Source organism: Chanodichthys erythropterus, chromosome 22 (genome assembly GCF_024489055.1).
Source record: "Chanodichthys erythropterus isolate Z2021 chromosome 22, ASM2448905v1, whole genome shotgun sequence".
In the NCBI taxonomy this organism is placed as follows: Eukaryota; Metazoa; Chordata; class Actinopteri; order Cypriniformes; family Xenocyprididae; genus Chanodichthys; species Chanodichthys erythropterus.
The window spans coordinates 24835307-24975010 of record NC_090242.1 but is presented as its reverse complement, the minus strand read 5'-3'; the positions used below and the strand labels follow the sequence as shown (position 1 = coordinate 24975010).

The window sequence follows — 139704 nt, the reverse complement described above, 5'->3', positions numbered from 1 at the left end:
GACATCGTCCAACCCAGGGCCTGCGCCGTAACTTTCATAGCCCTAAGGGCATAGTTGGTTGCTGAATGCAGTTCCTGCATTACCTCTGGGTCAGGACCACCCTCATACAGATCATTCAATGCTTTGGCCTGGTAGACTTGCAGGATGGCTACTGCATGCAGGGCAAAGGCATCCTGGCCAGCAGCCTTGTAAGCCCTCAACGTCAGAGATGAGGTAAACTTACAAACCCGATTCCAAAAAAGTTGGGACACTGTACAAATTGTGAATAAAAACAGAATGCAATGATGTGGATGTTTCAAATATCAATATTTTATTCAGAATACAATATAGATGACATATCAAATGTTTAAACTGAGAAAATGTATCATTTTAAGGGAAAAAAAAGTTGACTTTAGATTTCATGGCATCAACACATCTCAAAAAAGTTGGGACAAGGTCATGTTTACCACTGTGTGGCATCCCCTCTTCTTTTTATAACAGTCTGCAAATGTCTGGGGACTGAGGAGAGAAGTTGCTCAAGTTTAGGAATAGGAATGTTGTCCCATTCCTGTCTAATACAGGCTTCTAGTTGCTCAACTGTCTTAGGTCTTCTTTGTTGCATCTTCCTCTTTATGATGTGCCAAATGTTTTCTATGGGTGAAAGATCTGGACTGCAGGCTGGCCATTTCAGTACCCAGATCCTTCTTCTACACAGCCATGATGCTGTAATTGATGCCGTATGTGGTCTGGCATTGTCATGTTGGAAAATGCAAGGTCTTCCCTGAAAGAGACAACATCTGGATGGGAGCATATGTTGTTCTAGAACTTGGATATACCTTTCAGCATTGATGGTGCCTTTCCAGATGTGTAATCTGCCCATGCCATACGCAATCATGCAACCACATACCATCAGAGATGCAGGCTTCTGAACTGAGCGCTGATAACAACTTGGGTTGTCCTTGTCCTCTTTAGTCTGTATGACATGGCGTCCCAGTTTTCCAAAAAGAACTTCAAATTTTGATTCGTCTGACCACAGAACAGTTTTCCACTTTGCCACAGTCCATTTTAAATGAGCCTTGGCCCAGAGAAAACACCTGCGCTTCCGAATCATGTTTAGATATGGCTTCTTTTTTGACCTATAGAGTTTTAGCCGGCAACGGCGAATGGCAAGGTGGATTGTGTTCACCAACAATGTTTTCTGGAAGTATTCCTGAGCCCATGTTGTGATTTCCATGACATTTCAAAATGTCTCACTTTCAACATTTGATATGTTATATTCTATTGTGAATAAAATATATGTTTATAAGATTTGTAAATTTTTGCATTCCTTTTTTATTCACAATTTGCAGTGTCCCAACTTTTTTGGAATCAGGTTTGTACAAGCTTTGGATGGGAGCCTTGGACGATTCTTCTAAGTGGTGCCGCTTTGACTGCATAAATGCCCTGCAATAGCACGCTCCACCTGGGGAACCTCCAACTACACCCACACTGCCCCACCATCGAGTATAGGGAGGACGGAACAGCCAACGAAGCGTGTTCTGGCAGAAAAGGTGTCTTCCAAGATTTCAAGATCTCTTTGGCTTGTACACTTCCAGAAAGAACAGAATTGCGGCTTGAGTGGACTCCTCCGCCCTGTACCAAACACTCATGGCTGGATGATTGGTTGGAACAGGGTGGAGGAGTCCACTCAAGCCTGATGCTCGTGGTGGCTGGGGAAAGCACAGCTGCCAACTCAGCATCAGCCTCAGACTGAACTTTCACACCCAAAGGTGGAAGTCCAGGCGAGTCATCCGCCTCAGAAGGCATAAGCCCACCCTCCTATGCTTCGATTGACAGCTCATCTTTAAGCTTGCCTAACTCATCCAGAAACTCGACCAGGGGACACAAGCATGCTGAGGAATGGGATGCCTGCGGGGATTCACCCAGAAGGAATTATCCCATTGTAACCCCCAGATCGCCCTCAGTGCTCACCGCCAAGGCCTCGTGCACAGAAGTAGAAGGACCAGAATGCGAAGTGGCTGTGGAGACTCTCAGCCTCTTGAAGTATAAGAGTCACGACCGCTAAGTTCCCATGGGCATGCTTTCGTAGTGAGAGCATTACCCATCCACAAACACTGTTTCAGCATGAGCATGACTGAAGACAATGCTTGTGACCATCCAAGGGAGAGAGAAATTGTCTGCACCCAGAAAGACAAGGACAGAATGGCATCTTTAAAAAGATACAATCCACCATGAAGCTCTGTTAGAGGATGCTGTATTATCAAGGAAATTGGCTCTTTCAGAACCGTTGATGCACCCAGGGTAACTCCCTGCACTTATCTGTGCAAACTCTGAGAGGGTCCGCTGAAGTGTGTTTTCTGGTCCCAGCAGCAAACTCAAGGTGAATGGAATGCTTCTCTTAACATGAAAAGACGCTGTGCTTCGGCTCCGAAGAACAAAGCTAAAGTGTGTAATTTAGCCATAGGCTGCCTTATAAACCCATATGTCCTGGGGAGTGGCCAGCCATACAAATTCCATTTTCTGAATACGTCAGAGGTATTTGGGGCTCCCAAGAGTGACTCCTAGTTTCTGTATTTCGACACAACATCGAAAGTGACAGACAGAAAGGGAACTTGAATTATACATACAGCCTTTTGGTATAAGTCATTTGATCCCTTAGGGATTCATAACTGCAAGAAATCTGACAAACCTTCAAGCTAATTGGTCATCTGAGACCTGAGGTCAACAGTCCACCAGTGACAGGGCCATGACCTGGAGATTAAGATCAATATTTAATTCAATAAACTGGCTCTTCATCACAGTTGTGACATGAAACAAGCTTTGAGAAGGAAACTGAAAGGGCACACAATATTCATCACTACAAGTATCTAAATGTCTCATGTCTTTTAGTGAAATGTTTTACATTTCTCAAGGTAGAAACAACAAATATAAACATGTTTGAGGCACTGGAATATCTAATGAGTAAATTAGATTGAGAAAAAACATTCATGTACAACATGGATATGGACAGTATTAAGGTTTCATGAATAATAAGAGGACAAACATCCTAATGCTTTGAATTTGGGTATTTAAATTCTACATTTAGACACTTGTCGGCTCACTTGGTGTCACCTTGAACACTAATTTTGTTGAATGCTTTGCAGTTTTGAGGGAATGTTATACATTTGTTTAAAAAAAAACTTAATTATTATTGAGTCATTGGATCTAACCTTTACCTTGAACTAATGTCATTTACATCATAAATCATTCATAAATCCAACCTGACTGCAAATTATGCATGCCTTTCATAGGTCTCTTATTTATGCCAAATATGTGATCTAGGTTCCTCCAGGTGAGTAATCTGCTATGCATTTTACATAAGAGAGAAAGTTTTATCTGAGGGCTGAATCATATTTTGCATAATATATTCTTAATGTTTAGCATAATCACAATAGCAGTGACCAAATATACTTTTATTGTTTCAAATTAAATTGTTTCTGGTTGGTTAATTACTCTATTAAAAGTAACGTTAATTTGTGCTCTGCATTTCACCCATCCAAGTGCACACACACATACACAGAGCAGTGGGCAGCCATTTTTTTTTTGGCTGCGGCACCCGATTGGGGGTTAGGTGCCTTGCTCAAGGCCACCTCAGCTGTGGGTAATGAGAGTGGAAGAGAGCACTGTTCATTCACTCCCCCCACCTACACTTCCTGCCAGTGGCCGAACCTGCAAGCCTGACTCTCTAATCATTAAGCCACAACTGCCACAACATGCACTAAACTAAACTCAAAAATAATCAAAAATAAGACTTCAGCAGGACTCTCCCAGGTAGAGATGTTAATGAGAAGCCATTATGAGCATCTCTGAATCCCCAGACAGGAGATCAGCTAGGCTAGTGTTCATTAAGTGATCACTATGCTGATGATCCTCCACCAGCAGATGGAAAAAAAAACATTTGGGAAGTTGTTTCCATTCAGAACAATCCAGAGCTGTAGGAGAGACTAATGTGTATGTCATAGAAATCCCATCTGAAGTAAATTAGGAACAAACAGTAAATGAAAAATAAGTTTATTATTTTGGTTTCAGAATATCAAAGGGGTGGTTCAATGTTTTTTTTCTAGGCTTGATTGTGTTTTTGGGGCACAGTTTAACATGTCTGTGGCGACCAGGGCGGGCGAGAGCCGTGAGGGAACGGGGCGAGGCCGGTGACGCAAGTGATAACAAGCATCACCTGGGAGGCGCACCGGCCTTGAGTCTCTCACGGAGGAGCTCCGGGAGCATAAAAGGAGGAGCGACGACCGTGGAGGACGAGAGAGGACCAGGCCTGGACTTTATTTTATGTTTTATTATGTTTGTATTATTCGTTTTGTTCTATGTTTATTTTGAATTAAAAGTTACGTTGAATGTTCGCCGGTTCCTGCCTCCTTCTTCCCACATTTACGAACTGTGTTACATTAGAATAAAGTCCAGGCCTGGTCCTCTCTCGTCCTCCACGGTCGTCGCTCCTCCTTTTATGCTCCCGGAGCTCCTCCATGAGAGACTCAAGGCCGGTGCGCCTCCCAGGTGATGCTTGTTATCACTTGCGTCACCGGCCTTGCGGCGTTCCCTCACGGCTCTCGCCCGCCCTGCTCGCCACAATGTCTTAATGCTTCATTTTTTTGAAAACGCTGTATTTTTCATATATTTTACCTTTGTTCTACACCTCTGTTTCCACTGTCATTCGAACAGCTTGTTTCACTTCCTGCTTCTATGAAGACACTCCCTCCGAAATACGCAATGTGCTCAGATTGGTTAGTGGGCCCAGTGTAATCCAGAGCCATCGTGATTCGCTGAAGCATCCGGAAACGCCACGCCCCTTACCATTTGTTACCGGTTACGTGGGCTTCGGTTATATTGTATGCTCAATTTAATTATATTGCTGTATCAAATTGAGCCCGAATCAAACAGACCCAGATGAACAGCAATCTCGGCTTTTAAATGACGTTTAAGAATGGTATTTCCTTTAGTATTTGTGTCAAAGTGTTTAGATGCTGTCACTGCTGTTTGTTAGCTTTCAATATACAGTTTTATTCTGATTAAAGCTTTACTGCCGAATAACTACATGACTGAGTAGTCGCATTTTTGTAAAGGTAGCATTTAATTTACGGCATTAACAACTGTTTGTCTATGAACATAGAAGTTTGTTGGTGTTTGTTGGAGAAGTATGCACTAGAATTTAGCTAACTGGCTAGCGAAGCAAAAACAAGTTGCTCTTTGTTTATGTCCTTGATGCAACCAAAAATATATGTTTAAAAGACATGTACAAACAATAAAACGTACTTACAGTTTGAAGCCAATAAACAGCAGCTTCTGCTTTTAAAGTGAGAACTGCTCCATCTTTCAGTAAAAGCCTTTGTGCAAATCCAGCATTGAACTCGTGTAGATTCTGTAAGCTGTCTTCAGCAGCGCATCAGGTGTAGAAAATATCAAAGATTATAATGGGTTCTATTATCTTTTGACGCCCACACACAACTGTTCCGCTTCCATTATGCTGCACGACATGACCTCGCCCACTTTGTTGCGTGTTCCCGGGGGGGGTGTTTTGCCGGGTTTATGATGTCACCAACCCGGGAAGAAGATCGTTGTAGTCCAAACCGGCCGTTTTTGTAGGCAATTAAACTGCCATAACTTTAAAAGACAATATCTCTGTTTGCATTGAACTTTCAGTGCTGTAACTTTGCAGATACTGTTTATGCTCAAGCAGCAACATTATACACTAACTAAAGTTGAAAAAGTGAAATCGCATTGAAACACCCCTTTAAAAACAGCCAGTTGTGTGATTATTGCTTTCAATTAAATAATGCTAATACTGAGCAACTTACATTTTAGACTATACTATCCTCTGACAAGACTACACTATCCACTATAGTCTTCTGATTTTGACTGGATCTGAATTGAACAAGACAGTACAGCTCAGCTACCAAATCAGATCTCAGAAGACTACAGCAGATAGTCCAGACTGCTGAGTGAATCACTGGTACACCCCTCCCCACTCTCAAAGAACTGTACTCATCCAAAGTGAGTGGAAGGGCTGGCAAAATAATTCTGGACCCCTCAAATCCAGGCCACTTCCTCTTTGAACTGTTGCCGTCTGGCGCTATACAGAGCACTGAACACCAGAACGGCCAGGTACTGGAACAGTTTCTTCCCTCAGGCAATCCATTTCATGAACAGTTAATGCCCTCACAACAAGCATATGCAATACACAACACTTTTTATGTATTTATTTATTTAACACCATACTTCCTATTTACATATACTTGCATTTCTACATAACATACCTGTACATACATACTGTCTATTGTCTATTTTTGCTGGTGCTGTCTAGCTCTGAGGGTCTTGCATGGAGAGGGCGAAGAGAGAGATTCAGTTGAGTCCTCTCCTCTCTGAGCCCCGCATATGGGAAATTATTGGATGTAATGGCCAATGAGTGATTCAATAAGTGATTCCTGGCAGGTCATGATTGTGCCTCTCCCATGAGCCTTCCGTTTCTTCCAGATCTTCACACTGAGGTCTCCACACTGACATCCCACATTCGAATTATGCAAATGTGGAGGGTTTGTGTGAGCAAGGATATGTGGAGATGCCCCCTGTAGAAGAGACGCTGACTAGCTATCTCTCGCAGAGTGAGGCGTCCTCTTGGAAGGCTCCAGTCTTGCTGTCTAAGACAATACAGACCACCTCGCGGATGACTGGCAAGGCAAATGTGGTGCCTTGCACACAATGGCTGTTTTGCAGGCATATCAGGCTGACCTGCTGAGAGATTTGGATTGTGTCCTGAAGGAGTCACTAAATTGTGGCCCTCCGTGCCATGAAACAGACAGACGGCACTATCGGACGTTCGATGGCAGCAATGGTGGTTACGGAGAGGCGGTTGTGGGCTCAGAGAGGCAAATCCACAGTTGGAGAGACTTTCCACCCCAATCCAATTCGATGCACGACTTCAAGGACGTGATCGATAAAAAAGCGGTCAGAGAAACAACAGGACACTCATCAGTGTCCCAATGTGTAAAGAGACTGGGTCCTTACCAATACCCGGATTTACGGCCTAGGGAATTGATTGAGACGCATTATGTATATCAACACTATTGGAATGCTGTTCAACAAATCAGATTTGACGACTCACAGTTGTGCAAAGACACATGTAGTTTAGTTTTGAAATGTATTTTGAGCTGAGAACCCATTGGGATATGCTTAGAAGCCAGGGCAAACACAGACATTTCTCATTTGACCTACCAATTGCAATCTTCGCCATGGTACCACAATGGCATTCACACACTTAATTCAATCCTGTTTTCTCTGAGGCAGACACTAAGGTCAAATAAAAGTGTGCTTCCAAACCCATATCATTTTATTACTTCAGTGGAGCACAAAGGAGAAATGTTAAAGAATACATTGCCAACTTCTTCAAGTATAACTTGTGCACTATATTCTGAATTCACCATACAGGCATTCAGTACATTTGCTTGATGTACAAATCCACATTAAAGTTTAAATTTAAGACTTGTAATATAGAGTCATTAGGGGTAATTTTATAATACTTTTACGTTTTTAGTGCAGTTCTTCTGAATAAGTGTGAATGCTGCAATCCGAACCTTGGTGCACAGTTCCATACAAACTGGTGTGGTTTGATGGTACAGGTGTCTAAACCACCATCTCCTTGCAGCAGATCTTCATCTGTGTGTGCAACGTAGGAATTTCTGGCACTGTTTTGACTTATTTTATAAGTTTTCTTCCACACTTTATAAGATCTGTGTGTGAACACACCCTTAGTCATACAGGTTTAGAACAAAATGAGGGTGAGGGGGACAATTTTCATTCACTTTAACAACCACATATCTGGTGTTTTAGCAGTTTTTTTATGAACACCATCTCCTTGCAGCAGGGCTTTATTTCTGTGGTGGAGAATCACCACCCCCTGACAATTCAAAGACCCTCAAAACCCTTGCATCCCCTTACTCTTGCGGGCTACATTCATCACTGTCAGACCTCTGCTCCTATACCAAGATACCAATGACTCTGGTATCTCTCCCATCATAAGTACAATAAGGAAGCCATAGCACTGCCCAGTCTGATGGACACTAGAGGTTCATGGGTGAATCTCTAGTGACAGAAGGCCTGTGCATGATGGATGTCCTCTTGATGACAGAGTATATCTATCAGGAGCAGATAGGAACCTCCTGGCCCCAGTGTGTAATTTGTACGCTAAGTCAGACTTTCCAAGGTGTGTACATGTACCTAAGTGAAACTTAACCAGGCTCAATAATGGAAATTAATATTCTGTGCAATTACTTGAACATTTTACAAATGTTCTTTTGGCCCTCTCGAACTAGAAAATGTGCCAGATAGTTGTCTGTTTTGATATAATGTACATCTAACAAATGAGAAACACAGTTAGTAAAAACAGAGTCCTTTGTTTTATTAGTATTATAAGGTCATTATCTGTCCACAGTCACACAGGCATGGACTGCAAATATGACAAAGCTGACAGTATCACACAATGCATTTACCTGGAAGTTAATGATAAGAGGATCTGAGGTTTGGGATCTGAATTAAAATCTGACAGGACAAACTTGAAGGCCATTAGTCAATGTGGATGCGTATTTGAAACATTTGTACACGTCAAATCTTACATAACCAATCATGAAATGTAGCCTACCGTAAAACATAAAAGAAATGGTGGAATTCTGCAAGGAAACAGACACAAGAATTATTGAGTTAGCAGTGGCATGTGCCAGAAAACATTTTGACTTCTTTTCAAGGACATGCCATTGTAATTTTGCATTGTTGTGTGACGGTACAACGAAGTTTGAAGGGAGGTCATGCTGAACAAGTGTGCTTCTAAAGCAGTATTCGTGACTCATTTTAGACTGTAGATAGTCTTGCAGCTGTCTGATGAAATAAAAGATAAAACGCATGAATAATTCAATAATAAAATCTTAAAGGCAAAGGGATATTGTTTTCTAAGGAGACCAGAGTGACCTAGACTTCCCTGGCCTTTTTCAATCTCAGCAGCCTTCCAATAAAATTATTAGTGCTTGTAATATCAAGTTCAAATTGGCAAGAATCACTGTTAAAATTACATTAGAACTTGTTATAAAAAAAGTGCAATATTAGGAGATGTTAGGCTAAATAGCGCCAACAAATAAATGTCATAACTCTTTTTTTTTTTTTTGACAATTGCATTCAATTAAATGCCATTCAAATGCTCCTCATATCCCCAAAGAAAACTCGGCAAAAGTATGAACTTAATATAATAACTCTTAATAATAACTCTAATATATTAAGGATAAATGAATCATTTATATGTACCTATCAGGCTAAAATAAAAAGCATACATTATTCATGGCTGAATTGTTAGGACCCAGACTGAGCTTGTTGGGTCAAGTGCCAGCCAGTCTAAATCAGCCTGAAATAGTACTTATATTATTTATAATAATGCACTGGGTTGTAATTGCTTGATTCCATAATTGGAATTGTCTTTTTTATTATAGCCTACAATTATAACTCTACTAATGCATTATTTAATGCACATGAATTAATCCATGATTGCAAAAATGCACACAAAAAAAAAAAAAAGCCACAAACTGATGAATCTGCTTTAAGGTTGATTTTTGGATGAATTCTGCGATTTTGAGGCTCGTACAGTGATTTTCCAAGTCGGCCTTTTTGAGAGAGATCTTGATTTGCATTACAATGACAGATATGTTGCTGCCAAAGTGCTTCTTGTTTATAGTGGCTTACGGGAACATCTCAGCATTCAAGTATTTATTATCCAAAGCAAATGCTTTCTCAGTATTGAGAGATAATTTTCTGTTCTTGCCCAAGTGACATGTTACCAAAATACATATGACACCAAATAAAATGGGTGTTGTTAAAAACTTAAGCAAGTCACAATGTGTAATGCCTATATAAAAGCCATGACAGTAGAGAGACGGTATTGTCTAATTTCATTGGCTGGAGACAAACTTACTGCACAATGCTGATAGAGCTTCCAGCAAGCAGCCAGAGGGGAATCTGGAAGTTCAGCAGGACTTATCAGCTCACAACAGTAGGGTAATACTATCCTTTCAGCTCAGCAAAAGCACATCCACTGGTTCTGTTCTCACAACATTGAGATGACATTGGGAGATTTCATCATGCTCTGGATGGGGTGATGTTCACAACTGCATGATGCTTAGTGTGTGCTTACGTTATTCCCCTGATGCCCACATCACATCTGTCCATATAATTGTCACAGTTATGTTCTGTTATGATCATGTATGTCATGTCTGACCCTATGCCTGTCATTTGAATCAGTTTGCCTAATTAGTCATCACATTCACCTGTTCTGTTAATCATCTTGTTAGTCTCTGGGTGTGTGTGTGTGTATATATATATATATATATATATATATATATATATACCTAGATATTCCTTGTTCGTTCTTGTCTATGTAATGTTGTGTTTTGTTTGGTATCCTGCATTATCTTCTGAGATTTGCAATTAAAGACTGTTCTATAAAATCTTCTTCATCTTCGTGAGTTGTGACAATAATAGAGATTCTTCCATCCTGACGCAAAATGATGAACATATACTCACCCTCATGTCATTCCAAGTCAGAGTATTCTTTAAAAAATTGAGTTTATATGTCCTAATGTGTCAATTATGTCATTTTTATCATAATTATGATTTATAATATTTTCAACATTTTTTTAACTGTTTATATCATAATTATAACATTTTATGACAATTTTGATATACGTAAAAAAACCAAACTGGCACCGCGTTCGTTCCGTAAGTAGAATAGGGAAGGCGTAGAACATTCAGCGTAAGCGTTTTGAAGAATGCGGAAATGGAAAGCACATTCAAGGCGATATTTTGTTTATAAAGCATAAACGGTTGTATTTTTTTCGAAAATGACCGATCGTTTCGCTAGATAAGACCCTTATTTCTCGTCTGGTATCGTTTAAAGCTCTTTGAAGCTGCACTGAAACTGCAATTTGGACCTTCAACCTGTTGGTAGCCATTGAAATCCACTATAAGGAGAAAAATCCTGGAATGTTTTCCTCAAAAACCTCAAAAACTTTCTTTTCGACTGACGAAAGAAAGACATGAACATCTTGGATGACATGGGGGTGAGTAAATTTATCAGGAAAAGTGTATTTAAAAGTGGACTAATTCTTTAAATGCTACTGGGAGAGCTTGTTTTGTGAATGAGTCAGTTCATCTGTGTGGGTGTTTGTTCGAGTGATTCAGCAGCCATGCTTACAATCACAGTTGCATCAAAGAGCATCCGCTCTTCCAATCTCTTGATGGATCTCTCCTCCTCTTTTGCCTCTTACAGCATTCTCTGACGGGTCCACCAGCACTAACAATTCAGGCAAGATAAAACAAAATCTACCCATTCATCCCAGAAAAATCCTATGAAATGTAAATGTGAGATTTTCTTTTTGTTTAAATATATATATATATATATATATATATATATATATATATATAATATGAAAATTATTATCATCTTATTTATCATCCAGACTTATAATATTGGTAAATCCCACTTACAATTGCTCGTAGTGTTTTGGTTCAATTTAAGGACTTTTAGTTGGTTATCATCCTGTTTTCCTTGGTTGTCATGGTAATTCACACCTATTTTGTTTTGTGTTCAATTATCTAAGGCCCTCAGTTCTCAGTTCATTGTCTCGTAGTTTGTTACTTGTACACTGCTTGGTTTGTACTGTTTTGGATTCCGTTATTTTGTTTGATTTAATCAAGTTTTCTGCTGCAGTTAGACCTACTACACTGTAAAAAAGAATTGTTGGTTTAACTTAAAAAGTAAGTTTCCTGGTTGCCTTTAAATTTTGAGTTCATTGAAATTAAAAATTTGAGTTAATACAATGAAGTCGATTAATTTAATCAACAGAAACTCAAAATATTTTGTTATCTGAACCACATTATTTATCTAAGTTGATTTGATAAATGAAAAAATGTCAAATCATGAAAATATTTTTTTACAGTGTACACCTCTCTGTCTCCTCATCTTCATCATAATGTGGAAACAGTCACAACATCAACAATTATTTACTCATAGAATAGTGCATTTCAAAAAAGAAAGATATAACACATAAATAACATTTCTATTAGTTAATATGAACATAAGTGAAACATTCTTACAACATATTTTTGTTAGCTGGAAACTTTCAACCTGCAAACAATTCATGTCACAATATAGTGCACAATGACAGTAATAGCAATCATGTGCTGGAAAGGTATAATATAGCCTGAGCATGAGGGTCATTCAGTGTTATTTCTGCTTCATGGTGTGTTCCACCTGGGAGCTGTAAACGCTTCTGAATTGGATTTTTTGATGCCACAGTTCCTTTGACCAGATCCTAAAATTGAGATTGGTTTGAAGTAGGCTAGGTGTGAATCCTGTAAACTGACACAGGCTTTATGAGATCCTTGAATTTGCCATGATGAATCATCTAAATGTTGAAACCCTCAGCTGTGTCCTAGAAAGCCTTCCACTGAGGAATATTGTCTATTAAATTGGTCTTTTTTCTTCTGAACTGATACAATACCAAGCAATGTCAATGACACCTTGCCGGAAACAACTATTTGCCATTATGTAACTCAATAAAATCTTCCCTATTTTCTTCCACGTTATATGATACTTTTTGCATGACCAAAGCAATGGCTTTGCCCTCATAACATTTATTGTTTAAGAAAAGACCAGTGTTGTCTTGAAAATGTGTAACTTATATGTTTTCACTGTTTAAGCAATAATTCTTCTAAATAACTGTCCATCAGCTTCAGGCCTCATCATGGAAACACTGAACAAATTCCCAATTCTCTTCTGATCAAAGTTGCATTATGTTACTTCTGTATCTTTAGGATCCATCATCATTACCTTTGATGCTTTGCAAAGCATTTTATCTGTTAGACCGCAATTATGTTCTTGTTCGGAAGCTTCTGAGAGCATTACTTTGGGGTTTAACAACAAGTTGCTCTAAAACCTGTCATGTTCTTCTAATTCGAATGCAAAAGCAAAGCCCTTTGTTTAATCATGAGCCTGAAATACAGACAAAAGTCGGTCAGCCGAAAGCTCTGGAGTTGTGCAAGACAGGACCTGAGCAACCTAAAGTCACGTTCACTTCCCTCTGTCTCGGGGCACATTAACGAAGCAGACACAATAAATGAGCAGTAATTAGCAGATTGAGATCATTTGGATAAGACAGATGTTATGCAAATTACTATGAATAACTGCTGCTGCTGTTAATTATATCTTGAGACTTAATTACCAAATTTCTTGTTGCACTTAAGAACAGTTTCATGTACAGCATTCTATTATAAGTTTAAATTGAATTTCTGTGACCTAACATTAATTAATTATACACTATGTCCTACACACACAATTTCATTAATGAAAAGTGCATCATTATTAAAAAGTACATCAACATTTTTTATGGTGATTTATATTATAGAACTGCTGGGAAGTGTTTTTGGTAAATTACATACTTCGTCATCATTCATTTATACATGTGTACGTCATATCTGTAAAAAAAAAAAAAAAAGTGTTCTGGCTACTATAATGCACTGTGCGGTGAAAAGTGTGGTAGCAACTGAAGAACACTGACGACTAAGATCATAATAATAATTTATACTAATTATTTCCATTGACTAGAGTACACTGTAAAAAAAAAAAAAAAAAAAAATGGAGAAGGTACAGGTTATTTTCTGCCAGGAAAATGTACAGTGTACATTCTAAAGGGACAAGTCTGTTAAAAATGCAGCCCATTGTATGTTAATATGAAAAAAAATTCCATATTGATTTTTCAAGGGTGTTTTACCCGTATTTTGAATTACAAATTGCATTACAGTTACTTATAATGTCCTGGCTGAAAATTACCTGTACATTTTCTATAGATTTTTTTTTCTTTTTGTGTAAAACATAACATGTGTAATTCAAAATATGGGTACAACACGTGAAAAATCAATATGGAAAATTCCTGCATATTAACTAGGGGTTTGACAATGAAACTGAAACACCTGCTTTTAGACCGCATTAATTTATTAGTATAGGGCCTCCTTTTGCAGCCAATACAGCATCAGTTCATCTTAGGAATGACAGAAACAAGTCCTTCACAGTAGCCAGAGGGATTTTGAGCCATTCCTCTTCCAGAACGGTCACTATGTGATACAAAAAATTCTGACTTGCTCCTCCAAAATACCTCAAAGTGGCTCAAAATAATTCTTGTGACTGCAGGCCATGGGAGATGTTCATCTTCACTGTCATGTCCATCAAACCACTCTATCACCAGTCTTTCTGGGTGCATTATTGTTCTGATACACGACACCTCCTTCAGGGTACAATGTTTGAACCATTAGGTGCACATGGTCCTCCAGATTGGTTCGGTTGTCCTTGACAGTGCCGTGCCCATTAAACACAGTAGGCAATGCCATAATATTGCAGCCCAAACCATCACTAGTCCACCCCCGTGCTTCACTCTGGGCACACAACCGTCGGGGTGTCAAGCCTCTTTGGGGCTTCTCAACACCATAACTCCCACGGATGTGGAAAAGACAGCGAAGGTGGACTCATCAGAGAACAATACAAGTTTCACTTTGTCCTCAGCCCAACATTTGCACTCTTGGCACCAATGAACCCCTATACATTGGACCCTATTTAAACTTTGTCGGAAGGACCAGGTTTGGTTTGAAGATGAAAATGTACCAAGCACAATGTTCTCTCACCATTCTTGATTTCTAACACACACTCACCACATTTGCCATGGTATAGTAGCTATCACAGCAGAAACGAAAGCTGCTGCTTTCAATGTTTTTCATAACCATATGTAAATTGTGCAAGCTTATTTTATCGATTAGATCGAAAGTACATTTACCTACCTACGCATAGACCCTTCCCTTGAGTTGAAAGTGGACAAGAGACTCATTCATACAAAAAAAAGTAACCAAGAATGTCCACCACTAAACCTAATCTTCAGTGGGGAGTAAGCAGATTGTACGAAAACATTCATATAAATTCATAGGAATTGGTACAAATTAACCAGCAGTTCATCAAAACATAAAATAGTTATGCAAATGCCATGAGAGCATGTTGGCATTAAAATCCAATAATTACTTCCATGTTAAAGGAACACTCCACTTTTTTTTGAAAATATGCTCATTTTCCAACTCCCCTAGAGTTAAACAGTTGAGTTTTACCGTTTTTGAATCCATTCAGCCGATCTCCGGGTCTGGCGGTGCCACTTTTAGCATAGCTTAGCATAGTTCATTGAATCTGATTAGACCGTTAGCATCGTGCTTAAAAATGACCAAAGAGTTTTGATATTTTTCCTATTTAAAACTTGACTCTTCTGTAGTTACATCGTGTAGTAAGACCGACGGAAAATAAAAAGTTGTGATTTTCTAGGCTGATATGGCTAGGAACTATACTCTCATTCCGGCGTAATAATCAAGGAACTTTGCTGCCGTTCCATGGCTGCAGCAGTGCAATGATATTACGCAGCGCCCGTGAGCCCCTGCTTGCACAGGGAACGTGCCCTGCAACCATGGAGACGTTTGTGAAAAGCAAAGTTCCTTGATTATTACGCCGGAATGAGAGTATAGTCCCTAGCCATATCAGCCTAGAAAATCACAACTTTTTATTTTCCGTCGGTCTTAGTACACGATTTAACTACAGAAGAGTCAAGTTTTAAATAGGAAAAATGTCAAAACTCTTTGGTCATTTTTAAGCGCGATGCTAACGGTCTAATCAGATTCAATGAACTATGCTAAGCTATGCTAAAAGTGGTACCGCCAGAACCGGAGATCGGCTGAATGGATTTGAAAATGGTAAAACTCAACTGTTTAACTCTAGGGGAGTTGGAAAATTAGCCTATTTTCAAAAAAAGTGGAGTGTTCCTTTAAAATATATATATATAGTATTACATAATCTGCAAGGATGATGATTACCACCTTTTCTGGAGACTTTTAGAAGAAAATAAGAAGAAAAGAGTGAGAATATGACCTTCAGCTGGGTTAGCTTGCAGGAAAACTCCAGAGACACATCAAATCTAAATGATGGGCAGTACAAACAGGCAGTCTCAAGCATGTCATTGTACTAATGTCTTTCACACTGCATTTCTAACACATTTCCGTACCTTGGAGTGATCGCCTACCTTAATTTTCGAACACAGAGACTTCTCACAGAGTAGATGAAACTATTAGCCAATAATGATCATGTGTCACTCTAGAGGAAAAATAGTGACAGTGCACAGATGAAGACTTGTTGTCTTGTTTACTTGCATAAGTGGGCTAAATCAGCAATTTTGCTTCTAAATACCCCATTAAGAGAAATGTGAGTATACTGAGCTACCATATTACCAATTGCTAGGAGGCACACTGCTGGGTTTGAGCAGTGCCGGCAAAAAATAGCAGGACATAATGGAAAAAAGTTCCTTTTAAAATTCAAACATTCGCTTAATTGATGTGCTTGTTTTTTGGAGTAATACATTTGGGATGGAGGCAAAGAATCTCTCTGGTTTGAAAATGTGTGCATTTTCCAGCCTCATTAATTTAATGATTTTTGGTCTGATTTGACTGTGATTGTCTTAATTAGTTACAAACACAGAGTAAATGTTGTCATGTGGGACGTGCCTGAAGATGTGAGGTCTCACTTTACACACAGGGCCCATTTAGGTCTTGTTCTAGGCACCAAAAAAGAGGGGAATCACTGATTAGCAAATAACACTTAGTTTAAATGAGCTGTGGGAAAAGCCATCCAGTCATTCGGCTCTGTCGAGTACAGGCTTGATGTGAAGAAAATTCACATATTTCAAATAAAAACCATCAGCTTTGAAATGGTAATGCTAATCAATCAAATAAAAGTGTTCTCAAAAACATCAATGTGTTCAATCTGAAAGATATGTGCTATGACAGTATATATGAGTGTTGTGAATATAAAATATGTCCAGATCTGCCTCGAGCGAAAGCGATGTGCCGCTGCTTTCCCAGAGTGCTTCTTGAAGACAATAATGTCTATCACTGTAAACAAACAAACAAACATTCAAAAATACCTGGAATGGCAAATCTATTTAAAACATATTTTCTAACTTTTTGAGCAGAACACTGCCAGAGGCAACACTTCAGTGGTGGAGATGGAACCGTAAAAATCTGCATACATTTTTAAGCTGGCACGCAATGAAGGCACCGGATGGGAAACAATGTCCCTGTGCCTGCAGTACGAGGTACAAAACACTCTGGTGACTCATCGCTTATAGTATAGTACACTGGAATAAAAGACCAGACGAGAAAGAGACCCAACCCCCATCGTAAACACACAAAAATGTGACCTTCAACAGTTTGATGCTTGGCTTGTGTCTAAAGAAGCACTCAGTCCCTGTCCAGTTAACAATAATTCAACATTTGATTGTGAATCAGGATTGTTTTGTAAAATTTTACCAGTGATTTAGGAAATAATCAATACAAAGTGACAAAAATTATGTTAAAATACATAATAAATAAAAGTTGCCACTTCATTGAAATTAATTACATTGTTAAAAACATATATTAAGCACATTTATACTCTGCATATGTTTATATTACTTTGTATATTAACTTAGAAATAAAATGATGTGACGCGAAGCGCCTGCAACCCCTTCACCCGTGACTTATTCATGATACAGCACTAGCTTCGAGTACCTTATTGCTTTTATAAAAAGGTTACCACACAATACAAATATTAAAGCCAAAAATATGTATCAATGCAACTTTCATGAAGTAAACTTTCACTAAAAGGCTTTCCTTCCGCCTGAAAAAATAGTCCCTGACCGTGACCAGCAACAGAAGTTACATTATTACGCCATTATATGGCGGCAAAGACTGTCTTTATGAGTATGTCAGTCAGTAGTGAAGACTTTTACATTGAAAAGACTGAAATGTTGTGAACACGGAACAAGCAACTGACAAATGCTTTGACTAGCGCTGTCAGTCACGGGAAAACCCCTTAACTGTTAAAGGGACAAGATAAAACATGAGACATTTAAATCAGACATAGGACTGACCTGAAGGAAAATGCTAAAATTTAGATTGAATCTGAATGCAGGTAATAAACTCGCTCACTCAATCTCTTTCTCACAATACGCTTCTACATATTATAGTAAGCTTCAATGAACAATATCAATTAAGAACATAATAGTTTACGTTGCTAAGAGTGGGTGTTGTGTAGTGATAAACAGAACCGTATGGAATTACGTTTGTTCCAAAAATAATGAACGTAACTTTTCAAAAAAACTAATAAAAATAGAAATTGAAACTGAATAAAATGTCTTTGAAACTTAAAAAAAATAAATCGCAGGCAAAATGTTTGACTTTGTTTTTAATACACTGCATGTTTTGCTAACAGTTTCTTTTCTTTCTTTCACTGATCTTTACTTACAAAAACATTTCCAGAGTTTTCATTTATGCTTCTGAAGTTTTCGTTTACGATCCCAGAGTTTTCTTTCGTCTTTCTGACACAAATCTCTCGCGGGGGCGGGGCCAGCAGTGGTGTGTTCTCATTGGCTTACTGAGTTTTTGATTGACAGCTTCTTCTTGACCTGGAAGTGAAGACGTCAGCGTTGTGTTTACAATTACATGTGTGGAGGTGAGCGTCTGTAAGCGACTTCTTATTTCATTTAAAGCTTTTTTTTAATTTTATCTGTATTTATCTGCGGCTTCTACTTTGTCACATAAACTTTTAGGAGCGTGAGAGATCAAACGCGAGAGAAAATGAATGTCTTTAGGTGTAATTGTACATTAAAGGTTATAATACTGAAAATATTGCATAATGTCCAATGTTTTCGGAGAATATTTGATTATTTCTGATGATTCTTCTCTGTTGTTGGGTCTGATTAGGTTGTGCTGTTACAGTTTAAAGAGAATAGTACTAGTATCATATACATGTATATATTCAGCCGTCAAGAAAGTCTCACTCCAACCAGGTAATCAAGGTTGGCAACCATGGCCATCACTCTACCCATTGTTAGCATATGCACATACACCATCACAATTAATGATCACTTAATTCTGAATGATTCAAATATGAAAATAACAGTCGTGGCTTGCTGTAAGACGGTATAGACCTCAAAGGGCATTTCAGTACTCCACATAAAGAATGATCTTGTTGCCATTTTTTTATCATTATAATAATTTTATTTAGTTAACATTATCATCTAACATATAAAAGTAGATTTTTTTTTAACAATCATCAACAGTTTCAATTGTGACTTATATATATATATATATATATATATATATATATATATATATATATATATATATAACAGTTGAATAAATGAAAATATGAATCAATTCAAATAAATTTAAATTCTTTATTGTCACTACAGCATACACACAAGTATAAAAGTGAAAGTGTTGGATGCAATTATGTTGTGAAAAGAACGACCAGAATCCACAAAACACTAACTGCATATTCATGTAATGCAGTATTCTCATGATATACAGTACATTACTATAAAAATGCACAAGCACCTATTATAGAATACATGTGTAAAATTCATAAAATTCATTTTATTACCATTTTTTTAAACTATAGTGAATAAACTTAATGAATGGAATGAAATGTTCATGTTGTCTGAATACATTTTTGGTTTGACTGTATGACTTTCTCCACATAAGCACAAATATCTTTAAGAAAATAGTCCATCTCTGTGTCCATCTCATAAGTGGACTGTAACCCATACACGTATGATGGTTGGTGGGAAACGATTGTTAATAATTAAAACAGTTTAAATTATTAGTATTTTTCTCATCTATTGTTTCACTTCAGAAGACATTGATTCATCCACTGGGGTCGCATGGATTAATGTGTCTTTAGGACTCAGACATATATTATTTTCCTAAAAATCCTAATTCATGTTTATCTGTAGAAAGAAAGTAATACGCATCTTGGACGGCATGAGGGTGAGTAAAATATATGAGAATTTTTGGGGGGTGAACTATCACTTTAACATTCATATTTTGTTGGTATGCTAATCCAAGATCAGTATGGACTAGTAAGAATAAAGTACAACCTCTTGTGTGTTTGTGAACTGTGTCTTGTTTTAATCTAGAGCTCCAAAAAAATTAAAATATTTGCATAATATCAGGTGTCTGAAGATCAAGATCCCAGTCAGTCAAAGGTGATGTGTCTGAACAAAATAAGATTCTTGTCTGATGGGGACAGTGGATCTCTGGGGCTACCACTCCCTCCTCTGGGTCAGCATCAGAATTTTGTTAATGGAAAATTTGCTCCACTCCCTGGAAAATAAGAAATCAGATGTATTATAATCTAACAATACAAACTGCTTTGAATTCCCACATAACAAATTATGCAGACTTAAAATATTTATTTCAAACAAATTATATATAATTTCAGCCATAATTACTTTCATGTATTAGGTTTTGCATTTAGCCATACAGTAGGCCTACTGTGCAAAAGTCTTAGCTTTGTTGTTTTATCAATGTTTTAATGACCACCCATGTTTATTTTTTTGGTCTTTATTACAATGCAAACATAAAAAACAGGAAATATGCACACAAAAAAATCAGAACAAAATGGATTCTATAAGCAAAAATCAGTATTTAATGTGACCTCCTAGACTTCCAGTTTTTTCAAAGGAGAAACTTGTGATCAGATTTTGAAAGTTTTCTTGGCCTTCCAGATATTTTCCATTCCATTTAGGTTTGAGAGAGCCAGGTTCTCACTATTACTCAATTGTAAGGAGAGGTCACTAAATACTTGCCACTTTAGCCTGTAGAAGTCTTTTTTTCCCTGTTTTTTTTGATAATGCTTACAAATTTAAAGTATTTCCTGGTCATATTCTAATAAGAAGACTGAAAAAAAAAATTACATGGTCACTATACCATTGCTAAAACAACATCTAATGGTGTCCTAAGACTTTTGCACAGTACTTTATATGAATTATTATTAAAGACTACCTTTTCCCCTTTAAATATGATCTAATCCAAGGCTGTATGTACAGTACATAACCAGATCCTGTAATGACTGGGTTAAATCAAGACAACACTGCTGTATAAAGTGGGCTCCAAATGAGCTCTAAAATACCTCTCCATCTGAAAAAGCAAAAGCAAGTAATGTTACTTATATTGATTTTGTAAACGTAAAAAATACTAACTTACCGCGAGTATCCAGATAACGACGATGGCTGATGATAATGATGATTATATCATTCGTCTGTGCTAGGCCTAAGAAATCATCTCACTATAGTAGCAGCAGATACAGATAAAATAATAAAAACACCTATCTTTACATCACTAAAATGAAATAAGAAGCCGCTTACAGACGCTCACCTCCACACATGTAATTGTAAACACAACGCTGACGTCTTCACTTCCAGGTCAAGAAGAAGCTGTCAATCAAAAACTCAGTAAGCCAATGAGAACACACCACTGCTGGCCCGCCCCCGCGAGAGATTTGTGTCAGAAAGACGAAAGAAAACTCTGGGATCGTAAACGAAAACTTCAGAAGCATAAATGAAAACTCTGGAAATGCTTTTGTAAGTAAAGATCAGTGAAAGAAAGAAAAGAAACTGTTAGCAAAACATGCAGTGTATTAAAAACAAAGTCAAACATTTTGCCTGCGATTTATTTTTTTTAAGTGTCAAAGACATTTTATTCAGTTTCAATTTCTATTTTTATTAGTTTTTTTGAAAAGTTACGTTCATTATTTTTGGATCAAAAGTAATTCCATAGAACCGTTGGGTGAAGCGGTCATAGCCGTGTTTATCATGAATAGAACACAGTTACTGACCAATCAGAATCAAGGACAGGAACTAACCGTTTTATAAATATATAAAAGTGCATACATTGCTGTAATGTAATGAATATATAAATATATATTTAAAGTAATTGATTTAAATGTATTATACAATTTTATAATAATATATATTTAATAATAACTCATATTTAACAACTATATTATATTCCAAACAATATATATAATATATAAAAACTAAAAACTATTATTATTTCATAAATCTTCCAATCATGTCTGTCTTTGCCATGATGATGACATTGACATACCATAATACTGATAACAATGACATTGATTTTTTATCCCAAACCAAACTCTAAAGATAACGAGTGGTTAAATAATAGTGGTTAAAAAATTAGCACATTTACAACCACTGGATATTTCGCTACATAAATTTATTGGACTGATTTGGTGTGTTTTATAAAAATATCTAGATCACTTTATACATGTTAGGCCTACTCCTATGATGTTGTTTTCAGAAACTGTCCTTCAAAGCAATTTGCATCTATAACTCAAATATAATGGAATTTTAGAAAGTAATATAATTAGTTCTAATCCGCAACACCAAGTTGAATTTTCCACAGGATTTCCACCTTCTTCCAACTACTTGCCAGATGGCCTTGAATGCGTAATGTATGATAATGCATGATAAAATATACAGCCTTGGACACATTCATATTTCACTGTACATTAAATATTTGTGGGTGGATCTGATTGTTGTCGTAGCCACCGGAAAATATATAACAGGCCTCAGATGCATCATTACAAATATCTTATAACTAGCTATAACTTCTGTATCTGAGGAGGCATTGTCCTTTATCACAAAACACTATGTGTCTGAGGAAATAAACAATGTTAAACAATAAAATACAAATGTAATAATTAAAAAAAATGTACTAGTTACAGTATTATCATTTATATAGTGCTTTTTCTAGGTACTCAAAGCACTTTACATATGGAAGGGGCAATGTATTACATGCCTTACATTTTCATTTAGGTTGTATGTTCTTTAGAACATGTGTAAAGGTCATTGCACACTGAGTCCGAAATTCGCATGCGAAACTTTCGCACGTTAAAAAATAAATTCGACCTCACGTTATGTCAATCGCATTTGCACACTGCCTCCGAAACTTTCGTCCGTCAAAAAAATATTCGGATCAGGTTCGATTTTCTGCGTTTTTCGCATCCGTGGCACGCATTTTGAGAGACGTTTTGACAATTCAGAGCCACCGTACGCGAACGCAAAAATCCAGAATGCCATCTGACAAGTTGATCCACGTCGTCTACAGCACAAAACAGCAGCACTGAATGACTAACAACGTGAGGAATACAAAGAGACCGAATATAAAGACAGATTGTGCCAGTAGTAAAGCATCAAACAGAGCCACTGACATTCTGAAGTAAACTTTGAAACGCTCGTATAATCCCGCAGCTCCTTGATGAGGTGAATTCTCCTTTCTCTCTATGCAATCTCGGGATTGAATAGACCCAATATTTTCTCTTTCTTTTTCTCTAGGAGACAACTAATCGTGCTCACTGCTTGAAGACTTCATTTTGTATTGTTTTGCGATTTGTTTTGCGATTTTTTCGCAACGCATTCATTATTACGCATCGGACTCAGTGTGCAAGGTCTCGGTGCGTGACGAATTTTTAGGATTGCGAATACGAAAAAACGCATGCGAAAATTTCGGACTCAGTGTGCAAAGGCCTTAAGAATGATTAATTAAACGTTTTTGACCTTCACATCCACTCTACTGTTCAACAACTAACCTTTGTCTTGCTGATGTTTAGCTACACAACATTCTATACCAGAAAAAATTAACAAAGGATGGTGTGAATCCATCAATGTTTGGATTATGGGCCCAATATGCTTCCACCAGTCCAGCAGAGATAGGACTAACTGCAGAACCACAGAACCATACGTCATGACAGTCTGAGGACGACAGTGCCAGACTAACAGCCTGAGGGCGGAAGTGGGCGGAGCCAATTTATCTCCGTAGGCATCGCTCCATTTGGAGCATTTTAAAGTTTAAAACCATGTTAATGTGAAATATTGTATTAAAACGATCTAACTGAAATTATAGATATAGATTCACATTGTGTTAATAGCTTAATCATATACACAATCACGTTAAGATATATATATATAGCCTATGTGTGTATTAAAATCCCCTTGTAACCTTTTAATATTTTAAAAGTTCATAAATTTGTTTTATGTCTTAAATGATTAACTGAATATAAATTGAACACAACAAAGCTTAAACACTAAAATCGATAAACATTTATTAATTTGTCATAAAATATTTTACTTAAGCATTTCAGAATGAATCATTGTTTTTCATAATATATAATACGCATTACACGGTTGTACACTAGAATGCATGAATTAAACACATTCAGATCCATCAAACCCAAAAACAAAAGATATTTATTTAATTTTAATAAAATGTACTAAAATGTAAGAGCAAAAGCATTATATAGCCACTAGCTGTGCTTTGCTCTAAAAAAATACAAAATCAAACCAAATTGAGTGTAGATTGAACAGCAGGTACATGATGACAAATTAAATCTAAAAAAATAAACTTTTTTTGTAAAATGTCCATATCATCCTTAATTTGAAAGCAAAACACTAAAGGCTCTTTGGCCAGTTGTCTGTCATCATCTGTTTCAGCCTGTGAAAGTTCTTGTTCCTGGTCTTTTTCTTTCAATATCAGAAAGCACAGCTCTTCCACTAAACCCGTAAAGACCTTTGATTGTTGTGCAGCGCAGAAGTCTTCTGTGATCCGTGGTTCCTTCATGAGAGAAGGGTATAAACAAATGGGATGAGATGTTAAAAGTGTATTTAACAACACTTTGTGTTGTAGTCAGGATGCAGCACAGCATGTATAATAAAGTTTTGACATTCTGTTTTTCTCATGTTTATATATTGAAGACTTAAATCATACTCTGTCACCAATGAAATTAATCAGTTATGTTCAGTATAATTTTTTTTTTTTTTTTTTTTTAAAAGGCAAGCAATTCACATGGCTTTTCACGCTACATTTAACCCCGGGTTATCGTCGTCCTAAACACCACTTTTAACCGTGGGTAAAGTAACGCTCCACATATTGCTTGTATATTTACATGCTTTTGACAGTCACAGAAACACTGTGCATTGTATATAAATAGAAAATTCAGCATTGGAAAGAAAAAAAAAAACAAATGCTGACAGAAAATGCAACAATTGCAGAGCAGAAAATACTGTTTAATTCTTTTATAGTCTGAAATGTTCATTCAGGATAAACTTGATCTATATGTAATGAGGAAGTTGACTATATGTAATGAGGATGTGCAATGCCTAAGCATTTATGAAAACATATTGTGTGCTTTGTTCATCCAATCAGTGACACTGACACTGCAAATAAGGATGTTAACCAGGGTTTAGTAATGTACAGTGCATATGAATACTCAGGATTAATTGTTAACCTCAGGTAAATGATGATCAGTGTGAAACGTGAATCAAGATAACCCAGGATTCTGTTTACCTGGGGTTAACAATCACCCAGGGTTAACTATTTAAAGTATGAAAAGCCCTCATATATGTTTTTCATTCTAATGAAAAGAGAAGTTCATACATTTTTAAAAACTTTTAACTTTTCCTTTTTTTTTGCTTACCATTAACATGAAGATCCCACACAGCCGGTCAACTGTTTCTAAAACAATAGAATATTATTAAGTTATTCCTGAAAAGATGTGACAGATATAACACACCATCTGTATAAGTAGCTTATGTGTTTATGAAAGTCTTATAAAACTAACCTTGTTTTTGATCAGCTTCTCTTGTTCTGGGGTGATTCTGCTTGTCAATTTACTGCATTGCAAAATCAAAGAAAAACTTAGATATATAACCATAAAAATTGCATAAAAGAAACAAGTTTCATTCTTCTAAAGTCAAAATTACTACTTACTTCATTGCAAAAACAACATTTTAAATTCAGAATACAAAAGAAACGTTCATACCTCCATGAACGACAGTTTTTTTTAAGTGAATTTGAAGCTGTGCATTCAACCTGTGCCGTCTGGTCGGTTTAAGAGCACTGGGCAGTGGAAGTTGTTGCAGCACGTTTTGCATCGCTGTAAATGAAGTAAAGCGGAGCATCTCCCGATACTAATATGCCTCTAAAATCCACAAAAACACTGATCAGTATTGTAAAATGTAACCAATTAAATAAAATACAGTACCAACAACAAGTAAAATAACAAACCATGAATATGTAAACACCCAGGTGAAAAAATACTATAGTAAATACTATAGTGTTTTTGAACCATACTGTATTTACAACACTAATGAATGCTACATAATACTATAATATTAACTATAGTGAACTGATAAACTAGTATAAATAGTATACTTTAGTTTTTACTACAGTAAACTGTAGTGTATATTGTAGTATAATATACCCTAAAATTGTAGAAAACTTAGTACAATATTGGGTAAAGTAATTTGTTTATATTATTATAGCTGCCATATTATCACAGCAACTATAGAATTACCACAATAAATTAATTCAAGTATTTATAGTACTATAGTATGGTTCAAAAACACTATAGTATTTACTATAAATGACTATAGTATTTATTCACCTGGGCGCAAGCAACGTGAGACGATTTGTAAAATATCAAAAGACGTGATAAAGTGACTTTGAAGCCCATTTACAAAATATCTGAGTCATGTTAAGTGTTAACGATCGAATAAATACACAACACATAAACGTGATCGATTAAAAGCACAACACAAAGAAACTTTTTACCGTGTTCGCTTCTTCCGCCATGATTGTTTGCTTGTTTGTCGTCAACTCCGCCCACATCCAACGTGAGACTATTACTCCGCCCACTTCCGCCCTCAGGCTGTTAGTCTGGCGCTGTCGTCCTCAGACTGTCATGACGTATGGTTCTGCGGTTCTGCAGTTGGTTATTATTGGTCCAGCATGAAACCCACTCCAGATGGGGTTTGAACCCTCAGTATGTGGAGTGAGAATCAAGCGGCAGATCAATGAGGTCACTGAAGCAAGACTTTAGACGTACAGCACATGGTGGCCTACAAATACAAAGAGAACATTTCTCAGTGAAACATGCCAATATTCTTCTCAAATGTTATTTGATGTTAAAAGTTTCTTAAAAGAGCCTCATTTTCTTTTTACATGCTCAATACACTGCGAAATTATCTGTAGGTTGGATTATAAGATATATTTAGTTGCATTGTTTATTGCGCCCTCTTTTGGCAGTGATTGGATCTTTTTCATATTGAGACTCACTTTGTGTTTTAACCTCAAGAGATAACCACAGAAGCACTGTATGTTGCTGATAAACATAAGTGTGAGATAAATGGTCTAACATACAAATTGGATTTTTATGTTCAGAAGAAAAACACAGCACAAATATATCCAGCAATGACCAGAGTCCAAGCAATGACCCATGTGGATGATGAGCGATTCAATTGAAATGTTGGGGTTTTTACAGCAAAGTCCATCTAGAACCTTCACTGATAGTTATGGTTTGATGAAACAGTTTACAGCAACACAAAAGAGGCAACTAACTTTCAAAATATATCTTAAACACGTAGTTAAAAACCATATGTAAAAATGTTTACTGTCATAAGATGTGATCATAATGTGGTGTAATACATAGATAAAAAATATGAGAAATACTGTTGTTAGGACAGCAAGGATTTAGAAAAAAAAGATTTTTGATTCTATCACACATGGTGGCAGAGTTATTAAACCTTGTGTACAATTTTTATATATACAGTGGGTACGTAAAGTATTCAGACCCGCTTAAATTTTTCACTCTTTGTTATATTGCAGCCATTTGCTAAAATCATTAAAGTAATTTTTTTTTTTTACACACAGCACCCCATATTGACAGAAAAACACAGAATTTTTGACATTATTGCAGATTTATTAAAAAAGAAAAACTGAAATATCACATGGTCCTAAGTATTCAGACCCTTTGCAGTGACACTCATATATTTGACTCATGTGCTGTCCATTTCTTCTGATCATCCTTGAGATGGTTCTACACCTTCATTTGAGTCCAGCTGTGTTTGATTATACTGAATGGACTTGATTAGGAAAGCCACACACCTGTCTATATAAGACTTTACAGCTCACAGTGCATGTCGGAGCAAATGAGAATCATGAGGTCAAACACATACTTATGACATTAGGGATTTTCAGTTGTAGTGCCCACTATAGATGCAATTTTGATGCAACTTGGCATGCCTAATGTAGCCTGTGTATCGAATTTCATTAAGAGTTTGGTGAAATATATATATATATATATTTTTTTCCCAGTAAATTCAAAATAGCCCGTAGGATTCCAGTTACGACCCAAAATGTAAATAGCCTAATAACCTAGTGCCATACAGACCTGTCTTTGACCCTGAGTATCGGTCCACAATTGAGGCCATCCTGAGTCAATTCACAGTCTCTGATGGCTCGCTTTAAGGGCAGAAAAAAGAAAAAAACTGTACAAACACAATAGGGTTCCAGCAATGCTAAAAACTCTTAAATGCATCTTTGCAGTTTATTTGTACATCAGTTTACAATTCACTGCACATGAGCTTGATGTACGTCCACATTCATAAGGACAATCTGTGTCTGAATCCATGGCACACTTAATTAAACAAAGGCAGCTTGTGTTTTGAAAGGAAATAACAATGGTGATTGTGACATTATGAAATTCATGCCAAAAACAAGGTCTTTATGTGGTGCAGCTGGATAAAAACAAACACAACCAACTAATCAAAAAGACAAACCGGGCACTTAGTGGCATTCATTAAAACATGAACAATTGCCTTGTGAAGTCACTCTATTTTAAGACATCTCAAGCTAGTGTGTACACAGTCATGCTGAAGATAATAGGAATGTCTTGTGCTACTTATACTAAGACTTAGCAATGCATGTAGTGTATTTACAAAAGATATTGCTCCAAAATGCATGTATTTCGCTGGTCTCTTATTGATGCAAAAATAGCATGCTGATAAATATACAGTCAGCTGTAACATAATGAGGCATTACAACCTTAAAACTCATCCCATATTTTATATTATATATATATATATAATATGTGAGCGGACAGGTTAATTTGTCTTAAACCAACATTTCTGCAACAAATGAACTGTCTTTACACCCAAGAGCATTCAAAACATTCAAAAAATGAGTGCAAAATGTAATGTCCTGTGTAATTGCATACACTGCATTTTGAAACAAATGACATTTTGATGTTCACAAAAAAAACAAAAACAAATCCTCATATTTGAAGGAAAAAAACAAGATCTGAAATGATGTAAATGTGCTGAAATGTCAACATGGCTCACAACCATAACACTAAGTCCAAGTGTTAGTTGATTTAGGAACAGAAAACGGTAGATAAACCAATAAATCTGCCTGTGTATCACTATATCAAAAACTCACAGATTCAAAAAACACTCAAGAGTGTGAGGCTCCAGCCAAAATGGATGAGTACAGCACATTTATAAACAGAGAGGCCATCAAGCTACCTCTGTTCCTGAATATAAGAGTAGTTACAGCTGACACGCTCACCAAGCAGGTTATATGACCAGTCATAACACGAGAAAGAGTGCATTGGGAGAGAATCATCCAGCCCAATGAGTAGTGCAAGCCTTTTCAAAAGGCACTGGAGTGTACTGGAAAATATCAATCATCTACATATTCAAAAACACTGACAAAAAAAAAAAAAAGCACAATCCAAAGTTCAAAACATGCAATTACTAAAAATTCAATTGAAATTGACTGATATTGTAGTGAGAGCCACTATCTGTGGCATGTGTAAAAGGCACCTAGTGTTAAACTGATGAAGCATCCAATAGGAAAAGAATAGAAGGAAAAATTCATAGTAATACTTTTTAAGTCCTTGTATTTCTGGTGGCATTACAACCTTATTAACATGCTTCTGTTCATCATTTAATTATTTGATCATTCTGAAGGCACCATCTGTATCTGAAATATCCCTTAATACCATTTCTGGCAAATATTTTTGGCATGTGAACAAACAAACACAGTTTTATGTGCTTGAAAGTGCCAAATAATTTGTGGTATTAGTAAAACATGACTTGAGGTGTACACAAAGCCTAACTGGCTGACTCAAAAAAAAAAAAAAAAAGAAATATATTAATCTTAAAAGCACAGTATCTGAGGTTTGGTGTACAGTTTTGGTGTACATGCATGCTTCAGTGAGAGCTGCAAACTGTTCCTCCAGATCCTCCTGCTCCTGAAACAGAGGCTGGATTGTTCTTTCACACTTCCTCGTAGAAAGCCATCTGAGCCATGTAGGCAGAATTTCTCTGCAACAGACAGACACGGCCGAATAAGAACACTGTTACAGTCTTTTGTGGAATGTGAACTATTTCATGTAAAGAACTGGGGGAAAAACCGAATTTTCAGCATCTTTACTCTGGTTTTCAGTGTCACATGATCCTTCAGAAATCATTCTAATATGATGATTTGCTGCTCAATAAACATTTCTTATTGTCATCAATGTTGATGCTTAATATTTACTCTTCAGGATTATTTGATGAACAGATGAAGTTAAAAAAAAAACAGCATTTATTAGAAATAGAAAAGTAAAAAAACTTTACTATCACTTTTGTTCAATTTAATATGGGTTTCTTGAAAGTCAGTTTAGCTATTTTATGTTTGATATGTTACATAACTATGTAACAATGCCTATTTAGCTGCAATGAGTATTCAGTGTGTGTGTTTCTTACATTGCTGTGCGGAATATAAGGAGGCTCAGCGTAACTCCTAAGGCTGTAGATTCCAGCCTGTTGCTGCTCTTCCAGCTTAAGGGATTCAATCTCTGACTTGAGCTCCTTCAGCTGGTCTTGAAGATGTTTGCTCTTTTCCATGTACTCTAGCCTGAGACACACACAAGAAGACAGCAGCTTGAATTCAGCTTCATTTTTCAGTAGTTTTTCAGACATAACATGCTAAAGTGCATACCGTTCTCTCTCAATCTCCATCGAAAGTCTCTTCATATCAGAGTCTTTGAAGTCCATTCGGATGGAGCCACCCATGTCTAGAGCCAAATCTGGATTCTCCGGCCCAGTGGGAGGAGGAGGGCTGGAGTATGCTGCTATTAACTGAGCACATTACACAAATGACATGTTTTAGAAGCATTATGAGGACGATAAACAGCAGAATACTTTTGATACGTGTCGTAGCAGCATTACGGGATATGTTGTTTTGGTGATTTCTAGGAGTTTCTGCTTTGCCCTCCGTTCTGCGTCTTTAGCTTCATTCAGATCCTGTTTTAGATGGTCTGCCTCCTTTAGTCTGAATGCCACGAAAACAAAACAAGAATTAAACTTATTTAATTAAAAGGCTCTCTGTGATACTTGGTCAATCATGGCACAGAGTAGTCAAATATTTTAGCATAATAACTGAACATTTTTCAAATGTATTATTTCTTTGTGTAAAGCTTTTCAAGAAAGAAAAATTGAGAGCAACTAAAAATATCAAATTTCTTTGTTGACTTGAATAATTGAAAACTTGAATCAATGTTAATTAAGAGTGAATAACTGAAGCCATTGTTTTCATTTATTTTGTTATTTATTTTAACATTTAACTTTTCAATTAAACTAAAATTTAACTTTTAAATTTTTTTTTGCTGTGAAGAATCCAGAGTTATGAAATTTCATTGGTACTGGTATCAACGACCGATAACCATAATGGCCCACCTCCTCTCTGACTGCTCAACAAGTTTAACTGCCAGTTGTTCTGCTTCTCTCATCTTCTGCTCCATCAGTCTCTTCTCTTCTTTGGTTTTGAGGGCTGTTACTTCCAGCCTCTGCCTTTCCTGTTCTGCCTCAGCTGCTTTGTGGGCCAATAGTTTGGCCTCCTCCTCTGCGATCTGGGCTTTCTCCGCCAGAAGGTCAGCCGTCTCCTCGGAGCGCAGCTGCAGAGAGGGAGACCGATAAGAAAGGCTTACAGGATCAAGCTCAGGGAGTCTCAGAGCATGAATGGAATTCTAATGGGAGTCAAGGACAATGGTTTAGACCATAATACTTCTGCAGTTCATCTCAAATTTATGTCTGGACCACATACTTTTATACTGCTGGGGCTCTTAGGACATATATTACAAGCTGGTAGGAAAAAGAGAGTAAACTATTAGACATCACTGAATTTCAAGATTGGCAAAACCCTCACTAGAGCTTCATTGGCCATTCGAGCCTCGTCCTGTAGCTGGAACAAACGACGCTCCATATCTTCTTTCGCTCGCTCTGCTTCCTCCCTCATCTGCTTCTCCCGTGCAAGAATCTGACGCTCAACCTAAATATACACACACATAATGAGCCAATGGCAGACATCTGGCATAAGACAATACAAGATGTAATTTATTCCTGTGAAAGCTGAATTTTCAGCATCATTACTCCAGTCTTCAATGTCACATAATCCTTCAGAAATCATTCTGATATGCTGGTTTGATGCTCAAAAAACATTTCTTGTTATTATTAGTTGAAAAAGGTTGTGCTGCTTAATATCTTTGTGAAAAACCTGACCTTTTTTTTAGGATTCTTTGATGAACGTTTAAAGGAACAGCATTTAGATAAAACAGAAATATTTGTTTTGCAAATGTCTTTACTGTAAATTGATCAATCAATTACTAAATAAAATAATTAATTGCTTTTTTAAAAAATCTTACTGACCCTAAACTTTTGGATGGTAATATATTTTATCCAGCCCATACTGAAGCTAAACATGTACTGCATGAGTTTGTTTATTAAGCCTTGTTGTTTTAACGTTTATAGCTGTAATGTTCATTATATTTAATGAATATTCGATTAGCATAATAAAAATTAAGAATAAGAAATGCAATACCACACAGTTTAATGATAATAAACATTAAACTAATGAATTGAGGTAAAACGGCAGACCTTTTTCCTGGCCTTCTCCTCTTTGGCCTGAGCCTTCATCTGTTGCACCTCTATGGAATCCACCTTCCTCCTCCTCATGAACAAGTCGTGGTTCCCAATACACAACTGTAATATCTAATATATACAAATGACATGAGCAACTATATTGATAGACTTAATTACAGAAACACTCATAAAAGTAACTCACCAGTTTGTTAACTCTGAGCTGAGAGGAGTAGAATTTAAAAACTTCCGTTTTCTTGTCCAATGGTTTGATAGTAAACTGAGGAGTGACATAAGGTATGTTTGAAAATTACAATCCAATATTATTTTATGTTTTTGGTCAAGAATTTGTCTTCTACCAACCTCTTTCTCGCTGTACGAGATGTTTCGGATTCCACTCCAGGGGAAGGATTTGTTGGGGCTGAGCTTGTTGTTGGGGCTGTAGATGTGAAGACCCTGAGCATCAACTCCAAGAAGCAGCTCTGTGTCCCTCTTATTTTGCTGTGTAACACCAAAGTGGTAGAGATGTAACTATTCATAATCCAAAACTTGGTGGTAACTACACACAATCTCCATGAAAATATACCAAGAGGAAGTTATTCCTTCCAAGTAATCTTAAAGTCTCAGTTTTGAAAAGCATTAATTTTCAAAATTCCAAAAGTAGTGTGGACCACTGTACATTCAGTCAGTGGGAGGTTAGCTTTCTCCCAAGCAGCCTACAAATGTTAAAAGAGAGACTTACTGTAATCGAAAAGTAGCTAACTCCATACATCTCTAGATCTTGTGCTATTTTCAGATACTCCATCTCAGCCTCGTCCCTACAAACACAAAACAAATGTAGCGTCTTTCATGTTACAAAGAGTTTACACAGACAAAAACAGGATATCCAGAGCCTTACCTTGTGATGTTTCTGTGTTCAGCATACCAAGCGGTTATCTTCTCTTCCCACATGTCAGGTGTCATCTGATACTGCATCAGCACCTGGAATATAAAACACAGAAATCACATACATAAGTCATTTTAATGAATGCAAAAGCTAGTTAATTTAATTCTCAAGTAGTACAGCCTTTACTCACTCTTTTGGGCAAGAGTTCATCTTGAGCTAAGAAACCTGGCTTGTGAAAGTTTGGATCATAGTCTCCATACTGCAGAAAGTAAGACAAACAGGAAATATTTACTCAGCACTATTTAATTATATTGTAGCTGTTGGGCAGATCCTTGCATTTCCAAAAACACTTCTTTTCAGAAAAAGGAAAAACACTATTTTTTTTTTCTTTTTTCAAATAATTAGACACTGTGTTGTCAAAAAGTTGATATTGTGACATATCAAATTACAGGTTATAAAGTTTACTGTTGCTATGTAGGCGCTAAGTTTTTTCTGCCATTTGGCCAAAAATTTCATGTTAATAAAGACAAAGTGCTTTTTAAGACAGCATTGGCTATGACTCGACGACAAATGCTACACTCTGACACTCTACTCTGCTCTCAATGCATATAGAGTTTCTTGAAAAAAGAAAACACTGTACTTATTCAAAGAACCAGTTTTTATTTACCCTTGCATTGCAAGCAAGCAGAGACGTTCCAAACTGCATGCACCACTTCATTCACAATCGAGGTGGGTGGAGTTGTGAAGTTTTACCAACGGTTTGAGGATTCAGTGGAGTTACGAGGGTTAGTCACAAGCACTTTTTAAAGGTGCCATCGAATGGAAAATTGAATTTACCTTGGCATAGTTGAATAACAAGTGTTCAGTACATGGAAATGACATACAGTGAGTCTCAAACACCATTGTTTCCTCCTTCTTATATAAATCTCATTTGTTTAAAAGACCTCCGAAGAACAGGCGAATCTCAACATAACACTGACTGTTACGTAACAGTCAGGATCATTAATATGTACGCCCCCAATATTTGCATATATCTGCTCATGTTCAAGGCATTACACAAGGGCAGCCAGTATTAACGTCTGGATCTGTGCACAGCTGAATCATCAGACAAGGTAAGCAAGCAAGAACAATAGCAAAAAATAGCAGATGGAGCAATAATAACTGACATGATTCATGATAACATGATATTTGTAAATTGTCTTTCTAAATGTTTCGTTACCATTTTGCTAATGTACTGTTAAATGTGGTTAAAGTTACCATCGTTTATTACTGTATTCACGGAGACAAGAGCCGTTATTTTCATTTTTAAACACTTGCAGTCTGTATAATGCATAAACAACTTCATTCTTTATAAATCTCTCCAACAGTGTGTAATGTTAGCTTTAGCCCGTTAGCCACAGAGCACTATCAAACTCATTCAGAATCAAATGTAAACATCCAAATAAATACTATACTCACGTGATCTGATATGCTGCATGACGAACACTTTGTAAAGATCCATTTTGAGGGTTATATTAGCTGTGTGAACTTTGTTTATGCTGTTTAAGGCAAGCGCAAGCTCTGGGGGAGGGGGAGCGTGAGGATTTAAAGGGGCCGCGCACTGAATCGGTGCATAGTTAATTATGCCCAAAATAGGCAGTTAAAAAAATCTATTAAAAAAATCTATGGGGTATTTTGAGCTGAAACTTCACAGACACATTCAGGGGACACCTTGGACTTATATTACATCTTGTAAAAAAACATTCGATGGCACCTTTAATACTTTTCATTGGTTAAATATTTGCTAAGCCCTCAGACATGCATAAAGGGTGACCAATAGTAACGATTTATGAAAGAAAAAAAGACGAAAGATGGAGATACAAGGTTTCCGCTCAACAGCGACAATATGCATCTTTCCATTAAACACAGATATGGAGACCTACCTTGGCTTGAACAGCATATGATGCCAAAAGAACAGAAGCTTCTGGAGAACAAAAGATCTCCTCATCCAGTATCTGCTTTTTGACCTTGGTAAAGAAACAGAAAGAGTCTTTATTTCAAATCTAGAACAACTCTGCTCAAAGAAAACAAGATTAATCATTGCAAAACACCAAAAGAGGTTTCTGTAGAGCAGGAAAGACCGTCATGGAGAGAAATCATTCACAAGAACAACTCCCACATACTTGTAAAAAGAAGAGGTGCTGAGTAATTTCCTGAACAAGCTCATCCTCAACTTTCTCAGGGAAGAATTTGGCAAGAAAATGAAAAGTTATCGGAGAGTCCTTTGGAACTTCTTGATCCAGAACCTAGAAGGTTTAAAAAAATGCAACAAACTCATCAGGGTATTCTTATATAACTCCAAGTACCTGTTCACTCAGCGCTGCATCCACATCTCACCCGTTTATCAGGCTTCAGCCAGGCATAAGTGTCTTTCACTGTGTATCGAAGGCCGAAAAACCACGTTTCCCTCAGGCCGATGGTACGGCACACCAAGTCAAACAAATCTTTCCCTTTCCATTTGACCTATAAAATATTGATAATCAAAAACATGTTAATACAGAACACAGAATTAAAAACACACAGGTATGTAAGTTCATATATGTTTACCTCACAACTGAACTCCATTTCAGCATCCATGGTGCTGACTTTGACTTTAAAAGTCTTTGGTTGCTTCTTTTTTAGACCCAAAATCGACATTATGGCTTCTTAAGCACCTGCAAACATAAAGATTTACTGTAAAATAGGCAAGTAAAGTATATGGTAAAACCTCATAGCAGATGAACGGTTGCAGAGGAGTGGTTTAAGCGTTTTCAACCCAAGCCGTCAAACTGACGTCATCAGGGAAGGAACACCATTCCAGACCGGAAGTAACTTTTCAGATTTTGATTAAAGATTACAGAGACAAACATTTTTTTCTGTGTTTTAACTTGCACAGATTAATTGTTCTCCACAAGACTAGTAATATGCACTAACAAAGTAAATGGGGTCGATTTCATGTGTACTTTAAAGCCTATTTGTATAATGCATTATAAAAGTATTTTTAATGCAGTGATTATGCCTAATGGATTGTATGCTGCTTACAAATAATTGTAAGCACAGTTATAATACTTGTCTTTTCACTGAATAAACTTTTAGAACATATAATGCATTAAAACACACAACAGACAAGCAATTTCAAAATCTGCAAATATTAAAATGCATTTTAACTTTGGTTACAAATATTTGAGAAAAGATATAATGCATTATAATCTACATTATGAATTACTTTATAATGTATTATAAGGACTTTAAGTAAAATCTTACCAAGTGTATTTTACATTTTGCAAACTTTAAAGTAAACATTTATTCATAAAGCATATTTCAAAACTGAGGAAATATACAGGAAATTCATATCTAAAAATTTAAGAATAAATAAATGTGAAAACATTAATTTATAAATAAAAATAAAATATATAAATATATAAGTATATAAAATCATCATTATTATTATTAATTAAATTATTGGATGCGTTATCATGAGGGCAGCGTCTACATCTACTAAGGTTACTTTGTACATATTGCATATGCAAGCGACCGCAGGTAAGTCGCAGACATGCTTGCTTATAAGTTGTTTACATACAATACAATATAGATAAACGACTTCTATTCATTTTCACGGAACATGATATTAGTCTTCAGCCTTTTTGAGTCAGATTTTACACCGTCTTCCATGTTATAGCGAGCGAGCAAAAAGAATACGACTTCACAGAGCTTCTTTCTTATTAAATCCTGACATAAAAAGTAATTTGCTCCGTATGCAGCAGCGCAATGTCACTATAGAAGATAAAGAAGATATCTGCGAATATTTTTTTAAAGATTTAGGAATAAAACCAGTCAAATATCAATCAGTTACCTTGAAAAGGTTATGTTTTGAAACAGGCCCGATCCACGGCTTGGAGTTTCCCGTCTCTCCGCTAAACCACAACAATGCAAACCGGATTTGGTTCGTTCCCCTACATGGAAATCAGTATAAACGAGTCGAAAAGTGTATAAAACTCTTAAAAATCGTCCATTTTCTTAGTGAACCATAAGTTGGTCGGTTATGGAATATAAATCTGATGTTATCTTGAGTAGAATGTGTTGGATAGGGAGTTAGCTGCACTTTGTTGTTGATTCTCTTTTCCGCCCTCTGCCGGTAGGACGGAAAACAACCGTTTTAGGAGTTTGTAAATACTACAGTGATTTAACTAGGCATTACAGTTTATTAAGATTATTAAAATTACATTAAGATTGATACGTTCAACGGTAGCCTACATGCGCATGAAAAAAAATCCGATTCCGCGCGTGCGCGTCAAAACTAACTATATATTTGATTAATCAAGTACTTCATCACTCTACAGGACTGTGCATCTGTGCACTTTTCTCAATTAAATAAACATTTGAATGTGGGACTAATGTTTGGATTAATTATCTTTTTTTTCTTTTTTTTTTTTAAGAAATATTTTAAGAAATATTTGGACGTATTATGACGTATTATGATGAAATACTTTGTCAGTTGTATATATATATATATATAAATTTGATTTGCATCTATACATTTTGGAAGATGATTCATTTTATCCAAATATACAGATACATTTAATATTTATATAAATGTCATATAAAATGTTTATAGTAGCCTATCTATGGCATTGTCATAAAAATATTTTGTAATTGCCCTAAAGAGTACCAGAATCTGTGTCATTTTCCCTAAAGGAATGGCAAATCCCAGTCGGACCTTTTCTGATGTGAGGAATGTGATCCTGTCAGCCCACAAAAACACAGGGGCCCAGGATAAGGTTGGCTTCTATGAAACCTGGGCTGAGGACTATGAGCAGGTAAACTTAAGGCAGCAATAATTTTCCCAGTACTTTTTCAAAAACAATTTAATCTGTAATATTGTTGCTTTCTCAGGATGTAGCGCTGCTGGATTACCGTGCCCCTTTGTTAGCAGCTGAGTGTGTGAGCTCATTTTTCACAGGTGACAGAGAGAAGGCCACTGTCCTGGATGTGGCCTGTGGAACAGGCCTGGTCTCTGGACATGTAAGCATTGCTTTATTCGAATGCTGGTGGGCACAAGAGAATGTGATAAACCTGCTAATGGTCAAGGTCAAGATCTGCTTACCCCCAGGGTATCCAAGATGAAGGTGACTTTGTTTCTTCAGTAGAACACAAGTGATGATTTTTAACTACAACCGTTGCCGTCTGTCAGTCGTATAATGCGTGGCAATGGTAACAAAATCTATGGGAGTAAAAAAAACATGCACAGACAAATCCAAATTAAACCCTGCGGCTCATGACGACACATTGATGTCCTAAGACACGAAACGACCGGCATGTTACCATTGACATGCATTATACGACTGACAGACGGCAACGGTTGGAGTTAAAAATCATCATTTGTGTTCGACTGAAGAAACAAAGTCACCTACATCTTGGTTGCCCTGGGGGTAAGCAGATAAACATCAAATTTTCATTTTTGGGTGAACTATCCCTTTAAGATCCCTTACGAGCAATTTGGATGCAGCGCAATAGACACACAACTAACACAATACGTCTTGAAAATATAAAATAAAAATACATAAAATATATCATACATTCTAAAATTACCTAAGAAATTTCTTTAAAACTGTTTAACAATCGAATTGCAAAGGGAACAAAGGAATATTAAATTGGTTATTTTTCATCTTTGGTAGTCTATAGCAACTCACCTGAAGGCAGCATAGAAAAATCTGGGTGCAAGAAATAGTCACTATCTAGAAACATTTCACAAAACATTTCTATTGAACAAAACTGACAAACCATTCTTCACCTATGATCTTCCCACTGTTTGTGAATATTCAGTTTAACACACTAACTTGTTTCACACTAAGATTTCCAAACCAGCAGCTAATAGAAAAGGTCAGCACTTATATATAAGACTTATAGAACAATTCCATCAGTGTATTGTCTATATTAAATTATCTTAATTTTCATAGACAATAGGTGCTGCTGTCTCTTTTTACCGCTTTTTACACAATGCTTCTGTTTACATCAAAATGCAATCTATTATCAATAATTGTCCCCAGGTATTTATAACATTCCACACAAAACCCTTAATAAATGTGACCTAAGAAGAATGTGTTTTTGTTCTAAAATCAATAACCATATCTACATTAAAGGGTTAGTTCACCCAAAAATGAAAATTCTGTCATTTATTACTTACCCTCATGTCGTTTCACACCCGTAAGACCTTCATTAATCTTCGGAATACAAATTAAGATATTTTAGTTTAAATCCGATGGCTCCGTGAGGCCTCCATAGAACAAAATAACGACTTATTTAGTGATGGCCGATTTCAAAACAATGCTTCAGGAAGCATCGGAGCATTGTGAATCGAATTGTGTCGAATCTGCAGTTCGGAGCGCCAAAGTCACGTGATTTCAGCAGTTTGGCGGTTTGACCAGCGATCCGATTCATGATTCGATACACTGATTCATTTATGCTTTCTGAAGCAGTGTTTTGAAATTGGCCATCACTAAATAAGTCGTTATTTTGTTTTTTTGGCGCACCAAAAGTATTCTCTTCGCTTTATAATATTGATATTGAGCCACTGTACTCACATGAACTGATTTAAATATGTTTTTAGTACCTTTATGGATCTTGACAGAGGAAGTGACATTGCTCCCTATGGAGGCCTCACGGAGCCATCGGATTTCAACTTAAATATCTTAATTTGTATTCCGAAGATTAACGAAGGTCTTACAGGTGTCGAACGACATGAGGGTAAGTAAATGACAGAATTTTCATTTTTGGGTGAACTAACGTTAACCCTTTAAGCTGCAAACAGGCATCATCAAACCATTTTACAAAGTCATCAACCACTGGAACATGACATATTTCATTGTTTTCCTGAAGACTCACAATAACTGAGTCGTGAGCAAATTTAAAAAAGTACCTATTGTTATATTTACTTGTACTATCATTTGTATATAAGATGTAAAAACACAGCCTTGAGGAGATCCTGTAGATTTTATCAGGGTGGATGAAAGACTACCATTTACTCTCACTCTCTGAGTTCTTTCAGTTAAAAAAATCTAAGACCCAACCCTCTAGGTTGAGATCAAGGCCAAAATTAGGCTAGTAATTAACTTATCTGCTAAAATATGGGGTTGTAAAGAATTAAAAGCAGATGAAAAATCTCTAAATAAAAACTTAATGTGTGTTTTGCTACCCTCCAATGCAAAGACTAATGTCTTTTTTTTTTTTAAATCCCATTTTTTTGAGAAAAGTTAAAGCAAATGGGGTTTCGTCACTTAGTTGGAGTAGATGGAAGTTTAAGGATGCTGGAGTTGGCAAAGAAAACTGGACTTTATCAGCAACTTACACAGTGCCTGCTTGGTCAAGATGAAATTTCAGCTGGTAATGAACCATACCACACTGTGAACTTGAATGTTTTGTGTGTTTGCTATCAAAATGTAACTTAATAATCTGTAATAATGTCTGTTTGGATGTCATTTTGCAATTTCAGACTGTTGTAATAAAGAACAACCTATTACAGAGTTATTAAAACCAGAACTTTGTTGAAATTAATCTGCTAAATATACTGCTGGTTTTATCTATAGGACAGTCTGCACATAAAGAATATACATTTTGATTTCTCCTCATTTTAGTGTTATTAATGCTCTGAATCTGAAAAAAACATGCCTTTTGATGTTGGAGTCTTTTTGTTGCTATTTATATTGATTAGCACTTTTGCATTTTTGACTTTATTCTCTTCTTTGTCTCAGAAACATATGATGTTGTTATAATCGTTGGAGCTCTAAGCATTGGGCAGGTGCCTTTGACAGTTGTCAGAGAGCTCTGTGATCTTACAAAACCAGGTAACTTTTGCATTTCACATGAATAACTATTGCAAAATGCATGCATGTAGTTAAACTTTAATCAAGTGCTTTAAGTTTTTCTAATTTAATACAATGGTTTAATTGATGTAATGTCATTGTTGTACATTTTGTATGCATATAGAACATGTCAATTTCAGATATTCTTCCTAATCTCCATCAATCTGTGTAACAGGCGGCTACGTGTGCATGACTACAAGAGGGAACGCTGATAACCGGGAGTACAAGGCTGAGCTGGAGCAAATGATCAAAGCACTTGAGGAAGAGCAGAAATGGAGCCGTGTGACTGTTGTTGAGGTGGAGGAATGGGAGAGAGCTGTTTCAGAAAAGGACAGCGGGTACATTCCAGGCACCATTTATCTGTATCAGAAAAGTGTTTAGGATTTTAGGATCACACAAGGGCAACCTAAATCTGCACACTAATCCACACAGCTGTTCTACAGAATTCTTATTCCACCAGCAGGTGGTGGTATTTTTTCATAAATCATAGTATCACTTGTTTTAAAAGTACTTTTGTTCCCAAGAGAAGTACCTGACCTGACAAGAGAAATGTCAAAACATGATCCATCTGTTTGTTTTGGCACTAAATTATTTCACCTGGCACTTGTACACAGTGCAGTCACTTGAAAACCTTTAAGGTTTTTGTTCAAGTAAAGTCTGTGAACCTAAAAGATTTTGTGAGAAAATGTCTGAGGCATATGGTTACAAATCTACCATTCCCCAGTTACATCTAACCTTTCAGTTTGCCACTCCCCGATACTCCGTCCGCTAAACTTTTTGAAGCTGCCATTTCCGTTGGTGTCAGGTGACATAAATAAAACACACAAACAAGGTTTGGTTTGGATTTCTGAGTGCATAATACGGATATGAATATTTTAAAAGGACACATTCCAGTTAAAAAGATTGTTGAAATCCAATGATTTTTTAAAAAGTGTTAAGATGTTGAAATTGCATTATATTATATGTTTTATATTAATGAACATCAATACCTAACAGAGACCATTAATATACTTTTGATTTTGTGTCATTTAGACAACACAAACAGAGATAAATGTCCATGTGAAAATAAACAGATTACAAAACTCCACAGTTTGGATATAATTATTCATTAGCTTGCTTTTCCCTTTAGAAAAGTTAAGAACAGGTGCAAACAAATATTATAAGGGCATACTTGAAGGCATTCAGGAAGTGTTGACTTTATACTTCATAAATTGTAACACCTAATTTAACTAAGGTTTTAAGCAAAACAGAAGAATATTGAGATTTTGTTGTTTTTATGTGGCAAGCTTCACTATAGCACACTGAGATCTTTTCAAACACTGTGTCCCAACAAAATGCAAAGCGTTTTCATGAGGTGATACTTTCTGTTAAACCGGTTTGGCCTGGATCTGCCGTTTCATTCAGGGCTTGAGCTGACACAAGAATAGCTAACAATGAAGCAAGTGTTCTTTTCCCTCTCTTGTAACATTTGAACCAAACCATTGTCCATCTCTAAAAGACCACATGTGTGGCCAAGGTCATAGCAGTGATTTCATATGAGTATATCAACCAAAAGTATGTTCATTTTAGATTCTTAGCAGGTAGAAAAAAACACTAAATGGAACTGACGAATTTCCAGATGTTTGTTGAAGCGGCGTCAGGTTTTGTTTTTTACATTACAAAGGAGAACAACTGACAGCCATTTTATTCATGACATTATATATGTATATAACATGAGGGGGAAACATTTTAACACATATAATCATGAATATACATTATTTATTGTAAATATACACATTATACACATAAAATGTATCAAAGCTATTAAAATGAACTATAAAACAACAATAATAATCGTGACTGCTGAGGTCTGAGTGTAATCACAGTGCAAATCTTCATCTCAATTAGCTGCTTTTCCTAAAGTGCCTCCAATAATAAGCAACTGTGATCATTATCATTTTTACATAATAATGTTCAGCCACTAAATTCTTAGTTTCTTCATTTTCCCAGTTATTCCTAATTCACAGTGCTGTGGCAGATATATGCCTGTCCAAGTCCATGAAGTCCCCTTCATTGTCTTCTTAATCAAATGTATGTCTTTGGAGCATCTTCAGGTGTCTCACTAGATTCAGAGGGGGCCAGCATTTGATCCAAACCATCATCAATCAGCTGGGACTTTGTCCACGCCCCCTTGTCCTGCTCAGACTCTGTTATCGATTCGGCTCTGGCAAGCTGGGACTTTGTAGTTGATGGCTTGCTCTGGTAGGAGTCTGTGGAGGGAGGTCTGCCCTGATTCATTGGGACTTTCTGACTCCATTGAGACCTCACAGATGGAGTGGCACTCTGCATCGACCTCACAGAGATGGGGCGCATCCTCTGCGAGCCCGCCCTGCTGGACCCTGCCTGCGACGAGCGCACGATTAGGTACTTCACTGAAGGACCGCTGTCATCCTCTGTTTTGTCTTTGCAGATGGTGGTGCAAAACATTCCTCCACCCAACATGAGGACGACAGATGCACCCCAGCCAACATAAATGGCACCGCCAATCTCCCTGCGCTGCGAATTGGTCATCAGCGGGTTGTAAAATGTTTTTACCACAATGCCAGCCGACCAGGAGACAGGGATAATGCAGAGAATTCCAGCGACGATCAACGTCACGCCGGCCGCTGTTGCAATTCTGGCTTTGGATCTTTTGGAACTGCCCATGAAGATGGTGCATTTTCCTCCGATGAAGGCCAAAACAAGGCCCACCGCTCCTAAAAGGATGGACATGACCGTGAGAGCCCGAGCGGCCTGCAGATCTGAGCTTAGTGCGAGCGTGGACTCGTACGGTTTGCACTGCATTTGGCCTGTGCTTTGTATCACGCAGCTCATCCAAATGCCCTCCCACATGGTCTCTGAGGTGACAATGGTGGTTCCAATGAAGGCTGTCACACGCCACATTGGCATGATGCAGGACAGGAGGGCTCCAGTCCATCCCAGTAAGGCCAAGGCACTCGCCAGCATGTGCATGCCAAGGGAAGCCATCTCGCTGGGGTTAAATTATACACGTCCACTGCTATACTGAGGCCTCTTCGTTCCTCTCAACGGTTAAAGCCTTTTTGAAGGCCTTGTTTCCTTCTTCACTCATTCCTGTCTGCAGCTCAGCTTTCACTCTGGTGACAGTGATGAGGTGTTTGTATGCTAAAAAGAGAGAGAATGACTGGGAGGCGTGTGCAGTGCACAGACCATGCCTCCATTAGTCCACATGCTACCAGACTAACAAGATTCTTTGAACGATGTGGGCGGGTCATGTAAAAACAGGAAATTTGGACATCTGCGTTGGACTCCTGAAAAGGGCTCAGGTGTTTGTGCATTCAGGTATCCAGATGCAGTTTCGATCTCACGCTTTTGTTTTTCTGTTTGAGATCTGACCAATGAGGCAGCTCCTGTATCCCATGAAAAGTTCATAATTTATGCCATAATTATTCTACCCTCATGTTGTTTTGAACTTGAATGACTTTCTTTCTTTTTTTCCATGGGACTTAATAAAAAATAAAAGATATTTTGAGGGATGTTAGAAACCAAAGAGTTTTGGTGACTTTTGACTTTCATCGTATGGACAAAAAAACACTAATACATTTCTCAAAATATGTTCTACAGAAGAAAGTCAGCCATTTAAGTTTGGAACAACATGAATGAATGATGGCAGAATTTCTATCATCTTTATGAACAATTGCACTACTTTACTGTCATTTACATATTTATGATACACATAATATGGAAGGCAAGTGTGGTTTACTAATTTAAAGGACTAACAAGTAAGTTTATAAATTGTAAAAGTTAAATAAAGTTCTAAATGAAATATATGAATGAGAAACAGGATTGTTGTTGCCATGTTCACAATCTTGCTGCTCACCTGTTTACTTAGTTTCAGATGACTAGATATGATGAGTCACAGAGCGTTTATCGAAGCAGTTTTCCTAGAGGTCTTAAAACAACAGTGAAGAGAATGCAAAGGTTGCTCATTACATTTAGATTTTGCTGTCATCGTCATACCATAGTTTTGAGTCATTTCTTGTACCTTGGCACCATAGTGTGGAAAAAAACCTACCAAAAAAAAACTGTGAGGTCAGTCTCTTCCTGTTGTAAAAAAAAAAAAAAAACATCAGAAACTGAAGCACACTTTTAACATGCACACTTAACATGCACAAACTCAGGCATGTTTATGTTGGCAATAACGTTCTTTACTATTTACATATTTATTTATTGACTATTTATGAATATTTAGAAAGTTGTGTATATTTTGTTTGGGGAAATACACACACAGTCACAATGTTTAAGTTTAGTTATATTTGTTATTAGTATCTGTACACATTGCTATTAGTCATATAGATAATTGTTCTTAACTATACTATGAGGTAAAACTATGAAAATAACCCTCTGCATAATGACATTTGATGACTGCATATAAGAACAGATTAGCTACAAACTAAAGCATGCTTGATATACATTTTTAATATAGAATAATGAATATATATATATATATATAAATAACATTATTACAGTACCATTCAAAGTTTGGGGTCAGTAAGATTTTAAAAGTATTTGATGATTTTATTCAGCAAAGATGCATCAAATTGATCAAAAGTGACTCTAAAGACTTTTACATTGTTAGAAAAAAAATCTATTTCAAATAAATGCTGTTCTTTTGAACTTTCTATTCATCACAGAATGCTGGAAAAAAGTATCAATGTTTCCACAAAAATATTAAACCGATCAGTGGTTTTCAATACTGATAAAATATATTTAAAATAGAAAACAGTTGTTTTAAAATGTAATAATATTTCACAATATTACTATTTTTCCTGCATTTTAAAGAATAAATTCAGCCTTGGTGAACATAAAAATCTTACCCACCCCAAACTTTCGAACAGTTCTGTATAATTATGCTGAATGAAAGACTAAACAAATATATTTCGAATGGAGTAATGCTGGTCTTGAGAACACTACAGTGATCAAAAGTGACAGAATCACCCCAATTAATGAACGTTTCGACAGCCTTTGCACATTTCTTGAATTAATATAAACTGAAAAAATATGAACATGTGTAATGTTTTTATATTTTGTGGCAATTAACATTCCAATACTCTTTTTTGTTAATAATCTTCATTTGAAGAAATTACATTTTTTTATTTGAGAATCTTACTGTGTAAATCAGTTCCTCTTCAACATATTTGTTTAGTTGATCTCACTTTTTATACATAAGCTTTGCTGCTGTCCACAGATCTGGCTTGAGAATACTTCACATTGTGGGGAACATCCTCACTCGGTGGGCAAGAGCTGCAGAGGAGACCTCCACCCAGGAAAAGCAAGCTGGCTGAAGCCCAGCCAAGGTAAAGCGATTCCCCGAGCTCCCTCCTTTGGCTGTCCACCAACAAAGGGTTGTAGAAGTCCCTGATTATGGTATTCGCAGTCCAGCAGACGGGAATGAGGACAAGAATTCCAGCGATGATGAAGATGATGCCGCTGGCGATAGCGACCTTTGCTTTAGATGCTTCGTCTTCCACAAAGTTGGTGCATTTTCCTCCCACGAGGCACAGGAGGATTCCAAACACCCCAGCGATGATGGCGATGATCACCAAGGCTCTGGCGCCCTGCAGATCTTGAGGAAGTGCCAGCAGAGAATCATAGACCTTACACTGCATCTGTCCTGTGCTCTGAACCACACAATAAACCTTCCCAAATGGTCTGCGAGGTCACAATGTTGGCTCCATTGAATGTTGTCATCTTCCATTTGGGCAAGCCACAGATGACGATGCTTCCCAAGAAGCCAATCCAGGCAGATGCCCAAGATTTGACGTGCTGCGGACACCATGACTCTTCACCTTGTGTTGAAAGAATGACTGTAGGAAGAAGTTGCTGTTATTCCTAGCAGCCATTAGCTATGTCTCTGTATTGTCATATGTAACACTCACTTATTGGTAGCCTATGTCTATATAGAAATAACAGGGTTCCTACAGAGTTTTTAAAGTTTGGAAAATTCTTGATTATTGTTATGTTTTCAAGGTTTGAAATGTGCTTAATTTTGAATATTATCCTTGAAAATTCTTGATATTTTCTCTTGGAAAAAAACTTGAAAGACTGGAAGTACATGAGACCAATACCTGCATACAGATCTACATTTTCAGGTAACCATAGTAACACAGCTTGTTATATTAAGTTGACTGCAAGTCAATGAAAGCACGCAGCTCTGATAAACCACTAGCGTGACCACTGCTCCTCACGCGCACACAAGTTACTGACTAACAGCTTGCAGCTTGTTCCGAAGTACAGTCAATGCTATAAATATTGGAGATATTCAAGTATATTGAGTCCTATTAAACATTTTACACACATCAAAATGACTGTGAATGCCTTTAACATACGACATAAAATAAGAAGCAAAAAAAAGGTTATGTTGTGGCACTTACCATGCAAGTGAACAAGACCAGTTTTTAAAAGCAGAAATGTGACACTTTATGTGGTTTGCAAGCATTTTTATAGCACATCTAACCAAAATGCGTGACCATTTGTTTTAACATTGCAAGTCTGCAAAAAGAATGCTGTTTCAGCATATCCACCTTCAACAGTTTACTTTCGATTCAGTGAAACACATCTGGCTGTACTTTACTGATATCAGCAATACTTTGAATGTTTGAATCTTTACATTTTTAAAATATGATACATTTGGCGTACAACCCCATTTCCAGAAAAGTTGGGACAGTTTGTAAAATGAAATAAAATCAAGAATCTTTGATTTGTTAATTTTCTTGAATCTTTAATTAACTGACGAAAGTACAAAGAAAAGATTTCCAATGTTTTAACTGACCAAATTAATTGTATTTTGTAATTATAAACAAATTTTGATTTTGATGGCTGCAACACACTCCAAAAAAGTTGGGACAGAGGCATAATAATAGTGAAAAGTTTACAGAATATCCAATTTAAGCTGTTTTGAAACAATCCACAATAAACAGGTGAATTGGTAATAGTAGAGGGTATCATGTTTGGGTATATAAGGAGCATCCACCAAAGACTTTTGTCTTTGAAAGCAAAGATGTGTCATGACTCACCATTTTGTGCCTAATTTCATGAGAGAATTGCCTAACAATTCAGAAAGCACATTTCTTAAAGGATTAGTTCACTTTGAAATGAAAATTTGTCCAACCTTTACTCACCCTCAAGCCATCCTAGGTGTATATGACTTTCTTGTTTCTGATGAAGACAGTCTGAGAAATATTAATAAATATCCTGATGCATCCGAGGGAGTGATAGGGTTCAATGAGTATGAGCTGAACAAAGTGCTTCCATCCACATCTATCCATCATAAACATGTATTCCACACAGCTCCGGAGTGTTAATAAAGGCCTTCTGAAGCGAAGCGATGCATTTGTGTAAAAAAATATCCATATTTAAACAAGTTATGAAGTCGAATATCGAGCTTCCGCCAGACTACCTTCCGTATTCAACGTACGCAGAAAGTGTAAACCTCTTGCAGTTCACAAAGCTTACACTACGGCATGCGCCTTCCATATTAATCTTACGGAAAAAGTGGAATTTATGCGACGCCAGTTTACACTTTCTTTGTAACTTGTATTCTGTAAAACTTTCTCCAATGACACAGCAGTTCACATTCCCCCTGCTCCCGCAGGAGCTCAGTTTCTTTGGGAAAGTTTCCCATTACCACAGCAGTGATGTTCTCCCTGCTCCCGCAGGAACTCAGTTTTCTCTAGAAACTATCTCCACTGCCACAGAAGTGATTGTTCCTTTATGCTTCCACAGGAGCTCGGTTCTTTGAAATTTCTCCACTGCATTAACATGTTCCCCCTGCTCTCGCAGGAGCTCAGGAGACTCACCTATAGTTCTCGACAGTTTTCAGCAACCCCGTCTCCTCACACTCACCTGTTTACTTTCCTAACCAGAAATACGGGGGTACTCTGGGTTCGGGCCAAATACAGAGCTCAGAGCCCTCTCCTCGAACAGCACGGCAAATACGCATTTCATTTTCTCTGACTTATTTGTAAGTGTGAACTTGTGAAACCTCTGTTGAATGTGCTTGACCTTTGACACCTCAGATGACATTGCATGAGAAACTGTCATGCTGGTATATTAAAAATAGCCACATGGGCTTGAGAGTACTTTGGAAAACCATTGTCACTTAACTCTGCCGCTGTATCAAGAAATGCAATTTGAATATCTAGTAGAAATCTATACATCAGTTCTATGCAGAGATGGTGCAGAGTTCTCTGGGCTTATCTCAGATGGTCCAAATAACTGTGGAAATGTGTGCTGTGGTCAGATGAATCCACCCTTCAGCATGTTTTTGGGAAATATGGACAGTGAATTCTCAGTCCCAAAGACTAAAAGGATCATCCAGACTTTCATCAGAGACATCTGTTATGGCATGGAGATACATCAGTGCAAATGGCATGAGTTACTTGCATATGTGAAGGAATCACTGATGTTGAGGTGTATATTGGGATTGTACATATACTGCCATCAAGATGACATCTTTCCTGGGAAGCAAGACACCTATGCCTCATTCTGCACATGCTACAACAGAATGGTTTCATAGACACTCACCCCGTAGAAGGAGTGTGCTTGACTGGCCTGCCTGCAGTCCAGATCTGTCTCTTATTGGAAATGCCCTTCATGAAAAGGAGAATCAGACAACGATGACCACAGACTGTTGAGCAGCTGTCTAGCAGAAATAAAAACATTAAATGAAACAGACAAATTTCCATGTTTTAAAGGCGTCAGTTATTTTTATTTTTTTACATTATAAATCTTCATCTCAATCAGCTGCACTTCCTAAAGTGTCTCTCTAAAAAACACAAAATACTTGACTTGACTTGACAAAATAAACTAAATAAGAACTGTGATCTTTATCAGTTTTACATGATTGTTTTATTAACAAAGTTCGGGAGGAGCAAGTTCAGATAATTAACCTAATTAGCACAGGTGGAGAGCATTCAGTTAATCAACTCAACCAATGTCAAGAGGTATAAATCCAGCAGACTTACCTGCTTTCACACCTGCCTCATTAAATTCGGTTGAATCATGCTAGAGTTCGATATTCCCTTTGGTGCGGTTCATTTGGGCAGGTGTGAAAGCAGCAATTGCACTCGGGTGCGCACCAAAAGTGTACCAAACAAGCTCAAGTGACTGGTTCAGATATCCGAACCAGTTAACAGACCAACAAACCAAACGATATCATAATTCATAACGGGAAATGTGATATATAAAGTGGTAGTGTTTGTGCGTGAGCACATTATTTACCATAGTTGAAAACCAACAAGTGCCTCTTCATCTTAAATGTTGTGTAATTGCACTTCTTCATGTGAGAATGCTGTCTGATGAAGGCTTTTTCCTGCTCTGTTTCATTTTAACATTCATATATGGTCGCGACACACTGACACAGCCTAGAGAACACTGGGACATCCAGAGAGACTGCGTGCGTTTGTATTTGCCGCAGAATTAATGTGAATGTTTTATATTTAACAGTGGGAATGACGGCTACATTCATATAGTGTTTGCGTGTGTCTTGACATTTACAAATACATACACAATAAGCTCATGGATCGAACTTGTCAATCATTATTTATGGATGACGCTGAGAAAACTAAGAGGACATTAAACTCGTGTGACTTCCATAAACGCATTTTGGTACACTTTGAAATGTTGTTGTGTGAAAGCAAACTGGACCAAGAAGAAAATGCAACATTGTAACAAATTTAGCCCCTGTTTCAGAACAAAACAAACGATTCATAGGTGTGAAAACATCAGCATCCCTCCTGTCTACTTAGTTCTATCTAGTTTTACCACACCGGGGGAATACTCTGGGTTCGGGACAAAATTCCGAGCTCGGAGCCCTCTCCCCGGACAGCACGCCAAATACACATAACTTTACTCTATTTAATTATATGGATATGTGAACTCGTGAAATAATATTCAGCCACTACATTCTTAATTTTATTTCTTCATTTGACCAATAATTCCTCATTCACATTGCTATAGCAGGTATATGACTGTCCAAGTCCATGTAAGTCCCTCAGTCAACACAGATCTTGCACTTTCATTGTCTTCTTAATCAAATGTATGTCTTTGGAGCATTTTCAGATGTCTCACTAGATTCAGAGGGGGCCAGCATTTGATCCAAACCATCATCAATCAGCTGGGACTTTGTCCACAACACCTTGTCCTGCTCAGACTCTGGCATTTATTCGGTTCTGGCAAGCTTGGACTGTGGTTAATGACAGATGCACCCCAGCCAACATAAATGGCACCGCCAATCTCCCTGCGCTGCGAATTGGTCATCAGCGGGTTGTAAAACGTTTGTACCACAATGCCAGCTGACCAGGAGACAGGGATAATGCAGAGAATTTTAGCGACGATCAACGTCACTCCGGCCGCTGTTGCAATTCTGGCTTTGGATCTTTTGGAACTGCCCATGAAGATGGTGCATTTTCCTCCGATGAAGGCCAAAACAAGGCCCACCGCTCCTAAAAGGATGGACATGACCGTGAGAGCCCAAGCGGCCTGCAGATCTGAGCTTAGTGCGAGCGTGGACTCGTACGGTTTGCACTGCATTTGGCCTGTGCTTTGTATCACGCAGCTCATCCAAATGCCCTCCCACATGGTCTCTGAGGTGACAATGGTGGTTCCAATGAAGGCTGTCACACGCCACATTGGCATGATGCAGGACAGGAGGGCTCCAGTCCATCCCAGTAAGGCCAAGGCACTCGCCAGCATGTGCATGCCAAGGGAAGCCATCTCGCTGGGGTTAAATTATACACGTCCACTGCTATACTGAGGCCTCTTCGTTCCTCTCACCGGTTAAAGCCTTTTTGAAGGCCTTGTTTCCTTCTTCACTCATTCCTGTCTGCAGCTCAGCTTTCACTCTGGTGACAGTGATGAGGTGTTTGTATGCTAAAAAGAGAGAGAATGACTGGGAGGCGTGTGCAGTGCACAGACCATGCCTCCATTAGTCCACATGCTACCAGACTAACAAGATTCTTTGAACGATGTGGGCGGGTCATGTAAAAAGAGGAAATTTGGACATCTGCGTTGGACTCCTGAAAAGGGCTCAGGTGTTTGTGCATTCAGGTATCCAGATGCAGTTTCGATCTCACGCTTTTGTTTTTCTGTTTGAGATCTGACCAATGAGGCAGATCCTGTATCCCATGAAAAGTTCATAATTTATGCCATAATTATTCTACCCTCATGTTGTTTTGAACTTGAATGACTTTCTTTCTTTTTTTCCATGGGACTTAATAAAAAATAAAAGATATTTTGAAGAATGTTGGAAACCAAGAGTTTTGGTGACTTTTGACTTTCATTGTATGGACGAAAAAACACTGATACATTTCTCAAAATATGTTCTACAGAAGCAATATTAGTTTGGAACAACATGAGCACTACTTTACTGTCATTTACATATTTATGATGAACATAAAATGGAAGGCAAGTGTGGTTTACTAATTTAAAGGACTAACAATTAAGTTTATAAATTGTAAAAGTTAAATAAAGTTCTAAATGAAATATATGAATGAGAAACAGGATTGTTGTTAGCATGTTCACAATCTTGCTGCTCACCTGTTTACTTAGTTTCAGATGACTAGATATGATGAGTCACAGGAGTATTTATCGAAACAATTTTCCTACAGGTAAACAGTGAAGAGAATGCAAAGGTTGCTCATTACATTTAGATTTTGCCGTCGTCATCATCATACCTAAGATTTGACACAGTAGTTTTGAGTATTTTTTTGTACCTTGACAGCATAGTGTGGAAAATACCTACCGGAAAAAATAGTGAGGTCGGTCTCTTCCTGTTGTAAAAAACATCAGAATCTCAAGCACACTTTTATAAACAGAACATGTTTGTGTTGGCAATAACATTCTTTACTAGTATTTATTGGCTTAGTTATGAATATTCAGAAAATTATGAATATTTTGTTTGGGAAAATACACACTTAGTCACAATGTTTGAGTTTAGTTATATTTTTTATTAAGTACACATTGCTACATATGGATAATGGTTCCTAACTGAGGTAAAACTATGAAAATAACCCTCTGGATAATTACAAAGTTTGATGACTGCAAATAAAAAAAATTATCATGGTTTCCACATAAATATTAAACAGATCAGCAGTTTTCAATATTGATAAAATAGAATTAAAATAGAAAACAGTTGGTGAGCTTAAGAGACATCTTTTAACATCAAAAAATCTTACCCACCACAAACTTTTGAACAGTAATATATGAGCAATTATGTTGAATGAAAGACTAAACAAAAATATTTTGAATACACAATACTATTTGTTGCCAAATACACATGATTTTTCTAGGTTACATATTACTAGAAGCTTTTCATTGACAATAAGTGTCAGTACAAAACCCCTGCATGGGGTAATGTAGGTCTTAAGGAAAGAACGGTGATCAAAAGTGCAGGGGCGGAACCAGGGGGTGGCCAGGGGTTGCAAGACGCGCACTTTTCTATTAAAGCTGCATTAGAACTGTGCATGCATGTATAGGCCTATTTGAGATATATGCGTCACATGTCTCTGGACTAAAATATTCTGCTATGCCAGATCACAATATAAGGCACAAACTGATATGTAATTTTTTAATGCATAAATAAATGTGAGAACTGTGTATTTGTTTTAGAAGATGCTAATTTTAAAATTATTCATAAAGTACAAACAAAAGTTATCACATTTAAATGCATAAAATAATTAATTTTATATTCTGGCATTTATGTGCTGTTGACTTCCGCATCAGCAAATGGGAATTCAAAAGAGAACACATTTTTTGTCCTTGTACTGAGTTTAATTTAGGTATGATAGAACTGTTGCAATTATTTATTTTGACAATATGGAAAGTTTGAAATTTAGTGTTTAATTTTTGGTTAATTTTTGTTAAGTACAGTATTTAGTTATCTGCATGTCTCATCCATGGATATGCAACGATGGAGAACAAGTTATTAGGGGTTTTGAGAACCAGAACAAACTGACTGAACAAGTTGAAATTTAGTTATAGATTGAGCCACTTTATTAATATGCCTGCAAGTGAGGAACGCAAAAAAAGAAAAGAAAAATTCTCAATTAATTAAGTGCAAATGAACTGTACTCAGTTGTGTTGTAGGCACAGTTCAGTACTTTATAGTCAGACTCGTTTTTATGTTGAAATGATGAAAATTTCTGTGCCACCCCAGACTGGTCGCTGGCCCCTGCCTGGCCACCCCTATGAAAAAATCCTGGCTCCGCCACTGCAAAAGTGACAGAATCACACCTATTTATGAATGTTTTAACAGCCTTAGCATGTTTTTTTATTAATATACAATGAAACAATACGATCACATAATGTATTTATATTTTGTGGCAATGCACATTCCAATACTCCTTTTTTCCTAATTATCTTCATTCATTTGACAAAATGACATTTTTATTTGAGAATCTTACTGTGTAAATCAGTTCCTCTTCAACATATTTGTTTAGTTGATCTCACTTTTTATACATAAGCTTTGCTGCTGTCCACAGATCTGGCTTGAGAATACTTCACATTGTGGGGAACATCCTCACTCGGTGGGCAAGAGCTGCAGAGGAGACCTCCACCCAGGAAAAGCAAGCCGGCTGAAGCCCAGCCAATGTAAAGCGATTCCCCGAGCTCCCTCCTTTGGCTGTCCACCAACAAAGGGTTGTAGAAGTCCCTGATTATGGTATTCGCAGTCCAGCAGACGGGAATGAGGACAAGAATTCCAGCGATGATGAAGATGATGCCGCTGGCGATAGCGACCTTTGCTTTAGATGCTTCGTCTTCCACAAAGTTGGTGCATTTTCCTCCCACGAGGCACAGGAGGATTCCAAACACCCCAGCGATGATGGCGATGATCACCAAGGCTCTGGCGCCCTGCAGATCTTGAGGAAGTGCCAGCAGAGAATCATAGACCTTACACTGCATCTGTCCTGTGCTCTGAACCACACAATTCATCCATAAACCTTCCCAAATGGTCTGCGAGGTCACAATGTTGGCTCCGATGAATGCTGTCACCTTCCAGTTGGGCAAGCCACAAATGACGATGCTTCCCAAGAAGCCGATCATAGCCAGGCAGATGCCCAAGATTTGACGTCCTGCGGACACCATGTCTCTTTACCTTGTGTTGAAGGAATGAATGTAGGAAGTTGCCGTTATAGCAGCCGTTAACTATGTCTCTGTATTGTCATATGTAACACTCACGTATGTCTGTATACAAAAAGAATATGGGGGTGGTTTTTAAGGTCTTTCCAGCTAGACTTGTTTCCTTCTACTGGTCATGGCCACTGTTTAGCCAAAGCTGTCAAACCAGTTTCCTTCAAATGAATTTGCATCTGAAGCTAGAATTGTTTTTTAAATTCTATAAGGCTGTGTTATGAAGAGAATCTTATATTAATTAAAACATCTATTTCAGTGTAAATTATAGTTAAGGCTGTCTACAAAACAGATTTTAAAACTCTAGGCACCATTTACTGACTTTGTTTGATATCATACACTAAATAGCTGAGGGTCACAGTTATTCTATAAACAGCAAATTCACACAGAAATATGCACCATGAAAGCAATGTGCTTTCTAAAATCTGTGCCTGCACATTATACCCAATGTGCGATATTCTGTGAAATCAGTCAACTCTGACTGGCCAAAATCTGCAGACTGGCTCTGACTTAATCTAGACTGCAAATCAACAGCAAAACATGTTGTGTATTCCAGCCTTTAGGGTTGTTTATCTGTTTATAAAGTTTTATAATGTTTTTTTAGACCAAATGCCATCCCTTCCTCAATTCAAAAAAATCTGATAAGTACTAAACAATTTTGGAAATATTTGAAAGTGAACTATTTTGTATTGTGATGGCATCCTTTAACATATGACACAGAATAAGAAGCAAAAAATTTATGTTTTGTTGAGGCCCTTGCCATGAAAGGGAACAAGACCAATTTTTAAAAGCATAAATGTGAAACTTTATAAGGTTGGTAAGCATTTTTATAGCACCTCAAACCAAAATGTATGAACATTTGTTTTAACATTGTGCTTTGCAAAAAGAATGCCATTTCAGGACATATCCACCTTCAACAGTTTACTTTCAACTCAGTGAAACACATCTAGCTGTACTGTTATTAGCACACAAACTTTGAAAGTTTGAATCTTTAAATTTTAAAAATATTATATTTTGGTGTATATGATGTACTAAGACATATGTGACATTATGATGTGTCTCTCTCTGCAAGTTTGTTCATGCTGATAACTGTGAAAGCGAGCTTGGTTTCTAGTGGTAGCCTATGTCTTACCACAAAAGATATAATCATCTCAGTATACTGACATCAGTAACACTTACCACATTTACATGAGGTTTAGAAAGAAAAAAAGGAAAAAGATGAAGTAGTAGAACTTCTTAAAGGTTGCCATATATCACTGTGTAAATGTTTATTGGATGATACCGTATATTACAGCCAGTGAGTTTTACCCACCTTCATGGGATGTCATTTTCAAATAATTCTTTGAATAATTCTTCAGTTAAACATATATATATATATATATATATATATATATATATATATATATATATATATATATATATATATATATATATATATATTAGATAAAAACACACACAAACCAAAATTTATTCAGACACCTTGAAAATTCCATTCATTAATACAGTTTATTCACTATAGTTAAAACAAAGATCTCAAAGTTAAACTGTGTCAGAAAAAAAAAAAGAATCTTAATTATGTCAGATAACACTTAAGCAAAACATGGTCAGGTCAAAGTGTCTCAATAATTTTTGGTTCTAATTTTTTATCAGTTTTACTGGTAGTCCACTGTATGAAGAATTTTTGGGTATAATATGTCACAGTTTACTTTATTTTGCTATCCTCACTTACATAAATGAACTATAGTGTCCTGCACCCACTAGTAAAGAAATATAAAACATGTCTGAATTTTTATTTATATATATATATATATATATATATATATATATATATATATATATATATATATATATATATATATATATATATATATATAGTCAAACCAAAAATTATTCATTGTATTGTCTTTGTGTTCTCTACAACAGAAAAGTAGATCACAAATTAAAATATTTTAAAAAGAGATCAAACTATTTTTTATTACATTTTTCTGGTCACATTTATAAAAAATAAAGATCAAATATTATAACAATACTAGTTGGCTATAGTAATATCTGAAATAAAAAAAAATAAAAAAAAATTAGATAGAAAACTGAAAATTATAAACATTGCAGCTCTACATCTCTGAACAAAAAACAGAACACTACAAATAGACATAAAACATATTGTTTGAAGACATGTGGCGGTTACCAAAGATCTTGATTTTTTTTTTTTTTTTTTCAAATTATTAGAATTTTTTAAAAAACTAAATTAAGAAAAACATATTTTAATATTCTAAGACACAAATCAAGTTAATTTGTCATTAAATAATCCATTTGATGATCAGATGTTCTTGAAGATTGATACATGGTTGATTTTGAACGAACATAACAGTCATTATAGAGTAAATAGAGCCAGTGAGACTTTTCATCTTCCAGGAAAGAGTCACATCACTTAACTAACTTCAGGCTTAATCAACACATCTGGTCAACATCTGCTGGAGTATGTGCTGATGAACAGCCCACCACCTACGATTAGCAGAACACCGGCCACCCATCCGACATAGATGGAAGCTCCTAGCTCTCCTTTCCTCCCCGCTTCTGCTAGAGGATTATAGAAGTCCACAATAATGACATACGCCGACCAGCTGACAGCAACAAGGCAGGTTACACCTGCAACTATATAGACTGCACCAGCTGCTATTCCAAGGTTGGCCTTTTTAAGCCGCTCTTCTCTGTAGAAGTTGGTGCAATTGGCCCCAACAACCGACAGTCCAACAGCAACCACACTGACAGCGATAGAAGCACAAATCAAAGCCCGAGCTGCCTGTAGATCTTTAGTCAGAGCCAGAACAGAGTCATACACTTTGCACTGCATGTGGCTGGTGCTCTGCAGGACGCAGTTCATCCACAAGCCTTCCCAGAAAACCTGTGCTGTAATGATGTTTGCTCCCACGAAGGCTGTCACTTTCCACATAGGCAATGCACATACTAGAATAGTACCACATAGGCCTAACACAGCCAGACATACAGCCAAGATCTGTCGACTCCTCATCTTTTACGGAACACAAGCGATTCATCTGCAATAACAGGGAGAAAAGTGTCGTAGTTGTGAGAGCAAACGACTATTGACAAAGTGAATGCTCTTCCTTGTGCCACAGGTGTTGGTATTTGAACAAAGAGAAAGCAAAGCAAGGGGAGGAAACCTGTATCGAGTTTCCTGCTTGACTTGATTCTTCTACTCAGTATGTCCACATATTCATGGAAAAAGTACACAAACGATTTTAAGTGATGGCTGTCCTTAATTCAAAACACTGCAAACACTGACTGTTTTTATTAATGCAATAGTTCAACCAAAACCAACCAAAACCAAAACTCACCCTAATGTCATTCCAAAACTAATGCTGTTTATTTTTAATGAAGCCTACCCAGATAGCATGTAGTAGCTAATCGGCCCAAGCTCGGATGCCCCGCGGCGCCTGCGGCTCAGACTCGGCATCGGCGTGTGTTAACTGGGCCAATTGTGGCGCGCAGCTCGCTCTGGCACATGTACATTTGTTACGGCTGTAAAGCGCTGGGCTCATTCCTGTTCACAGCAACTGGCCCAACTTTGGCTGTAAAGATCTGGGCCACTTCTGGCAATGATTCGGCTTTTGTTCACTCACAGAATAATGTAGCAATAATTAACATGAAATTGTCTTAAAATTGACTAAAATTTCCTGGTAGTTCCTGATGTTTGTTAGCTACACATTTAATGTATAGTGAATTTGTCAAAAACAACATATCTGCGGTAAAATGTAATATAATAAAAGTGCCGTATAAGACAGAACATTCTCTAATATGTATAATAGCAGATCTATTTCTAAGTAATGTAGCAATTTATTCTTTTATATGCTTGTATGTGTTTTAAACATGCTTTGCACACTCAGGTGATTCATTCATCTTCACTCGCTTTGCGGTGGGAGGGGTCTTGTACCTGTGGAAGTGGGTGATATCCGCCATGTTTGGAGTGGACACGAGCAAAACAATGGATTGTTTACCAAGAGATATTAATGTATAACTGAAAAACTTTTTCCATTTATCAATGTGTTATTCAAAACACTTTTTAAATTTGTTTATACTTATTACATTTTACAGTGTATAAGTAAATACAAGTGTAATTTTTCAAAATTTGGTATTTTATTTACAGTACTGTAATTTGTATAACAACTGATGTTATTTGATGTAAAATAGTTTTGTAAATAAATGTCTTCATGTGAGTTCTTTACAAATTGACAAAATTGCTTTCATAATGTGATGTTTGTATAGACTTAATATGTATTATAATTTATACAATTATAATGTAAGTAAACACAATGCAACTGGCAGAAGTGAAAAGCTAACAGTTCATGGTGAAACTTAGGTTAAAGGTGCCCTAGAACTTCTTTTTAAAAGATGTATTATAAGTTTAAGGTGTCCCCTGAATGTGTCTGTTTCAGCTCAAAATACCCCATAGATTTTTTTTAATTAATTTTTTTAACTGCATATTTTGGGGCATCATTAACTATGCACCGATATATAGGTTGCGGCCCCTTTAATTCTCGTGCTCGCGCTTGCCTTGAACAGCATAAACACAGTTTACACAGCTAATAGAACCTTCAAAATGGATCTTTACAAGATGTTCGTCATGCATGCATACATTGGATCATGTAAGTATAGTATTTATTTGGATGTATTACATTTGATTCTGAATGAGTTTGAGGCTATGCTGGGTGGCTAAAGCTAACATTACACACTGTTGGAGAGATTTATAAAGAATGAAGTTGTGTTTATGAATTATACAGACTGCAAGTGTTTAAAAATGAAAATAATGACAGTCTCGTCTCCGTGAATACAGTAAGAAACGATGGTAACTTTAACCACATTTAACAGTACATTAGCAACATGCTAACGAAACATTTAGAAAGACAATTCACAAATATCTCTAAAAATATGTTATCGTGTTAGTTATTTTTGCTCCATCTGCCATTTTTCGCTATTGTCCTTGCTTGCTTACCTAGTCTGAGGATTCAGCTGTGCACATCCAGACATTCTGCCCTTGTCTAATGGCTTGATCATGGGCTGGCATATGCAAATATTGGGGGCGTACACCCTGACTGTTACATAAATCGGTGTAATGTTGAGATTCGCCTGTTCTTCTGAGGTCTTTTAAAAAAAAAAAAAAAAGATGGAGGAAACAATGGAGTTTGAAACTCAGTGTATGTCTTTTCCATGTACTAAACTCTTATTCAAGTATGCCAATATAAATTTAATTCTAGGGCACCTTTAAGTGAATGCATGCAACATTGGTATATCTTGCCACAAAAGATATAATCAGCAAAATAGGCAACCACCACACCTACCACATTTGCAGAAAGTTTAGAATTAAAAAAAAAAAAAAAAAAAAAAAGTAGAGAACTTAAAATAGGTTATTTGGCTTTGTAAATGTTTATTGGATGAGATGTTACAGCCAGTGTGTTTTATGCATTCACTCTTTCGCCCTTTATGAACCATTTGACTTTCACTTAAGAGCAAACATTAGCTGGTCATTTAATATCTTGCAACCTGAAATCAGTTAGATAGGCTATGGAAAACTGAATTATAAAATGGTTCCAACTAAACTCATATAAAAATATAAAGCACTTAAGACAGTGGGGGGGTAAAACAAATCATGGGTTTTCCTTTAAGCAAAGAAGAGACGAAAGAGTCTATTCTGTCACCAAGAGTCAAATATGATAGTTCTGACGTCCATGTTATGAAGAAAGTCATTATGAAGAGCTACAATAACGTTTAAGACCAACCCCTTTTTGGGTCATTAATTGCGGAAGATAAGCTCTGTGACCAATTAAAGTTTAAATTTCTCATGTTTTGTTAACTAAACTTAATGAAGTACTATTAAGATTAAAGCCTTAATACGGTCTGCAGAAATAAGCTAAACGCAGGATAAATGCAGTTGCATGACTTCAAAGTCACCATTACACTCGACAATTTAGTCTTCATTTAACCGAGAGAGGAAAAAAAAAAAATATATATGTTTGGAATAGTTTGCTATAACGCGATTAAAAACGGTGAGGACATGAAAGCGAAGCAACGAGTAGGAGAGTTTGTTGTACCTGGCGACTTGAGCTTAGCGCCAATTCCAGACCGAACTCAACTGAGCATGAGCAAAGATTACCCTGTACCATAGACTGTAAAAAAAAGGGGAATCATTTAGACGGTATACATTTAAAAAAAATGAAATTTATTACATTAAAATAGTCATGAAAAACCAGAAAGTAAAAGTTCATATCTCTTCCTTTACAAACAGGAGAACTCGTCATTAGTCCAGAAAGTCTGAGTTTCACACATAGGCCCCTGGAGCAGACCTCGGAGCGGAGTACTTCACGGAGTAACCACGATCCTCACTCTTCGGGCACTGGCAACAGAGAAGCGCACCTCCGATAAGCAGCAGACCAGACGCGCCCCATCCGATGAACAGCGACGCTCCCAGCTCCCGCTTCTGAGCCTCAGACAGGACGGGGTTGTAGAAGTCTCGGATGACGGTGTTCGCGCACCAGCAGACCGGGATCAGACAGAGAATACCGCCCACCAGGAAGAACACCCCGGCTGCGACCCCTACTTTGGCCTTGGCGTCCCGGTCGTCAATGCAGTTGGTGCACTTGCCTCCAGCGACGGCCAGAAGAATTCCCAGGAAGGTCACGAGGATGGAGATGATAACAAGAGCACGAGCGGCCTGGAGATCTTGCGGTAGCGCCAACATGGAGTCGTAGACCTTGCATTGCATCTGACCTGTGCTCTGCTGCACGCAGCTCATCCAGAGGCCTTCCCAGAAGATCTGCGCGGTCACGATGTTAGTGCCAATAAACGCCGTAACCTTCCACATGGGGAGTGCGCAGATAATGATATCTCCCAACCAGCCAATAACCGCGAGGGCAGTGGCCAAAATCTGAAGTCCAGCAGATGCCATTACGTTATTGTGCGTGCAAAAATCAGAATATCACACAAATGAACGATACGGTTTTTTTATAGTGGCTTTTTAGAGGCGCGGTTTGTAAACAATGTGATTTGATGCAGCTGCTGAGGATTTCCCGCTCTTTCCTACTAATTGCTTTCAGACTCATTTAGATTACCAACAAGCATTTGAAGTTACTAACAAGGACGATGAACATGGGGACATTTGCGTAATTTGTGGGTGGGACATTTTTTTAAAGCCATTTAAAAAAAAATAACATACATAATGTATTTGCTTAAAGAACTTAATAATTTAATTCATGCATGTAAAATTCTTTTGTTTTTTGTTTTTTTTTTAAATATAATAAAAATATAAATAGGCTTGCACTTTATGCCAAGGTCATGCGCTTGCTGCTGCTCCGTTGTCATAAAATCACTTGAATATATACAGATACAGAGAGTTACAATTACTAACAATACATTTAAAATTAATTGGTTAAAAAGATGTTTGCTTGGGTCAGATTTTATGTGGTATTTTATCCCTAATAATATATTTAATAGAGTAGGTGGCCTTTCTTTTTTTGATGAAATGCAATTAGGCTACTCCACTGGTAAATTACCTGTTAAACTGGCCAGATTTCATCAACAAGCTTTGTTAGCCTGGAAACTTGTTTACAACCACAACTTTTTCCCCCACAAAACCATCTTAGATTAGAAATAGATCAGTCTTCTTTGATAAATGGTTTAATAAAAACATAATTTTTGTTGCTGATCTATTAAACTCTAATGGTGATTTGTTATCTTATGAATGTTTTATGAATATCTATCAATGTCCTGTTCCATTTAAAGAACTCTTATAAAGGTGATTCCTGATGGATTAATATGTCTAATGAAAGCTTCCCTTTCCCATGAGTCATGCTCAAAACAACTCACAGTTATGTTTGGGAGGTGTTTCACTAGAATAAATTTATTCCTCAACTTTCTCAATCTCGAAACTCAATTTCTCCAAAAGGGGATTTTTTGGGGAGTTCCAAGTTAGATAACATTCAGTGAAGGAAAACATTACCATACAGTGGGTACGGAAAGTATTCAGACCCCCTTAAATGTTTCACTCTTTTTTATATTGCAGCCATTTGCTGAAATCATTTAAGTTCATTTTTTCCCTCATTAATGTACACACAGCACCCCATATTGACAGAAAAACACAGAATTGTTGACATTTTTGCAGATTTAGTAAAAAAGAAGAACTGAAATATCACATGGTCCTAAGTATTCAGACCCTTTGCTCAGTATTTAGTAGAAGCACCCTTTTGATCTAATACAGCCATGAGTCTTTTTGGGAAAGATGCAACAAGTTTTTCACACCTGGATTTGGGGATCCTCTGCCATTCCTCCTTGCAGATCCTCTCCAGTTCTGTCAGGTTGGATGGTAAACGTTGGTGGACAGCCATTTTTAGGTCTCTCCAGAGATGCTCAATTGGGTTTAAGTCAGGGCTCTGGCTGGGCCATTCAAGAACAGTCACGGAGTTGTTGTGAAGCCACTCCTTTGTTATTTTAGCTGTGTGCTTAGGGTCATTGTCTTGTTAGAAGGTAAACCTTCGGCCCAGTCTGAGGTCCTGAGCACTCTGGAGAAGGCTTTCGTCCAGGATATCCCTGTACTTGGCTGCATTCATCTTTCCCTCGATTGCAACCAGTCGTCCTGTCCCTGCAGCTGAAAAACACCCCCACAGCATGATGCTGCCACCACCGTGCTTCACTGTTGGGACTGTATTGGACAGGTGATGAGCAGTGCCTGGTTTTCTCCACACATACCGCTTAGAATTAAGGCCAAAAAGTTCTATCTTGGTCTCATCAGACCAGAGAATCTTATTTCTCACCATTTTGGCAAACTCCATGCGGGCTTTCATGTGTCTTGCACTGAGGAGAGGCTTCCGTCGGGCCACTCTGCCATAAAGCCCCGACTGGTGGAGGGCTGCAGTGATGGTTGACTTTCTACAACTTTTTCCCATCTCCCGACTGCATCTCTGGAGCTCAGCCACAGTGATCTTTGGGTTCTTCTTTACCTCTTCTTTTCTTCCCTGATAACTCAGTTTGGCCGGACGGCCAGCTCTAGGAAGGGTTCTGGTCGTCCCAAACGTCTTCCATTTAAGGATTATGGAGGCCACTGTGCTCTTAGGAACCTGAAGTGCGGCAATTCCTTTGACCTCATGATTCTCATTTGCTCTGACATGCACTGTGAGCTGTAAGGTCTTATATAGACAGGTGTGTGGCTTTCCTAATCAAGTCAAATCAGTATAATCAAACACAGCTGGACTCAAATGAAGGTGTAGAACCATCTCAAGGATGATCAGAAGAAATGGACAGTACCTGAGTTAAATATATGAGTGTCACAGCAAAGGGTCTGAATACTTAGGACCATGTGATATTTGTTTTTCTTTTTTAATAAATTTTGTGATGGAGCTGATATATGCACCTTCTGTAAAAAAGAAGATATTTGTCATTTATTTTTCTCATGTAATGTTTTATCACTTTTCTGGAAAGATTTGAGTTCCTATTATTTTTGTATTTAATATGAATTGTTATTTACACATTAAGAATGTTGTTTGCTTTTTTGAAAACCAAAATTGTTAACTTTCTTATCCTTGTGGCAAAAGTTATTTTGCCACAAGGATAAGAAAGAGTAATTAATTAAAGTAAGAGTAATTAATTACAAAAACATGTATTTCTTTTTTGAAAATATATGATGAGATCTTTCATACATGATAAAAAAGATACAGTTAAACAGTTAAAATGATTGTCTCATCATGAATATTTAGATTATTTGTTTATCATTGTTAAAACATTTTAATAATATTATAATCACAATTTTGTAAAAGAAAAAAATTACCACACCCACAAGTCACAACTAACAATTTTGCCCCTATAAAGTTCTTTTTCACAAGTGTAGGAGACAACAGTGTCAGTGAAGAGCTTGATATGCAATACATCAGGTCTGTGAAGACAGCATAGAAAAAGGCAAGGTAATTATCAGAATATACTTTTATTGCTTTTTTTTTGCGCATCAAGCTGTAGCCTACTAATTTTGTCACATGATGCAAAATGTGTGAAAATAGGCTATTTTTTAGTTTTATTTATGATAGATAAATGTTCATTATGAAATTAGCCAAAAAACAAAAGAGTCTGACATTTTATTTAAAAAAAAAAAAAATGCTTAGAATTTCCATTAATATAATTTCCACCATATAATGTAATCAAAATAGGCATAATTTGAGGTGTTCCTGACTTTCAGAAAACAATTCAAGAATGAAAGAATGTTCCTGTATACAAATTAGTGTGAAAAGAATCTTTTAAGATTTTATGAAATATTTAGATTTTCCATTGCATCATGCATAAACACATCAAGGGCTGTGAAGTAGGCTATATTAAAGCAGAACTCAGCAAGATTCGCGAAGCTACCCTACAGTTTCCTTCAGTGAATCACACTGTCGTAAATACTCCAAGCGCAGCTCTGGACTACAACGACTACAACGCTCAACAGCGCAGTAGTTTTGCAAATACAGTACAAGAAAGAGGAGGTGGGTAATTTGCAAATACAGTACACTCGATGGAGGTGGGTAATTTTCGAAATTGTCTTATAAAGTCATAATATATACATTGTTTTTGAATTACCCTAAAGCATTTTGTCACTCTCGCGTGCACGTGAACATGAGGCGAGGTTGTGTCGGGTCGGCGCAACTCAACTTGCAAGTGCTGTATTCTGGCCTAGACGTGCCAGAGGGGGTTAGTGTATGCCTCAAACACACCACTACAAGTCAACTAACCATCGTAAGGACTTAGTAAACTTTTTATGAAGGTAAAAAAAGTTACTTAGTTCTGCTTTAAGTTCAAATGACCAAAAGAGACCCAAAGTTCACACTGTAAAAAATGACCGTGATTTTAACAGTAAAAGACTGTAAAAATGCTGCGGTGAAAAACTGTTGATTGGTTTACAGAAAGTTTCCGTACTATATACGGTGAATAACTGTAATAGATCTAATGGTACATTTAATGTAATTTTACGGTAAAATACCGTTAAATTCACAGTTTTTGGAAGTGAAAAATAACAATTCATTGTAAAATTTACAGTGAAAAACCGTATATTTACATTCCCACAATTCCCTGCGTGATACTTCACATTTGATATATTTTTGTTGAAATAAATCCGTTTCTTCTTAGTTTTTCTCATTTTTTTCTAATCAGTTATGTACATTAGGGTTTTATGTTACATCTAATGTTGTTAAATTAATGTTTATTGCATTTATAAAATGTCATGCATGTTACCATGATGGTGTTTAGTGTGTGTGTGAATGACACTGTGTGCACCTTCTATATATTAGTATTGTGCTTCTCAGCTTGTGGAAAAGCTGCTTGTGATGAACTTTGATTCATCATGTGACTCTTATCACCACTGTGTTTGGTGACTGTCAGTGTATTATAAAGGTACAAAACAGATATTAGTACTTCATTAGGTTGGTAAATTAACATTATATCAGTTAATGAAATACGTTATTTTACTGTAAATTTAACAGATTTAAAATGTAAAATTCACATGTAACTCCGTAAGTATGTTTACGGTTTGATGTCATTTTTACAGTATTGTTCTGGTAACCACAGCTGCCGGTATTTTTCCGTAGAAACAACGGGATTTTTTTTACAGTGCACCAATAAATAAATAAACGGGGCAAAACAACGTCTCTCTTTTCTTAACCCCACTTCGTTTCTTCAAATCCCACCCCGATGTGTAAGTGGGATCATTTGCATACAAGTCCCTCTCAGACGGTAAAGTTTTGCGAAAGGGGTGACGATACAAGAAGAGCCATGGCATCTTTAGGGCTGCAGATATAAGGGGTTGCCCTGTCATTTGTTGGGTTACTGGGCTCTATCTTGACCTGCGCCCTTCCGATGTGGAAGGTTACAGCCAGGTTACAGCCTTCATCGGCAGAAACCTCGTGACGGCGCAGATCATTTGGACGGTCTGTGATACAGAGCACGGGGCACATGGAGTGCAAAGTGTACGTTTCAATGCTCGCGCTGCCTGTGGACCTGCAAGTCGCGCGCGCTTTGCTCGTAATTTCCATCTTGCTCTCTGTCGTCGGCATTCTCCTGGCGCTTGTAGGGGCGAAATGTAACACCTGTATCGAGAACAAAACCGCCAAAGCAAGAGTTGTCATATCTGCGGAGGCGTTTATCATAATCGCCGGACTGCTGTGTCTCACACAAGTCTGCTGGTCGGCGAACACCATCGTCCGGGATTTCTACAACCCGCTCCTGACGGACTGGCAGAGACGGGAGCTCGGGGCGTCGCTCTACGTGGGCTGGGCTGCCGCAGGGCTGCTGCTCACTGGAGGCGCGATACTCTGCTGTCAGTGTCCGTCGAAAGACGCCAAAAACCCGGCACCAAAATCAAACGTCTCGGAAAAAGAAAGTGTATAAAGAACATTTAAAAGAACATCAGAACTTTTGCCTGTTGCTTTTTTTTTTTTTTTGTATTTTACTCAAGGTTTATAATGGACACTTTTACACTTTTGTCTCTAATTAAAAACAAGAAATGTATTTTAATACAAATTAAAACAGGCCTATTAACATCTCTTCTATGATGGATATATTGTCAATTTCTGTTATTTTGATCATTTATGTGTGTGCAGAGCTTGGTGACTGTTCAGAGATTTTGGCATTAGTCTATGCTTTCAATAAAAAAAAAAAAAATAAAATAAAAATAAAAAAAAATAAAAAAAATAAAAAAAATATATATATATATATATATATATATATAAGCAGTAATATTAAAAATGGGGAAAACAATCCACCAATTTAAAGTGTATGTTGCATGTATGTAAGAATGGCATTTAACCCCTTTAGACTCTGATGACTCTCTGTGTGTAAAGGTCATTCATTTTATTTTTTTAACATCTCATTTTTATGTTCTGGTCAAAATCATCATACTTGAAAAAATAATTTATATTAATAATCTTACATAAACTCAAATGTAGGTCTATTTTATGTGCAAGAAAAGTACCTTTTACTTGATGGTTATACCACAGCCTAATATTTTTAAGTGTTATCAAACATTAAATAATAATGTAACCAACATGAATTCAGTCATGGCCAAATGGATTTTGAAAATGTTCTCCTTTTATAATCTCTATAGACATCTTTACTTGTCGTTGACCCACAAAAACATCATTTATTTGTCATATATTTCTATAATTCCTGGACAGAGTGCTCATATGCTTGATTAAAACGCGTGTAGCAAGGCTCTGTTAATGCTTGAGCTTGTTTAATTTTGCTGGGGGGCAAAGTGTTTCTCCTTGACAATGAAAATAACTTATCCTTTGTGTGCATTGGTAAAAAGCACCAGCACAAAAAGCAGCTGTGGAATGGTTAAGTGAGGAGTGTTTACATGTGTGTAAAAGAAAAAATCTGTATTTCATGGTCAGTCACACAAACAATTTTTATTGTAAATAAACAGTTGTGAACTCATATTCATTCAGTCATTTTCAAGCATTTAACGAGTGTCATGGTAATTTGCGTGACATCTGCAATGAGTCATTTTGCACAGTACTTGCCACATATCTTCAGGTTATGCTCATTTTCTCACACGTAATCCATTGCTGGGGTCACAGATCTTCTATGGGTGTGTTTGGCTGCCGTGTAGGGCCCGTTGTCATTGGACGGGCAATTCCAACAAAGAAGCCCACCACCCAGCACCAAGAGGCCCCCAGATCCCAAGCCTATGTAGAGACAGGCTCCCAGCTCCCGCCGCTGGGATGCTGTTACTAAAGGGTTGTAGAAGTCCCTGACAAGAGTGTGGGCAGACCAGCACACAGGTATCAGGAGGAGAAAGCCAGCGATAATTAAAACCACACCTGAGACGATGCACGCTCTGGCTTTGACTGTTTCGTCCTCCAAGCAGTTGGTACACTTTCCTCCGACCACAGCCATCAAGAATCCAAAGACGCCTGCCATGATGGAGATGACAACCATGGCTCTGGAAGCCTGCAGATCTTGTGATAGGGCCAACATTGAGTCGTAGACCTTACACTGCATCTGTCCGGTGCTCTGCACGACACAGCTCATCCACAAACCCTCCCAGATGATTTGTGCTGTGACGATATTTGCTCCAACAAAGGCCGTGACCCTCCACATTGGCATGCAACAGGTGAAGATGGCCCCCAACCAGCCTACCATGGCAAGCATGATGCCCATGATCTGGATGCCTTGAGATGCCATTGTTGCCGGACACAGGTCACTTCATGGATGATTGCGCAAAGTGTCTGAGTTTTAATTGTAAGGGTTTTATATAGCCGCAAACCTTGGGCGGAGTTCTAACATAAAAAGAAGCGAAAAGAGAACCAGACATTTGATATTCTTTGACTATTGTGTGAGGTGTATACAGCTAGATAACTTGAGAAACCATCTGGCAGTCTAAATGATAAAAAAAAGAGAACTAAAAATGTGTACTGGTGAAATAGCTTCACATTATTATGAGTATTTTGTGTCATAAATAAAAAAAAATCTTTTTGTTGTTTGTATAGACATTGGACACAATTAATGGTACCCTTAGAAATTCTTATGAGTAAAATATCTCTAAAGGATGACATGTGTCTGTACTGTCCTAATGCACAGTGAGGAGGAGATTTTGAGTGGACAAAGACTCTCCAAGGATCACAGCTGGAGAATTGAAAAGATTAGTTGAGTCTTGAAGTCAGAAAGCCTAAAAAATTCACACAGCACCGCCCAAGTGGGAGGGTTTTGGGAGGGTTCAAGAAAAATTCTTCTCGCTCATAAAAAACAAAACAAAAACAAAAAAACAGGACCGGCTTCTATGGTCAGATGAAACTAAAAATTGAGCGTTTTGGCAGCAAACCCACCAGATGGTGGTATATAAAGTACCCTATGCCCACGGTTAAATCTATTGCTGTTTTAGCAAATACTAACTGATAAAAAAAATCAAAACCTGACTGCTTTTTCTAGAAATCTTATAATGGGCCAGATGCACCAACATGGAACTGGGAATCTGAAGGATCTGGAGAGATTCTGTATGAAGGAATGGTCTCTGATCTCTTGTCAGGTGTTCTCCAAACTCATCAGGCATTATAGAAGAAGACTTGTGTGGTGGAGTTTGCAAAAAGTATTGAAAAAAAAAATATATATATATATATATTTGGGGTGTAATGGTACACTGAAGTCACGGTTCGGTATACCTTGGTTTTGGGGTCAAAGTGTGACCATTTTTCCTATTTGTACCAAAATGGAACTGAACTTCTGCTTCAATAAACCCCTAATTACTGCTCATTAGTAAGTAAGGTTGTTAAGTTTATTTATGGGGTAGGATTAAGCTATGTAGAATAAGGTCATGCAGAATAAAGCATTAATATGTGCTTTATAAGTACAGCCAATATCTTAGTACTATGCATATAAGCAACTAGTTAGTTGAGAATTAGACCCTAAAGTTTTACCAGAAAAAGCAACAAATCAACAATGCTAGGTTTCTTTTTATTTATTTTCATAACAGACAGTAATGCAAATTTATGAAGTAGTTGGTATTGGTATTAAGCATTAAGCAAGAGAATGCACTCTTGCATAGGTCATATTTTTTTCCAGGGCCAATAAAAAACAAAAGGTATTTGGTCACAATCTGCTACAAAACTGAAAAGCATATCATGTTATAAAAGGCCAAATAATGAAAAATGAAAATGAAATGAAAAATAAAACATGCATTAAGAGTGTTACAATTTGCACCACTATTTTTAAACATTCAAAGCTTAAGCCCTCCTATACATAATTTTCCGTGGTCCACTTCATTTTGAGTGCGCAAGCCTTTCAAAATGTACTCCTTTGTCCATGAGCACAGAAAGACGCATTCGACGAGTATGCTCTATCTGGAGGAACTGTTTTCAAGCGGTCATTCATATGTGTACTGTTCGTCTTCTTCTTTTTTGTCCTGTTGTGGCGGTTAGCAAACAGTGTTGTATTACCACACACGCCCCCTTATGGATTGGAGTGTAGATTGCCTGTGACTGACTGTATTCATCGTCTAACTGCATGAACCGAACCGTGACGTCCACACCGTTTGGTTCAGGGATGAATACATGTACTGTTACATCCATAATAGATAGATAGATAGATCAATTTTATGAATTTGTATGATCTCATTTGTACATTTTCCTACGGTCTGCTTTAGTGATCGACCGATGTATCGGTTTACCGATATTTTCCCGATATTTAAGCATTTTTCCATAATCGGGTATCGGTTTTGTAATATCGGATTCGCCGATTTACGGCACCATCTTGTGGCCGTTTTGAGACTTCCTCCGTCTGAGGAGATCAGTCAACAACAACTCAGTGCACGGGTAAAGTATATGTTCTACTTGGTTTGCTTTAATTAATCAACTTTATTTAACATAACAGACATGCACAAATGAGATCTGAGACATAAATTCCTGATATAGTTAATTTATGCAGCTTGTTTCTAAACAATTGAGACTAACTCATTGAGTCACGTAGTGTAATTCGTCATGTCCTGCCCCAATAAAGACGTAACTTTACATTAATTAAATAAAACACGTGAATGAGTGCATGTTGAAAATAAAAGCGCTGAATTTAATTCTCTGTCTGTTGTATTTGCTCACCGTTAGTCTAGAAGAAAAAGTTCGTTCATTTGCTTAGCAACTGACGGATGAACAGGAGGCTTAAGCACGGCCACTGAATGAAACTTTTGACAAGATTATCTTGTTTAAACACCCTAGATTATATTATCATTTACTACATAACAATTATTTCGCTAATACACATATAAATATAGCCTACCGCTTTGTGGAAATAAATTATTTATTATCTCCATGCGCGATCGCGGTTGATTAAGTTATAGTCAAACAGCACTTTGTCAGTTGGCATTTCATGATTTAACGTTAGATTAAATTTAGATCATAAAATGCCAACTGACAAGTGCTGTTTAACTTTATTAGATTATATAATCATTTGATTTACTAAATAACCATTATTTAGTTAATACAAATCTAAATAAATGCAGCTCTGTGGAAATTTATTATCTCCACACGCGATCGTGGTTGAGTAGCCCAATTTATAGTTTTGTGTAAATGCATAGATAAGTTACAGCACTTTGTCAGAAAGCATTTCATGATCTAGACCGACAAAACATAATAATTAATAACACTAGTTGGAAAATGCAATGATGTATGCTGTTTTGTTTGTTACTTTCCTGACAATGTTATATATTCCAGATAATATTATTCAGTAAAGTTTTTTTTTTTTTTTTGTATGCAAGGAGGGAGTGATTGTTATAAATAAAATGGTTTGTTCAGCTCATTTGTGTTGTAATAATTGTCAAAAACAGAAGTATAACAGTAAATAAATATCGGTTCTGCATATTGGTTATCGGGTACATAAACATGCAAATAATCGGTATCGGTTATAAAAAAATCAATATCGGTCGATCACTAGTCTGCTTACGGCCCTCGGACGGGTTTAGACATGAACCTTCGTGCTTACGTTGCTCACGTCATGTGAATTCGTACAAAATCACCACCATGTACAATATGTGAAAAATGCACACCCCAGGTTGCTACTGACTTTCAAAATTAATTTTTGTTGAAAAAAAAACAGGTTCATAATTTGTCTAATTACTAGCAGCTCTGAGTAAACACAAGCCAAACCTCAAATCGTGTTTAGTCTTGTCTGATTATATACATGGCTCTAAAGGTGGACTTGAAAAACCACACCTGTTTTGGATTTACTTTTTGACAACTCCCTTTGAGAATGTTTTGTACATTGAGAATGTTTTGAAATCTCTAAAGTGCCACAGGGTGGGTGACACAATGGAGGGCTGTAATACAACACCCATGTTAACGCCCATGCAAATGCATTCAATACAGTTGACAAACACTCCAAAAGACAGGTGTGATACAAACATTTTTTATTTTTTCATTTGGACAGAAGTTTATATCAGAAAAAAAAGCTTTTTCCAGTACAAAACAGTAATATATACAAAATTATAAACATTTAAAAATACTTGAAAAAAATGAAAATACATTTTTAAAAAAAAAAAAACAACAACACATGACACATTTAAAATAACCACAGTACTGAGGAACATTTGATCATACTTAAATGAGACAGATTTCCAGATTAGTCTCCTTTAACCAGTTTTTTTTTTTTTACGTGGTTCCCACTTGTCCTTGTTGTCTTTGTGTTGAATATATATATATATATTGAAAATATTTAGAAACCTTGTAGCATCAGCGTTTCATTGACTGCTTTCAAATCCTCATGATACCTGCTGCAAACTCTTTTTGAGCCGCTACATCCTGGACAAACCAAGACTGTAAACATTAGGCACTGTAGAGTCCATTTTAGAGTTGATCATTTACACAAAGTTTTTGCCAGAGGGTGCAGAGGCATCAGAGCGAGGGGTAGCATTGTATTTGGCTGTGTATTTTCCTGTTTCCTCTTTTGGTGGGCAGTTGCAGCAGAGCAAAGCTCCCCCGATGATCAACAGGGCGGCGGCCCCCCAGCCGATGTAAAGTGCTGCTCCCAGCTCTCTCTTCTGTGCTGAGTTCACCAAGGGGTTGTAGAAGTCCTGGATGACGGTGTTGGCCGTCCAGCACACCGGGATCAGACACAGCACCCCAGCTATGATGAAAATCACACCGGCAGTGATACCGACCTTGGTTTTGGAGCTCTCGTCCTCAACGCAATTGGTGCATTTGCCGCCAGCCATCGCTAGCATGATGCCCAGGATCCCAATCACGATGGCAATGACGGTGAGAGCGCGGGCAGCCTGAAGGTCTGAGCTGAGGGCCAGCATGGAGTCGTAGACCTTACACTGCATCTGTCCGGTGCTCTGTACGACGCAGCTCATCCAGATTCCCTCCCATGAAGTCTGTGCCGTGACAATGTTATTGCCAATGAAGGCTGTAACTTTCCACATGGGCATAGCGCAGACCACAATGGCTCCGATCCATCCTATGATGGCCAGGGCAGTGCCCAGTAATTGAAGCCCAGCAGACACCATTATCTTTGTCTCTCTTTCGTCTCTTGAGGAGGCTCTCTTTGCACTGCTTACAGGAGAATGTCACAGAGGGTGTGTGCTGATGCTTTAAAGTCCCTGTGAATTTGGGGGCGGGACTTCTGACGAATGACCCGCTCTGCAGGTTTTGTCGTTACTTCAAGTGATGCGACTGAACCTAGTCAAGAATGAGTCACTGCCTTGCTTGTTTACCTTATATGGGTTTCTCTATTTTTTTACACTTCGAAATTAAAATATCTATTTAATAAAATCTATGGAGGGGTCAGTAAAATAGATTAAAAACATGTGTACTGCACTATTAAGAAAAAATGCCTTTTTGATAGAATTAAGGGACAGTGATATAAGACAGGAAGTGCCCTTGACAGGAAGTGATCACATTATCATTTTTTCAGGAAAAAACAAAACAAAACATACACAATGTACTGGAACTATTTTTGGAAAATGTTGTGGGATGATGTCAAATAAAATTGCTGGCAGTCGAAATTCATCACTAAACAAACTAATAATAAATTTAAATTAATATAAACTAATATAAAATGTATTAATTCATTAAATTACAAAATTACATTAATGTATACATTTTATTTTAAAATAATTTTATTCTGTTTTAAATGATATTACTTTAATTACAAAACTTATATATTTTAATAATCTAATTTCATAATTAAAATAACAATTATATAAAATAGACAAATAGATATAATATATAGTGAATATATATATATATATATATATATATATATATATATATATATATATATATATATATATACACACACACATATATATATATATATATATATATATATATATTTAATATATATATATTAGAATTAAGAAAAATATAGCAGCACACTGAATTAAACATGAAATTTTGAAGATGAAAGACTGAAGTAGTATTTTCTTGTAAAACATACTTAAAATACACATATAAATAATATTTGTTAATATAAATACACAAATAATATTTGTCGAAATTGTTATTAATAATAATAATAATATATATATATATATATATATATATATATATATATATATATATATATATATATATATATATATATATATATATATATTATTATTATTATTAATAACAATTTCGACAAATATTATTTTACAATGTATAGGGGATTTTATTCCAGGAAAACACAGTAAAGTAATTTTTCTGTTTAAGTTTGTGGTTTGCTCTCCTTCATGGTCTACAAAGTATCAAGAAAATGGCAGATGGTTTCATATGACACAATAGAGCAGACGTGGAGATTTTTGGAATGTTTTCCGTTGGTTGTGGAGCACTGACCGTTATCTCTTCTCACTCTGTTCAGGTCAAAGATTTCTCAAGAAAAACTTTTTGCTTCTGGATGTGACACAAATGTGACAAATATGCTATATTTACTTAGTGTCTTACTCAGCATGTTAGTGATTGCCATGGCAGCTATTTCTCAAGAATTCCCTGACGCCATGGGGGAGGAGCAGCCCAAATGCACCTGTACCCACCTGAACTGGTCAAACCGGTTTCTGCTGGAACACAGGTGAATGTTGACACTTTGTCTGGGCAAGACTGAACTCATCACAGATCGTCGCAGCAACAAGCCTGTTTAACTGACAATAAAATAATAGAAGAATAAAAGGTCAATTATATATATAAGCGCTGTTCTAATAAAATAAGTACTGATGGTGTTACTGTAAACAACAAATATAAAAGATTTAAAAAGGATATATACAGCTATGGAAAAAATTAAGAGACCACTTAACATTGATTTCTGAACTTGGAGTGGTCTCTTAATTTTTTCCATAGCTGTATATATATATATATATATATATATATATATATATATATATATATATATATATATATATATATATATATATATATATAAAGGATATAAAAAGGATATATATATATATATATATATATATATATATATATATATATATATATATATATATATATATATATAGTTGATATTTTTCTAACCTATATTTTGTGTTGTGTAAAAAACAGAAAAATGTCCTCAGAATTTAAGTAAATACAGAAAGCATGCAGGATGGGGATAGTCTTATAATTATAAACTGAAGATTGATTGTAAGGTTAATGATGTCCCAGGTAGACAAAAGGTATGTGTGTTTGCCTTGAGTGTTTAAATCTTCACCTGTTTCAAATATCAGAAAAATAAACATAATATTTGAGTCAAACAAAGACACCTTCCCTTTGTTGATGAGGGGCTGTTTCACATGGGATTGGTTCTGAGAAAGCTGTAAGCCTTGAACTCAATGGATAAACAATCTTTTGTGACTAACCATAGAATGCTGAATCATTTCAACTTTACAACTTATTGATGTGTTTTAATTATAGGAACAACATTAATATGAGCAACATAAAATTTACACTTACAAAAACGCTTGTGATACTAAGATTACAAGCTTGTAGTTCATAAAGTTCATCTTCATATAACTTAGTACAGCTTAATAGTAGCCTAAAACTTAAGTAATAGATTAGCCTACTTAATATTTAAGTCAACACAATGTTTCATTTTCATAATTAATAATGTAATGTGTTACATGTGTTTGGTGGATGTTTTTTATAGTAAATGTATGCCCACTAGTGGCCACATATATGTATTTGTTTTGGACATAAGTCTCTGACAAGTGACGCAGCCTGCCTCACGAAACTTATTGCGCGGTTTATTGTTTTATTAGTCATTTTTTTATTACATACACCTCGAAACGTGTATGAGGATTGGGTCTGTACATATATGTGTACAAACCAGGAACTGGAAGTGGAAAACACTATTCAGCTAATGATATAATTTGTCGTGAGGGGAAGTGTCTTCAGTGTGGCTTTTACACCACTTTGCACGCGAGTTAGGTTTAGCGGAGAGAGAAATGTAGGCTGTCTCGTGTGCCAGTTTAAAAATGTTCATAAAGTTTAAACAATAGATTGTAATAAAATAAATAAAAAACGTATAGTAAAATAATGACGTCTGAGGCTACCCATGTTCATAAAGTTTTTCTATTTGTCTCTAAAATCGTATTTGAGTAATTTGTGTGTTCTAGAATGTTATACTGCAACCAAAAAGCAACATTGTGAAAATGTTTTGTGCTTGAGTGCCACATGAAGCACTGGCTGCTCGCTTTCTTCCCACTGAAACTCATTAGTCATTACACACTGCCATGCCTCACAGAAACTCATTTAAATATAATCAGTGAGAGGGAAGTAGGCCAGCACATGGATAATGATGTCACACTCACCTAACAAACACAGACCAGTTTCGGGCTGTCTTGTAAAAACTTGGCAATAACTATTTCTTCTTCTCTTTTATTTTTTAACTTCACATAAAATGTTTTATGGGTTTGTGCTTTCAATATCTTTCTGTATCTTCAGGCTCTCTGGGTGTGTCCAGGTCCATCTTTGAGAATCATAGTTTTTATTGAATGTCCAGTAAAATGTTTATCAAGGTCCACATGTCAAATAGGTTATTTATCAACTTGGTGGATTAATTAAATGCTTACTGACTCAGAGTCTGATTTAAGACGTGTCGATGTATTTACACTCAAAATCTCCCACGTATTCACTGAACTGCAAGTGTTTTCACTTTAAACAAACTGCTTTAATGACAGTGTTTCACAGCGACCCCTTTTCTCTTGAGTTGTTGTCTTATCAGGAATGCATAATTAGTTAATGTTGTTTAGCAAATACGCAAATCCTGTATCAAAGACCAAAAGATATCAAGCATAAACAAAACTAAATAAAAGTAATATGTTCTGTAGAATAATTATAGAATAATGTGGAAAATATGTCACAAAATGATAATGACATTTAGGGGAAAAGATGTAACTTAATTCATCTCCATTCCCATGATACTTTCGTAGAAGCCATAGGAGCTTCACCATTTGTTTGATTTTCTGAGGCTGTGGTTATGATATTGATAAGAATCAGTATCAATGCAATGATGTGTGCTTGAGTAAAGTTAACAATTCTGTTTTCATTCTAGCATTCCTACTCACAACACAAGAGTACATTTTTCCCATTGTCAACATTGCCACATACTCCTGTTTTCATAAGTGTGTACACATTGGAATAATATCTCCAAAGTGAACAAAACTTGAACTGTAATCCAGATACTGGCATAATATAATAGGTTACCTTATTACAATTTCCCTTTACCTGGTCTTTCTCAGCATGTTTTGCATTTTTGAAACCGAAACTTGCGGTTTAATTTCTCCCAAAGCATTATCTAACCTTCACAACTATGCACACATGGACGTAGCCTATCAGTTTCTTAGTTTCACTTCCATATACACTTGTTTTTGGGTTGCATCACTAAATTTAATCATTTAGTTAGAAAACCAGGAAATGGAGATCTGAAATATTCCTAATACATAAATGATTTACGGCTTGACTTTATGGCCTGCAATCGAAGGTGGTCTAGATTGCTACCAGGACTTTGAATTCAGTTTGTTTAAGTATACTGCTTACTAAAGAAGGCAGACCTTGTGAGACAGCGTAAATCTCTATTTAATTTCATTGAGGAAGTTTATAAACAATAACAGCAATATTTATTTGATTAGATTGAACAGATACAGCTAGATATTTTAAGTTGCCAGGCATTTTCCACCTCCCTTCTATGCTCTTACGCCTTTATATAAATGTAACGATGGCATTTTGACTAGTTTTAGGACCACAACCAAGGTGTGGAAACTGTGATTGTATAAATATATATATATATTTAAAGGAACACTCCACTTTTTTTGAAAATAGGCTCATTTTCCAACTCCCCTAGAGTTAAACAGTTGAGTTTTACCATTTTCAAATCCATTCAGCCGATCTCCGGGTCTGGCGGTACCACTTTTAGCATAGCTTAGCATAGTTCATTGAATCTGATTAGACCGTTAGCATCTCGCTCAAAAATGACCAAGAGTCAGCTATTTTTCCTATTTCCTATAACTCGACTCTTCTGTAGTTACATCGTGTACTAAGACCGACGGAAAATTAAAAGTTGCGATTTTCTAGGCTGATATGGCTAGGAACTATAGTCTCGTTCCAGCGTAATAATCAAGGAACTTTGCTGCCATACCATGGGTGCAGCAGGCGCAATGATATTACGCAGAGTATAGTTCCTAGCCATATCGGCCTAGAAAATCGCAACTTTTCATTTTCCGTCGGTCTTAGTACACAATGTAACTACAGAAGAGTTTAGTTTTAAATAGGAAAAATATCGAAACTCTTTGGTCATTTTTGAGCAAGATGCTAACGGTCTAATCAGATTCAATGAACTATGCTAAGCTATGCTAAAAGTGGTACCGCCAGACCCGGAGATCGGCTGAATGGATTTGAAAAGGGTAAAACTCAACTGTTTAACTCTAGGGGAGTTGGAAAATAAGCCTATTTTCAAAAAAAGTGGAGTGTTCCTTTAAATGTTATATATTTATTCTTTTTATTTTTACATTTTTAAAAATAGTTTTCAAAAAATATTTCAAGGATTTTAAATTTGTCTGTCAGCATTATCCTCACTTTGATTTATTGAATGGCTTTAAATTACTAGTAGTTTATCATCCGAGTCATATAATTTATGGGCTTATCTGGAGTTTTTTTTAGCACCATCATATTTCATTCTGCTAAATAGCTCATTTTGAAAGGAAATCAGTTTTATATTTGGGTGAACTACTCCTTTAAGACTTCAGTATGCATGCATTGTGGCCTAAACTAAGGTGTTTACATTGGTGTTGTCAATGATTGTTCATTAAAGAGCATTTTTTTACAGATCTACCTTGGGTTATCTATTAACATTGGTAAATAGTCCCAACCTTTGGTTTAAACAAACATTTAGCGGAAGCCACATTTTCTAAGTGCTACACAAAAAGCAGCTCCCCTTTTTTATGAGCACGCTAACCAATACAAAGATCGCGCCTTATCATCTGATGTCAGAACTCAGGTAACTCAGCCCTTTTTCTCAGAACAAGGGAAATTTTTGCCAGGACAGAACATTCCAGCTGCCCTTGAAGAGGAGATTCAGTGTGTCAACACCCACCTCCACGCTTGAATGGTCCTTTGGTGAATTTGGAGATTCCTGATGTAATTGTCTCAAGGACTTACAGAGACGAAGTGAGAGCCTCAGTGAACATAAGAGAGAGCACAAGAGAGATCCAAGAGTTTTAAAGGAGAAAGAGTGAAGACATGGCAGCTTTTGGTCTGGAGTTAGTAGGCGTCACGCTCTCGGTTGTTGGCTGGCTTCTCAGCATTGTGTGCTGTGCTTTGCCCATGTGGAGGGTCACGGCATTCATCGGCACCAATATCGTCACAGCGCAGGTGTACTGGGAGGGAATCTGGATGACCTGTGTGGTTCAGAGTACCGGACAGATGCAATGTAAAGTCTATGACTCTATGTTGGCTCTTCCTGCGGACCTTCAGGCGGCTCGCGCTCTGGTGGTGGTGGCCATTATCGTGGGTGTCCTCGCGCTCTTTGTGGCTATAGTTGGGGCCAAGTGCACCAACTGCATTGAGGATGAAGCGGCCAAAGCCCGTGTGATGATCACCTCTGGTGCCGCTTTCATAACCGCTGCAGTCTTGCAGCTCATTCCTGTGTCCTGGTCAGCAAACACTGTAATTTTGGAGTTCTACAGCCCAGTTGTACCGAGCGCTCAGAAGATGGAAATAGGAGCATCACTGTACCTTGGCTGGGCTGCCGCGGCTCTGTTGCTGGTCGGAGGCTCCATTCTGTGCTGCAGTTGCCCGCCTAAGGATGAGATAAGGTACCCGCCGCAAAGTCGTATAGCCTACTCAGCCCACCACTCAGTGGCTCCAAGCACCTACAACAAGAGAGACTATGTCTGAGGACTTTTGAGGACTTTTACAGTCTGTCTTTCGTTGAAAGATAAATGTGACCATATGGGTTGGAGGTAACTCAAAATCTTGTTTACTTTTTCTCCATGTGAATATTTCTACATGCTTTTGTTTTGCTCGGTGTCTATTGTCACTCCACACTTTGTTAGGTATATTTTAGCACAAGTTGCATAAATCATCTTGTATGTTTTAAATCACATTTATCAGTTGATTTATGAAGGGAAAGAAGTCAGTGGTTTTATTTTTGTAGTATTGTGTGTTTTCATTTACTATTTTTACTTTATTTTGTTTTACAGTTTTTACACTTTTACCAAAGCTTTTTGTGAGTTAATATTTTTTTTATACTTTCACTTAAATTAATAAAAAATGGACTATCTTCTAATGGCTTAAAACAAAATGGAAAATCTTGTGTTGTGCTAATATGTTTATACTGTAATCAACTCTGTAAATGTTTAATTGTGTTTAATGTTTATTTCAGTGGCACTCTCATTCTTATTCACTGAAATTCTGTCGAGCTCTAAGTTCAAGTTCCACTGGACAACACAACAGAGAAACTACGAGACTATGTGCAGGCACCTCCCAAAGTTTCGTCAGATTAAATATATCTTGCACATTGTTGTGTTTTTATCACTGAATAATTAGAATAGGCCTATATATTTGAATAAGTATAACTGAGTTATAATTGAATTCTTGATTATTAAAAAAATACAAATAAATTAAATAACCTTGTAAGTCTTCATTTCAGATCTTTGATCATTTGAGTTTGATAATAGTTATTAAGAGATGTCCACATTGAGCGCTAGCTTACCCATGTAAGATCATAGGCCTATCTTTTTAAACAACGGGTAAAGGCCACTTTACCCCTTAAGCAACGTTTCAATTGAAATGTTGAAAGATTAGCATGATAACGGTGTAAAACAGTGGGGTGCTATAATTTTTCAGCTTTCATAAACTAAAGAAAGTGCTTACCTCAGTTACATTTTCTTACGCTTTGTACTTGTACGTCGCACAAACCTTTAATTGTCTAAAAATAATGACGTGCAATGACGGCAAATGCGTAAACCGAGGTGAAAAGACTACATTTGTTTACACCATTGTAGGTTATGAGCGATTTAAAACAACTACAGTGGATTTAGGTGGCGAAATTTTAAAATATATAAAGCGCGCCACAGCAGGCACGAGCTGTATTCGTCCAATCAATACTGACCTCAGAAATACACAAATAATAATTTTAAAGTCGTCACCGTGAAATCAAAATTGCCAATTCTTATTAATTTTAATAATTTTTTGGGAAAATTGCAGTATCAAATGTTTATCAGTGCACATCCATTTTTTTAATATATATATATATATATATATATATATATATATATATATATATATATATATATATATATATATATATATTTTTTTTTTTTTTTTTTTTTTTTTTTGAGTAATCTTTATTGAAATACATCTTACCCTTCCAATAGCAACCAATTCTTCTCTTCTCTTCGGACATGTTTATTGGCGCAAGGGAGAGACAACCTGTCACTATGGTCCAACGATCCAATCAATTCCCGAAGGACAAAATCAATTCCCGTCCTACATTTTTTCTTGTCCACTGTTTGACTGAGGTAAACAAAAATGTAATGTAGCCTAAATGTAAGGTAAACTAAACTAAAATGTTATTATACAAATCTATAATAATCGAAAAGCCAATTCTGATAATTACAGAATGACGTAGCCTTTATAATTTGCAATAAATAAATAATTATATAAATAGACTTAGCAGACTATTTGGCTATTAAGGGAGGCCTAAACTCTGTTATAATTTTGTTTTCACATTTCACCAGATTTCGACATTTGTTGTTTTCTTAAATTGTACATCCTAAAAACTTAAAAAGGTTTTTTTGAAAGATTCTGAGAAACGTATTTTTAACGCAACTGTCGCAAATCACAGCAATCTTCAATTGAAAGATAATTGATAGTTGTTTCCGTATAGCATGCAGATATCTTAAAAATGTCTTATCATTCAGACATCACTAAAGCTCTTTTCCCCTGTTTTATGATGCTGAAAACCGAGAAGAGGAAAAAGAGTCAACAATAACAGTTACAATGGACAGCCATAAAGCATAATATTGCTCATAAAGCGTAGGCTAAGTTGCATGAGGGCTACCATGTTTGCTTAGCACAGCATCAAAACCTGACAATTTATGAGATGAAAATCATGTTTTGCTTCATACTTATTTTATAAATCGAGTGTTTGAAATTATCTTCTGTAATCCGATGTGATTTATCACAGAATAAGCCTATATTATTTTATTATTCTATACGGTGTATGTCGATTAGCACTGCATTAGAAATATAGGCCTACTTTATTCTTACAAAAATATCAGAGGTTGATTTAGGAACACAGAAAAACTAGTAATTTTGAACCAATGAAAACAAAAACGACACTTTATTACTGACTGCAATATCATTGTAATTGTATTATATGTTTTAATGGCAGAAACTTAAAAAAAAAAAAAAAAAAAATATATATATATATATATATATATGGCGGAATCATGATATGCAGTCATCTGAAATATTTTAAAATCATATTATTATAAAATGTCAAGATATGTATTTATGTGATGAGTAAACATAGCTATAATTTTGAAAAATAAACCCCTTCATGGTTTTACAAGACACCCGGGTTTAATGTGTGACAGTGACTGGGTGATTGTGCTACCTGTACTTTGTTTTTGCATTTCTCCAAACTTGATAATGTAATGTGATGAAGTTTCTCTATCCATCCGATGCCCGTGACATCACCAGCAAACAGACTAGCACGAAAACATAATCGCAAAACATTTTGCACCTGGGATGGCCAACCATATTTCAATGGGGGCCAGTGCCACCCCTGGCCAACATGTAGACCCGCCCCTGACTAAAGGATCCAGTGTGAAACGTTCAGTGTGATTAAGGTGAAATATTATCCCTCTTCTCCACCCCATTGATTATTGACCTGTTCCTCCAGGTTCTTTTTCCTGACTGAGCCTGTTAATCTACTTCACACAATGTTAGTAGGAATTGGATTACAAGCAAAAGCAAAAACCAACGCATTGTTCATCTCCCCGCAGTGGCCATAGCAGGCAGGTGACGTGCACGAACCTGTATTACATCCACCTGTGTCATCAAGCTAAGATCCTCCTCCACCCGCACCTGTCTTTTTTGGGAATATAAAAGCTTCAAAACACCTTCATAGACAATACAAAGACGGGAAGCATTGGGACGCATACATCTATATACTGACATCTCGGCACTTGGTAAATAATCTTCCACCTATTTTTTAATTTTCAATTTGATAGTACTGCTTTTATTCATTTATGAAATTCACCATAACCAATTTCTAATTTTCCTAGGGGAAAAAAGTACACCTAACAAGCACCATGTCGATGGGAATGGAGATTGGGGGCATTGCCCTGGGCATTATCGGCTGGATCATTAGCATCGTCGCTTGCGCCCTCCCTATGTGGCGCGTCTCGGCCTTCATTGGCGCAAACATCGTCACATCACAAAACATCTGGGAAGGTTTGTGGATGAATTGTGTTGTACAGAGCACCGGACAGATGCAGTGCAAGATTTACGACTCCATGCTAGCACTGTCACAGGACATGCAGGCTTCCAGAGCCATGTCGGTCATCGCCATCATCTTGGCCATTCTGGGCGTGATGATCTCCATCATGGGTGCCAAATGCACCAATTGTATCGAGGATGAAGCAGCCAAGGCTAAAGTCATGATCGTCTCAGGCATCCTGTTCATTATTGCCGGGATCCTGGAGCTCATTCCGGCAGCCTGGGTTGCAAACCAAACCATTCGGGACTTCTACAACCCAATACTAACCGATGCTCAGAGAAGAGAGCTCGGGCCATCCATCTACATAGGGTTTGCTGCTGCTGTTCTGTTAATGATTGGAGGAGCATTGCTGTGCTGCACCTGTCCTCCAAAGGAGAAGAAGTACAATCCACCAAGAATGGGCTACTCCGCTCCACGCTCTACCAGTGCTGGATATGACAAGAAGGACTATGTTTAAATATTGGTTTCTTGTAGAAAAAAAAAATGAAGAAAAGAAAGATTTGAAGATCTCACACAAAGGGAGATACTTCTGAAAGGACTCCGCAATGAAGGGTCATACGATGCTGTCAATATTTGCTTTTTGTCTGACTGGTGTGTGTGTGTGTGTGTGTGTGTGTGTTAAGGGCTGGTTTCATAGGTTTACTAGTCAGGTTTTTGTGTTCATACATTTCCTGTTTGATACCATTTTATATGCTGTTTTTAAATGTGGCCATTTTTTGTTCAACTGTTCTTCTTTTTTGTGTCATTTGAAACCCAAAGGCATAACTGGTGTCAAAATGTATTCTTTGCTCTGTGTAACCAGACTTAAATAAGTAGAGATGTGCAAATTTTGTCTATCACTAATGTATGTTGACAGGAAGAGGAAGACTTTAGCTTTTTACATGTATTTGCTTAGGAAAATTCCACTGGACACAGAAACGGAATATATATTTTGTTTTGTTTTTACTTTTAGGTTTCAGTTGTGTCTATTCTTGAGGACATCAAGTTTATTTTCTATATAATTCCCCATATTTTGTACAGTTGTTTTATTATTCATACGTATTTTACAGAGTTTAAAGAATGAACGCATTTTCTAAATTTTCGTAACCATTTAAGACTGTGACTAATATTTTTCAATTGTATTGCTTTTATATTATCAAAATTAATTGTGTGGTAAAATAAAACAGTACAAAAGCTAGTAAATAAAACAAATGGTCAGTTATAGCATAACAGTAGACTGTTGGAGTGGTTGTACCTGTTTGGCCCTTTGTTCAACAATCGTGGCAGTAATTTGAATACACGTTCTGAGAGAGACCACTCAACATACAAACCTTAGGCAAGCTGTACTGTTTGCTATTGGTGGTGTCAGACAGATCCAATCAAAACCAGTCTGAATAAATGGAAAGGAGATTAAAATGTATATTTATAAAGTACAAAATGTTTAGTTATACGCTTATATGTCTGTATTTAATTCCGTTGTAATTTCAACATAACTGCAATAAAAACAGAATTCATGCTCTAAGAGTTGATTAGATCCATCCAGCTAATACATGTTGAGTAGCAAACAAAACATCAAGGAAGTTTGAGTTTTTTGATTAAAAATTAAATTCCACACACTGCATTAAGCACAAGTTACTTTATTCTTTGTAAAAGAAAGATTTTAAAAGTAAAATCTATAACCATAGATTGAAACAAAGACTCTTGGTTATGAGTTATATTGCATTATCAGGCAAGAGGCCATGAAACCATGGTGAGTTGCAAACACATAACCCTAAGGGATATTAATTCAAGCCTGCGCTCTATAATGCTGTTCCCATAGACACAAAGCTGGGTGACGCCTTCTTCTCCACCTGTTAGAGGGGGAGGGGAACTCCACGTAGCAGAATGACTCACCTAATGTGTTTGCTGTAAAGTCCTTGGAATTCAATCCTGAATTCTCATCTAGTCTGAAAATACAGAACATTTATGTAATTACTGTAATTATTATTAACAGGCAGCAGCACAAACATTATTGTGCTTTTTCAGCATGTTCAACAAATACATTGTTAAAAAATACTAAGTAAACTGTTACAAACTGAACAAATTATTTTGAGAGATTATTAGAAAACCAATTTCAGGACAAAAAAGAAACAAGACAAACAAAAAGATTAACCAGAATAAAGATTTATATGCTCTGCTATTGTATTAAGAGATCACATTTCTAACAACTCTGAGACACATATTTGTCACTGCTGTCAAGTTCACCTTGAACTTTTCAATATCTTCTAGTGGCACAGATTGGTCTGTATTAAAATAACCTTTAAGAACTTCTTGTTTTAATTATTCACTGATTTAAATAAGTATCCACAATTAAGTAATTCTGCATAGAATAATTATACTAACTGAATGTCCCAATCTTGTTTTGTTTAGTTCTCATAGTTTCATCGTCATGTTCTGCTTAGTTTTAGTCATGTTCTGGTTAATTTCCTTGTCATGGTTTTCCCCTAGTTTCTGTCAGAGTTCTCTTTTGTCATTATGGTTTCTGATTAGTGCACGCCTGTTCCTAGTTTTGTTGACGATCATCTCTGTGTATATAAGACATTAGTTTTCTCTGTCTTATGTTCATCGTTGTTAATGCTAAATGAGGTTTTAATAACAAAGTTCGACATTCAGATAATCTACTCATCAGCACAAGAGGAGGCTTATATAGGCTGCATCTGAAAATTTAGGCAGCTGACTTGTTGCATCACTGCTCTATCAGGCAATGACTTTGCAGGCAGCATTTGCGCACAAAGGCACCTCACAAAACTGTTTTCGGACAGACTTCTGAGGCAGCATATCGGTTAGTGATCTACAGCAAAATAGAGCAAGCTTTAGTGATAACTAGGCGAATATTTAAGCACTACAATTGTAATATCTCGCTAGAAATTACATCAAAAGTGGAAAACAATGGTCAAAAATGTACATTTACACACAAACTGACTACCAACCGCAACTTTCAACTGTCAGGAGTCAGGAAGTGAAGCTAACTTTGAATTTGGACATGCCTTGATGCCTTCCTACCTTGGAATGCGTCTGCCAAAGGCAGCATTTTTCAGTTTTCGGATGCAGCCATAGAGAGCCAATTTACCTCTGTTCAACAACAGTTTTTACAGCATTTGGCCCCAACCAATGTGCCCAAAATGCCAGAATTTGAGCAAATCGCCAGCCTAAGGAGCTACTCTACTATGTCTAAACACCGGCACAGAGCTCTCTGCGTCATCTCTACTGAATTAGCCCTTCCAATTGGGTCACTGCACACCAAAATGCTGAGGTCTAACCTTGCCCCCTCCGGCGAGACATTCATCATCTTCCTCCGCGTCTTTCTCCACCCATTCATAGTGAAATGGACATTTTAAAGATTTGTCAATCCGTCTTCTAAAACCAACCGAGTGAGTAAGACCTGTCGAGCCCCAAGCTTGCACCTTGGGGCAAGGGAAATGGACCATAGAAATGGACCTTCCTCCAGTGTTGGGCTGCCGCAGTAGACCCAAACCACTGTCACACCACAGATTCCACTCGATCTCCATACACACATACATACAGCAGCCCGCACATCACGTAAGATCACGCGCACAGAAACATTCAGGAGTGTAGAAATTGCAATGCTGTACTGTGATCTATCAATAAAATAGCCTGCAACCTGCAAAGCTATGACTGATATTTCTTTCTATTTTGAAGTAACCTAAACACAAGTAATAGGCCTACAAGTAACAGAAGGAATTATCTGTTATACAGAACAATAGTCTTGTGGGCAGTGCTATGACTTGTGGCACAGCTTAAAGACCCCTTGTGGTGAAAATTAATTTTAATGTTGTTTATTTGTCTATGTGGTGTTTTTAATATACTTTAACACAAACTATGTACAGATTCAGCAGTCAACACCAGGGCTGGACTGGGACAAGAAACGAGCCCTGGCATTTTTGGCTTACTGCTACAATCCACAATTGGTCCAGTCAGACACCACCCATCTATATCATGGCTTTAAGTTTTTAAGTCTAACAGTAGTATTCAGGTAAGAAATACTACAGAATGTTTTTAAAAAGTAATCACATGTAAAATAACACTGGATAGACTTACAGTTAAAGTTACAAAAGAGAAAGATTTCCTTTATGTCTTTTGTTCTTTGATTAACATGACAGAGCAGCAGATATGGGCAGGTAGCAGGGCTGCTGTCAGCTTATGCACGGATTCAATATACTGTTACACAACATGCAATTTCTTTCTCAACTGTTTACATTCCAAAACTGACTCCCGTCGTAGCAGCTTTCCTGTAGGGGTAAGAATAGACTGCGAACAGTGTTTTAGTTCACTACGACAACAAAACGACCGTGCATTAATAAGAAACTTTCAAGAACTATATTAGGTCCAAACGACTCCATATCCATATTTAATCATGGGCTCCCCCATTTGAATACAATGAGTGCTCTTTGTTCGCGGCATGCAATCAGTCCTGCCTGGTAAAGAGCTGGTAAAGCCCTCCTTTCCGGATGCAATGAGAGCTTGCCCCCCTTTCTAGTCACTAAGCGCCCCCATGCGTGCTGCAGTTGGAGACAGTAACAGGACCAAGTCTCATCGGCTCGCCCAGCCCCTTCAAAGTGCTGGTCGAGCCCAGATAACCAAAGTCTTGGCTCGAGGTTCAGACATCTCAATTCAACATCAAGGCTCATTCACAAAATTTGAACCTCTAGATTATCTATAGATCTATCCGTGGCATCCAGCTCCAGCAGCAGATGCTAGCGTGAGGCTGCCTAGTGTCACAGGCCCAGTCCTCACTGCCTTTTCCTCACGCTATCTCTAACCCTACTCCCTATCCGAAGCCCCCAGCTCCAGCAGCAGGTGTTAGTGTGAATCTGCCTCTGCTAGCATCGCAGGCCCAGTCCTCACTGCCTATTCCTCCCACTATCTCTAACCCTACTCCCTATCCGAAGCCCCCAGCTCCAGCAGCAGATGTTAGCGTGAAGCTGCCTCTGCTAGCGTTGCAGGCCCAGTCCTCACTGCCTTTTCCTCCCACTATATCTAACCCTACTCCCTATCCGAAGCCCCCAGCTCCAGCAGCAGATGTTAGCGTGAAGCTGCCTCTGCTAGCATTGCAGGCCCAGTCCTGACTGCCTTTTCCTCCCACTATATCTAACCCTACTCCCTATCCGAAGCCCCCAGCTCCAGCAGCAGATGTTAGCGTGAAGCTGCCTCTGCTAGCATCGCAGTCCCCGGTCCTCACTGCCTTTTCCTCCCGCTATCACTAACTCTCTCCACTACCCGTCAGTTTTACCAGTAGCCTCTAGCATGAGGATGCCTCTGCATGCAACGCAAGCACAGATGTTATCCAGCTTCCTTCCTTCACTACTCTACCTGCTCCTTCCCCAGGCGCAAGGGCCGACGCAAGCATGAGGCTGCCTCTGCAAACAACTCCGCTATAACCTCTTCTTTACGCACAGCTTGACTCCATCCTCCAAGCCGTTTCCCCCAGAACCCACCAATCATACCTGACAGCTTGGAGAGGTTTTTAGAATGCCATTTCCCGATTTTACCTACTCTCCATTTAATCATTTATTTCTTATCTTAACAGCATCAAAGGCCTCCAAGTTACTTTCATAAGAGGTTACTTAAGTGGAATCCAATTCTTTCATAAATTAATCTATGGCACAACCTCCCTCCTTATCAAAAGTATTCAAAGAATACAACCCACCCGCCAAATGCTAGACAACCCATAACTCTGGACATACTAAATGTCCACCCTTCACGCCCACATACTTTTTCAGGTGCTCCGAACTCACAATCACCTCCAGCTTCAACCCAAATGTCCATCCAACAGTGTCGGCGCCACAAATGTTAGACAGCGAAACCATTTCTTAGTTTATCAAAGCAAAACAGAAACAGAAAAAGGCCACTTCATTTACATCTTCAATCTCCCGTCACCTATTCAGCTGTACAGTTGTCTTCTGTCTTATATTTCAGAAGCTCTCATGTCAAATCCCCATCCGACCCAGTCTTCATTGATGACTCCGACCACCCCATCACAGGTTTTTGGTTCCAAAAAAAACCTCTAATTAATTATCATCCAATCCGGAATCCCAACAACCAAAGATGCCCAAAAACGTCAATCGTCATCTGAAGCTTTTAAGAGCTACATCAAATCCAACCATTTCCACACTGGAAAAGCCCAACAAATCCTCATCCGTTAACACTAACTTGCGCCTCTTGCACTTCTGTTTGACTGGCCGGCGGGGCTCGCCTATCTGATGCTGTGAGCTGCAGGGCCCCGTTGAACGCTACGCGGGCCCTCACAATCGGGCAATTGGAGTCACATGTGACACATATGCTCCTGCAGGCTCTCGTCAGATGCCGTGTGGGCCCTTCTGGCCAGGTGATTGAAATCACATATGCTTCCGCTCAACCGGCCAGTAGGGACTGTCCGACAGTGCTCACCCACCTGATGCTGTGAGCTGCAGGCTCACGTCGGATGCTGCACGGGCCCTGTCTGTCAGGTGGTTGGAATCCCGTGCCCCCGTCCGGCTGCTGGTGGGGCTGTCCTGTCTGATGCTGTGAGCTGCTGGCACCCCATCTAATGCTGTGTGACCCCTCCCCGGTTGGGCAGTTTGAATCACTCGCACCCTGTTTGACTGTTGCCGTGGCTCGCCTGTCCGATGCTGTAAGCTGCAGGCTCCCGTCGGATGCTGCGTGACCCATCCCAGTTGGGCAGTGGAATCCCTAATGCTCCCATTCGACCGCCCGGCATGGCTTACCCGTCCATTGCTGTGATCTCCTGTCGGATGCAGAGTGAGCCCTTCCAGTTGAGTGGCCAAGCTCCTTTCTGAATAACGACAATCTTTCAACTTGAAAGATTGAGGCTGTCCCTAGCGATTATTTGCTTTTGTGGGGGAGTGCTCTGAGTTCAGGCCAAATTGTGAGCTCAGCGGCCTCTCCTTGGACAGTACGCATATTATATTATATCTGATTATATGTAAGTGTGAACTTGTGAAATCCCAAAGAATACTTGGCCGCCTGCGTTCCGCGACAGTCCACATGAAATAATTTCTGTCATCAGGAGGGTCCACATTTTTGTTGTCAAGAGCATATGTGAATTGTGAATGGTCCATAGAATTGAGAATTGTGAATTGAGAACTCGAAAACAATGTCCACTAGATAGTGTGCACATGTGTTGAACGCGTCTTTCCGCACTTATGGCCAAAGGTGTATACTTTGAAAGCCTCACAGAGCGGAACGTGGAAAATGAAATATACCCGGGCCTACTCCTTTGGCCGTATGTGTGGAAAGATGCATTTGGTGCGTGCGCACTATCTAGTGGACTTTGTTTTCAAGTGCTCAAGTCACTCGCACATGTTGTAAGTGCACTGTAGTATGTTTCAATATTCTCTTTTGTGTTTATTAAAGTTATGCTTGATTGTTTATTCTCCATCATGCATCTTCTTTGGATTTACTATTCATTTGAATATATCTGACACAGATATATTCAAATGAAATTACTTATTTTGAAAATATATCATTATATTGAAAGAGGATTAATCATTTTATATTAATTATCTACTTCATCTACATGTTATATTGTGCATTAAATTATTTATTCATAACAGATATAATATATAATAAAGTGGTTGAATACTAACAAAAGCATAGTTGACTCAGCTTGCAGTGTTGATTATCTCAGGAATGTGAAGTGAAGATTTCCTCCCCTCTTGGGAGAAGGTCACAGAGAAACGGCTGTGTAGCAATATTATTTCATTATTTCTAGTCAACAGACTCACTTATAGGAATGATATAAAACACTTGGCACAAATGGATCTATACTGCCAAATAAAAAAGTAACCTACTAATAATCAGTGGCCAAATTTCAGTTCTGGCATTTTCTTCCCCTTCCCCTCCCTTTTAGTATTACCTTTTTTTCTGCTATTAACCCTCTGTGGGACTAATTATGAAATCACAGCTAGAAATATAAATTACTTATTATAATTATAATTTACATATATTTAAGGAAAATTGTTTTTCTACTTCTGACCTTTGACCCTTTTTTTTAGAGTGCTGTCATTTATAATTGACTTTGTCCCATGAGGGTAAATTATTTTTGGTAAATTGTCTGAAACTTCACACACATTCAAATGCATTTCACTATCTGACAAAGTGTTTCAAAAAAGTATTAAAAAGTTTTATTAACATTCCATTTCATCTTGAGCTACTATATTTCATTTGGACCTCACATGTGAAAATGTCAAAAACTTGACACAAATTCAGATGCCACTTCACTGCCTGGAAAGTAATGAAACCATGTCTTAGTATCAAAATATCAACCAGACATTTATTTTTCCTGTGTACCCACACTTTCCATACGTAACTTGAATTTGATCTGTTTAGTCATCATTTTTGGAGTATCCCTGCTTGTCAGTGTAGTGAGGCCAACAGGCAATGGCATCCTGTATGGATCACATTTTCCAAACTGGCATAGGATAATGAACCAAAATGACTGACTTCCACAATAATCTATGACTTATATTCTTCACCTATGCCATCACTATCCCTGCTTCTATCCTCCTTGATCTTCAACTTCTTCCTTTCTTACTACGACCTATTTTCTGATGCACTGCCATCACTATCATTAATACGTTATGGACATATCTCCGTCTTCTTTAAAACGTACTAACATCAACCTAAAACACAGGCAAAATGCTATTATAACGCCTGCCAGTAATGAACAACAGTGCAGATACACAGAAAATATGTATTTTATGCATGATTTTTTTGGTCTTTGAGATATGATTTTTCACAAAATGTGCATTAAAAATGACCAAAAAGACATTTTGGATGTGCAATGATATTTCTAAAAAATTGAATTTATATGGATTTTCTTGTCTAAAGTGAATACACTATGGTGCTTTGACGGCATGTGAACTAACATGTGCTAAATGTATAACAAAAATCAACTTATTAATTAATTTTGAACATTATTATTGTTATTTGATTGCAAATTTCTTTGGATCATGTCTAAATGAAGATGTCCCACAGAGGGTTAACTCAGTATAAACTATACATGTGACTGTTTCAAAGGTCAAAGTCAGATATGCATTGAAAACATTTCTTTATCATATGTTTCCATGAATATTTTAAGATAAACACTACAAAATACAGATTCCATAAAAGTAGTGTCATTATGCAACATGTACTTCTGTTCCTTTGAGAAATTAGGAAACTAACTACAATATTAGTGTAAGGTGGGTTCGGTTTAATGGCAAGAAATTACCTCATACACACTTGATGGTTGAAGTTTTACACACACTTAGCCTACATGTTTGAATATTGCTGGCTATATGACAAAATGCTTGTGTTCCCCAGTCCTTTTAACAGATCCCCCTAACTTCCAAGGGGTTCAGTAATGTTTTTAAGTATTTCACTTAATAGTTAGGAAGTCAGCAGAATCTTGGACGATTTTCTTGACGATATCTAGCTAGGGGAATATGCGATTATATTGCAAAGCACATTTTTGTTGGCTGTTCTAGTTCACCTGCAGCGCTGAAAATGAAACCTGTGAAACATCACGTGACCGAAACCACAGCAGGTGAGCAGATTTGCCTATGTTTACTGAGACTGCGTGGCGGAAGAAGGCTGCTTAAATGTCACACCGGGAGTTTCGCGAGCATTAGGCTACTCAGACATGAAGGCCATGCTCTCACACCTCATACAGTACAAAGAGATAGTCTAGCAACATTAGCTGTTTTTGGGACAAAATTAAAACGTTGCGTTATAGCCTCTTTGTGCGTTTTAATTCATTTCACTTAGTGATGTTTTGTACTCTTTAGAATTCATTCTCAACCGGCTGGTCTCAAATTAATTAAATAGCCTAAGTTTTTAGAATCAAGGACGCGTCACCCAAGATCATGTGATCACATTGTGTGTGCAGTGTCATTCCCATGTCACATTTGCGTGAACGTCTTCTATTTCGTTAAAAACGGCGCAGAAAGAAACTGGTCAAGTTTCTGGCACTGCTTTCCTTTAGGCATTGCGTTTTCAAAAGCATTCGCTTGAAAATTTGAATTGCCTAAATCTCAGGCTATATGCAGAATTGATTGCTGTCCAATCACACCTCTCAACATACCTTGTAATAATTTCACTAACAACCCCACAAATGCTATTTAAAATAAAATTTTCTACAAAAGTAAAAATAGCTTTATTAAAATGTACACTGTAAAAAATGTCATTTTAACTGTAAAATACTGTAAAAAGGGGTCATTTTACTGTAAAATGCTCTTAATTGTACAGTTTTTTTAGAATTATTTAAATAATCATGTTTCTTAATAGTTTTTGTTATCAGTTATGTACATTTATGTTGTTTAATGAATGTTTATTGCATTATTCAAGTGTCATGTGTATCATGATGGTGTTTTGTGTTTGTTTGAATGACTCTGTGCACCTTCTCTAGTACTTCTGCTTACTGTTCGTGGTTCTTCATGTGGCTTCCTCTTTTACCACCCGAATAATTATGTTGGTTGTCAGTATGTTAAAGGTACCAAAACAGAATTTGCTGGTTTAAATTAAAATTTTCCAGTTTGTAAATCACAGTTTTATACTGTAAAAATGCACATGTTCTTCTGTGATTTTTACTGTATTTTTTACAGAATTATTCTGGCAACCACAGCTGACAAAATGTTTTTTTTTTTTATATATACAACAGGAACAGTGTATCATACATGCATTATTTCTGATCACAAAATATAAAAGGGATATCTTACCCAGGATTTTAGTTATCAAATAAAATCACTTCCCGATATAGACAATGAATGAAATCTTTGGTCCAAAACAGGTTTCATATTATTTAGACCAGTTTAAAAGAACATAATTTTTTATAGGGTTCAAGACAAACTATTTTTGACTGTTAGGTGAATAATTTCAGAGATCATACTCAAACCACATATCAAATACGCATTATTCAGAAGTGCTATCTATGAACATTTTTGTGTGTGTGAGAGTTTCCCTCCTGCATGAGTCCTCACCATGGTTACTGTTGGTTTGCTGCTTTATCCCCACTGCTGTGTTGCCCATAGCAGCAGACATGGAGGAGGATGAAACTCTCACTGTGTCAGTTTCTCTTTAGATGCACAAAACAAAAAACAGTTGGCCCTCTTAAGTTTTCTGAAGTAAAAGAGGGGAATGTTAACCCTATACCCTCAATGACAAAACTAAAGTGTAGTATTTCTAAAGAAATGAGGGAAAACATGCTATTGATTGGTTTAAGTTACTTAGCATTTATGTCATTTAGAAGAGGTTTGTAAGTTGTGTAGTCTTTTTACATGTATTAAATTCATTTTCAAGACTGTACACTGTACTGTTATGTGTTTGGGTTAGACTTTGTCGCTAATTGTATTATTCAACAATCTGCTAATTCTAATTACAAACCCTATAAATACAAAGTCTTTAAACTCCACATAATGTAATTTAATGAAGTTTCATTAGAGTTCTCTTATTGATGACACTATATGCTTCTTCTTTTTATTTTAGAGCCTATTGTTTTGCTGTGGAATATTTTGTTTTGTGTCCGTTTAGGCATGCCATTGTGTGAAGACTTCCCCTTAACATACCTTCTGCAAGCGAAAATGCCCTCTTTTGTTAAATATTGCCAGATTTATTTTAAAGGTCACCACATTGGGAAGCTTGTGGCAGTACTTTAGGCTAATTGAGAACGTTGATGAGAGCGTGTTTGTGAGCATGTTATGAAAATCTTTGGCTCTTTCATCTCAGGATGTCAGCTGATGATAGCTGATGATATAGCTACCATAGGATACATAATATGCAAAATTTCTGTTCTCATTTGCTTAGGCAGATGTGTTTTGACACAGTCTATATCTATTATATATATATATATATCTCACTGAAAATGTTGAAGCGATAAAATTTTAAATTCTTACTGATAGCTATTATCTGTCAAGGGACATTAAACGACGAATTCAGATATGGGTGGCTAAATTTAATTAGCTGTGATTTAAAATTTCAGCTTCTAATCTTTTCAATATTTTTGAACCATCTATTCTCTTCTTTGTAATGCATGAAAGCCGATTTGGTTGCCAAACGCATCATGAAGTCTGTTGTCTTGGTCTGTGGCGCCACTTTCTGGTAATGTGAGTCAAAAAGCAATGCTAATGTCTACTGATATACTTTACGCTCTTTGTTTATATTTTCTCCTACTTTAATCGATTGCCGCTTGTGTACGTTCATGTGTAATCAACTAAAAATTCTTTCTAAAGATGTAGTATGTGACATTTTAATACCGTTGCAGGCATTACAGACGCACGACGTAGTTACATCACGCACAGTCTGGGTTGCCATGACCGCTTATTTTGCGCGACTTTCGGGATGTTTTTTTGTTTTGTTTTTTTACCATAAAGTTATAAATTTCACATTATAGATAAATCATACAATATCATCAAACATAGTCGCGATTTTAGTATTTAAAGTGCTTTCATACTACCCGAATGATGTGTAAATGTGTAGTATTAGATAGCAAGTAGAATTGATTTAACTATATAGCAGCTGTGTATCTGAAACATTTCAATTACTTTTGCAAAAGGACTGAAAATACTTTTTAGTTGCAGATAAATGCATTTTAACCGTATGATTTATGCACGTTCCAATGATACAGAATTTATTCTGGTTTATTTTTTTTTTGTTTTGTTTTTTCAGAGGGATCTGGCAACACTGTTGTGCGGTTTCCCTAGTGTTAGCTAAACAACATCACGACCTCTGAAATCGCCAACCCCGGTCGAATGAATGAATGAAGTCCGGACACAGGTTTTAACATGTCAAATTTCGCCATGAGTGCCCTGTGTCGTATTTTCACCCGGGGGTTGCTTTGCGGCCCGTCGTCATGTTTATCTGCAACGGGACCTCGGGATTTCTGCAGTGGAGTGTCGCGACTGGAAGGTGCTGGCAGTGAAAGCGTGCGAGCCGCCAGGTGCTGCATCTTTAATCTTCCGGTTCAAATAATGTTACTGTTAATTACACAGGACTGCATGTCTGAGGGGGGCTGTTACAGTAAAAAGTTCAATTTACTGTATTCAAAGTGATTCCATGCGCATTCTGTATCGCATTAGCACATTAGCTGTAGGTAGTTTTATTAAGAAAAATCAGTAAAACCAGAGCAAAATAACTAATTATACATGTTCTGTTTTGTTTAGTCTTTTTATAGGTGATGGTCTCGTTAATATAGTTATACATTAGATAGAGCTATGTTGTATGATGATAAACAAGGCCAAATGTGTCCAAAAACTGGCAGCTGTGGTTGCTCGAATAATTATGTAAAAAATAATACAGTAAAATATAAACATATTAACAGAACAACCAGTAAATTTTGCTATTGAAAACTAATTTACAATAAAAAAATAAAAAAAATTAAACTGGTAAATCCAACAGCTTATTTCTGCTGAGTTAGCAAGGTCATGCTGCTACTGTAATATTGTGTTGTACCTTGAAAATATACTGACATCCACCAAAATAACACAGGGGGTAAAGAGAAGGACACATGATGAATTAGAGTTGATCACAACAAGCAGCTTTTACATTAGCTGAGGTAAATACTAATATAAAGATGATGCACCGTGTCATGCACACAAATACAAAACGCCATCATGGTAACGCAGGACACTAAAATAATGCAATAAACATTAATTTAATATGAGATAATTTTAAGATATACAGTGCTGTTTGAATGTTTGTGAACCCTTTAGAATTTTTTTTATATCTGCAAAAATATGACCAAAAACATGTCCTAAATGTAGAACCCAATCAAACAGATGAGACAAAAATATATGCTTTACTCAATTATTTATTGAGAAAAATGATCCAGTATTTCATATATGTGCATGGCAAAAGTATGTGAAGGATTAGCAGTTCATTTGAAGGTGAACTTAAGCTCCACCTGTTCCTAAATGTTTTCTATGAGGTGTCAGTTTGTGCCTTGTTTTATTTTAAGATCAGGGATCTAGCAACGCCTGAACGTCACAACAAGTGTATCATGGCACGGACAAAGGAGATTTCTGAGGAAGCCTTCTCTAAAGAGTTTGGACTCAGACAGATTGTGTAAATGGAGAAAATTCAAGACAATTTCTAACCTCCCCAGGAGTGGTCGACCAACAAAAATCACTCCAAAAGCAAGACATGTAATAGTCCGTGAGGTCACAAAGGATACCAGGGTAACTTCTAAGCAACTAAAGGTCTCTCTCATGTTGGCTGATGTTAATGTTCATGAGTCCACCATTAGGAGAACACTGAACAACCGTGGTGTGCATGTTAGAGTAAGGAGAAAGCCACTGCTTTCCAAAAAGAACATTGCTGCCTGTCTGCATTTTGCTATAGATCATCATGTGGACAAGCCAGATGGCATTTGGAAAGTGTTTTGTGGACGGATGAGACAAAAATAGAACTTTTTGATTTAAATGAGAAGCGTTATGTTTGGAGAAAGAAAAACACTGCATTCCACATTGCATGAAACGTGGTGGTAGTATCTTGGTTTGGGCCTGTTTTGCTGCATCTGGGCCAGGATGAATTGCCATCATTGATGGAACAATGATTTCTGAATTATATCAGAGAATTAAGAAAATATTAGGACATTTGTCCATGAACTGAAGCTCAAGAGAAATTGGGTCATGCAGCAACACAATGAGCCCAAGCACACAAAATGTTCTGCCAATGAATGGTTAAAGATGAACAAAGTTTTGAAATGGCCAAGTCAAAGTCCAGATCTTAATCCAACTGAAATGTTGTGGAAGGACTTGAAATAAGCAGTTGATGTAAGGAAACCCACCAACATCCCAGAGTTGAAGCTGTTCTGTACTGAGGAATGGACTAAAATTCCTTCAAGACGTTGTGCAGGAATGATCAGCAATTACCGGAATGTTTAGTTTCCATTTTTGCTGCACAAGTGGGTCACACCAGATACTGAAAGAGTATGCATACTTTTGCCACTGACAGATATGTAATACTGGATAATTTTTCTCAATAAATAATTGACAAAAGTATATATATTTTTTAGGGCTGTCAATCGATTAAAATTTTTGAATCTAATTAATTACATACTCTGTGATTAATTAATCTAAATTAATCGCATACATAATTTTAGCTGTGAAAGTATTAAGTATTTCAATTCAAATGAATCAATGCAGGGTTTTTCCTGGGTCAAAAATGGTCTTCGGTGGTGACAGACATGGTCATCCATACAAACAGTAAAAGTGCCCTACCCACATGATCTGCGAGGCCAATACGGACAATAAAGTACCCGTCACTCTCACTGTAATTCTTTCTTGCCCTCTTTGCAAAAAATAAAATAAAAATTATAGCTTTGTTAGAGAAGATGCTTTTTTGCTAAACCTGAAAGTTATTAAAAAGTAGCATTTTATATTAACTAATAATATAATTGCACCTAGCTAACAACAACATGCTTTGTTCTGGTTCCACCTCACTCCAGTCTAATTTACTACACATTGACATTTAAATAACCTGAAAATATTGTGGTTTATTAAGGCTAATTTTACTAACCACTCTTGCTAAATGGGTTAAGCACACTTGTGTTCTCATTTCAGAGTTGTTCGAGTAAATGATTCATTATAGACCTTGTGGACAGATCAGTTGTTGTCATGATTCATTAAAATGAATCTGTTCAAATGAGTCGTTAGGTCGCGAATTGGACATTAGCGGACGTTGACGCGTTGTGTGCGAATCGCGACTGTTATTAGGACATCGCAAAAGATTTGTCAACACATAAAATACTTCACCACTGGATAGGATTTTCTTTTTGTTTACTGAAAGTGTGGTTTATGTCAGCTGCATGTGCAGGGCGCCTGTCAGGGAAGATGAGGTGACGTTCTTTTGAGTACTATTCACACCCAGGGGTTATTCAGGGAAAACATTCTCCGAATGCGCCTCGTGAAACATGGATTCGGTCTCACAAACTTTTAGCATTGTGTCAGTTGATTTAGATATTATGTGTGAGGTAGAGAGAGTGCAAAGACAGTGCTTACTTTCTCGCGCGCACGAGGGAGGAGCGCTGCTCGTTCTGTCCGTCAGCGCAGAAGTCGTCTCCCTCCTTCATTTTACAGTCGAATGGTGGCTAGAACGGCTCCAGGTTCAAAGGTCAATACGGAGTGGATTAATCTGCGGGGTTTTTTTACGCGTTATTTTTTCTCAGATTAATTAATCAAAATTAACAAGTTATTTTGACAGCCCTAATTTTTTTCTTGTTTGTTTGATTGGGCTCTCTATGTCTACTTTTGAGACTTTTGTGAACATCTAATGATGTTTTGGGTCATATTTTTGCAGAAGAATAGACATTTCTAAAGGGTTCACAAATATTCAAGCAGCACCGTATAACATAAGATGTAACAAAAAACCCTAATGTACTGTACAAAAAAATAACAAAAAAAATATATACATAATAGGGGTGTAGCAATACCCTTGTGTCACGATTCGATACATACAGTATCACGATACTGAACTCACAATATGATATTATTGCTGTACTCCAAGACATATGGCAAAAGGATAACAAAAAATGTACTGTTGATTAAAATTTTAGCTAAATTTGCTATTAATAGGCGTGGACCTGGTGCTGGTAAACCAAAGCACAGGACAGTATTTTTGCACTCTGTCACTGACTAGATATATTTAAAATAATGTTGGCCACTTTTTACTGGTAACATAAGACATTTGGCATTATCAGGAGGACCCACAAATATTCCCCCATTGCATTATTATACATTATATTCAACATTAGAATTTTTATGTAGTACTGACACTAAAACTCAGTAAATTTGAATTTTTTCTCACACAGTAATTTTCATTTTGAGTGAACTATGCACAACACATAATGTCACTATCCACAATACGATATTGTGCATTTTTGTATTGCAATATATTGTTACACCCCTAAAACTTAATTATAACAATGACAAACAATCAAATGTATTGTCACAGAATTCTGGGAATGTCAGTTGATGGATTTTGATACTGTGAAATTACATGAAATATAAAGTTAGATATATTACAGTTTTCCCTTGACCCTTTTTTTACTGTAGCATTTTTAGTCTTTTACAGTTAAATTTACTATCATTTTTTTTACAGTGTCTTCATCTATATCTACTTTGCTTTTTCTTAGTTCTGTAAACTTGACCTACGATGTGTTTGATGGGAAGGTAGACAGCACGCCATTGGTGTTTCTTCATGGCTTATTCGGGAGCAAGTCAAACTTTCATTCCATAGCCAAGTCCCTGGTGCAGCGGACAGGGAGGAAGGTATGCTTCCAGTTTCTCCAATGGTTTAGAGGTGCTGTGGGCTGTTCAGAAGAGTCTGTGTGAGTGTCCTGACTGTACTTTGTCTAGTTAGGTGCTGACAGTAGATGCTCGTAACCATGGCAAAAGCCCACACAGTCCTGTCTTGACCTACGAAGCAATGACTTCTGATCTGAAACATCTGCTCGGACAGCTGCACATTGGGAAGTGTGTCCTGATTGGACACAGCATGGGGGGCAAGGTTGCAATGACGACAGCTCTATCACAGGTATCGCATGCTGTATAATTTCTTTCATGCACCCACAACTTGTATCCCATTAAAACATCCAATAGGCAAAAGGGTCAGTGACATGAAGCTTATTGACTATTAATTTATTCAAAAATACATAAAAATGCAGTTCATACATAGCCACTTGAATAGACCAGTTATATGATGATGTGTTTAATGTATGAATTAAAATTAATTTGGATCTTTTTAGCGGGCATGAAGTTAAAAATGTCGGGATGATACAATTGTCCTGATATCATAATGAAGATTAAAAAAAAAAGGCTCATTAAAAGAATGAAGATTTTCAAAAAAGTAGTGTGTTATAAATATTAGATTTTTTGTCTCCTAAATCAAAGTCATTTGGTGTAACCAACATGCTGAAAAAACATCTAATCTAATCATTTGACCTTTTTATGACAAGACAGTGTTAGTTTGGGTTATAAAATGTAATAAATGTCATGTTCTTAAAGATGCACTGCCATTCAAAAGTTTAGGGTCAGTAAGAGGTTACAGTAGTATAGGTTACAGTAGGTTACAGTATATACATTTATAATATACAAAAAAATGTATTTCAAGTAAATTCTGCTGTTTCAAATTTTCTGTTCTTCGAATCTTGAAAAAAAAAATCATTTTCAAATCGGATTTTCTACAAAAATATTAAGCAGCACAATTGTTTTCGACATTGATTATAATAGGAAATGTTTCTTGAGCACAGAAATGGCTGCTGAAAATTCAGTTTTGCCATCACACGACTAAATTATATTATAAAATAGTGATTATAAATTGTAATAATATCTCACAGTATTTCTGTTTTTACTATATTTTTGATAAAATAAATGCCTTGGTGAGCAGGATAGACTTCTTTCAAAAACAAAAAAAAAGTAAATAAACCTTAATAATAATAAAAAAGAAAAAGATATGAGATCCAAAGTATGTGAGGTAGTACAACTAGATTTCTTTTATTGAATCCAAAAGATTTTAATTATATTTTGCCAAATATGGTATAAGATTTTGAAGTGTCAAAAGGTCATTCGTTTAACCATCCAAAGGCCAATACAGCCATTTCATTTGTGATTAAAATAATCTTAAAATGTAATAAATGTATATATTTTTTTATTCTGGCATGATTTTATAACATCATATATCAACATAGTGCAAAATGGTATTAAAATTGTGTAGAAGTCGTTGCTTTGTTATGACAAAGAATGTACGGAAAAATGAATTTCATTGATGTCATTCGGAGTAACCAATATAAAGGGACAATTTTGGATCAAGTCATGCGGTCAATATCATGTAACAGGATGTGACATCATTCAGACACCTGCAAAGGACCACATGGTCATGAAGCAACGTAACTATGTCTCTCTTAACTATTTGAAAAATTCATGTTTTCACTTGCTCATACGCATGTCCCGAAACATCAGGTCATTCGGTACAACTGCTATAAAACATGGAAAATGTTGTAATATTTTAAAAACTTGTACTAAATATAAAATGTTTGATTGTCCTTTTGCTAACTAGCTAGATATCAGCCTGTTAGCATTGGAATTTTGGTTAAACCGAATGACTTTTTTTTTTAAACAAATTTTGTCAATCTTGTAAAAAATGAAAAAGCAGTGTTAATTGATTATAAAAACCACATAATCTAATTAACACTTAATAAAACTTCAAAATTAATTATATCTCCATTATGTTTTTTTTACACTTTTAAAAACCTTATTCATCAATGACCTATTTATTTTTTATATATATATATATATATAAGATGTGCACAATTAAATGTATCCAGATAGTAAGCAAAATATATTGTTACTTTATTCTTTTGTCTTTCTAATTCAGCCTAATTTAGTGGAAGGGTTGGTTGTTGTGGATATTAGTCCCTCTCAGACTTCAGCACGCACCAATTTCCATGCCTACATTCAGGCAATGAAAGAGGTGAAGATAGCCAGTAATATCCCACGTTCCACTGCACGAAGACTGGCTGAAGACCAGCTCAGAAAGATAGTTAAGGTAACCATGTCCACACACATGCCTCATATATAGTTAACTCAAACTTAGTGGCATTTCAGCATAATCACATACATTTCTGTTGTTTGCAGGAGCGTTCAGTGCGTCAGTTCCTTCTCACTAACCTGGAAGAGCAAAATGGTGACTATGGCTGGAGGATTAATCTGGAAGCTATCTCAAACCACCTAGAAGACATCATGGGTTTTCCTGATTTTAATACCACCTATGAGGGACCAACTCTTTTCTTGGGTGGCAGTAGTTCAGCCTACATAAGGTAATTGCTTTATTTAAACCCCTATTTGTACACATGTGCACCATTATGCTTAATTTAATCTCTTTTGAATATTTGTCTTAAATACATGTTTATTTAAGTCTGTATCTGTTTTCCTGCCATGGACCCATTGGTTATCCTCTTAGCTCGGAGGATTACCCTGAAATCCAGCGACTTTTTCCTAGTGCTGATATCCAGTACATCCCAGATGCCAGTCACTGGATTCATGCTGACAAGCCTTTGGATTTCATCAGCTCCATAATCACTTTCTTACAATCATAGTCCTTGTCTCAGGAGAGGATACGTACAGGTGGGCCCAATGATTAAGGGACAGTGAATGAATTGTAAGGGTATGGACCAAGATGACTTTTATCGGGATAAATCTAGTCTCTTACCTTATAATGCACAATTGTACCATTATATAATTCCTGATAGTTAGTGTACTAATTTTTCAATGTAGTATTTGCACTGTGGCTTAACATAGTACATTAATTACAATTTTATCAAAAAGATAAATAGAAATCTGGCCGTGACTTTCAATCAAGGACATTTGTTTGTAGCTATTACAAAACAGCGGATCCAGTGGCTTTTTTTTTTTTTTTTTAAGTACTTTACCAACACAACTTTTATGATAATTGAACTAGATTTTTTATATATATATATATATATATATATATATATATATATATATATATATATATATATATATATATATATTTTGATTTCAAAAATTAAAACTATTTTAGCTTCAGAGCTAAATGATAATTGGACAAGATTTAATTTTTTTTCTTTCTTTTTTTTTAATAATTTAATTTTAATTTAATTATATTTTTATAAGTATATTGTTGACATGGACACCCTTTCTCTGTGCTCTGATAACAAATACAAAGATGTCTATGCAACAGCGTGTGACTTATTTAACTCTTCTCAAGCTGAAAGCATCTCTCACAGTCTCATCTTTAGATTCAGTAAGACCACAACACTTTGACATACAGCCAAGCATTGTTACTCTTTTTCTGGAAACAGAAATTTTGAGTTGTTTGTGAAATGTTAAAAAAATTAATGCTATAGGGCATAATAGGTTAGTTTCTGTTGTTTTAAAACTGTTGAGTGTGTGTTATAAACAGTTTTGTATGGCTTTACAACAAATGAAGATGCTGCAATGTAACTAATAAGACACCTTTCAGAGCATCACAAATTAGTATGCTGACAGTACTACATTTCTGTTATCAAGGATAAACTTAACTGTTTTACTAGAAATCTTTATTTTGGCCCTGGGTCCTCTTTTTTTTCAAACCCTTTCTTCTGTATTTAACGTATAATCAATAAATCGATCAAATGCATAAGCGCGTGATGGTGCTTGTTCGGCCATTAGATACTGCACAGTTTATCTTTTTGGGACATTTGCAGGTATGTTAGTGCGATTTATTACAGACAATGTGCCTACCTCTGCACATTTTTCATCTAATCATGGTAGGTTTATCAGTTATTAGTAGGTTTATCACTGTTCAGTGGTTATTGAAGTACCAAAGCAGGGGTTTATGGGAATGTTTTCCTCGACCAGTGGTGTGTTAACATTGTGTGTGGCACACATTTAAGAATAAATGTAGATGTACTGTTTTGGCAGTCTTGAATATAAAAAGCTGCTGTTATAAGGGGATATTTTTGTTCATTGTGAAAGTGTCGATGTTTGTAAATGACAAGTATTTTGTATATCCATCTACATTACTGGTTATATAAATGTATACTATATTACATAATATATTTATGACTAACGATAAATCAAGAAATATGCTGCAAATTGACATATTCTAAATGTCAGTGTGTATTCTCTCATGTCACATAATAATTGTATTGAATGTTAGTGGTGGAACACTAGAATTATAGCACTGCCGTTGCTTGTTACGTCTTCAGACACAGTTTGTTGTGTTTCTGTGTTTACACAGAACTGTATCTTTCAGAATATGCTTTTCGAAACTAAAGTTTACTGCCAGTGATTATCAGCAGTGCTAGTGTAATGTCTTTTGCCGGCTACTTTACCCTGCTAGATATAAACAGTTAGTGATTGGTTCAGACATAAAGATTATGTCTCAGCTTTTAGCAATTCAGCTAGATCACCGGATGTCATTGAAAAATTTGATTTAAAGAATGTACATGTATGCAATACTAAAAGACCAATCAGTTGAGAACGTAATGCACAGATATTTGGATTTTTTAACAATATAGTATCTGCTTAGCTTATTCACAAAATACAATTAAATATTTAGAGACAGAGGGAGAGAGAGTTTATCTTGGTACTTACAGTACTTGACATATTTTCATTGTACGTAATGTATCTATGTACTAAATTAGAGAGTCAAACCTATTGTTGCTTCATGCATTACTGTATATTGTTTGTTTGAAAGTGGAGATGACTAAATGTATTGTTACTATTTAATACATAGTGATACTGGTTCTTTGTTTTATTGATCTAATGTGTCAGTAATGACAGGTCATGAAAGAGTGTGTGGTTGTGCAGGAGTAACAGTATGAGTCAATGTTGAGCAGTTTGTATGGGTGTATTGACTTTGCATGCAAGAGTGTATCTGTGCGCAGATGTGTTACTACTAAATAAATGTACAAGTCTTAAACCTGCTTATGTGATTGATTTGTACTGCCTTACAGACATTTTTACCACATATATGCTGTAATTCTTTACAACTGCTTTATTCCTATCAGGGGCAGTGAGCATTGTGAGTATCACTTGTTGCTTTTCATCTCTTATTTTTAGTTTAAAATAGGAATCTATCCATATTTTTCCATTTGCACAGAAAAAGCACAAAGGAGGTGACGTTATAGCTGTAGTTTTCCTCTAATGTTGGCTACACAGTTACAGCCAACTGCTTAGAAGCTAAACTGTTATTGAATGGTGCAGAATAAAAATTTATTTAACATAATAATAATAATAATAAGGCTGTGTGTATTTTTTTAGGGAAAATTAAGTGGATCTGCACAGCAACCATCATAACAGTAAAAGGATGGAGTAACAAGATGGTAAATATTCTGATCTTAGTAGTATGTGCAAAGTATAAAGGTGTTTATACACAAAATAAATAGACAATATTTACAATAATGCATTCCACAAACCAAACCAAGAAACTTTGTCAGATGGTAGTAGTCTTGCTCGCTACTCAGACACCTGAACTCGTCAAAATCAGCCAATAGGTGGCGCTACAGCGATCAAAAGTTAGTCACTTGTACTACTGTTTAAAAGATTGGGGTCAGTAAGAAATTAATATTCAGCAAGGATGCATTAAATTGATCAAAAGTAAAAAAGTTTCAAATATATATGCTGTTAAATTTACTATTCCTCGAAGAATCCTGAAAATTGCAGTTGTACACAAAAAATACTAAGCACAACTGTTTTGAACATTGATAATAATAATGTTTTTTGAGCATCAAATTAGCATTTTTGAGTAACAGCTGCTGAAAATTCAGCTTTTCCATCGCAGAAATACATTTTTAAAACATAAATGGAAAATTAAATAGAAATGCAGCTTTGGTGAGACCTCTTTCAAAAACATTCAAAAAATCATACAAACCCCAAACTTTTGAATAGTGTAATGCACAGTGTAAACCACCTCAAAATGGCCTTTGAGCATAACTGAACCAATGTGGATTAATAATTAATAAGGTTTTAAAACAAGGAGAGGAAAAATGTGTATGTTCCTGAAAGGGTTATTCCAAAGAGCCTTATAAATCAGCCTTGAATTATGTTATTGTTTCTCTGTCACCTTTATTCCTTTTTCTTAATATATTGCTACGAAGATTAGACCAAATATCACATCATTCATGACTGCAGGTCAACAAAACCTTTAAGATTCTCAGTCACATTAATATAACCTCTGCAGTTAAAAAACACCTAGTTTAATGAGTCCTAACATTATTAATATTATTTACATCCTTAGAATTGACTTCTCAAGTGCGGTGAGTCTAAATCAATGAACAATCAATGAGATGTGAGATAATCCATAGGTTACGTATCACTTAAACGGCCTCATCAGTCCAAAGAAACTGTTTGAAAATTGTCCTCTTTGTTGCTCCTTTGGAGCTGAGACTCGGCAGGTCCTTGTGTGCTGATTTTTCCGCGTTTAAACTTGTCTTTCCATCTCTGTGTTCCTGCAGGTGACTGGGGGGTCGACGCAGGTGTCTGGGGGGTCAAAACAGGCACGTGCGTCAGGGTGGAAAAATCCGGTTTTTGAGGGAGGGGCTTATTTGAGCGCCGCAAAACATTGAACCCTCTAGGCTTCTTCTGAGCCTGTTCTTCCTGTTGCTGTTTGAGGAGCTGGTGATGAAGAATGGTCTGTACGTCATCCTGTAAGAGACATGAAGCAAGTATTTTTAAGAACATCCATGAGGAAAAATCAAAATGGCCAAATCACATTGATGAGCGTTTTCAGGGGTTTGAAGGAAAACCAGACAGAGTCCAGATGGCAACGCAGGATTCAGATCCGACAGTCCTGCAGAGATGTAGCCCTAGCAGCTGTTCTCCCTACAGATTACACTTCCCCCTTGATTACATTAAATAATATCATTTATTTACAGTATTATATTAATATTGAAATGTATATTTTTAGGATGAGCATTTTTAGTGTTTGTTTGTTTTTGTTTTTTTTACTCATTTAAGTTTATTAAAATTATAATGACTCCAAAATGTTTCAACAACTAAAATTCACCTTGTCTGTCAAGGTAAAAATGTTTGATTGTTACCACTTTGAAATGAACTAGTACGGAAGAGGATTAGGGCCAAGCAATAATAAAAAAATAAAACCATCTCGAGATTAAAGTTGTTAAATTTCGAGAAAATACTTGTTAAATTTCGAGAAAAAAGTCTAAATAAAATGTTGAGAATAAACTCATTAAATTTCGAGAAAAAACTCGTTAAAATTCGGGAAAAAAAAGTTGAGATAAAATGTTGAGAAAAAAGGCGTTAAATTACGAGAACAAATTCATAATTTAACGTAATTTGACTTTATTCTCGTAAGTTAATGAGTTTATTCTCAACATTTTATCTCGACTTTTTTCCTCAAAATTTAATGACATTTTTCTCATAATTTAACGAATAAGTTCTCGTAATTTAACGACTTTTTTATCATAATTTAATTACTTTATTCTCATAATTTAATTACTTTATTCTCAACATTTTATCTTGACTTTTTTCTCGAAATTTAACAACATTTTTCTCATAATTTAACAAATTTGTTCTCGTAATTTAACGACTTTTTTCTCGTAATTTAATGACTTTATTCTCAACATTTTATCTCGACTTTTTTCTCGAAATTTAACATTTTTCTCATAATTTAACGAATTAGTTCTTGTAATTTAACAACTTTTTTCTCGTAATTTAATGACTTTATTCTCATAATTTTAATTACTTTATCCTCAACATTTTATCTTGACTTTTTTCTCGAAATTTAACGACATTTTTCTCATAATTTAACAAATTTGTTCTCGTAATTTAACGACTTTTTCTCATAATTTAATGACTATTCTCATAATTTAATGACTTTATCCTCAACATTTTATCTCAACTTTTTTCTCAAAATTTAACATTTTTCTCATAATTTAACAAATTTGTTCTCGTAATTTAATGACTTTTTTCTCATAATTTAATGACTTTATTCTCATAATTTTGATTACTTTATTCTCAACATTTTATCTCGACTTTTTTCTCGAAATTTAACGACATTTTTCTCATAATTTAACAAATTTTTTCTCGTAATTTAACAACTTTTTTCTCATAATTTAATGACTTTATTCTCAACATTTTATCTCGACTTATTTCTCGAAATTTAACTACATTTTTCTCATAATTTAACAAATGTGTTCTCATAATTTAACAACTTTTTTCTTGTAATTTAATGACTTTATTCTCAACATTTTATCTCAACTTTTTTCTAAAAATGTAACAACTTTAATCTCGAGATGGTTTTATTTTTTTATTATTGCTTGGCCCTAATCCTCTTCCGTAAACTAGACCAGATATAAATAAACTAATAAATATAATCATAAGGCTGTATCAAATAATATAATTTTAATTATTCCTTCTTATTTTTGCTTTCATTAAAAAGCAAAAGTAGCAAACTTTTTAGCAATACGAATTTTATCAATAATTTAAATCTCGAATTAATTGGCAACTGAACATACTTTCCAGGCCTCCAGCTCTATGGTCAGTTCTAGTCGACTCTGAACAGCTTCCAGAAGTTGGTTGTTCAGTGTCATCAATTCGTTCTTGCTTCTCAGTAGCTCAGTCTCCATTGCTTGTTTTCTGTATATATAAAAAAAATTGTCATCAGATATGTACGATGTATTTATAATAGTATTTTTATGTCTTATTTCATAAAGCAAAACAATTAAGTGATCTACTGAACTCACTTTGCAATGGCTTCATCTCTGTCCCGCAGAGCTTGCTGTAAAATGGCAGCATTTTCCCCAGAGCTCTCCTTTCCCTGTCAATGGTAGTAGGTTTGTTTTAAATGGCACAATATGATATGCTTTTTTTTTTTTAAATGATACCTTTCCTTTAGTGTGTAATATAGCTGTTTGTGCATGTATACGATCTGCAAAGTTACAAATCACAAAGTCCACATGAAAGGGAGTTAATATCTCCAGCTTCCTTTGGCATTTGTATTCCTGCCATTATTTTTGTGACTTAGCTCTGTCATAATGCCCGCCTAATGCTCACCCTCAATAAACAGTTGGGTAAGTGATTTTGCTATGTCGAGGAGACTGTTTTTCCCCCACATCCAATACAGACGCTTTAGTTATCATAGGTATAATACTGTTTACAGCTGCACATGAAGCCTCAGGAGTGGCGTTACATTTCTGGCACACACTCTATAAAGTTGACCAATCAATAACAGACTGCGCCAGCTGACCAATCAGAGAAGATTGGGTTTTTTGGAAAGGCAGGCTTTCAAGGGGGCCTATTATGCCCCTTTTCACAAGATGTAATATAAGTCTTTGGTGTCCCCAGAATGTGTCTGACGTTTCAGCTCAAAATACCCCACAGAACATTTATTATAGAAATTTGCCCCTATTTGTGTGTGAGAAGAAAAAAAAGCCATTTTTGTGTGTGTCCCTTTAAATGCAAATGAGTTGCAGCCCGACCCCTTTTCCAGAACAGGGTGGAGCTTTAACAGCTCGTGCTTCAACAACAACAAAACTGGAGAATCTTACGCAGCCAAAATGTCAGTAACGGTTTTCAGCCTTACATGTTCGAACAGGAGTCGGACACTGATGGAGAGACTCAGGAAAATGTTACAACTTTTAGAATGCATCTGGATGTTTCTTAATGGTTAGTGGATAAAGTTAGCCTATGTAGTTGATGTGGAGTTACATTGATTCATTCAACTCATTGACTAGCATGTGCTGTCATTTTAATCTTGTGTGCATATCCAGCGTTAAACTGACCCTTGTTTGTGAAGTAGAACAGAAATGGCGGAGAATGGCTCTCTCAGATCGGTATCTATGTTAACGTGGCAGATCATCACCAGTCATGGGCAGGGCTTCTCCCTACTCTTACATAAGAGAAGGGGGAAATCTGAAACCACGCATTTGGAGAGACTGTTCGATTTATGTGGATTATAAAAAAAGCAGTGGGTGGAGCTTTACCATTATAGGCTGGTTGTTTACACATCTGTGTTCAAACACCTTATAAAAGTGAATTTTGGATAATAGATCCACTTTAAAGAGATAGTAAATAAAACAGAGTGTTTTAGGCAGAAGGTGAAAAGAGGTAAGAATGTTTTTTAATGTTTAAATGTATTCTAGCAAACCCCAAAAATAAAATTCTGTACTTGTTAATGAGCATAACATGGGCCATTTAAAGATTTCTGTTGTTGGTGCATGTGAATGTTATGGTTACTTGAGGCCTTACAATGGAAGGCGTGCCACATATGAGCTGATATGAGCGTGCCATGTATGGGCGTGGCCAAAGCTCACCTGAGAGGTGTGGTTAAGGGCAAGTGTGCGGGCCACCTTCTGGAGCTGAAGCAGTGCGGTGTCTAAAGGGTTGGCCTGGGACGGCTGATTGACTTCTGCTGCTTCCAAATCTGTCAGAGGGAGTAGCAGCTTTACAACAGACTGAACCTCTTCTGCCACCTAGACACCACAAAAACAATGAAGATGCAATTATGACAAGCCTCGATTGCATTAATTAAATCATAATCCAGTCTGTTAAAAGCTGCAATCACTTATATGTGGGTGTTGTTAAGAAATATTTTCACTTGTGGCATGACAAAGTTGAAAAGAAAAAGTCAAGGGTTAGGCCTATAAGTTCATTTAAAAGCATGTAGGTTTAAGACAGACTCACCTGCTGTTTGTTTTCACTCCAGCCAGGTCCACTTTCCTTTTGTTGTTCCAGTCTATCCACCTGAGCCTTGAGCTTCAGACTGCGCTGCCGAGATAATGCCACCTCCCTTTTCACTTGCTTCAGCTGCAGCCATAGAGAGAGCATTAAATGAGCACAACATGCTTTTTCTGTTCATATGGCTTCGAGTAGCTACACTTGTGTACATGTGTAAGACCATTCAGAATGATATCAGACTGACACATCTGCAAACATAAACACACATGGTTCTTGTCTCTTTTATAACCTGGCTATTCTGGATTTTCAGAACAATGAGACAGATGGAATCTTGCCATTCCGGCGAAAGTAACAGGAAACGTTCAGAAATAATTCTGACATCACCTTTACTTACTAGTGATTTGATTGCCAAAAAGTGTTTCCACTAAACATTTTAAATACCTGAATATAGTTTTGGTGTGTTATTATTAGTAGTATAATTATTAACATCAACATTATTAATGCAGCCAATAAAACCATCATTCTATGGACAGTTTGTTATGGATGTGGGTTTGCCTATAAATAAAGACACTCATGTTCATTATTAGCTCTGACGGGTCATGTTGCTTTAAAAAGAATTTGGCTGAATGAAGAAAAAGTAGGTAAACATTCGTTAAACAATGATTAGACATCTGGTCCTCTCATTGATCTCGTCCTTTTGTTGTTTGTTTCATTCTTCAATGATTTACAGTATCTCAAAATGAATAATATTTCTGATGACTTTAAACTGTTATTCTGATGCCCTGGAAGATATGTGCTCCTATGTCTAATACTTTGTTTTTACATTATAACCAAATAAAAACAAGTATTTAAAATGATTGATGTTAAGGTAGTAACTATGGAAGAGGATTAGGGCCAAGCAATAATAAAAAAATAAAACCATCTCGAGATTAAAAAAAATTGTTAAATTTCGAGAAAAAAAGTCCAAATAAAATGTTGAGATCAAACTCATTAAATTACGAGAAAAAACTCGTTAAATTTTGAGAAAAAAAGTCCAAGTAAAATGTTGAAATCAAACTCATTAAATTACGATAAAAAACTCGTTAAATTTCAAGAAATAAATCGAGATAAAATGTTGAGAATAAAGTCATTAAATTAAGAGAAAAAAGTCGTTAAATTACGAGAACAAATTCATTAAATTATGAGAAAAATGACGTTAAATTTCGAGAAAAAAGTCTAGATAAAATGTTGAGAATAAATTCATTAAATTATGAGAATAAAGTCATTAAATTACGAGAAAAAAAGTTGTTAAATTATGAGAACAAATTCGTAATTTAACCAATTTGTTCTCGTAATTTAACAACTTTTTCTCATAATTTTATCTAATTTTATTTATTCTCAACATTTTATCTTAACATTTCAAAATACTTTAAAATGAGGAAAAAATAATATATACAGTCAAACCAAAAATTATTCAGACATTTTTGATATCTTTGCTAGTGGGTGCAGGACTCTATAGTTCATTTATGTAAGTGAGGATAGCAAAATAAAGTAAACTGTGACGTATTATACCAAAAATTCTTCATACAGTGGACAACCAGTAAATCTGATAAATTTGGAACCAAAAATTATTCAGACACTTTGACCTGACCATGTTTTGCTGAAGTGTTATCTGACATAATTAAGATTATTATTTTCTGACACAGTTTAACTCTGAGATCTTGTCATATTTTATTACCATTTTTTGAAACTATAGTGTATTAATGAATTAAATGTTCAAGGTGTCTGAATACATATATATATGTGTGTGTGTGTGTGTGTGTGTGTGTGTGTTTGTGTGTGTGTGTAAAGCTAAAATCATTGAACAAAATAAGTCATTTTTAAACGCCTCATGCATTTTTTATAGAGTATGGATGAATTTAACATTTTAAAACACTTAGGAAAAAATAATTAAAGAGATGGATTAAAATATATTTAAAGCTATTAAAACCCCCTTTTCTTTAAAATAATTATTCAGGACATAAATCACCATTATAGGGTACAGCGCAATTGGTAATACTTTTACAATAAGGCTCATTAGTTAACATTAGATAACATGAACTAATAATGAACTGCACTTATACAGCATTTATTAACCTTTGTTAATGTTAATTTCAACATTTACTAATACATTATTAAATTCTTGTTAACATTATAGTTAATGCACTGTGGACTAACATGAACAAACAATTTCAAACTGTATTTTCATTAACATTAACGAAGATTAGTAAATACAGTAACAAATGTATTGCTCATGTTTAGGTCATGTTATTTTATACATTAACTAATGTTTAACCAGTGAACCTTACTGTAAAGTGTTACATTCGTTGCGTACTGTGTTCACTGGTTGTGAATCAGTGTACTCGTGATAAGCACGACTCACCGTGGAAGACACCGGACTGGACACTCGTCGGCGAAGTGGGCTTCCACTCCGGAGCAGATCCGGTAACGCTTCATCTATGTAGGCCCGAGGGGGCTTCGGGGGCGCGTCTGGGTCAGAATTCGTATATTGTGGGTTAACAGTTTGACCTGTCACATCTGCACTGTTACCATCCACTGCCAGCGGTTCCTGTAACTCATCCAATGTGGACAGTTGTGAGCTGTTAGACTGTCTGTCCATGTCAGTGTCGTGACTTGAAACGGAATCCTCATCGTCAGTTAATCGTTTGTGCACCTCCTCACTGGTCAGAGGAGATTCCAGGAGGTCCCTGATTGTGCGTAAAGGCGAAACTCTCCTATAGGTCTCCATTTTCTTCTAATAGCCACCAAAGTTAAACAGCATGTTCTTATTATGGGAGAGACGACTGAAACTGAGAGGAGAGAATGTCTTCAAACCAGTTTTTCCTGCTTTTTGACGCTTAGAAATGTGCGTCAACAATCCTCAGCTGGTTCGACATCACAGAAGGTTTTAACTATGGGACGGAAGGCTTTTGTAACTCTGTGAACGTAGAGTAATATAAACATTGACTAGATTCTCGTGCGTGTTCAGGCACGTCTGTGGATAAGGATAACGCCCTTTAATTATGTTAAGCTTGGAACAAAACACTTATGCTTTCATTAAGTCTCCCTAATGGAAATGTGAGAGCGAGAGAAAGAAATTGCATGCATATTATAAAGGCTAAATGTAATGCTGTTAACATTATCAGATCTGTCTAAAGTAAACACATGGGCACAAGCTGTTCCGTTTGGCTATGTCCTCACCCTTACTCAAATAACAGCTGGTCTATTTATATAGTAGTGATAGGAACTTCGAGTCGTTTCCCCGAATCGGTTCTTTTGAATAGTTTGAAACGAACCGAATGTGATTCTTTTTACGTAATATGGCCTACCCAATATATAATTGTTGTTTATCATTATTTTTTTATGAAAGTTTATTAATAAAGGATGTAGTTCGATGTGTATTCACGATTCAGCACATAAAAATTAGAACGTAAATATGATTTATATTATTAATAGGCTAAATAATTTTTACACTGTTAGCTAATTAATTGTTTACCGTGGAGACTGAATGCTGTTTCCTTAAACAGTAAAATTATGTCATATTTAACATTTCAAAACACTTTAAAATGAGGGACAAATAAGAAATAGAAAATGTAATACTATTAAAATCCTTGAACAGAAAATAATTCAGACATTTTAAACACGTACGTTTTATGCATTTTATAGTCTGGGAGAGGGATAATCCTAAAATAGTTAACATTTCAGAACACTTTAAAATGTGTCTGGATCTGGTAGAATTCTGGCGAACGAAATGTTCAGACCGAGAATCGGTTCTACTGATTCACTCAAATGATCTGACTCAGAAGAATGACTCATTCACGAAACGGACATCGCTAATTTATAGCTAAGCCAGCGCTTCTGGACAGAAAGCTGGTGCACTTTCAAGGTTGTGTAAAGAAGTGACAGGAAAATAGCTAATTTCTGGAGTGTTTTGTTCTTGGTGGTGATGTGACGGAGGGAAGTCTGTTATTGAATGAGCAAAAGAATGAGCTGCAACTCGCGCCATAAATACTGAAGGACGAACCACTATAGTGAGTGAACTCAGCCATTCAAGAATATATTGTGCTGTTTTGCTGTCTAAAACAACAAAAAATCATTACGAATTATAAACAAAAAAACAAAATTATTAAATTGTTAAGAAATATACAAGCAAACAATTTGACACATGACAAAGTTAAATTAAATTCACGTGTTTGTGATAAACTTTAAAAGGACAAAGCACAGCACTGGATTTCTGATTCTTCAGAATGACAAAAGAGGAGGAAAACTCTGAATGGGTTGGTGGTCAGGAATTTTATGACAAATTTGAACCAAAGGAGATCTTGGGAAGGTAGGTGTCACGATGAAGTTTGTGAGAGTGTAACCTATAGGCTAACTATTCATTTAGATTACTATGAAATGAATAACAACATCATTTTAACATCAAAATTATAATTACACATCAGTCCTGAATTTGTCTGAATGTCTTTTCTCCCAGAGGTGTGAGCAGCGTGGTTCGCCGATGTGTGGACAAACGGACTAGCCAGGAATATGCAGTAAAGATCATAGACATCACACCATCAGACAAAATGACACCTCAAGAGATACAAGAAGTCCAGCAGGCCACTGTGAAAGAGATTGACATTCTTCGAAAAGTGTCTGGACACAAAAACATAAGTATGACTGTCCAGTGCCAATGTGGAAGTTAATCTTGATCCCTTTCACAATACATATACTATCAAATATAACCTAATATTATGATGTTATGATACAGAAAATCGCACATCTTTTAAGTAATTCATTTACAAAATTGAAAATTGCAAGGCTACTGTGTTTCAGCAAAAAATAGGCTGTTTTTTTCCCCCTCATAGTTCAACTGAAGGATTGCTTTGAATCTAAGGCCTTCTTCTTTCTGGTGTTTGATCTGTAAGTATGGCACACAACAACCCTCATGTCTGTGCCTCATTATTGTTAGTGGTCACATGATCTTGAGAGATCTAAGCTATATCTAGAGACCAAAATATCATAAAGACTTGAGCCAGTAAAAAACAAACCTAGCAAACTTTTAGAAAGGTCATAGCAAACACCCACAAAATTATAGAATTGTGGTTGCGATTTTTGCACAGGCAGAGCACTTGCTGCAGTTTACTGCAGAAAATGGCTCAAGACCAAGCAATTGCTTATTTTAATCATTGTGCTATTTACAAGTTTGCTTCCTATTCAGATTTCTAAATGTTCCCTGTGGAGACTATGTGTTGGTTGACACTCTGCAGCATACAGATAGGACACTGGCTATTCTAAGAGCCCACAACAAACTCATTGCCAAGACGAGATTGTTTCTGCCAAACGTTCGGCTCTCAATACAAGCATGTGCACAATATCCCTCCTAATTCCTTCCTTTGTCCAGACATTTATATTTCGAACAGATAGTATATCTATACTTTGCCAATTTTTATATCACCACATCAACTGGTATTGTAATCTTTCATCAGTTTATAGGCTTTGACACTGTTTTGTTCATGTTTAAAGATGAATGTTCTTTTAACAGGATGAAGAGAGGAGAACTCTTCGATTACCTCACAGAAAAAGTTACCCTAAGTGAGAAAGAGACACGGTCAGCTCCCTTGAATAATCCAATTGTAGATTCTCCTAATTGTATTTAAACTGTATAAAACAAATCTTATGCTAAAAAGGAGATTATATAATCAAATGCTTTAATTTGTTGCCAACAACAACAGGGCATCTTGAGTGTTGATGGGTTTAAGTTATGCCACACCCATGAATGTAGTGCTGTTTATACTTCTGTTCATTTTCTCATATACTACCATTCAAAAGATTGATGTTTTAAAGAAATTAGTACTTTTATTAAGCAATGATGCATTGATTTGATCAAATGTGACAGTAAAGATATTTATAATGTTACAAAAAATAAATGCTATAAATAATATATATATATTAAGCAGCACAACTGTTTTCTGCATTGATAACAATAAGAAATGTTTCTTGATCATCAAATCATCATATTAGAATGATTTCTGTAGGATTATAAAATATATTAAAGGGGTCATGAATTGAGAAATCAGCTTTTCCTTGAGCTTTTGATATATAAGATGTCATCATAATATAAGAATATCCTATAAGTTTCAGAACTGAAAGCTTCCTTGTTAGTCCAATAAAAGCTTTTATTGACACCAGGCCCATCAAACGACTGATCCTGGAATGTGTCTATCTATGATAGATGAAACCCCGCCTCTGCAGAAGAAATCAATGCCTACTTCATCATTGCAACATTAGCCCCACCCACTGGTGTGTTAGTGCAATGACGAGGAGAGAAGAGCGATACAGGACTAAAAATAACATTTCCTTTCCAAAGATCCCAATGCTAGGAATATAGTTATTTATTTTCAACAATGTGAATGTCTCAGTTGAGCTTTATTTGTATTCTAGATTTCACTGCGGATTCTTTGGTAAATCATTTGCATTTTGTCGCAGGATTTGCAAACAGACTTTTACGATATGGACTCGACAGTAATGCAACAACCTGTAAGTAACTGTCTTAAATCTAATGCCTGATCTGATATGTAATGATTCATGTACAGTCAGATGTTCTTTGTCAGTAAATCAAACCAGTGACTAAACAAGCAACTTCATGTTGTTTCTCTTAGTAGGATGAAAGTAATCTGTTATTTAAACGGTGATTAAGTTATATAAAGAAAGCGATCAAAGAACGCTCCCTTTACAGTTGCTGGAGCCATCAATCAAACAGTGCGAGTTTATCAGTGACTGAGTTCTGGACTCGCCAAAACTCCCATTTTATTCAAAAAATCTCTTAGTTACAATGCGTTTGCACTGTTAGTGACGATAAAAGCTTTCGTTAGTGTGCAGAAATGGAGTTGCAATGACAAAATCACTGCTTTAATGCACTCAACAGCATGTCTGTGATCAGCTTGCATCAGATTACATTGTCTTTTATTGTTATATTTTAACGCTGAAGCACCTAGTCTTTTTCAATTCTAGTCTATTTTATGGTATGTTTTTACAATTCTCTGTGTATGTGTTTTATTGCTTAATAATTTTTTTGTCTTTATACTTATTGTGTTTTGCTGTGTTTTTAGCTATTGTAAAGCACATTGGACAATATAGATTGTATTTAAGTGTGCTATATAAATAAATTGCCATTGCCATAGCTACAATGTTCATCACTGCAGCCTTTCATGCCACTATCTAAATATAATGGCGTATGTAATGCAACACTTTTCACGATTAGTTATCCTTGAGAGCTGTAATAGTATAAACGTTTTCGAGAGAGTAGCTATTTCAAATGGAAAGATGTTAGCCAATCACAGCAGTGGGCGTACACTTAAGTCTCACAGCAGACACGCCCCTTAAAACAGAGCTAAAATCAGGGTAGGAAGAGAGCTAAAATCAGGGTAGGAAAAATGCCTTTTATTTCTAAATTATGACAATTTTTGATGTAAAAAGCATGCTAACATTATAAGTGCACCCCAGGTAACATAAAACAAAGCAGTTCATGACCCCTTTAAAATAGAAAACAATTATTTTGTATTTTTGATCAAATAAATGAAGCCTTGGTGAGCTTAAGAATCTTCTTTTAAAAATATTTTTTTAAAAAATCATACTGACCACAAACTTTTTAATGGAAATATATATTGCAGCTTTAATTCATTGTAGCTGTTGTATAAACCTTAGAGATATGATCTTGCTTATTAGCACTCAGTTTTCTCTTCTCTCACTCTTTGATAGAAAGATAATGCGTGCTCTTCTGGAGGTGGTTGAGTATCTTCACGCCCACAATATAGTCCATCGTGACCTGAAACCAGAGAACATTCTGTTAGATGATGATGTGAATATCAAACTCACTGACTTCGGTTTCTCGATCCAGATTGGGCATGGACAAAGACTGAATGGTGAGTTCTTATGAACACCTTTAAATATAAGCATTTGGAAGGCATGATTATAGATAGTTTAGAAGCATCTGCCTCTGTTTCACCCCTAGAGGTTTGTGGAACACCAGGTTATTTGGCTCCAGAAATCATTGAGTGCTCCATGGATCCCAACCACACTGGCTATGGGCCTGCCGTTGACCTGTAAGTGCATACAATAAGTGTGCATAAGTGGTAGTTTAGTATTATTTAAATACTATTATAGTATTAATTATTTTATATGAGCTTTTATTGTTATATTGTCAATAGCCTATTCATTTTAAGTTTTAGTAATTTTGGTATGTGCTTTTGTCATTAGTTTTTAAAATATTTATATACCCCTTTAATTGATTTTTGTTTGTTTTAGTCATTTTAGTACCTCAACTTCAACTTATTTAAAGGTGCTATAGAGGATGTTTTCAACGACTGAGAAACCAAAGACTGTTAGTGAGTTTTTGAAATGAGCGCATGCATAAGAACAACCCCCCTCCTTCACAGTTCATTTCGAGGGAACGCCTCCCAAAACTTGTGCACGGGTATTGGAACACGAGTGTTTGTTTACCACCAGCATTCGCTGTGTCGTGTTAGTGGATTCATTATGTCGGACTCACCGCAGGAAACTCAATCTGCAGTTGTTACTCCTGTCTCCTGACAAAAACCTTGCATGTGGCGCCTGTGGAGTGTGGAAAGTTACTGGAGCTCCCAGCCGTGCTCGTCTCTCACAAGGAACGTCATGGCAGTGATTGACAAGCCAGAGGGCCAATCGTTTACGCGATGATTGCGTAAACGATTGGCTGATGTTTTTAAGGCCCTACCTCGTGCACAGATGATGTATATTAATATTATTCCTTTCAGTGCACCTAATAAATAGTCTTTTATCAGTTAGTAAAGACAGTTTCAATAATATTGCAAAAATGTATAATACAAAACATCATCTATAGCACCTTTAAGTAAGTTTTTCATGTAATATTTATATCTTTTTCAATTAGCAAAAATGCCTTATAACACTTATTGTATATATAGTTTTAATTAACAACACTGGTATGCATCACCATCACTCTTAAAGGGTTAGTTCACCCAAAAATGAAATTTCTGTCATTAATGACTCACCCTCATGCCGTTCCACACCCATAAGATCTTCGTTTATCTTCGGAACACAAATTAAGATATTTTTGATGAAATCCAAGAGCTTTCTGACCTCCCTATATACAGCAATGTCATAACCAATTTCAAGCCCCAGAAAGGTAGCAAAGACATCGTTAAAATAGTCCATGTGACTCCAGTGGTTCAACTTTAATGTTATGAAGTGACAAAAATACTTTTTTGTGTGCATAACCCCCCAAAAAGAATTACTTAATTCAACATTTCTTCTCTTCTTTCATACTTCTACGTTGTTCACCTTGTGTATTTTTTGTTTTTTTGCACACAAAAAAAGTATACTTGTTGCTTCATAACATTAAGGTTGAACCACTGTAGTCACATGAACTATTTTAACAATGACTTGGACCCTGGATGTGGTAATTATGTTGCTTTCTCTTGGGTATAAGAAACCTCTTGGATTTCATCAAAAATATCTTGTGTTCCGAAGATGAACAAAGATCTTACGGATTTGGAACGACATGAGGGTGAGTAATTAATGTCAGAAATTTCAATTTTGGGTGAACTAACCCTTTAGAGCAGCTCCCAGTAAATGAACACGTTGTCTAGGAAAATATTGCGTTAACACTCAAATAAACTAATCGCATACATAAATACATGAACTTCCTGGTAGTGACAGTGAACCAGAAGAAAATGAATTGATTAGGGCAAACCATTATGCTTAATAAAATGTGTTATTACATAACCTTCTTCTGTCTTCTCTTGTGAAGATGGAGCACTGGCGTGATCTTGTACACTCTCCTGGCTGGATCTCCACCGTTCTGGCACAGGAAACAAATGCTGATGCTTCGAATGATTCTCGCAGGAAAATATGAATTCAGCTCTCCGGAGTGGGACGACCGCTCAGACACTGTCAAAGACTTGGTGTGTGTTGGTTTCTTTAATTAGTTGTGGTCCTGTTTGTCTGGATGACAACCAGTTTAAATAGAACTTATGCAAAATTGAATGGAAAAAATGCCTTTCTAAATTCAACTTGATTTCTTCCCAGTAGATTTCCAGGTTATTAGTTGTGGACCCACAAAGCCGTTACACAGCCACGGAAGCCCTCAATCACCCATTCTTCCAGCAGTACGTGGTCGCAGAAGTCCGTCATTTCAGCCCTTACAGGAAGTTCAAGGTAAAGAGCAGATGTTCTACATGACTTTTCTTAGAAAGCATTGACTTTGAGGTATTGAGTGTCACCCTACACATTGCAGGTTATCTGTATGACCGTACTTGCCGCCATGCGTATCTACTGCAACTATCGTCGTGCCAAACCTGTGACCAAGGAAGTGATCTGCAGCGACCCATACGCCATCAAACCTCTACGCAAAATGATTGACGCATGTGCCTTTAAGATCTATGGCCACTGGGTGAAGAAAGGGCAAACTCAGAACAGAGCAGCTTTATTTGAGAACACTCCAAAAGTCATTCTGCTCTCTATTGCAGCTGACGAGATGGATGTAGCACAGAGGACTTGGTGAGGGTTCATCATCTCCAATTACAACTACATACCACAATTTACCTCAAGACCATGTTGATATTGGTCCAAAAATATACCTCTATTGCTATGACAGCATACCAGACCCCCTTATTTACACAGTGAGATAGAAGTAAGAAAATTACCTTCAAGAGCCTTTTATTTCCTTTTAAATGCTAAAAAAAGTAAACTATTTAAAAAATGTATGGTATTATTTAATACAATTACATTTTATTCTATTTTGCATATAAGATGTGGCTTAAATGTTGTATCTGAATGACTTTAATGATTAGAAAACAACCTATAAGATAGGTTATGATTTTAATTTCACAGTGGAAAAAAAGCAGATATAACACTCAATTCCAGAAGTTTATGTCTCCACAGGAGAAATGTCGTATAAATCCCATAATGCACCACTGACATCAACAATTCTTGAACATTTGGCTCTTAAAGCTCAGTCCTTCTCTGTTTTGCATTTGAGCTCATAGCACAGCGGAAGCCCAGGTTATCAGAGGCTGAATCTGGTGTGTTTCCCATCCTGCATGTGAGAACACAAAACAGACATTTTATTCATTATGGGTTTCTCATAAATTGCTTTGGACAACAGCTTTGTTGATGGACCCCCTTGGGGTCAACTGGAACTGTTACATGAAGCGCTAATAAAAGTCTAATAAAAGCTGACTTTGAATAATATGAATATAGCACGACTGACCTAGTGGTGACACGAGCTCTGTGATTGGCTGAGCCATCGGCAGTGTCAATCCAGGATGCTCCACGCAGGACGTACATAGTTTGAGCACCAGGAAAATTTGAGGAGGTCCACTCCCAGACATTACCCAGCATGTCATATAGTCCTGGAAAAATGATGTGATATTATTTGCAAATTTCATAACAATAGTAAGAGAATTACAATACCGTTCAAAAGTTTGGGGTAAGTAGGATTTTGTTTTTGAAAGAAATTAATACTTTTATTCTGCCAGGATGCATTAAACTGATCAAAAGTGACAGTAAAGACATTAATATAATGTTACAAAAGATTTCTATTTCAAATTGCTGTTCTTTTTAACTTTTTATTCATCAAGGAATCCTTAGAAATATGAATCACCGTTTCCAAAAACATATTAAGCAGCACAACTGTTAGTGAGCATAAGAGACTGGCCCCAAACTTATAGGTAGATTTTTTCCTAGGGTAGCACTGTCTCTGTCTATGAATTACATATGTTGTCGTTATAATGTGTGACACACCAGAAAGTGTAATAGTTAATGTGCCGTGTGTCGTACCATACCATAGTTATTCTGTGGAGGATAGGCAGTTACAGGAGCTACGCCATGATAGCCATCTTCTCTGGTGTCCCCATCTGGAAAAAGGCCCTTTGTACAAAGAGTTTGCAATTTACCAACAGACTATGGACTCTTTCACACAAAACGCATTTTTCAAGATGCGGGCAGTGGAATGAGGAAAAAACACAAGGTCTCAAGACATGTTTTCTTTAAAAGCTGACTTTAACTTGAAAGCCGTATTTTTAGAACACTGAGTCATGCTTGAAACACTGCAAAAGACACAAGATTTGAGTGCAACGGTCATCTAGCGGTGTGAACAGCCCCTAAGAATGTTAGAACTTGACTGTTTTTAAAGCAAAAATATACACTTCACCTTCATGAAATGGACAAGAATATCCCTCAACTCACCTGCCAGAGGTTAGTCCGGTTCAGCAAAAACTTGTTGCCCCATGGGTATGTCCTGCCTGAAATGCACATGTGCTGGCTATGAAGGTTACAGTACATATAATGATGTTAAACAGGTGGACAGTACTGCATGACAAGCATAAGACAGCAGTTGTTTATTTAGATGCTGGGGGGCATAAGGCCTTTTGGCTTACCTTCTAAACCCCCACGAGCAGCCATTTCCCACTCTTCCTCAGTTGGCAGCCTTTTCTTCTTCCATTGACAGTAGGCTTGGGCATCATTCCAGCTGACCTGCACCACAGGGGATTCCAGTCTGTCCTTGATACCAGAGCCTGGTCCTGCTGGCTGCACACATTAAAACCAGAGACCTCAGACATTCATAAAGTCTTAATAATTAAATACAAATAAGTTAATAAACAATAAATACATTTCTATATAATGTAGTTCTTTATACTTTTTTAAATTGTTATTAATAAATCACTTATTTTTATTTACAGTCAATCACTCAATAACAATTAAAAAAGAATATATAAACCCATACTGGTCAACCACTAATTTATATATAATATATATATATATATATATATATATATATATATATATATATATATATATATATATATATATATATATATATATATACACTACCGCTCAAAAGTTTGGGATCAGTAAGATTTTTAATGTTTTTAAAAGAAGTTTTGTCTGCTCACCGAGGCTTAATTTATTTAATTAAAAATACAGTAAAAACTGTAATATTGTGAAAAATTATTACAATTTAAACTAACTGTTTTCTATTTGAATATAATTTTACAAAGTAATTTATTCTCATGTTGGCAAAGCTGAATTTTCAGCATCATTACTCCAGTCTTCAGTGTCACATGATCCTTCAGAAATCATTCTAATATGATGATTAGTTCCTCAAGAAATATTTGTTATTATTATCAATGTTGAAAACAGTTGTGTACTTTTTTTTTCAGGATTTTCAAAAGAACAACATTTATCTGAAATACAAAGCTTGTAACATTTTACACCACTGTTCAAATGTTTGGGGTCAGTAAGAATTTTTATTTAATTTTTTTTGAAAAGAAATTAAAGAAATTAATACTTTTATTCAGCAAGGATGCATTAAATCAATCAAAAGTGGCAGTAAAGACATTTATAATGTTACAAAAGATTAGATTTCAAATAAACACTGTTCTTTTGAACTTTCTATTCATCAAAGAATCCTGAAAAAAATATTGTACACAAATATTTTGTACAATTGTAAACAATAAATGTTTCTTGAGCAGCAAATTGACATATTAGAATGATTTCTGAGCGATCATGTGACACTGAAGACTGGATTCATGATGCTGAAAATTCAGCTTTGCCAACACAAGAATAAATTGCATAAAAAAAAATGATATATATATATATATATAATGTTGGTATATTTTATCATAATGTCACAAAAATTTTAGAATGTTAACTATGTCACCTGTCTCCAGAACACTTTCTCGACTGGTAACCACCAAGGCGCAGACTAGGAGAGAGCAATGGGGTAATTTTCAGGAGAATAGAGGGTAAAAGAGAAAATATAGTATAAAAGACAGTATTTAGGTAAACAGAAATTCCCATTTAAACAACTTGAAAAACCTTCTGTTCCTGCTTTGGGTTCATACCTCAATTGTTTGAGTGACCTTACTTTTCAGTTCATCTGAGACAAAATCCTGGAAAACAAAACTCCAACCGAACGTTTCAGCCTCGGTTTTGTATTTCTGCAGTCGGACAAATTCCCTGGAATAAACGGAAACAGTTGTATCAGGCCAGTAGGAGGACAAAGTGTGTAAAAAGCATATTTGGGCATCATAGGTACCTAAAAAAACAGTCTGGGTAGGCTGCTCACTAAGTTTTGAGCCAATATCTTCAATGACAAGTACCTGAAATCAGAGTTAGTGACAGGATATTTGTCCATCTGAAATGGCTGGAGAGTCACAGCTCGTGTTGGTGATTCCCCATCTCTTCCGTCGGCAGCACTGGTTCCCATCGTCATTTTTCCACCAGGAATAAACACCATCTTATCATCTGCTAAAACAGTTATTTATTATTATTTATCTTAAACAAATGTCTACTTTTTTTTGTTATATGAAAGTCACAGTAAAACCATATTGGAAACTTTTTATGTATATATATATATATATTTTCTATTGTTGTACACTTGCCTCAGACAAATATTATTTATCATCTAAATAAAATGATTAATTTATTACCCATTTCACTATTTCAGTAGATATTGCATAAAAATATGTGTGTACTGTATATGATGAACAAAAATTACACCTCTCAGTTGCGTTCTTGTCAATACAACCAACAGTTTCCCCTAATTAAGTTTCTTCAAAAGTTTGTACTTTTTAACCAAAATGTCAGCAGTGTCAGTCAAGAGCTGGAGATGAAATATAAGGCATGCTATGTGAAAATAAAAAAGACAGAATACTTTTATTATTTATATTTTAATATTTTTATTGAGCTTCTGCAATTTTGTGGGATACATAAAATGTTAGCTAAGAAATTACTTATTTTTATGACAGACCGTGATTGGTAATACCAAGTTACAACAGTTTTAACCTAGCAACAATAAATGACGTTAATATAAGGTTTTTAAAGCAAAGTAAAGCTGTTTATGGGGCTTCCTACCTGCTGCACATGACATGCTGCACAATAATACGAGGTAGAAGGTCTCCCAAAAGATCATCATGACATATATAAAGACACGTGACGGCAGATTCAGTCCAGGGTCTGATTTATCAAACTATAAACACAACAGACCCATTAGACTTCGTATTAAAATATGAAAAATATGATAAACAACGACACTGCAAGGTTCAGTCATTCAGTGTCACTCTACACTCTCGCTGTTACTGAAGCTCGCTGAAAAGTGTTTATCGCCACCTATTGCTTTGGAGAAAGACGTATTAAGTCTGTTGCACACTGAATCATTTCAGTTTTTGTCACAGATAGTCCACTTATTGCTCAGCTACTATTAAGTAACCTTCTTACTATCATTACTGTGTAATGATGGTCACAGACATGGATGCAAATTCTCATTCATGCTTGAAATATAATATGGTGGTACATCTCATTTCTCCTTTCCTATAGGACAATTTAAGTAAAATGTGTCAGCTTAAACTACCAGTTTGTCATCCTAAGCATATATTGATATATCTGTTATGCATAATCTTAAAATGAGGTGTTTTTTGAGTAAATGTTGATTCCTCATATGCTTCAGGCTGGCTGAATGTTTTGTCTAAACTTGACTTGAATGCAGTCTTGTATTATACCAAATAGCAATGCTGTGAATTTCTCTGACGAGACTCATTGTGAAAAGCAACATTGTTGTGAGCACAGGACATACTTTAGTGACGATCCACATTGCCACAGCAGTTTGAAGAGCGCATGAATGAGGCATTCGGCTGCTGGACACCGTGAGACAGTGACTGTGAGAGCATGTTCATGATGGGACTACCCTGGCTGCTAGTTTTGGAGCTTGTCCTTTACGCTGGTTGTTTTATCTGTGGGGTGATAGCTGCCGCCTGGATGACACTCACTCAGGTAACAATAATTAATCATCTCCACATGTCTGATCATTGCTAATTTGTGGACACTGAAAGTATAAAATGTTTTATTATTGCTTATAGAAAACTAAAAATATAATAAGGTCTCTATAGGGGAATGTGATTTACTATCAGTTTGGCTCTGATTTCAGAGTTTGAGTATTCAAATGATCGTGGCTAAAGTTTTGCATGCATATTTATGGTACATTTAATACACTTTTTTCTCTTTTGTTATACACCATTCAGTCTTATGTTAAAATGTACTGTAACATAATGTGTGATTGAATATGTTTATTGAAGGGTTCAGATGAATTAGACTTTAATAGGCTACATCTATTGGTATCCATAATCATTCTGAAATATATGTAAAAAAAAAAAATGTGCAATAAAATATAGAATATGTGATGTTGCTGATCCCATGTCAGACCTTCTGAGCTTTCAACATGTGATCAGCCGGCCTCTCGCACCATATTATGGCTTATTAGAGTCATATGATAGAGGGACAAAAGCAGTTAGCACAGCACTTTTTTTTATTCATCTGCATGTGTCGTAGAGAGATACACATTTTGTACATAGTTTGTGAAAGAGACCTCTTGATGTCCCTTGCTACTGTGTTTCCTTATTATTATCATGTGCACATATGGATGATTTTTGATTGTTGTCTTTATAGGGCCACTTTGATGGACGGTGCATCCTCTATGGAAGTGTTCATTATAACACATCTGGCCAGGCTTTGACCGTGGAAGGCTCCAGTTCTCCTTCTGTCTGCTATTTTGTGTCAGCCATCGCCGTGTGCATGGCTATTTACTGCTTTTCCCTTATCCTTTACTGGATCTATGCCAGCTGTGTAGATGAGGATGTGAGAAGGTGAATGTTTGACTTTTCTGCTGACCTTCAAATGTGCATTTTTCATATTTCTTTTAGATGTTTCACATTCCACTTTCTTTTATTCAATGCAGGGGGACCGTTTCTCTCAACACATCTCTGGGAGTCTGTGGCCTACTTCTGTTTTTTCTCTTGGTATCAGGATGTATTCTCAAGATCGGTCGGGACAGCCTGTGTTTCTCTGTCCTTCACAATGTTCCTTCCATTAACAGGTGATTTCAACTGTCTTCTTTCCACATTATTCTGTGACTTCTGTTCCACATTTTAAGAACCATATGTAATCGGTCCTACTCGACTCACTCCGAGTGGGATTAAAACCAGCGTCTCCGGCATGGGAGGCCTCTTGAGGCCAGGGGAGGAGGTTTACACACACAGCTCTGCTTGCCTCCGTTACACCAAAGTCCCTTTAAGACAAGTCACTCAGCGGCCATCTTTGAAACGCCTCTCGGGCATCCTGGGCATCATGTAATCTCTTTGAATGGGGAAACATCAAATCCTCCAAAACTGTTCGCCAACCGTACGATTAAATTTCATATTTGAAATCACCAATGAAATCTAACAACAACCGGCTCATAAATTTAGTTTCTAAACGCTCGAATCATGACAAAAAAAACGGTTTTCAGGCTGGATCAAGCTAATGCGCATGCGCAGACCTAAATGCGCGTCTCTTCGGAGGCGAGCGTCTGACTGTTTCTATAGAAACCGGTGATTCTAACGGCCAATGAAGTGACGCCATGACTTTACCAATCGGCGATTGGCTCTTATTTAGAAGGCGGGACTTATTCCGCCATATTGCGCGTTACACTTTCTCCCATTCAAAACAATACGAGTGACACGTCTTGTGTTATTCTGTAGTCTTTGGTTATACTCAATCCCTAAATTTTACTCCCACCTTGGTCAAGGCACCAAATGTAATCGGTGCTACACGGTCCCCTCCAAGTGGAATTCGAACCGGGGTCTCCAGCATGGGAGGCAGGCCCACTAACAAGGACACTAAAGAGCGTGCAAAAGTATTGTGTTCTCAAGAAATCTGGAGTTCGCTCGCAAAAGCATTTTGTCCTCCCGGCTCATATTATTTCCATCACAAAAGTTTTGTGAGTTTTTCAAGAGGAATATAATTTCCCCTCCCATCTAATTTTTCCCCATCACCATGTTATTTTGGGGGCTAATGTTTAGTTAAAGGTAAAAAGTGAACTGCTGGAACTTTGTTTTTGTTTTAGTTGTGAAGATGCAGAGAATAATACATGGGCTCATCCATACAGTGGAAATCAGTTCTACACAGGACTCTACAGTACTGAGGTTAGTACTTTGGTTATTTTTTGTAAAGTGGTTGGAATGTTGAGAGTGCATGACCTGTCAAAAAATTGCAAAATAATTTGGTGACAAATATCTGCGAATAGGGTGTTAAAAAAGAGACCACTGCAAAATGCGTATGTGTTTGAGTGAAATGAATGAACTACTACGACATAATTTCTTCCAAATTTAGAGTAAAAACACTGTCATTTAGAGCATTTATTTGCAGAAAATGGCAACTGGTCAAAATAACAAAAACGATGCCATACTTTCAGACCTCGAATAATGGTATAACCCTGCTTTCATGGGTCTTGGCATGCTCTCTACCAGTCTTTCACATTGCTGTTGGGTGAATTTATGCCACTCCTGGCGCAAATATCCAAGCAGCTCGGCATTGTTTGATGGCTTGTGACCTCTTGATCAGATTTCAGAGGTTTTCGGTGGGGTTCAGGTCTGGAGTTTGGGCTGGCCTTCACAAGGTCTTGATCTGGTGGCTCTCCATCCACACGTTTATTGGCCTGACTGTGTGGCATGGAGCATTGTCCTATGGGAAAAACAAATCCTTCAAGTTGGGGAACACTGCCAGAGCTAAAGGAAGCAAGTTTTCTTCCCGGATAACCTTGTTTGTGGCTGATCTTCTCTGATGAATCCAATTTTCAGCTTTGCCCGACAATGCGTCCTTTATTGGTTAGACAGAGGCCTAAAGAGGCCTACAACCCACAGTGTCTCACACCCAATCAAATTTATTGTGAAATTTAGTGGACTGGTGCGAAGGACGCATGACTCAAGCCACGTGCAAAGTTATCCTGGAAGAAAACTTGCTTCCTTATTCTCTGACAATGTTCCCCAACTCAAAGGATTGTTTTTCCTGTAGGACAATGCTGAAAACATGACATCTTTTTTGTTATTTTGACCATTGTCATTTTCTGAAAATAAATGCTCTAAATTACAATGTTTTTACAACATTACTGAAGAAAAGTTGTCAGTAGTTTATAGAATTAAACAAAAATGTTACTCAGACACATACATATAAATATTAAAGCCAGAGAAACTGCTAATTTTGCAGTGGTCTGTTAACTTTTTTTCCAGAGCTGTACATGACGCTGCATCCACACCAATAGGTGTCAGTGTACATGTTTAGTTCACCTTAGTGTTTCTTCATACTTTATATTAAATACTGTAGAAATTAATCTCTTCTGTTTATTGAGCACTGCCCCCTTCTGTTTCTCTCCTCCACAGAGGTCAATGTGGGTAAGCTTCTTCTTCTGGGTGTTAATAACGGCCGTGGTGGTCATACAGAGACGCCAGAGCTCAAGGTTGAAGGTTTGGGGTAATGATGAGTGGAGCCGTGCTGAGACGGAGCCCTTCCTCCATCGCCCATCCCACCCAAGATAAATCACCAGAAACCACCATCACATGAGCTTATCATGAAGTATCATGCAGAGTTTAGTGCATTTGGTTATGTGGAAACACAAGCAGTGATGAAATACTTAATATTTTTGTGGCAACACTTGAATTTTTATTTAATTATATACATAAATAGTACTTTGATGTGGTAGCTACAATAATATACAAAAAGTTAAAAGATATGAGAGCCAACAGACATGCCTAAGAAAGTGTCATTGGACATGATGGATATAAGATAAGTCAATCAATTAATGCAAAATAAAGTAATCCCCAAAATGAACAGGAGGGCTCTTCTATACCCTGAAGGGGTTTTATCCTGTTTAATACATGGATATTCAGCAAATAAATAAATAAATGACGCAAAAATTTAATTTGAGTTGAAATTATTATGTTACAAGAAATTGATTGCTACAAGAGACATAAAACTAGCACAGCTATGTATGAAATCTCTTGTCTTGGACAACAGTCAATGGGCTACAGTTTAGTTAATAATAATTGTATAATATTAAGTATTATGCAATTGTCAATATTTTAGATAATCATATTTTGACAATGTTTATGAACATCTAACTTCTCTTAGAATTGCATACAAAATGTATGTACATATATATATATATACATATATATATATTTATATTATATATATACTCATGCTGTATGTATATGTGTGTGTGTGTGTCATTCTATTACAGTCATACAGCTCTGACAGTACCATCATTTAAAGGGTTAATTCAACCAAAAATAAAAATTCTGTCATTTATTACTTACCCCCATGCCGTCCCACACTCGTAACACTCACTCCGTGAGGCCTCCATAGGGATCAATGACACTTTCTCTCTCAAGATCATTAATGTACTAAAAACATATTTAAATCAGTTAATGTGAGTACAGTGGTTCAATATTAATATTATAAAGCGACAAGAATATTTTTGGATCGCAAAAAACAAAATAACGACTTATTTAGTGATGGCCGATTTCAAAACACTGCTTCATGAAGCATCGGATCATAAATCATGTCGAATCAGCTGTTCCAAAGCAAAAGTCATGTGATTTCATCAGTTTGGCGGTTTGACACGTGATCTGAATCATGATTCGATACACTGATTCATAATGCTCCGATGCTTCATGAAGCAGTGTTTTGAAATCGGCCATCACTAAATAAGTCGTTGTTTTGCTTTTTTTGGCACTCCAAAAATATTCTCGTCACTTTATAATATTAATATTGAACCACTGTACTCACATGAACTGATTTAAATGTGTTTTTAGTTCCTTTATAGATTTTGAGAGAGGAAGTGTCATTGCTCTCTATGAAGGCCTCACGGGGCCATCGGATTTCAACTAAAATAGCTTAATTTGTGTTCCGAAGATTAACGAAGGTCTTACGGGTGTGGAACGGCATGAGGGTGAGTAATAAATGACAGAATTTTCATTTTTGGGTGAACTAACCTAAATATCTTAAAATAATAATAGCTAAATGTGAAGAGAAGACGATCTGTATCCGTATTTCTGGCAGTGCCTTGCAAAATCGAAAAATGCTCAGTGTAATAATACTGATTATTTACAAATGTGCTGTGGAGTGTTTAGAAGATTAAAAGACAAAAAGACGCCACATTTAAAGTCAATGTGTGTCATTTCTGCCCCACCACCTGAAGGGTTCAAAGGGATCGTTCACCAAAAAATGAAAATTATCTCATAATTTACTCACCCTCAAACCATTCTAGGTGTTTATCTTCTATCAGAGGTCAGAGGTCACCCTTCCGCCATAACTCGACTCGACTCTCGTGAATGTGCTTACGGAGTTTGACGTTTTAAATATAGGTATTTGTCTTACAAAAACCATCGCTTTGCTTCAGAAGGCATTTATTACACCACTGGAGTCGTATGGATTACTTTTATGATGGCTGGATGCCCTTTTTGGAGCTTCAAAAACTCAGCACTATTCAATGCCATTACAAAGCTGGGAAGAGCCAGGATATTATTTAATATAAGTCTGGTTGTGTTTGGCTGAAAGAAAAAAAAGTCAAACACCTAAAATGGCTTGAGAGTGAGTAAATTATAGAATAGTTTTCATTTTGGGCTAAACTATTCCTTTAAGTTTTGCCAAACACTCTACCCATCTGCCACTGCTCGAGCAAACACTGCCTCAAACTCACACATTTGTTGAGCAATTATTGTTGTCTCATTGGATTTTAATAGATAAAACACTACATCTACTACAAGCCGTGTTTTAGAGTTGCTTGCTTAGTTTGCGAGCCTGCCTCTCTTTGGCTTCAAACGCCACTTTAGTGTCTATCAGAGCTTCCAGTGTTTTGCACATCTCAGCCATGTCCTGTTGAAGCACGTCGCTTTGGCTGAGGAGACTATGGCTTTCCTCTCTCAGCTGCTCGACTAGAGCGGCCATCTGCGCGCTCTCCTCTTGACACTGCGTGTGCAGCTGAACGGCCAATGAGAGCAAACCCTCCGCGTGGCTCACCACTGAGTCCAGCTGGTCCTTCGACATCCTGTTGTTCTTCACTTCACAGCTGCTGATCCAGTTGGATTGTGGAGGGAGAAAAAAATGATCAAAAAAGATAGGGTATAATGAATATTAATATAGGGCTATAGCTTCAACCAGATTCAAAGTCAAACCATATTTCACGCCAGCTTTCAAACACCCATTTCAAAATTTATAAAAAAAATGCCTAGTTCTGTCATGAACCTCTAGATGGCGCAGGCTGATGTGTCCTTAACGTAAGCTGGTAATATTTACAGGGGATATTTAAAGCTGATTGGTTCATGTCGCATCTGCAGCCAATGAGCTTGCTTGCTCAACATTTAAATGGCATTCACAAGAGCAGTTTGCAGCACGCTTTCAGAGTTCCTCTAAACCCCTCCACCTTCCCCAGCTCCACCTGTATAGATCGGCTATTGGTAATTGATATATATGCTATTTGTGCAGCAGCAGCATGTCTACATACTCACAGAAGAGTATCGGTGTATGTATTGGCAGTAGCAAGTTCCTGTACTTACTCTGCAGCAGCAATTATCTACAACAACAGCAATAATTAAAGGTGCTAAAGAGGATCTTTTCGTCGACTGAGAAACCAAAGACTGTTAGTGAGTTTTTGAAATGAGCGCATGCGTAGGAACAACCCCCCTCCTTCACAGCTCATTTCGAGGGAACGCCTCCCAAAACTTGTGCACGAGTATTGGAACACGAGTGTTTACCACCGGCATTTGCTGTGTCGTGTTAGTGGATTCATTATGTCGGACTCACCACAGGTAACTCATAATCTGCAGTTGTTACTCCTGTCTCCTGACAAAAACATTGAATGCGGTAGCTGTGTGGAAAGTTACTGGAGCGCGCAGCCGCGCACATCTTTCACAAGGAACGTAATGGCAGTGATTGACAAGCCAGAGGGCCAATCATTTACGCGATGATCGTGTGTTTCAGTGCACCTAATAAATAGTCTTTTATCAGTTAGTAAAGACAGTTTCAAGTAATATTGAAAAAATATATAAAACAAAACATCCTCTTTAGCACCTTTAACAGCAGCAGCAGCGTAGCAGATGTATTCCACCAAGACCAAATACAGTAACATTGTCATGTCCATTAACATGCTAAAAATATCCAGAGAGTTGTCATTTGTGAATATCATATTTTTGGGTCAACTATTTAATGAATCTACGAGCTAAAGGCTGAACTGTTCTCAGGACAAAGGTATATTACATAAATTTCAGGTTGGGGCAAGTTGTCACGTTTTGTTAGAAATGTATACACTGCAGTGTTTTTTGGGGGGGGGGGGGGCTGTCATAAATTATTTTGTGTTTTATAAATGTTTGATGGGTTCTGTTGTGACAACCTGCTGTGCTTTTGGTCATTCATAATAAAAGGTCAACATGTTCAATGAACTGTACTATCTTTATATATAAAGATAGACTTTGAAGATTTTGAAGTATGTACCTACACTGACAAATACTAGTTGCATAAAACATGGATTTTGTTTTGACAATTATTACACAGACTCAAACGCACTCCTAATGATTTACTCTTAAGGTGGTTCTCCTCACTGTCACTAGGACAACATGCTGTGTCGTCTCTGTGACCTAAATCTCTGATGGCAGCAGTCTGAATCATCAGGCTCAAGGGAGGTAACAAGCTGCTTAGTGAAAAGCTTATCTCAGCGCCTGCACAGTTACTTCACTTCTCTTAAGATTAATATATAAAAGACCATATTCAATAATGAAACTGAACAAACATTGTTTTGATTGCTAGCAATGGCAGTGGAATGGTGACTGGAAATGGATGTTTGACACTATTCCAGCGTCTTGTTTACTGAATCAGGCATTTATAGGGTCTTCCTGCTATGTAAATCTAATTAACTGAGTAATGTCTTTCTCCTCAATGATGAAATTGCTTGAATATTTGTAGAATGCATGGTTTAGATGCTTGACTTACCAGGTCTGGTTTGTGTCCTTTTATATCCACCACACAGACACTCCTTTGCTCTCTCTCTTATTTGTCAGCAGCACTGAGGGAACTGCTTCTCTGTCCTTCAAACCCAGATTATGAACGGAGGGAGGGAGAGGATGGGAGAACGAAATGCTAACAGTATAATTCCCTGCAAGATTCCAGACATTCCAGGGAATTAAAAATATGTTTTCAACCTGTTATAAAGCTTTTTGGACCGATATTCGGTTTTAAAACATTTTGTACTTTTCCTCCAAGTAAAACTTCACAAGTCCCAATAGGCTTCATTGCGGGAACCACCACTAGATGGAGATATTAGCCAAACACATGTGATTTTAGCCTGTAGTGTATAGCATGAGGTGTGGTCACTCACTACACTTTAAAATGTTAGTTCACCCAAAATGAAAATAATATCATTAATTACTCACTGTCATGTTACACCCGTAAGACCTTCGTTCATCTTCGGGACACAAATTAAGATATATGAAATCCGATGGCTCAGTGAGGCCTGTATAGCAAAGCCATTGAAACTCGCATGGTCCATAAAGGTACTAAAAACTGAAATTTGAAAAAGTTCATGTGAGTTCAGTGGTTCTATCTTAATATTATAAAGTGACAAGAATACTTTTTGTGCGCCAAAAAAATAACGACTTTCCAACAATATATAGTGATGGGTTACTGCTTCAGAGCTTTACGAATCGAATCATTGGATCGGAGCGCCAAAGTCACGTAATTTCAGCAGTTTAGCTGTTTGATAGGAGATCCGAATCACTAGTTCGAAACAAAAGATTCATAAATCTCAGAAGCTTCATGAAGCAGTGTTTTGAAATTGGCCATTCATAGATATTGTTGAAAAGTCGTTATTTTTATTTATTTATTTATTTTTGGCACACAAAAAGTATTCTTGTCGCTTTATAATATTAAGATAGAACCACTGAACTCACATGAACTCTTTCAAATATGTTTTTAGTACCTTTATGGATCTTGAGAGTTTCAATGGCTTTGCTCTCAATAGAGGCCTCACTGAGCTGTCGGATTTCAACTAAAATATCTTAATTTGTGTTCCGAAGATGAACGAAGGTCTTACGGGTGTGGAACGACATGAAGGGTGAGTAATAAATGACATTATTTTCATTTTTGGGTGAACTAACCCTTTAAGCGTGACGTTTGCTCACCCACAATGAATACCAAAGATATTCAAAACTCATTGGAGAATGGTTGTGCCTTGATGTACACAACAATTTAACTATATAAAACACTGTTGAGAATGTCTCCAACAAGAGCAGGTGTTTGCCAAGTCTGCATTGATCCAACCCTAAAAACAACTCTGGTCATTATCCTAGAGTTACCGAGACTAAATCCAGAATTTTACAGCATTATTAATTGATACTAAAGGATCGTTCAAAGTCAAATGAAGCATCTATGACTTTAAGGTTCTATCAAAACTATAAAACTTCATAACAATACGACTATGCGAGTTAATATTAGCTAAACTGCTTGTTGTGATGGTAAGGACGTAGATGCAAACAGTATAGGAAATGGTCTTTATTCTTTTAATATCTTCTGTGTTTCTCATACCTGCAAGTTACTGCAAATAAATTTAGTAACAAATAATAATGAAAATAAAGCAGTCAGTAAACACATTGTTAATGGTTTGACTTTATTAATAAGAGCATCATGGTCATGGCCACTGTAATCATTTCCTCATTGCTGAAAGATATGCTAGTGCTTATTGAAGTATTAGCAATAATTTATTTAGTAGAAATTCTACAAACAATACAGGGATGCTCTTGGTGTGTGCTTTGGACTTTACCTTTTTTTGTAATAATATCCTCCTCATGTGCAAGGCTGTGTTTATACATTCGTTCCTTCAGTGTATCCAAGGACAGCTTATTTTAACTCAATCCCTGCACTGTTTGTAAAGTAGGTAACGCTTTGTGCTTGTGCTGACCTACACATGTATTATGCTTGTTTGCTCTTCTATGTGCATATCACCATGACTACATGGGGAGGTGGATTGTTGCACTACTTTGTATCTTGTGTCGTCTATTTTATCTATTATCAATAGTTTTATTAAACTGAAATGAGCTTAAACCAATATTTTAAACATTCTAACAGTCTAGGGAGGAATGAATGCGAAGGCCTACAAATGGATGGATAGATATCCCAACAAGAATATTAAAGCCTGAAATCGAGGACAATGGTTATATAAACATACTAAATAATGTGTTAATGAAAATCTAAAAATGCAAAAACATTTCTGTGAGAGTTAGTTTTAAGGGTAAGGAATAGAAAATATCACTAGCTTAGTATAAAACCAAAAGAAGTCAATGGAAGGTCCCCACCGTGATAGAAAAGCGAATGTGTGTATACAGGGTAATAAAGAGGAATACATTGAATTGCTGCTGAATACATCTACTGTCAGTTGGTTGCAGTAGACATGAGGCTGACATAAGAAACCTCTAAGGCAGAGATAAGTGAAGTCATAAGCACCGTGCTTCTACCAGGCAATTAAAAAGAACGAG

The 139704-nt window shown here is 36.6% G+C and overlaps 17 protein-coding genes and 1 pseudogene across 22 annotated transcripts in view; 8 read left to right on the top strand and 10 right to left on the bottom strand.

The window, feature by feature from the left end:
• Nucleotides 1-23755: 23755 nt before the first annotated feature.
• On the bottom strand, nucleotides 23756-37769 carry nf2b (NF2, moesin-ezrin-radixin like (MERLIN) tumor suppressor b). 3 transcript variants are annotated; one of them, XR_010893540.1, is made up of 22 exons: nucleotides 37472-37768; nucleotides 36187-36293; nucleotides 35977-36102; nucleotides 35763-35885; nucleotides 35523-35606; nucleotides 33791-33859; nucleotides 33613-33695; nucleotides 33457-33532; nucleotides 33078-33215; nucleotides 32920-32994; nucleotides 32733-32846; nucleotides 32005-32127; nucleotides 31536-31753; nucleotides 31029-31131; nucleotides 30799-30938; nucleotides 30564-30714; nucleotides 28205-30140; nucleotides 26587-26873; nucleotides 25796-25954; nucleotides 25595-25646; nucleotides 25451-25488; nucleotides 23756-24588 (listed from the first exon to the last, which is right to left on the bottom strand). XR_010893540.1 is itself a non-coding variant. In XM_067375155.1 (17 exons), exons 2-17 carry the CDS (start codon nucleotides 36274-36276, stop codon nucleotides 30093-30095), a joined length of 1761 nt encoding a protein of 586 aa, XP_067231256.1. In that variant the 5' UTR covers nucleotides 36277-36293; nucleotides 37472-37768; the 3' UTR covers nucleotides 27733-30092. The 3 variants fall into 3 exon arrangements, 1 of the variants encoding a protein (XP_067231256.1); XM_067375155.1 differs by lacking the exons at nucleotides 23756-24588; nucleotides 25451-25488; nucleotides 25595-25646; nucleotides 25796-25954; nucleotides 26587-26873 and having other exon boundaries at nucleotides 27733-30140; XR_010893541.1 differs by lacking the exons at nucleotides 23756-24588; nucleotides 25451-25488; nucleotides 25595-25646; ... (4 more) ...; nucleotides 30799-30938; nucleotides 31029-31131 and having other exon boundaries at nucleotides 31692-31825; nucleotides 31903-32127; nucleotides 37472-37769.
• On the top strand, nucleotides 37079-42648 carry mettl27 (methyltransferase like 27). Its single transcript, XM_067375156.1, has 6 exons — nucleotides 37079-37158; nucleotides 38314-38435; nucleotides 38512-38640; nucleotides 40869-40998; nucleotides 41367-41459; nucleotides 41653-42648. Exons 1-6 carry the CDS (start codon nucleotides 37095-37097, stop codon nucleotides 41856-41858), a joined length of 744 nt encoding a protein of 247 aa, XP_067231257.1. The 5' UTR covers nucleotides 37079-37094; the 3' UTR covers nucleotides 41859-42648.
• Nucleotides 42649-42925: 277 nt separating this feature from the next.
• Nucleotides 42926-44842, bottom strand: LOC137013256 (claudin-4-like). Its single transcript, XM_067376936.1, has one exon. The coding sequence runs from the start codon at nucleotides 44481-44483 to the stop codon at nucleotides 43542-43544; it is 942 nt and encodes a 313-aa protein (XP_067233037.1). The 5' UTR covers nucleotides 44484-44842; the 3' UTR covers nucleotides 42926-43541.
• Nucleotides 44843-46570: 1728 nt separating this feature from the next.
• Nucleotides 46571-47313, bottom strand: LOC137013258 (claudin-4-like; annotated as a pseudogene).
• Nucleotides 47314-51647: 4334 nt separating this feature from the next.
• LOC137012277 (claudin-4-like) lies at nucleotides 51648-52250 on the bottom strand. Its single transcript, XM_067375407.1, has one exon. The coding sequence runs from the start codon at nucleotides 52248-52250 to the stop codon at nucleotides 51648-51650; it is 603 nt and encodes a 200-aa protein (XP_067231508.1).
• Nucleotides 52251-53935: 1685 nt separating this feature from the next.
• LOC137013257 (claudin-4-like) lies at nucleotides 53936-55710 on the bottom strand. The gene has a single exon (XM_067376937.1). The coding sequence runs from the start codon at nucleotides 55617-55619 to the stop codon at nucleotides 54987-54989; it is 633 nt and encodes a 210-aa protein (XP_067233038.1). The 5' UTR covers nucleotides 55620-55710; the 3' UTR covers nucleotides 53936-54986.
• Nucleotides 55711-57704: 1994 nt separating this feature from the next.
• LOC137013255 (claudin-like protein ZF-A89) lies at nucleotides 57705-62626 on the bottom strand. Of its 2 annotated transcripts, none has more exons than XM_067376934.1 (2): nucleotides 62114-62626; nucleotides 57705-58687 (listed from the first exon to the last, which is right to left on the bottom strand). In XM_067376934.1, exons 1-2 carry the CDS (start codon nucleotides 62620-62622, stop codon nucleotides 58126-58128), a joined length of 1071 nt encoding a protein of 356 aa, XP_067233035.1. In that variant the 5' UTR covers nucleotides 62623-62626; the 3' UTR covers nucleotides 57705-58125. The 2 variants fall into 2 exon arrangements, with proteins under 2 accessions (XP_067233035.1, XP_067233036.1); XM_067376935.1 differs by lacking the exon at nucleotides 62114-62626 and adding an exon at nucleotides 59018-59028 and having other exon boundaries at nucleotides 57705-58684.
• Nucleotides 62627-67463: 4837 nt separating this feature from the next.
• On the top strand, nucleotides 67464-68297 carry cldn29 (claudin 29). The gene is given in 3 exon segments (XM_067377037.1): nucleotides 67464-67565; nucleotides 67568-67614; nucleotides 67616-68297. Coding segments are annotated over 3 exon segments (612 nt in total). The 3' UTR covers nucleotides 68079-68297.
• Nucleotides 68298-69239: 942 nt separating this feature from the next.
• LOC137013094 (claudin-4) lies at nucleotides 69240-69959 on the bottom strand. Its single transcript, XM_067376703.1, has one exon. The coding sequence runs from the start codon at nucleotides 69873-69875 to the stop codon at nucleotides 69240-69242; it is 636 nt and encodes a 211-aa protein (XP_067232804.1). The 5' UTR covers nucleotides 69876-69959.
• Nucleotides 69960-73566: 3607 nt separating this feature from the next.
• On the bottom strand, nucleotides 73567-74756 carry cldnb (claudin b). The gene has a single exon (XM_067376702.1). It carries the CDS (start codon nucleotides 74677-74679, stop codon nucleotides 74032-74034), a length of 648 nt encoding a protein of 215 aa, XP_067232803.1. The 5' UTR covers nucleotides 74680-74756; the 3' UTR covers nucleotides 73567-74031.
• A 5844-nt stretch (nucleotides 74757-80600) lies between these two features.
• On the top strand, nucleotides 80601-82838 carry cldn3d (claudin 3d). Of its 2 annotated transcripts, none has more exons than XM_067377035.1 (2): nucleotides 80601-81591; nucleotides 81832-82837. In XM_067377035.1, the coding sequence occupies exon 1, from the start codon at nucleotides 80870-80872 to the stop codon at nucleotides 81524-81526; it is 657 nt and encodes a 218-aa protein (XP_067233136.1). In that variant the 5' UTR covers nucleotides 80601-80869; the 3' UTR covers nucleotides 81527-81591; nucleotides 81832-82837. The 2 variants fall into 2 exon arrangements, with proteins under 2 accessions (XP_067233136.1, XP_067233137.1); XM_067377036.1 differs by having other exon boundaries at nucleotides 80602-81591; nucleotides 82014-82838.
• Nucleotides 82839-82981: 143 nt separating this feature from the next.
• cldn3c (claudin 3c) lies at nucleotides 82982-87076 on the top strand. The gene is made up of 3 exons (XM_067375206.1): nucleotides 82982-84486; nucleotides 84643-84828; nucleotides 84925-87076. The coding sequence occupies exon 3, from the start codon at nucleotides 84952-84954 to the stop codon at nucleotides 85594-85596; it is 645 nt and encodes a 214-aa protein (XP_067231307.1). The 5' UTR covers nucleotides 82982-84486; nucleotides 84643-84828; nucleotides 84925-84951; the 3' UTR covers nucleotides 85597-87076.
• Nucleotides 87077-97869: 10793 nt separating this feature from the next.
• On the top strand, nucleotides 97870-105543 carry abhd11 (abhydrolase domain containing 11). The gene is made up of 6 exons (XM_067376563.1): nucleotides 97870-98091; nucleotides 102286-102421; nucleotides 102513-102686; nucleotides 104526-104696; nucleotides 104786-104967; nucleotides 105111-105543. Exons 1-6 carry the CDS (start codon nucleotides 97937-97939, stop codon nucleotides 105244-105246), a joined length of 954 nt encoding a protein of 317 aa, XP_067232664.1. The 5' UTR covers nucleotides 97870-97936; the 3' UTR covers nucleotides 105247-105543.
• A 2234-nt stretch (nucleotides 105544-107777) lies between these two features.
• Nucleotides 107778-116529, bottom strand: bicdl2l (bicaudal-D-related protein 2-like). Its single transcript, XM_067375008.1, has 6 exons — nucleotides 115713-116529; nucleotides 113318-113440; nucleotides 112948-113106; nucleotides 111379-111452; nucleotides 111151-111271; nucleotides 107778-109318 (listed from the first exon to the last, which is right to left on the bottom strand). The coding sequence occupies exons 1-6, from the start codon at nucleotides 116076-116078 to the stop codon at nucleotides 109004-109006; spliced, it is 1158 nt and encodes a 385-aa protein (XP_067231109.1). The 5' UTR covers nucleotides 116079-116529; the 3' UTR covers nucleotides 107778-109003.
• A 633-nt stretch (nucleotides 116530-117162) lies between these two features.
• phkg1b (phosphorylase kinase, gamma 1b (muscle)) lies at nucleotides 117163-124233 on the top strand. The gene is made up of 10 exons (XM_067375007.1): nucleotides 117163-117360; nucleotides 117542-117659; nucleotides 117807-117985; nucleotides 118180-118234; nucleotides 118857-118922; nucleotides 121073-121236; nucleotides 121326-121416; nucleotides 123120-123273; nucleotides 123401-123526; nucleotides 123606-124233. Exons 2-10 carry the CDS (start codon nucleotides 117577-117579, stop codon nucleotides 123870-123872), a joined length of 1185 nt encoding a protein of 394 aa, XP_067231108.1. The 5' UTR covers nucleotides 117163-117360; nucleotides 117542-117576; the 3' UTR covers nucleotides 123873-124233.
• A 15-nt stretch (nucleotides 124234-124248) lies between these two features.
• On the bottom strand, nucleotides 124249-128366 carry sumf2 (sulfatase modifying factor 2). 2 transcript variants are annotated; one of them, XM_067375010.1, is made up of 9 exons: nucleotides 128228-128366; nucleotides 127474-127618; nucleotides 127216-127330; nucleotides 127032-127076; nucleotides 125749-125899; nucleotides 125558-125613; nucleotides 125155-125239; nucleotides 124581-124722; nucleotides 124249-124406 (listed from the first exon to the last, which is right to left on the bottom strand). In XM_067375010.1, exons 1-9 carry the CDS (start codon nucleotides 128286-128288, stop codon nucleotides 124316-124318), a joined length of 891 nt encoding a protein of 296 aa, XP_067231111.1. In that variant the 5' UTR covers nucleotides 128289-128366; the 3' UTR covers nucleotides 124249-124315. The 2 variants fall into 2 exon arrangements, with proteins under 2 accessions (XP_067231111.1, XP_067231110.1); XM_067375009.1 differs by having other exon boundaries at nucleotides 127474-127621; nucleotides 128228-128341.
• Nucleotides 128367-129009: 643 nt separating this feature from the next.
• Nucleotides 129010-133180, top strand: tmem179bb (transmembrane protein 179Bb). Its single transcript, XM_067375011.1, has 5 exons — nucleotides 129010-129142; nucleotides 129815-130011; nucleotides 130104-130241; nucleotides 131250-131328; nucleotides 132562-133180. The coding sequence occupies exons 1-5, from the start codon at nucleotides 129038-129040 to the stop codon at nucleotides 132715-132717; spliced, it is 675 nt and encodes a 224-aa protein (XP_067231112.1). The 5' UTR covers nucleotides 129010-129037; the 3' UTR covers nucleotides 132718-133180.
• Nucleotides 129414-139704, top strand: part of mrps12 (mitochondrial ribosomal protein S12) — a 71273-nt gene continuing 60982 nt past the window's right edge. The window contains exon 1 of the mRNA XM_067375012.1: nucleotides 129414-129418. The gene's annotated coding sequence lies outside the window, so the exon portion shown is untranslated. The remainder of the gene's footprint in view (nucleotides 129419-139704) is intronic.

Coding starts and splice junctions, on each gene's coding strand:
- mettl27 (XM_067375156.1), top strand. CDS start 37,095: ATGAGGGCAGCGTCTACATCTACTAAGGTTACTTTGTACATATTGCAT. Junction 38,641..40,868: donor CAGGCCTGGTCTCTGGACAT/GTAAGCATTGCT, acceptor TTTTGAGAAAAG/TTAAAGCAAATGGGGTTTCG. Junction 40,999..41,366: donor TCAAGATGAAATTTCAGCTG/GTAATGAACCAT, acceptor TCTTTGTCTCAG/AAACATATGATGTTGTTATA.
- LOC137013257 (XM_067376937.1), bottom strand. CDS start 55,619: ATGGTGTCCGCAGGACGTCAAATCTTGGGCATCTGCCTGGCTATGATC.
- LOC137013256 (XM_067376936.1), bottom strand. CDS start 44,483: ATGGCTTCCCTTGGCATGCACATGCTGGCGAGTGCCTTGGCCTTACTG.
- abhd11 (XM_067376563.1), top strand. CDS start 97,937: ATGTCAAATTTCGCCATGAGTGCCCTGTGTCGTATTTTCACCCGGGGG. Junction 98,092..102,285: donor GAAAGCGTGCGAGCCGCCAG/GTGCTGCATCTT, acceptor GCTTTTTCTTAG/TTCTGTAAACTTGACCTACG. Junction 104,697..104,785: donor AGCTCAGAAAGATAGTTAAG/GTAACCATGTCC, acceptor TGTTGTTTGCAG/GAGCGTTCAGTGCGTCAGTT.
- LOC137013255 (XM_067376934.1), bottom strand. CDS start 62,622: ATGGCATCTGCTGGACTTCAGATTTTGGCCACTGCCCTCGCGGTTATT. Junction 58,688..62,113: donor CTGTTCATCGGATGGGGCGC/GTCTGGTCTGCT, acceptor GTAAAAGATGAG/GAGTCGACAGATCTTGGCTG.
- cldn3c (XM_067375206.1), top strand. CDS start 84,952: ATGTCGATGGGAATGGAGATTGGGGGCATTGCCCTGGGCATTATCGGC.
- LOC137012277 (XM_067375407.1), bottom strand. CDS start 52,250: ATGGCTTCCCTTGGCATGCACATGCTGGCGAGTGCCTTGGCCTTACTG.
- cldnb (XM_067376702.1), bottom strand. CDS start 74,679: ATGGTGTCTGCTGGGCTTCAATTACTGGGCACTGCCCTGGCCATCATA.
- phkg1b (XM_067375007.1), top strand. CDS start 117,577: ATGACAAAAGAGGAGGAAAACTCTGAATGGGTTGGTGGTCAGGAATTT. Junction 123,274..123,400: donor CAGACACTGTCAAAGACTTG/GTGTGTGTTGGT, acceptor TCTTCCCAGTAG/ATTTCCAGGTTATTAGTTGT. Junction 123,527..123,605: donor GCCCTTACAGGAAGTTCAAG/GTAAAGAGCAGA, acceptor TACACATTGCAG/GTTATCTGTATGACCGTACT.
- cldn3d (XM_067377036.1), top strand. CDS start 80,870: ATGGCAGCTTTTGGTCTGGAGTTAGTAGGCGTCACGCTCTCGGTTGTT.
- bicdl2l (XM_067375008.1), bottom strand. CDS start 116,078: ATGGAGACCTATAGGAGAGTTTCGCCTTTACGCACAATCAGGGACCTC. Junction 113,107..113,317: donor GGAGTGAAAACAAACAGCAG/GTGAGTCTGTCT, acceptor TGTGGTGTCTAG/GTGGCAGAAGAGGTTCAGTC. Junction 111,272..111,378: donor AGAGATGAAGCCATTGCAAA/GTGAGTTCAGTA, acceptor TTATATATACAG/AAAACAAGCAATGGAGACTG.
- LOC137013094 (XM_067376703.1), bottom strand. CDS start 69,875: ATGGCATCTCAAGGCATCCAGATCATGGGCATCATGCTTGCCATGGTA.
- tmem179bb (XM_067375011.1), top strand. CDS start 129,038: ATGTTCATGATGGGACTACCCTGGCTGCTAGTTTTGGAGCTTGTCCTT. Junction 129,143..129,814: donor CCTGGATGACACTCACTCAG/GTAACAATAATT, acceptor TTGTCTTTATAG/GGCCACTTTGATGGACGGTG. Junction 130,012..130,103: donor GTAGATGAGGATGTGAGAAG/GTGAATGTTTGA, acceptor TATTCAATGCAG/GGGGACCGTTTCTCTCAACA.
- sumf2 (XM_067375009.1), bottom strand. CDS start 128,288: ATGATGATCTTTTGGGAGACCTTCTACCTCGTATTATTGTGCAGCATG. Junction 127,077..127,215: donor AGGTCACTCAAACAATTGAG/GTATGAACCCAA, acceptor GCTCTCTCCTAG/TCTGCGCCTTGGTGGTTACC. Junction 124,723..125,154: donor TCCTCCACAGAATAACTATG/GTATGGTACGAC, acceptor TCATTTTTCCAG/GACTATATGACATGCTGGGT.
- nf2b (XM_067375155.1), bottom strand. CDS start 36,276: ATGTCGATTTTGGGTCTAAAAAAGAAGCAACCAAAGACTTTTAAAGTC. Junction 33,860..35,522: donor CATATGCTGTTCAAGCCAAG/GTAGGTCTCCAT, acceptor TACTTTCTGCAG/TATGGAGACTATGATCCAAA. Junction 30,939..31,028: donor TCACCAAAACAACATATCCC/GTAATGCTGCTA, acceptor TAATGTGCTCAG/TTAATAGCAGCATACTCCAG.